The sequence below is a fragment of the Amborella trichopoda genome, chromosome 2 (assembly GCF_054954075.1).
Source record: "Amborella trichopoda isolate Santa Cruz 75 chromosome 2, AtrichopodaSantaCruz75HAP2 v2.0, whole genome shotgun sequence".
NCBI classification, from domain to species: Eukaryota; Viridiplantae; Streptophyta; class Magnoliopsida; order Amborellales; family Amborellaceae; genus Amborella; species Amborella trichopoda.
The window spans coordinates 61193941-61338119 of NC_142337.1; the positions used below are offsets into that span (position 1 = coordinate 61193941).

Here is a 144179-nt window from a genome sequence, read left to right on the forward strand (position 1 = left end):
TTGATAGAGAAAAATGGAAGAACATGATTCATGTAGCCGACCCCAAATAGTTGGGATAAACTTGGATGATGATGATGATAATGTTTTAAAACTTCATGCATAATAACAGAAACATGATGGATGCACTCATTGAGACTGTTTGGTGAACAAGACGCCAAAGGGATCTCATAGAACAAAAAGTGCAAGAGTTGGAAACCCTCCTTACTTGCCTCAATTCCAATTTTCCCAGGCAGGACAGAGATAGGCTAGCGTGGGATCCAGCAAATCAGCTAAGTTTACGGTAGCCTCAATGTACAATTACCTATTCACTAGCCCATCCTCTTTGAGTTTGGCTAGGAAGCTTGGTTCACTGCAGCCCCTCCCAAAAATCAAGCTTTTAGCTGGGTTTCGTTGCACAACTCATTGTTGACCAGTTACAGCATAGAGGGATAAAGCCGACCAAATGATGAATCAAGTGCGGAGAGATGAAACAACAGACCACCTATTTCTACATTGTTAAATGGAAACCCAACTGTGGAACTCTTTCCAACAACTTTTCCTCTTTGAGTGGGTACCCCCTGAGCCCATCCAGCAACTATTTAACATGTATTTTCAAGTTCCCTACTTGCTGTATGCCGCCTACTTTGGAAAGCCTCAACATTGGCCCTGGTTTGGACCATTTGGTAGGAGAGAAATAGAAGAGTATTAGAAGGAACAGAATCACACCCTTTAGCTGTAAATGATAGACTCATACCCACTGTTATTGAATGGGTGTCTACTTGATAGGAGTTCACTTCATTCTCCACCTTGGATTTCTAGTTGAACTGGCACTCCATCTTGAGATCCACCCTATTGAGACCCCGAGATCCACACACTTACACCTGAGCCAGGCACCGTCAAGTTCAAGTTTGATGGTTGATCCTGCAGGAATCCGGAGAGTGCAGGCATTGGTGGAGTCTTTAGGGATAGTGCTCACTCAGTACTCTGTACTGTTTTATTTCTTGGGCACCATTGGTAATGCCACACCTGCGATGGATGAATGTAGGGACTTCTGGAAGGGCTAAAAATGGTCCAACAATCATAGGATTCCTATTCGTTTGTGGAGGGAGACTCAATGAATTTTATCAATTGGGCTAAAATATTGTCCCCCTACCCCTGGTCCTTGGAACATGTTTTTTGAAGAGATTAATCAACTATGTGTCTCAGTGCAAATTTCTTTCTCCCACAAGTGGAGAGAGACCGATGCTCTAGCAAACTCCCTGAACAAAGAGTGTGCTAACCGCATAACGATGACTACCCTCACCACATACCATAACAGGATGAAACCATAATTCTCAATACCAGCCTCTTCCATGCCCAACCCCCCACACCCCAGGTTACAGTCTCCTGTTATTTTTGTAAGTTTTCTTTTGAGAGGAGTTTTGAGAGGAATTTCTTTGTAATGTGTTATGAGTGGCATCCTCTACTTGTGAATGCATAAAGTTTGAAGTTTGAGTTATATCATACAATACATATGCGAATTCTGAAGTTTTAAGGAGCAATGCAGCGAATGTGATTTGATTGGCTTTGGTCCCAAATGAGAACAGAATGGTCAACCTCATCCTCGAGCAGAAGGCAGTAGCATGCGCTGAGATTCCAAAATCAAGACCTAGAGTTATGGAGCAAGTAGCTATAGGTTACTTTGAAGCTCAAGTTTGCTGGTTCCATTGAGAACACAAGAGCATCGGGAATGGGTGATTTATTTAGGGACAAGCAAAGAAAAATAACTATGAGGTTTGCCGCGCCCACAAGTACATGTGAGTCTACTACGACAAAAGCCATGGACTTGCACACCAATTATCTCCTTTGGTGTGCTTAGAGAAGCTAATGAAGCAAACACCCATGACGTCAATTTTCTTCTATACCACTCATTATGGTCATTCTTAAATAAACTTGACCTCTTGGGCCTCGAATTCGGCCCTGGCCCAAGCCAAGAAACTCGGCCGAGTCGAGTACAGAGCCCAAAAAGCCCTAAAAAATAAAAAAATGTTAATAAATAAAAGAAAAATTGTAAAAGTGAAAAAAAAAACCAAAAACAAATAAAAACCCCAAACAAGCTCAATTTTTTTTATAATATAGGGCTATGACAAGAAAAACCTCACAAATCATTGTAAAAAATCCAAATTACATACATAATTTGAATGGAAAGTTATTGAATCCATATTTTTATATAATTTTTTTATTTTTTTATTTTCTTAATTAGCCCGAGTTTTACCCGGGTGCTCGCCTCGGCAAGGGGCCAACTCTTAGTGCACTCAACTGAGTCCCGGAACACTACTTGATGGAACTCCACTTGATGCACATACCTCTAAGTTGAAGTTAATTAACAGAAAATGAAAAATAAACACAACAATAACATATTATCATCAACATGAACATAAGCTGCGTCACTAAGCAACAACTATTCTATTCCGATAACACACTGAGAAGATGAATAATGCTAATATTTTTCTACTGATTTGCAGTTACATGTTACACTTAACCTGAAATGGAAGATCATACCAGACAATACAAGGATAGATACTTTTTTTACTCTTATAATTAAAAATAATTACAGATTCGGTAATGTTGCCTGTGCAGTCCTTTGTGTCAAACAAAATCACCTTAGATATATTAATTCAAAATAAGAAAAGAAATATTTCAAAAATCATTGCAAACGATTCTAACTTCACAGAGGAAGCAAAGAATGTGGGTTAGTTCCCTAAAAAGGAGTGAAATTAATGATACAATATAGACCGAAATGGTCCATATATTGGTCAACTGCATCATAAAACAGTAGTAGCCATCAGTAAAACCATCTCCAACAATATAAAATCGGCTTACATCCTCATACTCCAGGATTTTCCCAAATATTTTATTTCTCTCAATGTTTTAATTTTCCACTGGGGCAATTCATCCAAAAAAAAAAAAAAATTAACCACTGGAAATGATCATAAGCAAGAAAACTAAAATACTAGAAGTAAACAGAACATACAATAAAACCCATCAAAGAAAACTAAAAATAATGAAAGAGAAATGGAGGGTTCTCACACAGAAACCAGTATGAATCATGAATAACTCCATTGAAGCTCCACACAAGGCAGACACCACCGCGATCTTAGCATACCAGTCCCCGAACTTCATCGAGCTTGAAGTGAGTTTTAAGATGTTGTTTTTTATCCTACTTGCGAGGTTCAAGGGAGGTTGAAAGGGAGAAAAAAAAAAAAAAAAAAGGGAGGTGCACGGATGAGGGAGGGAGGGAGGGAGAGAGAGAGAGAGTGAGAATGAGAGCTTTTCTAGGGCTTGGATGGCATAGCTATTAGAAAAAATAAAAATGAAATATATTGTAACTTGGATAATGAATAAAGTGCACAGGCGAGTTAAGAGTCCTTTTCTTTAGACTTGGAGTGGAGTTTATTTGGGATTATAATTGCTGAGAGGGGGTACATGTCCTTTTCTCATAACATAAAGTATCACGTATAATCGTAGTCGTCCATTTTTCTTCCCTTCTAATCTAAACGGTACGACAGTGTTTGTGTAGTATTTGAGCACATACATCATATGGGCGCTATATCATCTGAAATTACGTTACAATAAACAACTTTTGTGGGGAGGTTTGGTGAGTGCTAAAATACCACCAAAGGAGAGAAATGAATGAGATGATCTAAAACAGGTGTATACGCTAGTAAAAAACAGAAGGCCCTAGCCAGTCTTTGTTTAAACCATGATTTTTTAAAAAAAAAATTAGATTTTTTTATATCCATTAAAAACTCCAAGTTTTTCAAAAGATCTTAAAAAAATCACGTTTTTTGAATGAAACTGATATAAATCCGTATTTTATTTTATCTTTTTTCAAAAAATATTTTTTAAAAAAACCTTGTTCTATATAACTTCATTTTTTCATTAACGTAATATTATTGAATTTTGGTTTAGAGAAAAGTACATTAACAATAAGAGTAAATTAATAATCTTGATTTATCAAAAACTTCCATAAAAAATTTCACCAATTAGTTCCCTTAAAAAAAGTACACAAAAAGATACAAGCAATATATTTTCTAAAATATAAGATATCTCAAAATAATTGATAGAGTTAGAAGAAGAGTAACCCCATGAAAAAATATGTATTTCTTGTTAAACCCAAAGTATCTCTATAAAGGGTAAAAATGAGATTTAAAGATCCTAAAGATTTAGGCAGCTAGGAATTCAACGGGAGAATCAAATTTTCTTAAGCATTTTGTTGTTTTTTTTTTTTTTTTATGCATAAAAAAGTTTGATTGATTTTATATTTTTTATTTAATAGGAGTATACAACACGTAAGACTTTGCCAACGTAAAATTTTGCCAAAAATTCTCGTGAATCTAAAATATAATATTTCACAGGTGTATACATTATAACACACTATTTTACATATTTGAGTCTCTGTGTTTTGTTTTAGTTCATTGCAATCCTATAATAAACGTCTTTTTTGTCTTGTTCTTTGAACAATAATCCTAAACCTTGGTTTATATTTCTTTTGTTGTTTTTTCATTTTATGCTCAAGTAAAATTACTATAACTTTTACCCTAGCTTTTGGCGATCTGTTTTTTTTACCCAATTTTTTCCTCCGGCTTTTTGATATAGGACCCGCCTGATTACTAATATTTTGATATACCGATATATTATTATTCCCTGACTTGTTAACTGTGAGCCCTACTGCTAGTTCCTCTAGAGTGTGGGATGAGATTTAACATCTGATAAGCTACCATCTTAAAAAAAATACCGGATCCATTGTCAGATATAAATTGTGCTGACAAATGGTTAGGTGATTATCCCCTAAATGAGGTGTTCTCGGAGGTGATTATCCCCTAAATGAGACGTTCTCGGAGGCGTATGCCTTAGCCTCTGACCCCAACTTCACTGTGCACGAAGTTGCTTTGGAGATGGAGCCAAGTCCGCATTTAAAACGTGACTTTTTAAAAAATATAGAGTTTTTTTAAAAAACGTTTAAAACCACGATTTTTTGAAGAGATCGGCAAAAAAACACATTTTTTTACGTAAACATTTAAAGCGTGTCTTATTGATCTTATGAAAATCGGTCCAAAAAAACTTTACCTTTTTTACATGTATTTTTTTTTTCTTTTAAAAGATGAAAACTTTTTTCCGGTTTTATGTAATTGTTATTTCCATGCTTTCTAAAAAGTATATTATTTTCAAAAAATAAATTTCCCTAAAAAATAAATTTTTATCCCCAAATATATTGTTAGGGTTTATTATCTTAGGGTTTATGCTCAAATCCATTGAATAAAATTAAAATAAAATACCATAAAAACCATTGAATAAAAAATCTCCAAAACTTGCTTGACAAAATTCCACTGAAAAATCCATCCAAATTAGGGCTCAAAGACCCAAATTATCACAATTTATTCAACATTTTAAATCCCTAAAACAGAAACTTAAAAAAAAAAAACTAGATTAGAGTTCAATCCCCAAACCTAATTCATGACTGAAAATCTTGGATTAGTGTTTATATCTACCGTCTTCTTTATCTTCTCTGAGATTTTATATCCACCTTATTTCTCTGTTGCCTTTGAATGTCTCTCTCTCAATTTACATTTCTTAATTAAAGATTTTGTGTTTACTTCTCTCTCATTTTATGAAAGATTGTGTTTGCTTCTCTCTCAGTTTGCGTAATGCTCGTCTTCTAGTTGTGTTTCTTTTTGGTCTACTGTGTTTGTTGCTCGTCTGACCAAAAAAAGTGTACATATGTGTGTGATATTTGTTAAAGCATTTAACGAGAAAATTCATATGGTACATTTATCAACAACTTATTATTTTATTTTTTAATTTCTACGTAATTTTATTTTAAACATTTACGCTTTTCACTCCGATTTTTTGAGCCTAATACGATATATTTGCGATATTTTTATATAAAGTATTTTTGCCTATCTGTATTTTTGACCCGATTTTTTCAACCGACTTTTTAAGATAAAAAAAATACATTTCCGATTTCATGGTGAGCCGCCTTGCTAACTATGGGATGGAGTACTGTCTGGTCCATTGTCTTGCATAAAAAAATCAACACGAAGAAGATTATAAAACGTGAAAGCACAGATCGGAATCATGAAATTAGCAGCTCATCCCCAAAACCCCCTTGGTTGGCCAAACCATCAGCCATCTGAACTTACAAAAATACGTATTTGTGCAGGAGAAACTTGGCCTCGGAGATCCCTACCAGTTGTGGCTGATCTCAAGAGCTAAGAGAGGCAAAGAACGGCGTAAAAATGCACAATTGTCGAAATAATCACGAGATCACGCAATTGTGTCAGAACAATTCCTGGTTGTAATTAATCGAAGCCACAACTAAACACAACGCACATACCTATCGAAAAAGACGCACCAGAACAAAATTTAATTTAGATGCAAAACAAAAAATATTTTCTTTACATTTACAGAGCCAAGGAGTAGTAAGCCTCTGTCAAAGCATGTGAAAATCCAAGTGATTTCTGCTTAAGCATAACTCAGGCGCTTTACATAATGGGAACGAAAAGGAAAAGAATACTCACATTACTTCACCTATCAGCACATTCCCCAAAGCATTATTCGAGAGATGTAACATTTTAGTGTACCCCACAACACTCATTTTCGGCTTTGAACCAAATTGGAGGAACGCAGTCTCTTAACATGGTCCTCAAAGAGATGATGCCTGTTAACAAAGTTCTAACAATTAATAACAGAAAGTGCATCGATAACAAACAAGAAGGAATTTCAAGATCAAGTACCACCAACTTTCCAACCTCTCTCTCTCTCTCTCTCTCTCTCTCTCTCTCTCTCTCTTAACACACACACACAAAAGAATTAGTCATTACTCACCGTTCATACTCCAACTTTTGGATAACTATTCCATTCAGGATGAGCTCAGAGGTGTAAGCCCTTGCACCTGCAAACAAAAGCCAAAGCCACCGCGATTCCGAAATCAAAATTCTTCCCCACTGTTAATTGATATTAAAACTCAAAGGCCCATGTATCCTTGCCTGGGAGATACAATTTCATGTACCTTTCTCAAGGAGGGGTGCAGAGAATATGTAATCTTCTTCACATGAAATCACCAGAATGTCCTTCAAAATTTTATCATCTTTAATTGCAGATTTCCCAAGTCTCTCGACTACCTGAAAAATTGAACAAGTTAACGATATAGAGGTAAAAACACAACGAGAAAAAGGAAAATGATAGTTGCAAATTTATAAATTAAAGACACAATCGAAGATTTTTTATTTATGCACAAGTTATTTCACAACTCACAAGCACGAAGAATATTCTTACCTGACCATTAAGTGCCTTAATCAGATACGCAACCAGGTCTCGATTGGGCTTCACACTTGGAGTAACCATTACTCTCTTACCCTAAAAAGGGACTAAAGAATAAGGAATTGGAAAAAAAAAGGCATGCCCAATAGCAGGTTAAAAAACAAACTAATATAATCACCAACAGATATATAACTAGACAAACAAGAGAAACCAGTTTTAGTTGGATAGTATTAAATGGAGAAGTACATTTATTATTGGTTTAGGAATGGGCTCAAAGGCTAGGTGGTTAAGGAGGTGGGGTGCCACAACACGACGTCTTGAGTTCCATTCGTTCCATGGGGTAGGGTAGCACTTCCCCACTGAACTACTAAAAAAACCAAAAACAAGTACAATCCTTGTCCAGTAGACTATGGGAAACCAACAGAGTGCATTGGGGTCAACACAATCTCTCTCTCTCTCTCTCTCTCTCCTCTCCCCATCACTGTCCATTTCATTGGAAGGCAATGAGCCTAAGGAAAATAGTTTTCGATAGTTCATCAGACCCTTTCACTATTCAATAAAAAGATAAACCTGTAGCAGAGGACTCTGGCTTGCACGGTTCAATGAAGCAGGCATGCTAAAGCCAATCTCCTTTTCTTTCTTGGTATCCCTCAATATATACTTCTTTTCATCAAGGAAACAGCTTGCTTGGCCACAGTTCTCCAGCCACAAGTGGGTCACTACTGGTTTGCCAAGAGCCATTGTTTCTAACATGTTCCTGGTGCGAACAAACTTATCAGTCACAAAATGAGTAGCATCCGAAGGAGAGGAAGTAGTACTGCATGCTCCAAGACGAGCCAATATCTGTCATCCATAAGACATGCAGCATGTAGTAAGAGCTTTGTGTACTGAAAAGATTTGAAATGGTTGGGTACAATTTAAAAATTTTCTCCTTATTAAATCATCATCATCATTATTCTATGTATATATATATACATATTTATTTTTATTTATTTATTTATTTATTTATTTATTTATTTATTAAGGGTTAACGGAGGGAATGGAGCCTAAGATGCTATGTTGAGGCTTGTGCCCCCCTAACCAGCAATGCCCCGACCCCATTCCCGTCATCATTATTTATTAATAAGACAATTAATTGATTAATCCATATCATCATCAAACAACAGTTACTATAATTAGGTTAATTATTTTACAAGCACTGGGTACTCTTATCATACGTTGTTCGAGGATAGTTAAGGCTACTCCCATCATCAAGGGTATTTTAGTTATTCTGTGTTCTTTGTTGTATATACAAGTTGTGCACAGCTTGAATCACTGATGAGATCATTTTCTTTTAGCTCTTTGGTATTGTAGAGAGGCCTATCTTCTTCTCCAATAAGAAGGCTTCTCGTTTACCTCATTGGCAGTAGGCTATGGATGAATGATTTTCGCACTAAAGGGGGCTAATACTTGGGAGTTGGTCCCTCTTTCACATGGCAAGTCTGTCATTAGCAGCAAGTGGGCCGACAAAATTCAAACACTGATGCTTCTCTTGAGCATTATACAGCTAGGCTGATTGCTCGTGGCTTTATGCAAGAGTATGAGATTGACTATGAGGCATTTGCTCATGTGGCTAAAATGACTGCCATCAGCATTCTCATTAATGTTGCCGCCGCTTGTCAGTGGTTAATGTTTCAAATGGACATGAAGAATACCTTTCTTCACAGTGATCTCAAGAATGAGGTGTATATGCATCCTCATCTGCCTCAACATGTCTGTCATCTCCGCAGGGCGGAATATAGTCCCAGACAGGCTCCGAGAGCTTGGTTTGAGATGCTTTGAGAAGTCAGTTCCACCATTCTTGCTTCCAGGTTCACTCGGGATCAACATGACACCGATGTTCATCTCCAGTATGAGCTGAGGTCGAATTGTTTTACTTTGTATGTTGACGATTTGGATCACATTCACGATACTTGGATACAGCTTGGAAACAGTTTGCCATAGAGGATCGGCCATTCTCGTTAGTTTCTTAGTCTTGAGATATCTCTTTTGCTCATGACTACCATCTCCGCTAAGGATGATTATGCCTCTAATATCACTCGGCATGCTTTCCTCACTAATACAGAGATAATTGACACAACTCTTCAGATAAATGTCAAATCTTTGTTCTATAGCTGGTAAGCCCTTTGCTGTATTATCAGCTTGTTTGGCAGTCTTGTGTATCTGGCAATCACCCACACTGACATTTCATATGCAGTGCATAGCATGAGCGAGTTTGTTGCCTCTCCTTGTATCATTCACTAAGCCACTCTTCACCAGATCATCCAGTATATTCGTGCCACTCTATCACATTCTTTGGTCTTCATATCGTCAACTTCAGCTTCATGCTTACACTGATGCTGACTGGGCCAGTGATGCGAACAATCGTTGTTCTACTACTGGCTTATGCATCTTTTTAGGCGATTCTCTCATATCTTGAGATGCAACAAGCAGAACACACTCTAGTGCCGAGGGTGAGTACTGTGCCATGGCTAATCACTACTCCCACTCCATTACATTGTGGAAACAAGAGTGCCTTTCAGATTGCCAGTAATTCAGCCTATCATGATCGTGCTAAGCATATTGAGCTCGACTACTATATTCGACATCACTTTGACTTGTGCTCTCATCTTTCCTCGTATTTCATCACAGATACAGCTTGCAGAATTACTCACCAAGTCGCACACCATCCCGTGGTTCATATTTCTCTCGAGTAAACTCTTCATCTTCACCCATCCAGAGTTTGAAGATGGTTGTTAAGAGTTAAGGGTAATCATATCGTTATATTGATTGGGCCATTGAGGGCAGTTTAGGCTATTCCTCTCATTAGGGTCTTCTAGTCATTATTTAATCTTGATAGTATGCATGAGTTGTCATTAATGAGATCATTTACTTTCAGCTCTGTAATAGTAGAGAGATCTATCTTCTTCTCCAAGTTAACAAATTAATCATCAGTAGTAATATGCAATATATTGCCAATAATATATCAATTATAACAAATATTACTATTATTATTACTTCTTCTTTTTAATCTTTTGACGCTTGTATTAAAAGTAAAGTTTACAAGTTACAAAAAATGGCAACCCACAGACTGGGTGCAGTATACAAAACCCCCCACTATTAGTTATAATAAATTAATATCAATATAAGTAAATTACTATTACCAGTATCTCTATCATGTCAGTCTAGAATCCAAACCAGTTTCCCACTCACAAAAGTCAGAATTACCCATCTCACACTGGTCTCTCTCTCTCTGTCTCTCTCTGTCTCTGTCTCTGTCTCTCTCTCTCTCTCTCTCTCTCTCTCTCTCTCTCTCTCCCCCCTATGAATCATACAGGTTGAATACTAGTTTACTCAAGGTAAAAAACAAAAAAAATTTTATAGAAAAGCTTCAAGAAACCTAACCTTCTTCTGCTGCTTAACTATATCATCATCCAGATGATGGCTAAACAAGACACGAACACTAGACATGTATCTCTTCCTTCTCCCAGCACTCTTCAATGTAGGAGATACTTCTGGTTCAGCAGCATCCAGTCTGATGAGTTCTCTTCTTAAAGTTGATTTCCCTGGGTCTCTCGTGAATGATCTATGAGCACCATCCCCCATACAAATAGGTGATACTGCATCTGTGCCCTTCAAAGGTGTACTACAAACTGACCCAGCTAGTTCTGTTTTCTTTTCAGTGGTTGCTGAAAGAATATTGTGAAGTTGGTCTTTGTTTGCCAGTGCAGCTGAATGGTTAGCCGCATTTTTATAAAAACTATGCTCAGGTGTCTGTTGCCTTGTCATGCTTGTAGGGTTTGGGGATAATAAGCGTGAACTAGGGTTCCTAGATGACCTTATTCGAACGCTGGACTTAATGGGTACATCTGATACACCATCTATGCCATCAATTTCAGAAGGTAAGCATGATATACCATCCATGCTATCTCTTTCAGCCGGAGACAAATGTGTTGTTGCTTCTCTGGCTTTTGTGGGCACATCTTTGGAGACTGTTATCAATGGGGCTGAGCTTTTAGAAGCGGATCTCGTTTTCCTTGTTCCAGGATTTAAAAATATTTCCTCAATGGAGTCCTTATTGGGAACACATGTTTGGGAATGAGTTGTTTTAGCAGCATTTGTCGACCTCTTTCTTCGAGCTGAAGATGATTGGTTAACTGCTTCTAAGTTCTTCACACAACCTGCTACACTAAGTAAAGAATTTAGGTTTCTTTCTGATGAATTCCTCTTCCCTGCTCTAGTTTTGGGGTAAGAACTCAAAGTTTCCTTCAATAAATTGGTGCCTGCTGGTTTCTCATTTGATAGCGTATCAAAACTCCGCTTTTCTTTCTTCTCTAGCTGAGGCTTTCTTCGTTCCCTGATTCCAAGTTCACTTAATTTAGCAGTCCTCTCTTCTTGCTCGAACTTTTGCTGATTTGCTTCTCTTTCTCCAGTTAACTTTGGCTCCACAGCCTTAGCTATTGGCTTCTTTCTGCACCTGCTAAATCCAATGTGATCAGCTTCCCTGGATTTGTCATCAAGTGTCTTCATTTGCTTAGATTTTCTCAAATTATAATCTGAATCAATAGAAGAACAGCCTCTCTTCCTTACAGAGACACGTCGTGAATCACTCCCTATCTTGCCTTTAGCTTTTGATCCAGCCTTCGATTTAGAGCGTGAATTACTCTTTCTCAAACCTTTGGTAGGATTTGTGAGAGCCTTTTGATTTGTAGGGGTCACAGGAGGTACACAACCCAATGCTTCAATAGCTTCAGCAGCCATTTGGGTATCAAAACCAACATCATAAGTACCTTGTGAAAACCTCACAGGTGATGCTGGTTCTTGCCCTAAAGGTACTTGACTTGGATGCTCTTCTAAGTCTTTGAACAAATTCCTGCTGATTTTTGCACAACGCATATAATGGCCACTTGAAGAACCAGATAGCACAACCCTCGAATCAGAATGAGCAAAATTAAGGACTCCCTGATGTACATAAGAGAACCTTTCCTCTTCCTTCTCTCTAAGCCTTTCACCCAAGCCTTTGGGTCCTTTAGAGAGAGCGCGTTTATTCTTATGTGGTTCTGTCAAAGCCTTGTCCACAGTTTTCCCATTCTGAAAGAAGGCCTCCTTTCTTTTGCTAGAGAAAATACCTCCTCTCCCATCTTCTCGATTATCATCCCAGTCAAAGATCGCAATTTTCTCAGTTGGATTTCTCAAATCAGCCAATTTGGCTAGAGTTTGTGCCCCTTTTACACTTGAATTTAAAGCTGCTTTCATGTCTCCAGTTTTTCCTGGCTCAACTGGTTGTGACAACCCCACTCCATTGACTGATACTAACTTATCCACAACCCCAAGTGCCTCAGCCTGAGACAATTCACCAGGCTCCTGTGAGTTCAAGTAGCTTAACCCTGCAGTACAATGACCAGGCAAAAGAGAAGAATTTGTTTCTTCATCCCCAAGGCTGTTAAATTTTCTAATAGAGTTTCCATTTTCTGCAAGTTCATCCTCAACAAAAAGCTTTCTCACCCTAGGATTTCCAGCCTTGCCTCTAGTTTGATCCCCTAAGGCATTCAAGCCTTCCTGATTCAGGCTTCCAGTTCCATATGCCGGTCTCTTTAAGCCCATACTTTGAGCAGCTGAAAGTCCAGATGCCCTTAAAGATGCAGCACGAACGGAAGCAAAGCTTCTTTGTGAAGATCCTGAATCAATAAGAAACACTTAGGGTACCGAGGTTTTTGACATTGGGGAAGCTTATGGAATTCGTCAATACATGCCTATGAGAAAGAAAGCAACTTATAATCCAATACAAAGCGTTGGGGTTATCAACTTCCAATAAACTCATGGACAACGGAGAAGAGAGAGTGGGACCCATGCCCTGATCCTTTAGGACCCACTCTCTTTCTCCAACACTGCCCATCATTTCATCAGATGAGAGAATAAGAATGGCTATATTTTTCCATGGTCCATCAGGTTGTAGTATAAATCGAGGATCAAAAAGGCGAAGGCGGCCGCCCAAATACTTAGGCGCCCTAAGGTGTCCCGGGGGGGGAGGGAGGGAGGGAGGGAAGTACTTTTTTGCATTTGACTGGGGCATTTTTTCCACCCTTGGCACTTGGCTGGGGTATTTTTTCCACCCTTGGCCAAGTTGTATCCAGGAGCCACCTAGGCCGGTGCCTAGAAGCACATCCACCTAAGGCGCCAACCTAGGGCATGCCTAGGCGCATTTTTAAAGCTGGCCGCCCAGGCAGTGAGGCTGCCAAATTTTTCAACCTTGTTATAATTACCCTAGTATATGCCTTATAAGAACAAATAGACCATATAAACAACTATTGAACCTATTCTTAGCAAACATGTAACAAGAAGAGGTCAGAGACACTCACCAGATTTCGGCATAGAAGCAGGTTGGCGACAAGGGGATCCATAAGAAATAGAGTTCCCTATCAAGAGAAAGTTAAGATTCAGAAATAGCTAAAAATTTTTGAAGCATGTAAAGAAGAGGCAGATAATTACTTAAATGGCAAAAACATGTACATGGAATGCTATATGAAAGTAAGACCTTTGAACCATGTGTCCACCGAATTATAAATAGGATCAACATGTTCAAAGGATGGTGCAACATATCACTCACAGAGACCCTTGAGAGCCCACTGAAAGGACCAAAAGAAAATAAGAAAATGCAAACCTAAGATCTGCTAAAACAGTTCCAAACAAAAACAAATTGAGAAAACTACATCTTATGAATTTGTTGCTTTGACTGCACATTCTCCGAACATTTATATATAGCCGCAGAGAATGAATTAGCTCTCCAAAAGGCAGATTCACAATGAATAAGCCTTTCTTGCACGTTAAGTGTTATTACCTATATCTGTATCTCTCCAAGAAATCTAAACAAATATCTTCATTTTCTTCTACTTTTGAAAAATCCAATCAGGTTGGCAACATGTCATCTTCAGAAGGCAGATTCAAAAAAGTCTCTTCAAGCTTTATCACCTATATTCATATGTCTGAAAGGATGTGTTAAGGAAATGTCATCAGCTTCTTTTGTTTATTGGAAATCAAGTCAGGCAGGAAATAGGCCACTCTCAAGGTGATAAAGGCAAAATATCTAGTTGTAACCACTGAGGGGAAAACAAATCACAAATTCATATTCAGTAAAAATTGAAGATAGTACAATCTATACTATGATGTGCAAATTTCCAAATCTATTTTTTGTTCATTAAAAGTTGTCTATAAATGTAAGCTTTGAGGTACAAAATGAAGCCTGTACTACAAACAAGACTTAGTCGAAAAATCGGATCTAATAGAAAAACCTTGTCTGTATAACCTATAAGAGTGACTGGAACCACATCTGAGACTACACATCAGAGCCACCAAAACTAGACAGCAAGATAGAAGAATTCTGCATGCCTTCCTTAGATAATGAGCCCTCCAGTTCATTAAATTCCCTCTAGTGTGTTGGAACTCTCTAGTTCTTCTCGTGTGACTATAACCCCCCATCGAATAAGCTACCTAAGCACCAAGCATAATTATCCTTTTTGTTGACCAACCAATTAAAATGGCCAAGTCCCCTTCGACAACCCTGCCCCACCCTGGCCTTTCATTTCTAAGCCAAATTATGAGGTGCTGGCTCCACCTCAATCGAACAGCATCAATACAAAAGGTCAATAGTAAGTAAGACTTTCCCTTGATCATTTCACTCCCCGGATGACTGCGTCCCCAAGGTTGCCTTTGGAGCTTCCATCAAAATTCAACTTAACAAGCCCCAATGGCGGTGACAACCACCTTTTAGGCCACCCTTCTCAAGGAGGTCTCAGGGTCACAATCTCCAGCCACTTTATTTGAAGGGCACCCATAGAGTAGTCCCACAAATCACTTCACATTTTGGCCCATCGAGCTACCAACTCCTTTAACTCGTTCCTTTCTTCTCTCTTTGCCATGTTTATGATGTTTTTTTTTTTTGTTTTGATAATGATGATGTTTAAAGCATCGATTATTACGTTCAGTCCAAGTCAGCCATAGAACAGCAAAAATCACTAGCCTCCATGGGAGAGTACCAACATTAGGCAGTGGACAATTTTACCATTGTTGCATCAGGGTATTCAATGAAAGTCGGAGCGGCCCAATATCAACCAAACAGATTCAGTACAAAACTACAAATAGTCCACGTTACCTTGCTACATATAGAAAGGTGCCAGATAGATTAGGAGATCTCCTGGAGTAGAACCCCTCACCAAAATTCTAGTTATTTCTAGGCACCTGACCCCTGAAGCAAACAATCCTAGTGAACCATAGGACACACTGAATTCCAGTCCACACCTATATCATAGTCCAACCTCAGACTACCCCTAGATATTCGAAATATTCAAAATATCCCATTTTAGGAGACTGCAACCAAAAATAGGCAACTCCTAAGTTAGAAAGGAAGAAAATCGTGGACAAAGAAGCATATGATTTCAATCAGACTACCACCATCAGAATCTGTGCAATCTTCGGCATTGTTCAGAAGTGACCAGGACTTAGTGATGTGAGGTGCGCCCCGACCAGCGACGCATCTCCGCTCCAACACGAATGGTCCAGATTTAATCCAGACCGAAACCTTCCTGATCTGGAATATTTTTGATATAAATAGACATTTTCCACCACCTTTCAACATCTTACAGAATGAAACCCTACCCATAGCCACTCAATCATGTCATCTCCAAACACTAGAAATTCTAAGTGATCAATAATCCTAAAGACTATGCAAATACAACAAACGTTAGAGAAGAAAAACCTTTTTCCTAGCCAATCCAAAGACTTAGAAGCAAATTCCTAGGCATGACTTCCCCGGTTTAGTAAATCTTAAAGGTGAAAGGAACAAAGACTCCCATCTTTGTCTGATTCGGGCCCCAACTCCAGGTGTCGGGCTTGAGGGCCCAGCTTCTAGGCATTTTCTTTCCCTTCCCCATTATTTTTTATTATTTTTTATATTTTTTGCTTTCTCTATTTATAAAATCTTTAAAAATCATTGTTCCCGTTCTCTACTGATTTCAAAAGGTTTCTCTCAATTTTACACAAATCTAAGCCAGCCCTGCCAATGATTTGTGAAAAATAGGTCTTTAGGGGGTTATTTCTTCAAGCAAGCATCCTGACACCTTGTGTAACCCACATTACAAAAGTCAGTGGCAGCATATGTACTAGTACTCCACATCTTGTTCCTTAGAATGGACCAATTAGTTCAAATCCAATCGTATCCTAGTTACCTGAAGTAACTATAAATCTCTTGTTGATAATAAAGAATTCAAATAACAGAAATGACAGAACAGAATAGCTCAAAAGGAAATAATCGTATTAGAAAATTGGCAAGATATTAGATAGTAATGGGAAAAGAGAAGAGCCCCACGAGTCACTTAGATGTGCCACCAAATTCAGTGAAAACAAAAACCATGTAAACAAGCAGACACAAATTGAGGAAACCAGAACACTATTGAGAACCGTGGAGGTTTAGCACAGACAAAAGGCTAATGCAATAGTAGGATCTTTTGCCAAAGCACATTCGTGCTTTCAGCCAGAGACAATTTGAGAGTTTGTTACTCCATGCCATCATAATAATATCCATGCAATGTACCTCCACAAACCTTTCTTGTTCAATGTGAGTAACTGAAAAAAGCATTCATTATTGAGAAATACGAGACAAACTGCAGAAGAAGATGCCTCGTATAGAACTCACCTGATGCAACTTCATCATCAGTTGAAGCATCTGAATCTACCACATTATTTCTTCGATCCCAATCATTTTCAAGGGTTGCATTGACAACCGAGAGGTTTCCTCCTTCCTTGCACTTCCTTTTATAACCATCATTCTTAAGGGGAATGGATCCCTCCTCACCAAGTACTCCTTCATTATCAATCAATACTAAAGTTCTTTGTGTTTCTTCGTGATCACTGCCTACACATATCCCTTCTTCACTCTCCCCCACCAACAGGGTTGTCACGTTTGTACAATTCGGATCCTCAACGAGTTGGGTATCTTCTATGTGGTCAGGATCTTCACATGCAATCTCATTTTCAAGGGAAACTCTATCATCAAGCACCAAAGTATTCTCAGCAGGGCATGTGTCGCTGTCATGAGTCTCAATGAAAACCCCCCCTAGTTTCAGAAGTAATGAGAAGGAATTAACGAGCAAGATTAGAAAATTCTACCAATAATGAAATTCTTAATGGAATCATATAGGATAACTGTTGGTATCAAACCCATTCAAAACTTTATCAGCCCAGATTCTCAGTGGAGCACAAAGAAACAATTTTCACAAGTGTGAATAACAAAACTGCCAAAATCAAATTCCCAAAAGAAATTCCAAGAAAAGCACTTGAGAACAGATTCCCTTGAAGCAGGACCCCAATGAGCATAGAAATATCAAATATACAAATGCTAGAATTCACCCTATTTTATACTACCATGAATTTTATGATAAAAAGCTGCTTCTAGAGTCTCTAGACCCACACTCATGATTCCATAAAGTAGGTAGTGAAACCCCCTCATCTAAATTCCCCAAAAACAGGTTGAATCAGCGGTACATGTGAAGCATGTTGCACTAGCTATTAAACGTTACAGATGATAAATGTCAATATCAGTCACTAACTTTACGAAATATACCGCCAAAACCAATCTTAAGTGTTTCAAAACATATGAGTAGGGTTCTGCCAAGTCATAATATGTATTGTAACAACAAGAAGAAGAACAATAGTAATAAAATAATGTGATGATTTCTTCATACTTCATCATAAATAATAACACAAACACAAATTGCACTTACCATCCAAGGGTGAGTCAATTGAGATGGTCTGTGTTTCTGAATCAATGCTCAATCTCCCCTTCTCTCTTTCTCCTCCCATTTCCAGTCAAATTAACTGGAAAAAATAACAAGAAAAGACAAATAATTCATTTGGTCACAAATCAATAATCTTTAAAGTATCCATCTCAATCCAAACACATCAAAAACGAGAAAAAAGAGGAAACTATACAGCAACCACAAAGATGAACAATAACCCATCTGGAAAAAATCCAAAATACATGATACTTTCAATACAACAAGTTTACTTTATCAAAAAATAAAAAATCCAAAATACATGATTGTCTATCATACACAAAGCAAAAGAATATGATACAGGCCCCAACAATAGATTATCTCTTCCCTATATCATATTATACAAACCATCCATGTCTATGCATATCATTCACGCCCCAAAAATAATAAAGACCTCAATTCAGCACATGAATACCAGGGATTTATAAACATTACACAACACAATGTACCCATCAGAAAACCCATAAAAAATCAGAATTCATCCCATACACAAGTGATCTTGATACTCAAATTACATGATTACTTCCTATATCATACCATCAAATAATACGAAAGCAGATTATATGTTTTATTCACTAAAAACAGTAAAAGATCAAAAGATAGTAGCGCTTTATACAAGCTATCTCAATGAAATTGACCAACCCAATAAACATGACCGAGAAAAAAAAAAAGGTTTTGCAGGGCCTGGTACACGAACATGGTAGATGAGTGCTTCTACAAATGGACATCCATGGAAAATAAACGACTTTCTTTGTTTTGATTTTGGTGTTCACAACAGTTGCTTCTGAAAATTTAGGGTTTGGGGTTCGTGGCGTTCCGTTTGGGAGAAGTTTTGGAGGGAAAGTTTTGGTAGAGAGAGAAAGAAAGGGGGTTAAAACAACGATTTACAGAGACATGATCTCTATTTCGGTAAGAACCACGAGAGTAACCTTGGTAAAAGGAAATGACCAAAATGGCCTTGATGTTTCGGGTATTTACACATCCATGGTCCCTGTCTTCTATATGTGCCCATGGAATCAAGGAACTACACTCTAGATATAGGAAAGGAAAAAGTTTATATAAAGTCATAACTTCAAAATTAAAGATGTAACTCAAAAATCTATGAGAAAAAAGTTTTTTTAATATTGAAAAACCCTCTAATTGATTATCAATATTGAAATATATTAATATAAAAAAAAAAAAATTTAAGTCTAAAAAATAATGCATCTTGCAACACATTATTTTGACTGTTCATTTTCAAGATTTTCATAAATACATAGATTTACTTGATTTTAACCATTTTTTAAGTTTAAAATTTTATAACTAGATATCAAAATAGATTTTGAGATAATCTTAATATATTTTTTTACTCCAAAATTACATGTTATAATCAAATTTGGAAGTGTACCTTAATTAGATTGTTTAAGGTTGCAACCTTATAGAAACCACGCCCTTTAGGAAAAGAGCTCGGGCTTAATTGATTAGCGTTTTGACAATTTGCAATGCTACTTTTTCGACTCAATTTTTACTATAGGTAGGGGACCTCTCCCGACTGACTCACCAAAAAAAAAAAACTATACTCTAGGATGCCTTGAGTAGTCAACCACGGACAATTAGTAGCATTATGACTCAAGTTCAATTACTTCCATCGAAATGTTGGAAAAAAAGACATCCATACTACGTGGATTGATCACTCAAGTGGGATTGTCGGTTCGACTCAATCACCCGATTTAAAATCAAACGGTCAATGATAATTGTGGCTTCTTTATATAAAAAGTAAATGATCTCATTGTATATATATTTTTTTATTTTTTTATTATGTAAGATGAGCATTTTCTAAATATGCCATATTTTAACATCAAAATTACCTCATTAGATCCATTTGGAATGAGTATATACTATTTTTTAAACTATTCAATTTTTTTATTGCAAAATTACCATATAATAGCGGGGGACAAGACTTTCCGATTCTTGGTTAGTATTTGTTTGAAATGTTCTTTCAACCTGTTCCGAGACAAGGGATTATTGAACTTTCTATAGTGTGCTCCTGAGAGAGTACATTGTACGCTTAGCCCATCAAATTGACTATTTAAAATTTAAAATCCTAACTACTTTAATTTGGAAATCATTTGTTGATTCTGACCTAGATACGACATTTTTGATAAAAATATATTTTATTAGGGAAGGTAGTGTTTGCAGTGTGCGCCTGAAAGAGCACCTTTGATTAGAAGGTTTAATCAAATGCACACGGGGGGACTATTTAAAAAAAACGAACAAATAATGAAATAACTGTTATATAAATTAATTGCCCAATGCGGCCGTTTGGTCTGGTGGTATGATTCTCGCTTAGGGTGCGAGAGGGTCCCGAGTTCAATTCTCGGAACGCCCCTCTCCCCCCTTTTGTGGAGCAGATTTTACTTTATGAGAATGTATTTTATCATTTCCATAAACAAATAATAATAATAGATGATGTTATGATTATTTTCCCCTCTTGTATTCATTTCCATAAACAAATAATAATAATAGATGATGTTATGATTATTTTCCCCTCTTGTATTTGTTAAACTAAGTGTTCATAGATTTACATGATCCCATTTTTGAGTTTCAAAATTTATTGTTGGTGTTGGAAATTGATTTAGATCCATCATGGACATTTCCATTACCGAAAGTGCTTTCTATGAGATGAGGCTTTATTTTGTACGCTTAAAGCCCAGGCCTTATAGAAACTTCATCTATTCTAAAATAATTTGTTAATGGTATTTAAAGAATTCATTATTTTGCATCACATTTATTAGTTTTACCATTTACCTCCAAACTGCTAATTGTACAAAATAGTTTAGAATAATTAGTTACATACCATTCATTTTAAGGAATCAAGGGGGTCTAGTATTACTAATTTTAAATTACCGGAGTTCCTTACATAGATGGAAAGATAGATCAAGGTCCAAAACAATTAGTTGCGAAAGGCCCATTCACTAGCCCTACAATGTGCCATCTGAAGTTACTAGTTTCAAATAGAGAGCATTTAGGAGAAAAATAAAAACCACAAAAAAGATAAATGAGCATAAAATAAAAATATGAAGACATTTGTAAAGTACCGCCAATTAAAAGAGATATTCGGTTGAATTTCATGTTGTAATAAAAGATCCAGACTTTATAGAATATATTTTCCACCGAACATATATTTTAGAGCATGTGTACTATGTTTTCGTAGGGAGCATATTGTCTACTTACTCCATGGGCATATCGTGTACTTTCTCCACAGGCAGAAGATTGATCAGAGAAAAGTTTATTGATTTAAAATTTGGGGAACTATCTAAGAACCATTAGATGATTATTTTTAAAAGAAAAAACCCTTAGATCTCACCCATCAAAAATTAGATGGCCTTTGCTCAATTTCAAGACAATTTTCTTGAAGCCTATGGAGAGTGCGACAAGGGATGTTAAATTTTTTCTTTTTCTTTTTTTTTTTTTAAATCGGGATTAGCCTATGGGTTGAAGAGGTTTAGGGTCCTAAAGTTACTCATAGATTGGGTATTAATCGAGGGAGTAAACATATACTATACTCTAGAAAGAAATCATTCACCTATATTATAAAATAAAGTATCCAAACCATTGTTCAACAAATCAACCAATTCTGACCGGCCGGTTAGATTGGAACCAGGACCCTTCGATGTTTTAGGGAGCTAGTGGGAGGGTAGACCCCCCTTTCTGGACCAAAACCTACTTAGTAATTTCAGCATATGTGCTATTTTATAAGCCAAACGATATTCCACTCTTTCAAGAGTATATTGTCCATTTGCTTTGTTTATGTGAAAATATTTCTTAGGAAATATTTTTAAGTGAAAAATTTTTGCAAGTGATTAGGTGTAGAAATATTATCACATCAATTGATTATGATGTATCTTTTTATAACAATTGGTAGAGAAAATATTCAACTACCTAACCATATGAGGGAATTTTTTCACACGAACCAAACGTGTATCCTCTAACACATAAATTAAACTCTACTTAAGATTAGTTTCAGGATCCAAATTTTGGAGATATAACCTCTTTAACACATATTAACCTCAACAAACAAAAAAAATCTTAATTGCATCCTCTAAGCACTTGAAACGAATAATGTCTCAAGATTATATACGGTAAGATCTAAGTGTTATAAAACTCAAATTTCAATTATTATATTTTTGAAAATAATCATTCTAAAGTAGTTATCCAAAAATTTCACATTGAAAAAATCATCTCATCAAAGAAGTAATCTGACAGAGGGAGTCGAAACAAATTATGCCTCCAAGGACACATAGAATATGTACTTTTTCCAAATACATCGTGAAAAAGGGAGAGGTTATTTTTTTTTAGTGATTTAAATATTTTATGATAGACCTCACATCTCATTGACTAAGTAATGCTTGAGAATATTTTATGTTTATGTTTTCTAGCCCCACATAATAAATAGTATATGAACTTTATCCAAATACACGCGTGAAAAAGTGAGAGGTTATTTTATTTTTAGTGATTTAAATATTTTATAATAGACCTAAGTAATGTTTGAGAATATTTTATGGCGTGTGGGTTTCCATAAGGCTGCACCCATAAACAATCCAACTAAGGTGCACCTTCAAATTTTATTATAATATATAATTTTAATGTCAAATTTTTTTAGAATTATCTCAAAATTTATTTTTATATCTAATTATAAATTTTTAAATTTTAAAAATAGTTAAAATTAAGCAGATCTATAAACATATGAAAATACTGAAAATGGATGGTGTAGATGATATGTTGTAAGATGCACTATTTATGAGACTCAAAATATTTTTATTTAGTCATACATCTCGATGATCAATCATGGAGTTTTTTAATATTAAAATAACATTTTTTTTAAGTGTTAAGGTTGCAACCTTATATAAACCTTTTCCTATTTTATGTTTATGTTTTCTAGCCCTATACGAAACGAAACGCAGAAGTCCCAAAAAACGCCTTGTTATACGCAAAAAGAAGTCCAAAAAATGCCTTTTCCTTGCCAAAAAGTATAGCTTGCATTTGGAGAGGGGGCATTCCGAGAATCGAACTCGGGACCTCTCGCACCCAAAGCGAGAATCATACCACTAGACCAAATGCCCATTTGATGCCTAACTGTGCAAGCTAGATTATACTCTTTCATTGAAATGTCTGACAACACACAATATTGCCTGACCTGTAGAAACGATAGTCAAGAACATGCAATTTTAAATTTCTCAAGACCCCCAATATCTATATGATCGACTCCATGGGAATTCCCAATGTTGGCATGGCTAAGGTTATACTTTTAACTAGGCACAAACTTGAGGTTTGCATGGTGAGGAGACAAGGTACCACAATATGATGTCTTTCAACTTACACTTAAAAAAGTATCTCGGCCAGAATTGTAACCGTGCACAAGTAAAATAGTTGAGATTTCACAAAGCCATATCTAATTGCCAAAAATTAATGTATTTCTTTTATTTTTTTATTATGTTTATCTCAAATATAATTGACCAATATTTATCTAACATATAATTGACCAATACAGCACTAAATATACTTCACCAATATTTTTTATCCAAAATATTTGTTATTATTTTATTTATTATTATTACAAAAATGAAACTTGAGCCCAAAATTTCAAATAAATATGAATTTACATTTAAAATTAGATGCTTGTGCGCCTTTCAATCGTCCACAAGACACAATATCAACCCTTTAAAAAAAGTTGTGCTTTGATCAACAAAATACTTGGATTCAAAGACAAGAAAAGAAGCTTGGAAAAACTAAAGGAAAAAGTTTATATAAGGTTGCAACCTTAAAATGTAGAAGTACAGATGCACCCCAAAAATCCATCGAAAAATATTGTTTTAAGGTTGAAAAACCCTCTAATTGATTATCTCAACATCAAGATGTGTGAATATGAATATATATAATCTTACATCACATAATCTAGACCGACAATTTTCAATATTTTCACATGTTCATAGATCTACTTGATTTTAACCATTTTTAGAGTTTAAAATTTTATAAATAGATACGAAAATAGATTTTTAGATAATCCTTATAATTTTTTAAATCAAAATTAATAAAATTTGGAGGTGCGCTTTAATTGGATTGTTTAAGGTTGCATCCTTATAGAAAGAACCTACACCCCATAAAAGCTCATTTCATACTAGCAACCTAGGAGAGAAATAGCATCATTGAAGCTTATAGCAAGCTAACACATGCAAAGAGAGAGGGAAAATCACATAAACATGTATAGCCTTTGGTTGGGACAAATGGCATATTATTCTTTAATGTTGGAGAAGTAATTGGTGAAGCAGTGACTTAGCCGCATCCTCTCCATTTTCATATTTTGGATAATTGATGTCCTAAACATCTAAAATTATCTTCTCGACCCTCAAAATAAAAGACCCAAAGAAAATTAATTTGGAACCCTAAGATACGCCTAAATGTCATTTCAGCTTGCAATACAGATCGCATTTTATTTTGAATGTCATGCAATCTAGTTTGTGGTTTCCAAAAGAATCTACCTTAAGTCAGATTTGCACTATTTTTTAAGAGCTCTAACCCATTTTCCTGAAAATAGATTCAAAGGGTTTAGAATGATTTTTAGATCCTCATTCCAAACAGTAAATTTTCAGGGCCTGTGGCGTTGCATGAGGGCGCAACCTCCCACGAAGCTACCCTTTTTCTTTTTTTTTTTGGGAAGGGGGGAGAAATCATATAAAATTTCATCCTTACACTGTCGCAATAAAGAGCACCATAAAAATTATCAAATTGATCATCTTGAACTTGGGATTTCGGGATATGAAAAAAAAAAAAAAAGATTTCAAATCATTAAAAAGTAACACATTATATGAACCATCCAGTTTAAAAAAATTTAATAAGTTTATAGATTTGCTCAACCTACACTATTTTTTGAGCTTCGAATTTAAAAATTGGAGGTAGAAATAGATTTTCAAATCATTGCAAAGGCTTTCTAGCACCAAAACTTCATCTCTTGGCATAGTTTAGAGTTGTGCATTGTTCAAGGTTGATCCATTGTCATTTGTTTCCTAGTTCTTGTAATTTAGCACAATTTTGTGCGTACTCTGATATTTTGAGAAATTGAGCCTTGTTTTTATCTATTAAGAACCAACAAACAAATTCTGATATCAAATTTATTTTATATTTTAGGAATGTATTTTTCACATGATCTTTCATCGTGGGTTTTGAGACTTGAGCTACAATGAGTCTCAGTCATGAACATATAAAATGCACTTTTCAGATCTGAAAGGTAATTTTTCAATTGTTCATCCTTGATTGCAATGGAAAGGAAAAGAAAACTCGCATGAAAATAATATGGAGAGAGAGAGCGAGAGAGAGAGAGAGAGAGAGAGTTTTTCTTAGGTTCACAAGTGTACAAAAGACTCGGGTTTACAGCCTAATTTTAAGGGAAACAGCATTACAAATAAATACCTCAAAAACACCGAACCTCCAATTATCAACTCTGGGTGATTCACTCCCTGTTTCACTTGTACAAATATTGATTGTTAATAGTATGAGATCAGATTTTGCTGCAAATTCAACAATCAACAAACACATCTTAGGTTCACTTTCTCCTAAGATAAATATTATTATACATATATTTTAAATGGTTTATTCAACGAAGAGGCTCAATATCATTCAAAACACTCACCAGTAACTCTTTATTAGAACTCCAATTTCAGAAGCAGATGACTGGATTGCATCTCTGACACTGAAAAACCCTTAAGGCCCCACCAGCATTCAAACACTACAATAGAAAAAAAATAAATAAGTATATTAAAATCTTATGTTCTCAAACACATCTTCGGTTCAATTTCTCCTAAAATAAGCATATTATTATACATATATTTTAAATGGCTATTCAACTAAGAGGCTCAATATCATTCAAAACACTCACTAGTAACTCTTTATTAGACCTCCAATTTCATAAGCAGATGACTGGATTGCATCTCTGACACTGAAAAGCCCAAGGCCTCACCAGCATTCAAACACCACAATAGAAAAAAATAAAATAGTATATTAAAATCTTATGTTCTCACCGTATATTCTATTTACAGTCTTACACTTCTATCCTGGAGATAAATGAAGGATGACTAAAGCAATTAATTTATCAACAATGCAGTATAAAATGGGTTCTACCATGAGTTCTAGACAGAATATCGGGACAAATGGAGAAGTCCAGACTGTATAATAATGAACAGAATGCATTCAGTGCACGAATTCTTTCGCATTTAAATAGCTATTCAAAAAGCAAGTCATATCAAATTGACGCATCCGAAGTATGAGTTGATTCCTTATACGAAAACCAGGGCTTGATTTGCTTCTTAACAAATTAATAATAATAATTAAAAATTCTGCTAGATCACGATGCTCTCAAAGGAATAGCAAGGAAGACAAAAAAGGATCAAACAATATCAGAATTTGAGAATAATTACTACTTGCTGCCTCCACACCATCACCTCACATTCAAGAGGATAAAAAGGGGTATAACATTGCTAAAATAGCCCAAAATAATTTAATCTAGGATGAAAACAATAAAGTGATGATATTCTTATTCATATCTTGAATAAATTGACAAGAAATCTAATATCAGTATATAATTAGATTCATGCTTTTCCACTGATTTTGACAAACTCGGCTTCAAAAACTCTGAAAGAATGAGTCATCCCCCATTCTTTCATTCCTTAGTGCAATGACTGATCATTTGGCACCTCGATGGTGTACATATACAATTTTAGATTTAATTCTATTGGATGGGAGAATGTATCGCTGATAACAATTCCATGGTTATAAATAAATACATCTTATAATAAAGAATGACAGAATGCAAATACGATTGTTAACACCTCAAGTCAAATTCGACTCGATATGTATAAGGGACTTCTTTAAAGTGGATGTTCCAGCACGAATCTCAGCAATCACTTGTTCTGATTCTACATATTGATCATCATGAGTTTGTCAACTAGACACCGTCTTTATGATGTCATGGCCTTGGTAAAAGAAATTACTATCTGCTGATATGTAAAAAGATCAAACTATTTTTACAAATTTCTCTCTGAAACACTCATGAAACACTGGATCTGAAGCAATCTTGCTTCCACAAACATTGTCACATAAGAGAGATACAGAAGGAGATAGTTGCACACCCATGTAACTGCATGTTGATGAGAGGCCCATTATGCATCATTGGCGCTAAACTTAGCCAGAGGATTTTGTTTCTTACTCCTTCAAGAGACGAGTGAAGAACCAGGACGTACACAATAATCAGTCAAGTGCCAAGTGTCAACACATCGAGGCTAATTAGAATATGATTGTAAAGGGGTCTCAAAAGGTATGAGAAGACCACATATAGGGTGGAACAAAGGTCGCAAAAAATGCGATGAACTGCTTGGACATGTGCCTTTTGTCGAACTGTTATAAGCTACTCGACCATACTGAAAACACAAGTGATATCAGGTCCAGGGCTAGGCCAGCCCGCAGGCATCCTGGCAGAGCACAGGCCAGTCCTAACCTAGTACAAACAAACATATATATATATATATATATATATATATATATATATATATATATATATATATATATATATGGGGTGCGGTTTCTATAAGGTTGCAACCTTAAACAATCCAATTCACCTTAAAATTTTATCATAACATGTAATTTTGTTGTAAAAAACTCTTAGTATTATCTTAAAATCTAATGTCATGCCTAATTAGAAAATTTTAAATTCCAAAAATGTTAAAAAAAATAGATATATAAATATATGAATGTCTTGAAAATAGACGGTCTAGATAATGTGTTGCAAGATGCACTATTTCCGAAATTCAAAAACTTTTTTTTTCATATTTATAGATCTCAATGTCGAGATGATTGATTAGAGGGAATTTTCAACATTAAAACAACATTTCCGATAGATTTTTGAGGTGCATATGTGATTCTACATTTTAAGGTTGCAACCTTATATAAAGTGGTACTGAACATCAATGTGCTTGGTCCAATCATGGAAAGCTAGATTCATTGCCAAAAATAGGGCACTTTGATTGTCACAATGAAGAGGCATACCTTCTTGCACAATTCGGAACTCACCAAGTAACTTGCTTAGCCAAATTGCTTCTTTAGATGCACGAGTAAGTGACATACACTCAGCCTCCGAAGTAGACAAAGCCACCACAAATTGCAACCTCGATAACCAACTAATTGCACCACCTCCCAAAGAAAAAGATACCTTCTTTTGTCATAGTCACCAACAAAATCTTCATCAACATAACCGGCAACTTTCAAATCCGTCCCATTATAACAAACACTAGCATTACAATTTCCCTTAAAATTATCAAAGATCTACTTCACAGCAGTCCAATGATCATGGCTAAGATTTGCTATGTATCTACTCATAAAGCCCATTGCTTGTGCTATGTCAGGTCTGGTGCAAACCATAGCAAACATGAGGCTCTCTATTGCTGATGAATATGGTACTTGAAACATTTGTATCTTCTCTATTTTAATGTAAGGACATAGTTTTGAAAACTTTATATGCATAGGAAATGGGGTACTAACTGGTTTAGCCTTGTGCACATTGAAGTACCGCAAAACCTTGTCCACATAACTCCTATGAGTTAACCGGATTTTTCAATTCTTCATGTCCCTAAGTACACTCATCCCAAGAATTCGACTAACGACTCCCGAATTTCAAATTCCCTAGCCAGTAGGCCAACTAAGCTTTACGTGTTGCACTATTCTCTTGGTTCTATAACAATTATGTCTTCAACATATAATAACAAGATAGTAAAGCTTCCATCACCATAACAATGAAAATACACCGCTGATCCTTGTTGATGTGATGGTAGCATATCTTTAATCTCCCATGACGTCTGAGGATCGAGTTGGTAAGAAGAGGGAGAGAGGAAAGAGAGAGAAGAAAGAAATATTCTAAAATACCTCGCTTTTTAATTTCCTTCAAATAAGGCTAGCTTTGTGCTTTCCTTCCTTAAAAAAAACAATGAAAATAAGCACAATGGTGAGCTTCACATCTATAAAAATTCAAGCTCCACATGAAAGAATCAAATTGTTTGTACCAACACCTCGATGCCTGTTTCAACCCATACAATGATTTCTTGAACCTACAAACCAAATTCTCTTTATCTTTCTAAATAGAACCCTTAGGTTGGGTCATAAAAATTCTCTTTTAAATTACCATGCACAAAAACAATTTTCACATTTAATTGTTCCAACTTTAAATCAAGAACAATAGCCAAAACCCATAACCCATAACCCATAACCAAAACAACTGTAATAGTGGTCATGTGCACATCAACCGAGAAAATTTCGTCAAAATCAATACTCGACTTCTGAACATAACCTTTCACAACCAATCGAGCTCTATACTTTTCAACAACATCATCAGGACCTTTCTTCTTCTTAAAGACCCACTTGAAACCAATTTCCATTCGCCCCTCCAGTAATTCAACAAGGTCCCATATTTAATTTTTTCACAGGGCTTCCGTCTCCTCTACCATGGATGCTCTCCATTAATTGGCTTCATCGACCTCATATGCCTCACAAATCATAATAAGAAACTGGATCACCCTCCTCGGAAGGTAAGCATATGACAAGACATAGACGTTAACCCATACAAGATCCTTTTTAGGTCTTTTGGATATTATTAATTCAGCATCACCTAAATATTCTTCAAGCTCTTGGACAATCTCAGGCTCTTGATCCTGACCACCATCTAGCTAGTTCTCTATGTGCATTTCACCTCAATAGTTTTTGCATCTTGCTCAAATTTCTTTTTCTGCATAGAATTTTCATTGAAAATCTCCATTAACAATAATCTTGCAGTCAGTAAGATCCCACAATATGTACCCCTTTGTTCCATCTACATAGCTAAGAAAAATAAACTTTTGGATTTTACGTCCAACTGAGTTCTCTTCTCCTTTGGAATCAAAGTCACACCTAAAGTTACAAAGGAAAGAATAATTAACAAGTTTACATGTCCAAACCTCTTCTGGTGTTTTGTAGTCTATCGAAACACTAGGGACCCATTAATTAGGAAAACTTGTACAAACTGCTTATTGCCAAGAACACTGCTCTAACCTAATAGCACTCAAGATACACCTGACACACTCCATAATGGTATGATTCGTCCTCAGAGCAATAAAACTTTGTTGAGGCGCCCCAGGAAAGATCAATTGCCTAGCAATACCATGCTCATGACAAAAATCATCAAATTCACCAGAATAAAATTTTCTCCTATTATTAGTTCTTAGACACTGTAGGGTTTTGTGGCCTTTAAAGGCCTAGAGGGCTTGTAAAAATGAAAATTTATAGTGGAATATGCACTTCAGTGGGAGTGTGCGTATTGACTGACCAAGAGCTAGGTGGTTTATGACATAGGTTATGCGCAAAACCCTTACCCTTGGGCATGTAGAACTATCGAGGTTTTATAGTAGGTTATCCCTTGTTGAAGCTGGAGAGATATCTAGAGATGATATTTGTAGGCCAAGAGAACTCTGTGGTCTCCTGTGTGCAATTGCAGGCCTGTGAAAGTAATAACCAAAGCCTAAACAAATTCCGCACGACATGTACACATAATCGCTGCATTACTAAAAAGCAGCCTTATAGAGGGACACGTGCACATGCGCATAGATAGTCTCTTTACAATATGGTGACAAGCGATGGACTTGCTCTTAAAGAGAGGGTTGTAATTCACATTCTAAGATCACGGTTCCACTATTTATTGTCCAACTTTGACAAGCCGATCATGAGCTTTTGTATTGAGACTATAGGTCATGGGTCTTTGTTGCGTTAGATAAAAAAACAGTAGTAAATCGTGGTTCTTAAGTCAAGTGGAGTGCCCTTATTGCCGCTAATTTTGACACAATGCTACCAATCCACTACTAAAATATTTTATTTTGGTATTAAAAATATTTTTATGATTTTTTACAAAAAATTTATTGATGTGACATTTCTTTTTTTGTAAGGTAATTTTAGGGAAATCTTTTAAATATTAAAAGATTGTTTTTATTAGGAGTTTGGTTTGACCAAAAATCTAATTATTTTGACTTCTTACAAATTTTGGAAAGATATAAGGAAGTTTTGGATTTTGGTTATAAATCTAATTTCAATAGAAGTTAGACTTAGGTCAGATTATAAGGGGATAAGGTTCGTAATAATCCCTCAAAAACATGATGGCTGATTTATGAAATGGATGGCTCAAATTTGTTCTCTCAACCCACAGATTTCCTAAGTACCTATTGGTCAAGTTGTGTCATTGGATAGGCAATACCTAAGAAAGGAATTCTAATTTAAATAGGGGGAGGAATTCTTTCTATTTAAACACCATTGAGCCCCTTTCTCTCATCACACATATTTCTCTCCTCCATGCACCAAATCTCTCTCTATTTCATTAAAAAATTATTTTTCTCTCTCCCCCCTTTCAAAAAGGGTCATGCCACCCAAAATTTGATAAGACAACGTCTGAAACCCTAATTAGGGTTTTTCTATTTGAAGAAGAAAAAGGGGTACGCCCAGCCGTACGAGGATTCTATGCCCTTCAAGCCCAGCCCTAATTTGTTCCTAAGGGTTCCTACAAACCGTAGTTAGGTTTCCATGCTCTCTAAAACTTTATAGTAAGAGATATTGCCTATGTAAGCTTTCCATCTCTGAAATTCCAGTAAGATAAAAAGGGACAAAAGTGTGCCACCAATCGGGGAATCAAGTGTGGGGTGTATCAAGATCTGTGAGGGTAACTCTAGGCATCTTTTAGTAAGTGTTCCCAATTGATTTAATTATTTTACACTCATTTTATATTTTTCTGTGAATTTCCAGGAATATATTTTGTACTTAAAACCATAGCGGAAGATTGGTTATTGCTCCTGGATGGCATCTATTTGTTTTGGCAGTGAAAGTGAAGATCTTCGGTTGTGTTTAGGGTTTTTTTATTTGATTTACAACAATGTATAGTAGTCTATGTAAGCGGAATTCAGGTATGTTAACAAAAGAGAGAATCCAAGTACAATAATAAAAGAAAAACAAATTTTTTTGAATTTAATATCTTGAGTTCCACATGCCACTCCTTTCGGACACTTCTTGCCTTCCTAATTTTTTACCAAGGCCTTAAACTTTTTGAAACAATTGAAGGCATCTAATTTCTTTTTCAGCATATAAACCCACATTTTTCTCGAAAAGTCATCAATAAAGCGACAAAATACACAACACCCCCCTAGAGACAATAGGTGAATCCCAAAATGCAATTTATTCTGACTTTCCAAACAAGCTTACATGCAAAAATCTAAATTCAAATATTTAAATCATGAGAGAAGTACCTTGAGTCTACACTCGTTCATGTGGCCCAAACACGCATGCCAAGCCATATTAAGGAGTCAACCTGTGCAATATTAGCCTCTATGATTCAAAACTGTTCCTCCAACAAATTTGTATAAATTGCCTGCTAACTCTGCTTTTACAACCACTAGTGCTCCTTTTGAAATTTTCAGACTTATAAACTTGAAGCCTTGCTCATCAAATTTTCCCAAGGATAAAAGACTCATTCTAAAACCTGGAACATGTCTAACACTTGAGATTATGCATGTCACTCTATTGAACATCTCGATTCTCACATCTCCAACTCTCATTATTCTATATGAGCCATTATTTCCCATGTAAATAATACCTCCATCATAGAGTCATATTTATAAAACCAATCCCTATGTGGGGTCATGTGAAAGGATGCACCTGAAAAAAGTAGCCAATAATGCAAAATTTCTTTCCTATCCACAAACAAAACTCCTTTATCTTCAAATAACTAAATTTTTTCCACTAGATTTCCTTGAGACTCAATTGAATTAAGCTTCTCATTAGAACTAGATTTTAGGGCCTTCCTGGTTTCTCTTTTGTACCTCACAATTTTTTATCACATGGCCTAAATTTTCAGATCCGTAATACCTCGCTTTCTTTCACTGTCTTGACTTGGCTTGCCTGAACCCTTCTTGTAGTTACCATGTGCTACAAACACATTTTTAGAGGAATCCTGACCCGATTTTCACCTAGATTCCTTTGTAAGAGTGTTGAAACAACGAAATCAAATTCAAGAGACTTTGCACTACTGAGATTCACGATCAGCCCATCCTATAGCTACCTTATCTTCGTCATCGATTTTGCCATCAAATTGGTAATCAAGGCATTGAACTCATATAAATACACTTGCAAAGAAGTATCATCACTCATCTTGAAATTATAAAGTAGTCGACGAAAAAAAATTATTAGGAAGAGACTTGGCCCCATAAGCATTTTTCAGCCTGTCCTATAAATCTTTTGTTGTATTTTTTAGGAGACAATGAATAGAACACAACTAACGCAAAAAGAATTTTTGCTTTGGCCAACTTATCCTTCTCATCAAATTCCCCACCTTCCATCTTTGCAGGATTCTTTCTTTGCCATTTATATCCACTATACAATCATCTTTCACCAACACTGCATGCATCTTCAACTTCTAAGTTGATAAATTCAAAACCATCAAATTTTGAGATTTTATATTTGGTTGAAGTTCCCTTTAACGATTTGCGACCTCGTGCCCAACAAGGATCTTAAATCTTAAAGCTTTGATTTCAATATTGGAGGATGAAAACCTAGGGTTGGAAAAGTAAAAAAGAAAAGAAAAATAATGCAAAAAAATAAAAAAAGCAAAACAACAAGATTTACGTGGTTCAACAATTGCCTACATCACATGGCAGCAAATTTCTCTTCCAATAATCAGAAAAAAAACACCATACAAGCATGAAGAATACAAGCGGATTACAAGCTCTCTCACAGGCCCTAAACTAGGGTTTTTTTCTCTCTAGAACACGCACCAAAAGACTTAAGAACACTTACCCATTCTCTCTCTATTTTCCTTTTAATATTTTCTCTCTACAAAAATACGTTTTCTAAAGAGGGAAACTTATTGACACCTACAAGAAGCCCTCTCCCTATCATTCCCTTTTTAGATCAATAAAGATTCTATCTCCCATATATTTAGGTGAACTTTCCCCAAAATAATGGGATTTTAAACTAATCTCAAGAATTGGAATCCTTATCCCATTAGGAAATATTTTTATTTCTTCTATAATTTGGTTTCCCAAAAACATGAAATCTAACCTCTTACAGAATATGAATCCCAATAAACATGGGAACTTAGCTTTCACCGTTCAACAAAATGAAGTCTGAGTAAAACTTATCTGAGAAAAATTACCTACTGGGAGAGTGAGCTACTCTAATACCAAGTATAGAAGCTGCTTGACATCCTTCTTATGAAACGGAGTCCAAAGTTGTGCCTTGAGGAAGGATATGGCCTCACCACCATCACTAGTAATCAACAATGTCATAATACATAACCTAGAATGATGGCAAGACCTTGTCATGAGTGTCAAACAAATATGGAATAATCACCCCACTTTGTTTAAAGTCAGCACCGATACCTGCATTTCTAAGGTTTTCAAACCACACTCGAGGAGCTTGTTTAAGACTACAGGGTCTATAAATCAAGGATTTCCCAGAAGTCTTATACACAGGTATTAACTACCACATAGAGAGTTCATCTATCTACTAAAGATTTCACCATGAATAAAAGGATTCTTCACATCCATCTACTAAAGATTTCATCTTTTAACTATAGCAAGAGCAACTGAAGTTCGAATGCAGTCATCTCTGCAACAAGTTTGAAGGTCTCTTCATAGTCAGTGACAAACTCTTAGGGGTACCCTTTTGCAACTCACTAGCAGGAGCACATACACTGCATGTGGTTTATGACATTGTAAAATGAGTAATATGATATTGATTGGCATTATATAAATTCTAAAATAACAAATGTGTATATTACAAATTCATTCTCGTAGATGGTTAGAAAGCATTCTAGTAGATGGTTTGGTAACCTATATATTCAGGTTACAATAGACTGCACCTAGTGATTACGCTGCCTCTTACAGTTCAGAAATTTCTTTTTGATGAGAAGAAAGCAAGCAATTCAATAACAGATTTTTTTTGAAAAGAGTACACTACACTTTAATAATGTAATAGTGTACATTGTGCGGAAAGTAAGGAAAAAAAAAAGAAAAGTTAGTAATGAAAATAATTGAATTTGATAAAATAACATAGTTTGAAGTCTCATTTAAGATCAGAAAAACAAATATTGAAATATTAGAATTAAATTCAAGAGATGCAACTTTTGAATTTGTTAAAGATGTACAACTTAATAAATTATGAATATCTAAGCTTGAAACTTGCAAGGTTTTTCAGCTCTGATATAATTTTTCAAATATACCAAAAAGAGCGCACTTTCAATATCTTGGGTCGATAATCCAAGAAAATAGAGAGATTGGGGAAGATGTCACAAATATAATTAGAGCTCGGTGGGCGAAGTGGAGATGTGCCACCAGAATTTTATGTGATTATGGCATACAAATGAAGCTGAAGGGCAAAAGTTCTATAGGACAACTGTGAGACCAGGTTTGCTCTTCGGGGTGGAATGCTGGGTGGTAAAAAGACAATATGAGTGTAGCGGAGATGAGGATGTTGAGATGGATGAGTGGTAAGACAAAAAGGGATAGAATGCGAAATGAATACATTTAGGAAAATTTAAATGTGGTACCAATAGGCGATAAGATGAGAGAGAGTAGACTTAGGCGGGCTGGCCATGTATAGCGCAATCCAGTACAACACCTGTTAAGAGTGCGAGTTAGTTCAAGTGGAAGGCTCAACAAGGGTAGGCCCAAAAGGACATGGTTGGAAGTAGTGAGAAAATATATGGAGACTTATGGCCTCATTGTGGGTATGGCCCTTAATAGAGCATAATGACGGACCACGACTCGTATAGCCGACCCAATTATTTAGAAAAAGGCTTTGATGACAATGATGATGATTGAAAGTCATTCTGGTTTCGAGCCAATTTTTTGATGGTGATATAGTTGTTTCTTTTGATTTCAATGAAAGTTCGTTCGTTAATGTAATTATTTACTAATACAACTCTCTCTCTCTCTCTCTCTCTCACACACACACACACACACACACACACACACAGATCAATGCTACATTGTTTCTATGGGCTATCTCCGGTATGATACAAACCATATGGTCATCATATGACTCCACACTTATGAGATTAGCAATTGTCTATGATGGTGATAGAAGAGAGAATATGGATGTAAAATTCACTTAATTAAATATATGGTGGTATTCACTCCCCTTCATCATCGTCCAACCCATTGATTGCACAATAATGCCGTACCTAATATGGTTGTGACTTGTGACTATGATCGTTTGACTCATACAAGATAATTGCCCTATATATTTATAATATTTATAAAGTATCAAGTTCCATCCTTTGAACCTCTCTCAAGGTTCCCAACATTGCACAATTCCTGCAAGCCATTTTCATTTTTTTTTCTTTAAGAGTAACAAATTTTATTGATTCAAAGTATCAATTACAATGATAACAACCTGCAAGCCATTTTCAGTAGCCCACATAGTCATCGTAATTCCAAGACCATGAAGTCAACATCAATTAAAACTCTTGAGTGTAATTTTTAGGACCCACAAAACCTAAGAAAAGAAAGGGGAAAAAAATCATATACGATCTTTAGGTGCCAGAAAAAGTTAAGTTGAGAAGTATTTGTCAAACATAGCTAATAAAGAAAGATAGACAATTAACTTCTAAGATTTGAATGTTTAGATTAAAATTTTCAAATCTTTTACAATTAGAAACCTTATTTTCTAATTTCTTTACATGGAGAAGTAACTATCCCAATTCCCCATTCTATCACCATAAATGTCTTATAGAGTAAATAGAACATATCAAAAGCTTTTACAAGGAAATTTTGGAAAATCTTTTCACTTATAGATAATTAGTTTCAATCAATGTTTCAAAACCCAACAATCTGGATCGGAAATTGCCAATCAGGACTGGGAATCAACTAGGATCGAACCGGTTCTAAAAAAAATATCAATACTAGCCCAGTCATTCCCCTAAAACTCTATTATCATATTTCTTCTCTTTTTTTAAGGTTGTATAATGTTCTCTTAGGTCCCCCCATAAAGTCCTATTTTATTTTAATTTTTTATTTTTAATATTTTCCGCGTTGCCGTTTGGACTAATGCGACACAGGTCTATGGGGTGAACGATCCATTGGACTGATCCGGGTTTTGAAATTTTGTTTTCAATAATATAATTAAAATAATTAAAAAAATAACTTATTCATAAAATAATGTAATAAAAGTAAAATAATTTTTCATAACTAAAGATGGTTTTAAATAATAAAATCTGAATATTATATGTTAAAATAAAAATTGGAAAATCTTTTGACTCAAAGTAATAGTTTTTGGGAATGCTTTTTTTTTTTTTTTGAAGAAAGAAGTTTGCTCGACTACAAATGGTTTTGAAAATGCACAAATTCAAATTATATGACTGAATTAAATATGGGGATTTACGGCCTCACTGAGGATATGGCCTTTAATAGAGCAGAATGGAGAACCAGGATTCATGTAGCCGGCCCCAATTAATTGAGAAAAGGCTAAAATGATGATGATGATGAATTAAATAATATGAAATTTACTACTATTTTATCGCGGTGAAATTAGATACTTTATTAATACAAGATTATAATATTTTAGTGGCTCACCTTTTAAGTAAAAATTCGATTCTCAAAACTAATAGCAATAATAGCCCCTTTTAAATTCAATAAGTAAAACTTATAATCCTTATATAATTTTGATTATTTCCAATTAGTGTATGAGAAATTAAATTAAAACAACAGTAACACCCAATTTTTAAACAAAAACAATAATAGTGAGCTTTCTTAGATTCTAATTTTTAGTATTATAATTTTTGGAATCCAAAAAAATTATTAAAAATAAAAAATTAGTATTTTATAATTATATTTGTAAGGTGATTCTGATTGGTAATTAAGATTTAAAGACAAGGTTTCCATGAGTCCTAAGACTCACATGTAGATATGCCGCCACTCTTTTTAATCTATTTTTTAGTTGGACCTAATTTTTTAGATATATCTAGTCTCTAACATAGAGAGGATTAATATGTAAAAAAAAAGAGAGCTAAAATATTTTTTTTTTTTGGAGAAAATTTTTGAACCATTAGATTTTATTCTTTTAGGAAGGACCACAACCTTACATCCGTCTTAAATATGGATGTGTGATACCTTCGGGGACGCAAATGTTGAAATGGATCCCCATACTCACAGACTACTTTTCGTTTAGTGACTCACTTTTTTAGTTTTTGCTTCTTTATTTTCATAATACAGGTGCCAATATTGACACAAGTACTAATTTGATCATGTAAAATAATTGAAAATGTGCATGAGGCAACTTTCAATCCAACTTAAATTTAGTGTTTACTAATTAAATTTTTAATAATGTGATTTCTTTAATTAATAAAATAAATTTGCAAATGTAAAATTTTCTTTTTTAAATTCTTAGTTTGGTCGTACATTGAGCAAATTACCAGTCCCAATCAGGGCTCTTTTACCCATTGGGGGAAAGAGAGATGTAAAATATGGTTAGATATTCTAAAATATACTATAGTTATATAGAATTTATTCAACGTCAAATTCTCATGTCAGGCGCTATGACATCTTACCTAAATGTGATATTATCACTAGCAATAATAATATATTTTATTATAACCTACGAGAATAATATATCACAGGACAACTAATCATTAGATGGCAATTAATACACCGAAAGAGTGGCCTAACCATTAAATACACCGAAGGCCAAATCATCGAAGCTATTCTAAGATGACACTTAGTTTCCCAAGCAAACTCTCCTTTTATATCTGACTATAGATATTGCATTATACTGATCTACTAAGCCATCTATCTTAATTTTTATAGAGTACACCAACTTGCAACCTGCAGCTCACTAAACCAAAGCAAAAGGGACAATGTCGCAGGTTCTGTTTTGGTTGGAAGCGTCAATTGCTTCATTCATTGCTTGCTGCGAACAAGATTGGGAAGAGGCCTCAGAATAGGAGGAATGTATTTCTCTTTTTTTTTTTTCCCCTGAATGAATGGCTATAACAGAAGATGCAGAATAGTAGGGGCAAGGACCAAGGTAAGTAGGTTGGTCACCCTTATTGGCATAAGTGAGACAAGTGCGAATCTTGTAACGATTCAGTTGTTTGAGATGAATATATACTTGGAACAGGTGATGCCAAAATAGTAGTGCATGGAAGACAAGTATTTTCCTGAGACCAAGCATTTCCATGAGAATTTTGATTAGAAGGTGAAGAAGGATATCAATGGGAACTAGGATTTCTATATGTTTAAAATGACTAGATAGGACTGCACATCTCTTTTTGTCTTAAGACAGTAAAAGAATGTTTTTTAAAAAGGTTAAAATTTTGAGAAATAAAAATTTTTCAACTAGATGGATCATAACAAAGTAAACCCATTTGAAATACATCACGAGGAGTTACAATCTACTTTAGATCAGTCTGTACCTAGGAGGAGAACAAGCACAAGCATCCAAATACCCTAAGTCTAGAATAATCAGATTTGACAGTTAATCTTTCAATAGGAGAAGTTGCTTCATTTCATGATAATGGCATTTCATTAGAAAGATAAATATGAAGTCAAAAGTGCTTCTACACAAAGTTTTAGGAACATTCATTGAAGACAAAAGAGTTGATAAAAGTTTCAACTATGTGGTGATGTTTTTGTTCTGCTAAACCATTTTGTTGAGAAGTACGAGGAAAAAGAATCTATGATAAACAACTCCCTTGGGTTTTTAGATACGCTTGAAAACTACAAGACATACATTCCTCGCTTGAATCTGAGCAAAGAATATTTATTTTTGCAAGTGGTTACTATTTCAGAAAATTTGATTAAAATATGAATAAAACCTAGATATCAAAAAAACAAACAAACTACCGATAACCAGATCCAAAAGATAACATCAAACATCGCAAAAACTACATTCAATGAAGATTAAAAGGGAACACTTTGATATTTTGTCAAACAAACATCCTATATAAGCAAAGGTATGGACGATCTAGCATTCTTAAATTGTGTTCAAAGGCCCATTAAAAATTTCGAGTGACGCAATCGATCTTAATATTTTTTAATACAAAGAGAGAAGTTCTAAAAGAGAATTGCATCCATCATATTTTAGGTTCATCCCATAAAGAACTAACTTTCAAATAATAATCTAAAACAGAAAGATCTCCCAGAATAAGCATATAAATATCGTGTCTGAATTGATAGAAACAGGCTGAATCATCTTGACAGTAAGGATTCTTTAGGTAGACTTCCAAAATAGTAGAAAATGAAGTAATAGAAGATTGAACACGAGATTCAAGCGAACCACATAAGAGAGCAATGGTTATGCAGTAGGAGCTTTCCACTTACCATGTTTTGTTTCAAAAACCTCGTCGTGAGTAATAGGGTACTTATTGATCGGTCAGTATATCAGTGGACCATAAAATTGAGCACAGGCTCAAGCCAAGCTCTTTTGTGAGGTTCAAGAATTATATTAATTGGGCAACCTCGCCTAGTTCATCAATGCTAGGCAGTACTCACTTGACCTAATATAATCAAATAAACAATTTCAAGAAATGACAAACAACAAAAGACAAAACATCATTTAATTGGAAAAACTAACGATGTAGTTGATGGTCAAAGTACCTTAACTTTGAGAGAGAAGCACACATGCCCTCTTCAGCACTCAACAAGCATGTGCTTTGTGATCCAATTGTCCAGGGAAGACCCACCGTGGTTCCACATCCTCACTTATGCAAGCTTCGACCATCTCTGAGGCACAGAACAAAACTAAGGTTAGTTCTTAAATACACAATTAAATCCAAGTGCACTAGCCACACAGAATAGATGGGGGAGTGCTTTAAGGCTTGGCCACTAGGCTTAGTTGTTAGGGCAAAAGGGCCACAACACTAACATCAAAGGTTTAAGTTACCAGCTTACCCACCCAAAACAAAAAATAAAAAAGAAACACAGGGAACTAGCAAAGGATTCAATATACCTCATTTACTAAGAGAGTTTTCATTAACAGCAACAGTTAGGACATGTGTGATGCGGCTTCCAATACTGTAGCACTTCCAGTGTTTCTTAAACTAGAAATGCTACGCTGTTTTGGAAGCCATGCGAAGTGTAAATTCACATTGTTATTTGGAAGCCACAGCTTCCATGTTACCCCATCAAAGTAGAAGAGGCGGCTTTAGCAGCCACCTCTTCCACCAATCAAACACACCCTAAGAGAATAAAATCATTCATAACAGAGGGTACCCTTACCAGTTGATAATTCTCTCCAACATGAGTGTAAGGAAAGTAGTTACCTAGAGACTTCTTTTAGAGTTCATTTTCCGTAGTCAATAGAAATTATAGAATGAAAAAACCAATGGTTAACAATTAAAAAAAAAAGTACGACCATCCTCTACCAAAACTCCAACTTCATGCCCAAAAACATAAAAAGAAAAAAAAAATAGCGACACCAGCCCTTCCTTACCTTGCTCAACTACTACACATCAACTTCCCACATCCATCAGCAGTCGAAGTTTCTTTGTCCAGTCTTGATCACTAACTCTCTCTTTCCTAGTTCTTTTCAGGCTAGGTGTTGATCAATAACTCACCATATAAAGCCAGTCCATCTGAACAAATGATTTGTATCCCACAAGGAAACAACCAACGATTTTGACAATGTGAGATCTAATGCAGCAAACAGAGCTCTAAATATTTTTCATCTTTTTCCCCTTTTGCATGGGTAGTCTTCAATGTCAATTCTCCACACATTGTGGGAATAAAATAATTGGTCTTGAGCCTAACTGCATGATATCGGATCGTTATTTCAAGCTTTTCACTCGGTCTCATTATTTGGGAAAGCAGAAGAAAAGTAGAGAAATCAGGAGCAGGGTTCTTGGTTTGGTGCTTAGGGTGGTTAAACTGCAACTCAACATCAAGGGTTCCAAACACAAATGATGCACAAACTCAACATCCAGATTATCATGTCACCAATATATCAAAGAACAAAGAACTTAAGTATTGAACCGTTACTCAGCTCCCAACACTCGTGGTCCAAATATTGATAACACAAACTTAGGGAAAGAAAACCCCGAATAAAACATGCCATGATTACAAATTTTTCAACAATAATCACCAAGCAATACTCTCAATTCCAAAACAAACCTATCCACCTCTATAATAAAAGATATTAAGACCCTCATCTATTTCCAGAAAGCCCCAAAGTCAAGCTTAATCAAAGATGCAGAAATCATGAGATGACACAAAGCAACTTAAACAGCGCAATGACAAGAATGTCTCAAAAAACTTTCAGATTACAAGCATTTATATTTTGGCCTATTTTGTTTCAAAGAAGCAATTGGGTTTCTGAGTAGAAAATAGACATCCCAGGTAATAAACTACTTCGCTCATAGCTCATTAGAAAAGTTAATACAAATAATGCCATAATGGGGATTGGGACCCTGCCTTTATCAAACCTCTTTATCAATAGCGAGTATTTTGGACTCTCTCTCTCTCTCTCATACACACAAACAGAAACACACAAAATAAGTGCACTAAACAGGAACAAGGGTCATTGCATATTGTGCCAAAATATATCCTACAAAAACACTGAAGAGATTATTGAGAACACAAATTATGCATAAAAAACAAGATGTCAAAAAAAAGGGCCAAGAGGCTCATTGCAATTCTTGAAGTCAGAGAGCCATGCAATTTTGCAACAAGGACATAAGCAAAATGTTAAACTACCTTGCCCACAACAATGTTTTAAAAAGCAGAATGTTCAGAAAAATAAAAGAGATGAATTATAAAAGGTTGGACCTTCAATATAAGGTCAAAGGCATAAATTCATAAAATCAACCCACAATCAATGGCCCAATCCACTTGCAAACAACTTTTTTTTTTTTTTTTTTTTTTTTTTGGGGAGGCAAGGGAGGGGGTGGGTTTTGTTTGGGTTGCTGGAATAGCCAGCAAACAACCAAGACTGCTCCTCCAAAATACAAGCATTGAAACCAGGTTGGTTAGAAAAAAAATGCACAGGGCTCCAAAAGGACAACGGATGGACCATGAACAAAATCAGAACTTTTCATAATTCATAACAATGAGAAGAGCAAAAGGGGGGTTAACTGAAAACAAGTCATTTCTAATGTATAAGGATTTGCGGATCAAAAAAGGGAAAATACAAGAAAGTTATCAATCTGATGGGTTGAAGTTTGTTTTACAGGAAAAACTGCATGAAACTTGCAGACAGGAATGAGCTTCTAACTTTCCTTCGCCCCATTAGACCCTCCAGTCAATTTGGTACGGCAAGAGCGGTGCTTCACATCCCCACGTCTTTTGGTGGATCGTTCACAAAAATCCTCCGGCTTTAATGCGGCAGGATCAAGCTCCCAAGAGCCTTTTGCCGTGCCATGTTTTTCAAAACTAAGCCTAAAAGCCGGGATTTGGTGAGAGAATCTCAACAATGCCTCTCGTGGCAATGGCAAAACTGCCTCCACTGCACCATTCTTCCGAGGCTTATACACAGTACGGAACCCTGACACCTTATCCAAGAACATGACCTTGGCACCCAACTCAGCAGAGAAATCATTTAGCAGCTCAACTGCCTCACACTCATAATGCTTATACTCTAATTGTGTCCAACCAATGCTCCAATTCTTATATAACGCCCAAATCTCTCCTTTTTGGGGGTATATTTGATATGACGACCTATCGCCAGTTGGCTTGAATATTACCTGATGTGAGAATGGAGACATCCCACTTAGAGTGTCAGTTTTACCCATCCTAAATTTTCCACAAACGATAGGCAATTTGTGATTCAACCATCGTGCCTCCTTGTCGTTAGATGGGAAAGGCTCAAGCCAAGTCACCTTCACTCTGAGTTCGTCAGCATGCTTTACTTTATTTATTCGGGCATAGAACCGAGGCAGGCCATCCCTTTCATCATATAAGGCCCAAATCTGTTCGGGCTTGAGAAACTCTGGTGTTTTACGGCTATCAAAGTCATGGAACTCTGGATCTGGATATTCCATGACATCGGCATCGGGGGGCACAGATGTGGACGGTCTACGAAAAAGAGAGACACCATCATCCTTGGATTCATCTTTCACTGTGCATTTACTAGGAATCGTCTCCATGGGCTTCTTGTTTGAGGTCCCATTTATCCCATTCCAAACTTGTTCCTTGCTTTCCACGTCTGGGGTATCTTGAATTATAACACTTGGAGAAGGGCCAAATCTAGCACTTCTCCTTGGGGTCAAGGGGCTCTCAGGTCCTCCCACCATTTTTTCTTTTCCTGAGGCATTTCTTGGAGAGGAACCTGTATGGTTACTACCCACCTTCTTTACTGGAGTTTCAGGCAAGACCAGATCCTTTACATCCGAAGGTAGAGAAGCAGGGTCAAGCTCCATAGATCCCTGTGGTATACCATCCCTCTCATCCCCTCTCATACGATACGCTGGCACCTGATGTGAGAATCTAAACATCTGATCCCTTGTTATTTGAAAAGTGACTTCCTTACCCTTCTTAGCCAACCTATGGAACAAGGTTCGGAAGCCATTAACTTGAACCAGATAAACCACTGTTGCACCTGTACTCTCCACAAAATCACTTGTCACCTCCACTACCTCATATTTGTGTTTCTTATGCTTATCTGGATCTGATTTCCAATTAATGTCCCAGTCCTTGAACAGGGCCCAAACATCTCCTTTCAAAGGGTATATCCTCAATGACCGAGAGACTTTCCTGAATGAGACCAGGTGAGAAAACATGAGGCGGTCTTCAGAGAAATCATATGCCCCAGACTTAAAGCCCCCACAAGCAACAGGCAATTCCTCCTCCGCCCACTCAATCTCCTCATTGCGAGTAGGTGAAGGCTCGAACCACAAAATACGCAGCTTGAACGGCAAAGAGAAAACTTTGATTATCCGAGCATAATAACGAGGCATTCCATCATGGTTATCATAAATAGCCCAGACCTGCTCAGGTTTGAAGTGCTCCTCCTTCCTTTCTTCATCAAAGTCATGGAATTCCGGTTCCTGGTATTCAAGGGTCTCAGGGGCCACTTGCCCATCACTCTCATTATCCACCCCATCAGAAGGCTCACTACAATTGCTCCTATCTTTTGAATTTTCCTCCACTTCATCACTAGCCTCCATTTCTTCCTTTCCATTCTGTTCAATTTCTTCTTTAACTACACTACCATTCTTCTTTGCATCTCTCTTAGCTTCCGAAGGGGTAGAGGTCCTTGCAGGTTCCTCGGTTTCCTTCTTCTTTGAAGAAAACTTCGCATTGCTCTGGCCATCCATATCTCCACTAGATTTAGCATCTACCCTTGCCTTTTTGGAATGTGAGTGTTTCATAAAATCATCATCACTCTCATCTTCATTGTAACTTACATGCTGCCTATTCCTAGAAGACCTTCTCGGATTCTGCCCATTCACCCCCACAAAACCATCGGCTGGCAAACCCTCCGCAACCTCTTCAGAGTCGGTACTGTCAGCGTCACTTTCACTAGATTCAACAACCAACCTTGACCTTCTTCTGCTCTTAGCAGTTGCAGCATTGGGTTTTTCATGTTGAGCTTGCTTATTCACTTCTTCTTGCTTAGGCCCTACTTCTGGTTCTTTCCCTGATGCACTCCCCGCTTCTGCTTGTTTCATCGACCCAGATGTTGTTCCCTGAAAAAAACTAGAGGTACCAAATGGGGCGATATTTTCGGGGGGAGCACCTGCTTGACCCGCCATCCCTTTAGCAGAGAACACCCCAGATGGAACAAAGGGCTGGGGTCTCTCATTAGAAGGAACCGAGGCCTGGTTCCAAGCATGCCCTAGGTTAGCTGCCGGTGCGCCACCTTGCATGCCTATGTTATAAGCAATAAAAGTCTTAAAGCAACTTTGGCAACGGATGGGCCTATTCATGATATTCGAGTAATATTGGTACCTCACCCTACAATGGGGGCACAGAGTCCAGAAGGTACCTGTAACGTTAGCTGGAGCATTAGGCTGGGGCGGCCTGGTTAAACCTGAGAACTGTGGTCCAGTGTGATTCGGTACAAAATTGTTCTGTACACCACTTTGTTTCCTTGCATTAGATGCCCTAGCAGGAGCCTGAGGCTGCCTGCGAGGGGCAGGTTTAGGGTTTGACATATAAGCTCTTATCTTCATATCGTGTAGGGATCGCTTCCCCCTGTCAGAGAGCACCCTCATGGCCTCACCTATCAGCTTAAAAGCTGATTCAGCTCCCGAAAACTTGTTCTTATCAGGGTGAAGAAGAAGAGCGAGCTTTCGATACTGTTTCTTAATGAGGTTATCATCAGCTGTGTGCTCAACTTGGAGAATACCATACCAGTCAATCTCAGAACCCCCTACCTTTACTTCAGCAGAGCAATGGACTTCACAGACGCTTAGCATCTGAGGGAGATTCTCAAGGTCAGAGCAGAGCTGCTGTGCCTTGAGAATTATCTTCTTGGCACCCACAAAATCCTTTTTCTCCATCTTTTTCTCAGCAATTCCCTTGGCCCTAAGGGCCTCTTCCTTATTGCACTCCATCCTCTCTCTTCCAATTCAACCACTAACCATTAGAACCTCCCTCATACAGCACACCAGACATATGAAGACACCTCTTTCTTGATAACTAAAATGAAAATAGATAACCTTTCTTTTCTCCTGAAGTGGACCTGCTACAATATTTAAATGGCTCTGGCAAAACCGGGCAAAAAAAGTATAAACCCACTATGCTCCACTACCCATCTAACTAGTTCCATATCATAGGACCTCCTCGACTATCTTTAACTTATTTTTGTTCAACTGATGCCGTCTGACAACGTCTTCACTGCTTACAAAACACCCAAAACCTTATGTCAATTTGTGGGTGAAAAGAAGTCCTCAAAAAGATAATTGATGATAACCCCTGCCATACAGCAAACAAATGTGACCAAATCGTTAACAGATCTACAAGATACATCGCATGCACTATTATTCAACCCATAAAGTTTCAAAGAGAAGAAAGGCCAATATTTGTGAAAATATACGATCTTCTAGACAAAAGTCAAAAAGAAAAGCATAGAATTCGCACATAAGCAGATAACCACCCCAATTAGCTAAAAGGATCAAATGAAGTTTAAAAGAAACTAATCAATCTACAGCCCGTATTCCTGAAAACCACCTTCTGAATCCATTATTAGTTTACAAACTTTATAGTGCATCTGATTCTTTTGATGACTTATGTGCAATCCATTTTTAGTGAACTTCAATGGAGTGCACGAGATAATTCCATCAAATAATATAGATAAATTATAGTGTAGTAAAGCAAGAAATAGACTAGCTCCACGACAACCAAGCTCATGATAAATCAGCATTTCCCTTGAATGAAAAATTTCAATTAGGAATTTTAACAGAAAATTCAGAAAGAATATACTTCAAAAACTGAACAACCCGAACCTCCTGAAAGGGAATAAAACGTTAAATACATTCAAAATTGTCCTTGCCATTAAAAATTGACATAAATGTCTTCAATACAACCAATTTTTCCCACATTAAGAATCTCCTGGTTGAATAAGCTCCTGCACTCTTCTGAGGATCAAATAAAAACCAAAATTTTGATTAAACATGCAACTTCCAGTTAACTAAGACCCGGCTACATGTTGAAATTCCAGTATCATAAATAACTCCTAAAGTACAACAATGAAAACCATATCAAGGCCAAGCAAGGAACGACCAAGGGCAATGTTCAAAATTAAACCTCACGCAGTAGAAGATAGTCACGACAGCGCAAGCAAATAATAACAATAATGATGATGATCATCATCATCACCATCATCATTATTACTGTTATTATTACTAGAACTGCTACTACTATTAACTATATTACTATAAACAATAAAATATAAAAGCTGAATACTAGTGTAGAATATGCACAATTGTTTGAAACAGATTTCTGATACTTGAAATACTCAAAACCTTTTCTTGTCATTCAGGAAGGAAGAAAATTGAAAGTCCTAAAGTAAACCATATATCCACCAATTTAACCACGCCAGCTTAGGAAATCATAACCCTAAAGCATCCAATAAATGAATCAAGATTCTGTAACCATCTAACAAAATTAATTTTTAAAAAACTTTGGAGCGGAGTTAAGTTCACCTGAGAAAAGGGTCTAAGTTCACTTGAAAATTATAATATAGATACAGAAGGTCTATGTAAATGTAACAAAAAAAAAGACGCTAATTGCTCATGGTAGTAAACATAATGGAATGCCTGTTTTATTCTTAAAAAAAAACAAAAACAATAATAATCAACTCCCCCCCACCCCCCCCCCCCCGCCCAACTAAACCCTAAATTTTAAAAATTGCAACAGTAAAAGTTGAAAAGGCCATTATTAAAACCGCCAACTTCAAAAATGCAGCGGATCAAAACTACTTCCAGATGTCAAAGAGGAATTAGTACTTAAGCAAGTAGTTGATTTCATGAGAGTTTCTCATCAACCATAATCCACTTTGCAAAACAATGAAAATGAAAACACCCCCAAAATAACAATAAACCCTAGTTTCATTTACCAGGAATAAGGAAATAAAAGAAAGACGTAAAGACAATGAGAGAGAAGGAAAAGGGGAGAGAGAGAGCGAGGAGTAGATAGAGAGAGAGCACAACAAAACAAAATCTTACGAAATACGAGAAGAGTAAATCAAACAGGGCATTACCACGGAAATTACACCAATGCATTTCCCTGCAGCTTAAAAACCACACCCACAGAAAAAAAATAACAAACTAAAAAATCAGAACCCAGCCAAATCAAAATACTAAGACCTCAACATTCCAAAAACCAACACAAACTAAAAAAAAAAAAAACACTCGTCACTTTTCAAATTATCAGAACTCCCCCAAAAACCTTAATCCTAGAGTACTCATCAAACCACGAAAGAACACTCGGAAAGCATAAAACACAACAATTGTCCTAGAGAGAGAAACAGGAAATGGGTTTGATTTGGCACTTACTTGTGTGCTTGCAGAGCAACTAGAGGTAGAGGTAGATATAGAGAGAGAAAAGGCACTCCATTGTGTGCATGTTCTAGAGAGAGAAAGTGAGCGGGAGTGTGTCGTCTGAGAAGGGCTTCATGCGAAACCCTCGTCTGGAATGAAGAAACCACTCAGCGGGAACCAAAAGAGAGAAAAGGCGCCCCCCCAAAAAAAGTGAATCACCCCTAATTATTTCAATTCTCGTTAGTTAAACCTTTGGGTTCGATATTTATGCCGATCATTGACTGAAATGCCCTTGATTATTTATTAAAATAGCTCGGTATACCCTCTGAGTTACATTAAAATGACGAAAATGTTTGAATCTAGGGAGCTAGCAATAGGCATGGTCGCGTGTTTTCTTTGAGTCTTTTAGGCCGTCATCGCAACCCGACCGGTCTAGCCCTACTTGGTTCAGGTCACACCCTTCTACCCGGATGGGCTGACACAAGAGGGATTTAGGCTGGGATTGGGCTTGGGCAGAGCAAGCCCAAGCCCACTGGCTGTCAGAGGTGTGTCCATTGAAATTTTGGGAACCATTGACAAACACAGTGTTCGACTGCACAAATGGTCTCGAAATCCTGCCATGGGCCAATGGCTGGTCCCCATTTGGTTGACTCGCCCGGTTTTGTAAACAGTTAATTGGACTGGCCATCAGCTAGTATGAGATTTGGATGAGTCAAAATTTTTCTCAATTAGTCACATTAGGTGAACTAGATTTTAGAAAAATAAGAAAAATGGTCTTTCATTTTTTAACTCCCTATAAAATATTGTAGAGTGCATTTAGAAATGAGTGTGACCTATTAAAATTATTGTAGTTGCCTCTTTAATTATCCAATGTTCTTCAAATGAGTAAGGATATTTTTGTTATTAAAAATGATATTGTTGATATTTCAAGGATAATTATGAAGTAAAATTATAAATATTTAATTAATATAAATACTTTTGTCTTTTAGTGAAATTTCAAATATACCCTTTTTAAAATGACAAATGTGTACAAACATTGGCGGATGCCGTCACCGAAGAGGCCAGGGCTCGAGGCCGCCTAGCCAGGCGCCTCGATGCCGGGTAGCCCCAAGGGAAGAGGGTTGGGTAGGGGCCATACGTTGTTTTGTTGTGGGTGTTTTGTGAATGTGTGTATTTGCATACGCAGATACGTGTGCTCATAGGTCCCGCAAGAAACTCTTAATGTAATCCTTTTTTTTTTTTTTTTCCTTTTGGATCTGTATTTGTGAGAAAGATATATCTTAAACACTTTTAAGACAATGAGTGGGATGAACCTCGCATCGAACACTTGGAGGTCATTTTCTTCTTTTTGTGCTTCTTACATGTAAAGAGAGAGCATATGGGTCCATATGTATCTCTGTGTGTGCATGTGTGTGTGGGAGAGAGAGGGGGGAGGCCACGCGTCGAACACTTGGAGTCCATCTTCGTCCTCTTCTTCTCATATATAAAGGGAGCACATGGACCCGAGAGAGAGAGAGAGAGAGAGAGAGAAAGAAGGGCAATATTAGGATTTATATTTGTTTGGGTCGAATTATTTTTTTTCTCTTTTTTTTAAGGATGGCACTAGGTGGCCAAACCTAGGTGCCCACCTCAGTCAATGCCCACCAAGACCGCACTGCCTAGGCAGTTTGTCGGCCAGGGCGCCTAGACGGTTTGTTGGCCAGGGCGCCTAGGCAGTTTGTCAGCCATGCCGCCTAGGCAGCAAGGTGGCCGAATTTTCGCTCATTGCTAATAATAATAAAAAGTAATACTTACTTATTTTATAGTGATATAATAAATAAAGGGTGCAGTTTTTATAAGGTTGCAACCTTAAACAATCTAGTTAAGGCGCACCTTAAAATTTTACTATAACATGTAATTTTGTTATAAAAAATACTTAGTATTATCTTAAAATCTATTTTCATACCTAATTAGAAAATTTTAAATTTAAAAAATGGTTAAAATCAAGTAGATCTATATATATATATGAAAATCTTGAAAATTGACGGTCTAGAGAATGTGCTGCAAGATGTACTATTTTCGGGATTCAAGAACCTTTTTTTTCATATTAATGCATCTCAATATCGAGATGATCAATTAGAATGTTTTTTCAACACTAAAACAACATTTCCGATAGATTTTTGAGATCCATATATGATTCTACATTTTAATGTTGCAACCTTATATAAACTTTCCCATAAATAAATGACAACCAAGTAAGTTTGGCCGTTTATGCTCCTTTTTACATGTAACATATAAGATTTGGTCGAAATGTTAACATCAAAAAGACCCCGACAAAAAGGAACATAAAATATATGCCCAACATTTCGATCAAAAATAGCTAATTTGACTTGTTAAAATTGATCAAACACTAATTTTTACCACTTTAAAAATCATTTTACTTTATTTTAGTTATAAAACCAATATAGCAACGCATTAATCAACCATTGTACTGACCAATGCGGTCCTGTCCGGTCCGGTGCACTCTCGGTAATCATAGCCACGTGGCTTTGCCCATGTAGTCGGTAGTAATTATGGTTTTGCCCTTACTTTTAGTGAAGGGTGAATTGTGTCCACCTGTGCTTATCGCTCTCTCTTATGTCCGAAGTTTTAATTTGGAGTTTAATGTTTTACTAAACAAATTGGCATTTTGGGATGAAATATCACTATAAATAGTAGCATTAATAGTGATCACAATGATGGTAAATGCTTTGACTTGTTTTTGGTTATGGTGCGTTTGGAACAAGGAATTTTAGTTGGATTTTCAAATTTGGGAATAGGCTGCTAACTTGGAAAATAAAAGGTAATTGGATTTTCAAAATTCTTTCTACCAAACAGTGAACATACAATGTAGCTAGACAATGTGCCTTTCAATTATGGACCCGAGCCACATACTCACATGTAGAAATGCGAGCCCTTTAATATTTTTTTTTTTAAATAAAATTTGATCTTAAATTTTAGAGAATATATAATCTTAAACATAGAGATTATTACTCTGTAAACATAAATACGTTTTAAAAACTATAAATGATATTTTTCGAATAAAATATTTGAACAGTTGATTTTACTTTTTATTTGGAGGACTATTACTTAGGGGACTTTGTTTTGGCAGAAGGTGTAAATCTCGGGCCCGCATAGTAATATGTGCGGGCTTGGCTGCACCAAACAATTTTCCTTCAATTCTTTTTTTAGGGAGGTTTATATGAGGTGCACTCCTTATACTATAGAAATAAAGTGTACCTCAAAACTATATAAAAAATGCACTTTTGGTGCCGCTAAGCCTTGCGATGATATGAAAATCTATTGTTTCCCCCAAATAGTGATGATCAAGCAAATCTATAAGCAATTGCAAATCTTAAAAATTGACCGTCCTGATAATGTGTTATAAGAATAACTATTTATAGAACTAGAAATCCCCCTTTTCTTCTTTCTTTTGTTTATTTCTATGAATCTTGAGGGTTTTCCAACATAGCAACAACCTTCTCTAATGAGTTTTTTAAGTGCACCTTACTCATACAATATATCGTTAATGCCTTATATAAACTTTTTCCTTTGGTAAGAGATGTAGCTTTGGTGTCGGAAATATTAGAATGGCTTGTGTAACAATCCTAAACTTTCAAAAAAAAAAAAAAAAGGGAAAATAAACTTTTAATAAGTGATGGTCTATATGAGCATGATGGTCCTTAGGGACCATCACTATTTTCAAAAGCTTTTGACTTAAGCTTTTATTATCTTATAACGTGGCTTGTAGTTTATCCTACGTGTTGGCCCTTGACAATCCACTATGACGTGTAAGTAAATTAAATGTGCAACCTTCCTATGGTATAACCATGAAATGCGTCTTTTTAACTGAAACTTTTATCACTGAGCTTTTGTGCATACTGATTCCATAAGATCTACTGTAAACGGGCGGCCTTTTAGTGCCCCAACCAACATACACAAAAAGCATCAATTTCGTGAGTGATTATAAGTAAGTGACATCGTCTTCCTGAAAAATAGTATGTTTTTAATAAATAGTGATATTTCCGTCCAGGATCTTTATTTTATAAGTTTTGTGTGTAAGTGACATCGTCTTCCTGAAAAATAGTCTGTTTTTAATAAATAGTGATATTTCCGTCCAGGATCTTTATTTTATAAGTTTTGTAAGTGACATCGTCTTCCTGAAAAATAGTATGTTTTTAATAAATAGTGATATTTCAGTCTAGGATCTTTATTTTATAAGTTTTGTGTGTATTGTCTAGAAAAATAATCCATTCTTTTTAAAAATAAAATGAAATAATTATTTTTGCTTATTATCATGAATTTTAGGCGCGATAAATTTTATGCGCACGTGACCTCATTATCTTGAAATATAATTTTTTTAATAAAAATTGTGATATTTTATCTATGTTATAAATTTTGAATGCTATAAATTAGAAAAATAAATTTATTTATTTTTCTTGTCTATTGTTAGAAATAAATGTGATATTTCTGCTTTTAGTAAAATTGTGATATTTCTTTCTACTGTTTTGAATATTTAGACATTGTAAAATTCATGTGCAAATGACTGCCTTATTATTTAAAAATTGACATTTTTTAAATTGATTATAGTATTGTCGTGAAATGTTTATTTGTGGATTGATATCCCATAAATTGTGATAATTCTGTATTCTTGAATTTCTATAAGATTTTTTCTATACATATTAAATTGGCAATTACGCTAGAATGCCTTTACAAACTGCTACCTTTCTAAATTTGAGCCCAAAATATTTGATTGGTTATTTTTTAAATGTTATAGAGAGTGACTGTTAATAATGGTTTAAGTGAAATTCATATTAATGATTTCAGTGATATGTTGAGTACATGATATTGCTGCTTTCGAATGTTTAAAGAGATTTAGAAATAATTTAAGTATGCAAGTGGACTCATCCGGTTCGCCGGTGAGGTATAAGTGAACCTATCTGGGACGCCGGTAGGGATTAAGTGGACTCATCCGGTACGCCGATGAGGTATAAGTGGACCTCCAGGGATCAAGTGGACCTATCTGGGACGCCGATAGGGATTAAGTGGACCCATCGGGACGCTGATGGGGTATATAGGTGACCTACTTGGGACGCCAGTAGGGTATTTTGTGAAATCCTTTGAATTATGCACTGTCGTTAAAAGTGTTATAAGCATTTCAATTACTCGGATTATACTTAATTATGCATTTATTGAAAGTGAAACTGTTGATGCATTTCTGTTAATAGATCTCATTTTGGAAAATATTGATATCTTTCAATCATGATTATTTTAGGATTATGATGATCACTTACTGAGTAGCCAAACTCATCAAACTATGGTAAACATTTTTTCGGGATAACTGCGGATTCATTTTGAGTGCTAGTCAAGATCAACCTTGGAAGATACCGTTGTTGTGCTAGCTTTCTTTATTTACTTTGTAAGACCTCGCCACTGTAAATTTGTCCTATCAATAGATGCATATATGTTTTGTCTGTCACATCTTAGGAATAATAGTATTGTAAATTCTTGGGGTGTGACAGCTTGATTGTCTATTTTTTTCTCCAGTTATAAAATTTAAAATTTCAAAATGGTACACATTGAGCGGATCTATAAGCAACTTAAAATGTTGAAAATATATGGTCAACAACTTATTATAAGATGATAATTTTTTTGGACTTATAATTCTTTTTTTCCTTCATACTCTTACATTTTGAGGTCCAGATGATCAATTGGAAAGTTTTTCCAATATTAGAGAACTCTCTTCTATCATGTGGCTCTGCCCAAGTTGACTCAGCCAAATGATGAATGAATCCTCAATTGTCGAGGCTTGGGAACTTGGGACCGTTTTTATTTTGGAAAAAATTTATATGAGGTTGCAACCTTAAAATGTTGATCTAGATGCAAATTTTCATGGTCTGGAAGTGGGCTTCGATCTAGTTATAGAGATTGATTGTTTCCCACTACAGATTGAAAGTGATTCCTCATTACTAGTGCAGGTTATACGTGGCAACTGCAAATCCCCATGGGTGCTCCATACCATAGCCCCTAATTGCAATTTCAGACCTGCAAACCATTCATGATCTATTTGTCATATCTACTGCGAGGCTAATATGGTGGTCGATATAAGTGCAAGAAAGGCTATAGTTTTTGCGCAACTACTGTAGGGTTGTGAAATAGTATGTTGTAATTTTCTTTTATCTTCTATTAATAAAAAATGGGTAGGGGCCTTCTTCCCCACCAACTTACCCAAATTTTTTAAAAAAAACCTTAAAATGTAAAATTAAGGTGCAACTCAAAAACTTAATTGGAAAATGTTGTTTTGATGTTGGAAAATCATATAATTGATTATCTTGACATCAATATATATGAATATGGGAAAAAAAAAAAGATTTAAAGTCCCAAAAATAATGTATCTTGACCATCTATTTTCAAGATTTTCATATATTCATAGATTTACTTGATTTGAATCATTCATGGATTTTAAAAATTCATTATTAGAAAATGAAGTTGGATTATAAAGCTATCTTCATAATTTTTTACACCAAAATTACATCATTTGATAAAATTTGGAGGTGCACTTTACTTGGATTGGATTGTTTAAAAGTCGCAACCTAATAAAAACTACACTCTTTCCTTTTTCCTTGATAGTAGTCACAAATTCCTAACCCCAAAAACTGAGGGATCATGGCAAAGCTCCTACTTTATCTAGGATTGAGCACTTAAAACTCATTTTTTTCATCGGATATCTGGGTTCAAGAGCACCAAATACTTTTTCAAATATGAATGAGAGAGGAGTATGCTATAACCTACTAGAGCAAAGGCTGCATAGTGCCTTGTCATCTACAAGGTAGTCACAATTAATCTTGCCCATTGGATGTGAAGTTTGATGATTGTATTTATTATATTGACTAAGCTCAAACTTCAAAAGCAATTTTTTTGAATTTTGGGATATACCCAAGCTATCATATTTCACATCGAATGATTGTAAGTAATTGTAAACTCCTTGTATCAAAATAAATTGTCCCATGGTATACAATCCCCAATAATAACTACTTTTGAAAATTGAAGACTCAGAATTGGTCTGAAGGCAATTGGAAGACTCAAGGTAAGTTCCAAGGCGAATTATAGACCCTGTATGGTTCTCAAAGTTTTGTTTCTAGCCTCACCTGGGGGCTGAGATGACCTGACTTTGGTGAGTCCAGAGTTGAGCCCCGAGTTTTTGTTTCACTAATCAAAACAAGTAGGACAAACTTAACTAACATGAAAGATGGACAAATCTAAGCCAGAATATATTATTATGTTGTGAGTATACTGTCCATTTACTCATCCGGGTAAACCCTACTTGGAATCCATTATAGAACCTTAAAATTTGGGGATAGAACCTCTTCAACTCATAGATTAACCTTAATAAAAAAAGAAATCCAAATTGCTCCATGTACGAACTAGAAAAAAATAAAGTGTCAAAATTGGGTAGAGACCGTGCAATTTTTAAAAAGTGAGATCTAAGTGCTAGAAAACTCACATTTCAAATTGTGCCTTTTCGATAATAATTCCCTAATGATTCTTAGGTGGTTCTCTTTCGACCTAGGGAGTAAATATGAACTATGCTCCAGCTGGAGTATAGTACACGTGCCCTCAGTAATCAGTTTCGAAATTCAAGCTAGATTTGAATGTCGCCAAAGTAAAAAATGCAGCAAATAGATAAAACCCTAAAAAGACTCTTTTTTTTAGTGCTAATAGTAAAATAATAAGTTATTCTTAACCAACTGCAATATTGAAACTTTTGGTAAAATAAAACTTCTTGAAATATATGTAGAATACATTGATATACAATTACATTTACAAAGATCTGATATGTTAGAAATTTCCTGCGAACATGGCGTCGAGTAAAATGACATTAGAGATGGAGAGGAGAGATATAAAGAATAAACAAGAGAGTGAAGGATCAAATCAGCGATTGAAAAATCGGAATCTGTCCTGAATCATCAGGGGCCGAATTCCGATCCGTCTGCTTCGACTCAAGCAATTCATGAGTGGAATTGAGCTACATTTTAAAAATAAATTGGAAAAGAAAGGAGAATTTGGGCGATTATGGAGTTCCTCGAATTAGAATGGCCCGCCACCTATTCCTGATCAGACTCGGGACTCGGTAATTTTTAAACAACTAGATCAAAGACAAGAAAGATTACGGTATCAAACTTTAGTAGGAACGATTATAATCTCAGTTGAAACTCACATACCTTCCAAGAATCCTTTATATATCAACCACTTTCCAACTACCAAGAGATGAAGACTAAACAAAAGGAATACTTGTATCAGTAAGTCTGCCAGTAAAAAAGGAAACTAAAGAAACTTCACAAAACTTATTGGAAATATTTTAATTATCTAGATCACTTACTCATGGAAACTGGTCATCCACTGCTTCCAGCTCGTCCGAGATCCTTACCGCAAGATAATATTTACTCTGTACTGATTAGAATCAATGTGTTTATAAGTTTTTTCCGTAAAATTTTCCTCTAGATGCAAGGAAATAGAAGATCAAAATATTGTCTCACTTATTCAAATACACAAAAACAATAAAATCTATAGTGCACTAGAGCTGCCTTTCTTTGGAGGAAGAAAATACTGCATATTGAATGAGGGATTCGAATTGTATACGCTCCGAGTGTAATTGAGAGTTTAGTGCATCACTATTGAATGCGAGTCACTGTTGAAGAATCACTATAAGTCATGAAGTTTGATTGAAAACAGTCACAAAAGTTCATTATCTAACTTTTGGATTCAAAAAATGAACCTCTGTAACTGTTGAAATTGTTCCTTCTTTAGTCTAAAGACTCTAAATACTATTTTATTCCTATCGTTCAATGTGGGACTGACCCCACATTTGCTCTCTATACAACATGTCAAGAACAACTTTTGCAATGGTTCAACGGATTTTTAAAATAATCAATACTGTTTTTTTATACAAGAGTGCTTGCGTATATTGATAATAATCCGGATCGGTTCAAATTAGTGATCCAGAAAATATTAAAAATAAATAAAAATTAAAATAAGGGGTTTATTGGGTGGAGATCTAGAGATGACCTAAAAATATATTAGATAAACTATATATATTAAGGGAATTATGCCAGGAGCCATACCATCCTATAATTGGTTCGGTCCCCGCCAATTCCTATATGAATCGGCAATCCGGATCCAAAATCGCTGGGTTATATAGTTTGAGCTTAATGTAGATTTTTTCTTTCTTTTTGTGGGTAAAAGCTTGATATAGAGTTCGTGTTCTCTTTCATCATCTTTTACTGATCCAAAATTTACATTTATTTTCGCTCGTGAGCTCATGGTGTGCGACTTTGTTCTTTATTCGCATAGTTTTTTTTTTTTCCCTTATCTTTTAAATGATTCCTGGTGATTTATCCTAAGGAAATTTATCAAAAGAGCCATAAGAATGTTATGTTAATTTGCAATTATTCAATACTTTATGAATTTGCAATATTCCAATATATCACTATTTAATCAAATTTCCTTTACCATGTATGAAAAATCTACAATGAGGTTCTTATTCCAATGCAAGCACCCCGGAATTACCCGTGATTAATTTAGGATGTCACACATATTATAACTCATTAGGTGGCGAAGACCCACTATTAGGCGGTGTAGGTTAATTAAAGTGGAAGTAGTGCAAAAAATACATGAGGACTTATGGCCTACAGAAGATATGATCCTTAATAGAGCAGAACGGCGGACCAGGATTCATGTAGTCGATCCCAATTAATTGAAAAAAAACTATGATGATGATGATGAGCTGTCCGAGATTAATGTGAATCAATAATGAAGGGGGCTGCATTTCAACATAGAAATTTACCAAAATAACTATAAAAATTTAACTATTTACCATTTAACATTTACCTATTTGAGACTATTCCAGTTCCGTATCATGTATGCTTTTTATAGGTCTTTCAAAATTAAATCCAAGTTATGGGCAAAGTGTTAAATTAGGATTAATAATAAATTCCAATTCATCACCCTTGATTTTTTTTTTTCCACCATTACCCTCGATTATTTCCCCTGATCCAACCATTAACTGTAATTGTAAGTTACCCATTAATTTTCGAGTTTATTGCCCCCTCTCCCCTCTCTCTCTCTCTCCTGAATATTGTCAAATTCTGTGACCTGGATGGTTGTGTAAGATCAGTTTAATAGCGAAATAAGGTGACATGAGCATTGAGTTGGCAAGTTTTTAGTGTGCTGGGTTTCACGAACACATTAACTTCTGCTCATTTGGTTCCTTCATGTTAGCACAAACAACAATGTGTTCCAGAATCACACTGTTTTCATACACTGTATTGGCCAGTGTTAAAAACACAAGGACTCAGGTCGGGATTCCACAGGTTCCCGAGCCCGAGTCAGATCTGAGTTTGTCAAAGACCCATCTGAATCCAAATGAGAAAAACAACAAAATATTGGAAACGGTCCAGATTCAGCGGTTTCTATGTGCTTGGCTCTAGACTGGTAGTCTACAAGCCAAAGTAACTCTCGAGTTGGGCTATTGAGTTATGCAACACTGGTATTGACATAACTGCCGAGGCCAAGGCCCATTTGGTTGGGATAGCAAATGCTAGAAAAATCATCCAAAGGGCATTTTATTTTTCTTCGTTCTGAAATACTAATAGCAGGAACAAAGATCATGTTCACAAGTCCTTAACCAAAGCAAAATAAGATCCATGCATGCAGCTCCTGTTGAAGCCATTTGGTTGTCAGCATCACTTAAAGAATATTAGCATTGTCATTGGATCAAGCGGTATGTTTCCTTAAAGGGTGAAATATATGAAAATTGTTTGTCATTTAATTCGAGGTTGTTTTGCTACTGCTGAAATAATGGATTATCCATGCATGTTTTTAATTATTCGACATTGTAAACAAATGCATGGCTTCAGTTCTGTGGTTTCTAGTTGACAATATATATTATTTGTGTGTTGTTTGTTCATACCAATAGAGAGACAAATGGAGATACAGATTCTTTGGCCAAGGACAGAGTATCAAAGCATTCATAAACATTTGGTAGAATTTTGACTTACTTTTTCTATGCGGCATAAACAGGATTAATATTGTATATGATGAGATTCGACCGTACATGTAAATCATTTTTGATCAGCGGTACCAACAAAGAAAGATTGTATCTGTTATGTGAGGTGTGCTTGTGCATGTATAGTTAACTCGAATGCATTTAAAGTCAATACTACTGTGAATGCATTTTAGACATCTTCTCAAATTATAATTGTATTTTAAGGAATCATTCGCAACGCCTTGTAGAGAAAAAATATTCTTAAAGCCACTGGTTTCGATGGATATGCCCATTCTTTGGCTTTTTCCAGGCATCAAAATGGGATGTTAGCAGGATATAGGAAATGATCCAACAAGATAGAGTATAAAGATCCGATTTGTTTGGATCAGAGCTGCTATAGCAATGATAAAGTTGAGAAACCCTCCAAGTGAGGCCTCTTAATTTGATTATCATAGGTGATTTAAGAATGGAGATTTACGGTCTCACTGAAGATATGACTTTTAATAGAGCACAATGGAGAACCAGGTGTAATGTAGCCAACCCCAATTAAAATGCTAAAGTGATGATGCTGATGATGAGGTGGTTTAAGAAAATTTGTGATTACTAAGAGTGTAATTCACCACTGGAAGCCAAATGATTACCTTTAGTATTTAGAGTAATCAACATTTCGCTAGGTTTCTTAAATGTGCCAAGTATATTAGATCGTAGGGCTGCATTGTCATAAAGCAAAACCATGTAATTTATCATGAAGATTCTCAATTCAAGTAACATGATAAAGAGTGATTTCTTTAGGAGCAATACTTGGACCTAGCATTTTAGAATGGATTGCATCAGAAATAGGCAAAAGACAACTTTCACTGCTATGAGATCCTTAGTGTTTTGGGCAAGTTGCATATGTTAGCCATGCACGCATATCAGTGGTATAGGACTCAAACACAATCTCAAGGAATCAGAAGTTTTTGTTGCTGTCATTATGAGATGGATATCTCGTGCTTAGATGCCAAATTCCAACAATGACAGCTCCATGACAAAAAGTAATCAAATGCGAAGTGTTGCAGAATGCATGAATAGACAAGTCCCTTTTCATGACCATGTTAACGTGTTTTCCAGTCATAATCAATGGACACAATCACCTATCTTAATAATTAGAGTGACAATTTTGCTCGCAAGTCGGCCAACAAAACTGGGTTCAAGCAAATATCAAATAAAATACTCGATAATCGAATATGATAATATTTTAATGATTACCATCTGCACTGGAGAAAAAGAGACACCTTTTAATTTCATGACCAATGCTAGTGCTGGTGTATTTCATACTGTTTTCAAATACATGAATTTAGCAAGTGGCAACATGACAAGGGAACTAGAAGAACTATCGTATTAGGAGACAAACTGAACAAGATGGGAAATGTAATAAGCAGGGTTCCTGTGGATATACTCTGATTGTCCATGGGGTTAGTGCATATACTCTCCAGTTTGGACAGTGTTGAAACACACATAACTTCGGTGACAATTTTTGGCCTGGCTTAATGGGCTATACACTTAATGCCACATTTTTGTGGCGGTAGCATTTGATTTGCTTGGAATATAAATTGGTTGGATCTCATGGATCAGGATGATGGCCACCCATTGACAAATATGGATTAGCTCACCTGGTGGATGACCGGGTTGATAAGTCATTAGTCGTGAGAGTGGTGATGCAAGTCTATGCTTCCATCTTAGGAAATATGTAAAATTACAGTTGATACCCAATCTTCGTAGAACTTTGAATGAACAGCTATCATCGTGTCAAGAAGGCAAGACTTTGATTCCTGTTGAATAATGCAGCATCAATTGGGGAGGAACCACAAGAGACTGCTTGTCCTTGGTAAGGACACCATATCGATCATCTAGACCACCAGGACCATGAATATCAGGGAAACAAAAAAGGAGTTTGAGCCCTAAGAATAGCCTTTTGTAATTTTTTTATTCCATGTTCATTTTAATTCTTCATAGATTATAAGATTTCCACTGTTTTTTGGACCTCCAAAATCATGGATCTAAGGTGGAAATGAGTTTATAGTGATTTGGGACGTGGTTCAGGTCCCAAATCCTTGAAAACCAAGTGGACGCATCAGTTGATTAACTCAACAAATTCTTCTCTGACTTTAAAAGCATGTAAGCAAATACAAACACAAACATACATGACCGAACTCATGCACGTGCACAAACATGCGTGCGTGATAAATATGTCCAATTTAAATCAACGAATTTCAATTTCTACAAATCCAAAAGTTATATGCTCTCATGAGCTTATCGTCCATTCCCTTCCTCGAGTAAAACCTTATCTTGGGACCCAAAATTTTGGGATGTAATCTCCTTAACCTAGTGACCAATTTAAAAAAAAAAAAAAATCCATTCGCCCTACATGTGTGCTTGTTCTTCTTCTTTGTTTTTGGTGCTATTCATCTGGTGATTCTAAAGTGGATCACAAACTTTCAGGTCGAAAAATATATTTCTGAGTACCTCTTTAATCCAAGAAAGTAACTGCACATTATGCTCCTGGGGGAGAGGGTTATAAATGCTCCTGTGAAACATGAGAGGCCCAGATCCTTGCATTCCTCATTTGAATCACTAGCAAGTCCACAGTCCTGTAAATCTCCTCAATTTGAGGATGTGAAAAATCCCCTGCCATAAATACTTCAACTTGGGCCTTCACCTCAATCCAACTACACCCAGGCACCTTCCTCAACCCCCTCTCTCTCATTACATGCCTCAACTTCTCTCCCCCCTCCCAATTCCCACTCTCACAATACATATTGGCTAGTAATACATACCCCATGTCATATCCTGGTTCTATGCTTATCAACTCCTTTGCGACTCTCTCACCTAGTCCAATATCCACATGCTTTGCACAAGCTCCTAGCAAGGCTTCACATGTGTTATATGCTTCTCTCTCCATCCTTGGTTGAGCAAAGGCTTTTGCCTCCTCTATACTCCCATGTCTCCCTAGCATGTCTATCATGCAAGCTGCGTGCTCTTGCTGAGGTTCAATGCCAAAATTGGCACTCATCAGCTCATAGTACTTCTTTCCTTGCTCGACCAATCCTGTGTGGCTGCATGCAGTCAATAAGCCGATGAATGTCACTTTGTCCGGCTTCCACCCTCCCCTTAACATCTCCCCAAACACCATAAAGGCCTCTTGAGCCAACCCATGATGTCCAAAACCAAATATCATGGCATTCCAAGAGACCTCATCCTTGCAAAAAATGGCTTCAAACACCTTGTGAGACCCTTTTATGTCACCACATTTTGCATACATGTTCAGCAGTGCATTGCCCGTGTAGGTGTAGGAGTGAAAGCCTAAATGGATTACGCACCCATGTATGAGCTTACCTTTCCTAAGGAGCGCCAAATTGGAGCATGCATGGAGTGCGGCTCCGAGGGTGAAATGGTCCAGTTGGATGCCGCTATCATGCATGCGAACAAAGAGGCTCAACGCTTGACCACTATGCTCATTCCTAGCACACCCTGCGATCATTATGGTCCATGATATGGTGTTTCGAGTGGGAGCACACTCAAACAAGGCAAGAGCTTCTTGTACAGATGCGTGCCTCATATGAGCAGTTATGATTGCATTCCATGAGACCTGGGTCCGGACATTGATCAGCGAGAAGAGGTTCATAGCCTCATCTAGCGAACCCAATTTTGCATAAAAGCTCAAGATCGAGTTGCGTACTTCAACTTCCAAGTCTAAACCACTCTTAATTGCATGAGCATGGATGGCATGACCGGTAAGTGTATCTACACAGCCACTCACCAGGCTCACAATAGTGACAAAATCGGGTGAGCCACCAACCATTTCCATCTCTTTGAACAACCTTAAGCATGTGTTAAATTCTCCTACTCGAGCATAGCCCGAAATCATGACATTCCAAGCAAATGTTCCTCTATTTGGCATGTCAACAAAAATTTTATGCGCAATTTGAAGCAACGAAGATTTCACATATGAACAAAGCACAGAGCACCATGAAAGCTCATTGCGGACCCCCATGCCATTAAATACATCGAAAGAGCTTGAAGGCTCATGGCATTTTCCATACATGTATATGAGAGAATTGCACACTGGCAAGCTCGACTGGAACCCGAAAGAGACTACTAGACCATGAAGCTTTTTACCGTAGTTCAAGCTACCCAAGTCGGCACATGCGCTTATAATAGCGGTGAAAGAGAAGCCGTCTCCTTTCGGGCCCCAGGCTCTCATGTGTGTGAACAAGGATATGGCTTCATGGGCATGGCCTAGTTGCGCATAGCCCGTCAGCATAGCATTCCATGAGACCACATCTCTTTGAGGCATTTGATCAAACACTCTTCTGGCCTCACTGACATTTCCCTCTCTCACTAACGTGGATATCATAGTGGTAAGAGATAACATATCGGCACGGGAAATGGTACCAAACATGTGGCATGCGTTCCGAATATTTAAGGGCATTTTGGTCATTTTGATAGAAGGGTATTTTGGTCATTTCTCCCTGCTCATCCCCGCCCAACAAATTTGAATTTGTCCGAACCTCGACCCGGTCTGCCAACTATTTTGACACAAAAATTGAAAGCACCCAATAACTCAAAATTGATTGAGTCCGACCCCGAGTTCAGAGTCAAATTTCAGCTATAAATTGTTGCTCCTCTCTCTATATATTTATCTGTCTACCTATTTTCTGTATTTATCTATCTATCTATCTATCTATTTGATTGTAGAAAATGGAACATGGACAAAAGAAATAAATAAAAAGATAAAACAATGGCAAGATATGCGTGACTTGGCCAAGTTGCAATGGATACATGTCAGATGGGTGGAATGCAGTGCGTATCACTTCATGATGTGCAATCCGGCCTAATGGTTGAGATCTCTTTGCTACCGCATCATAAACTCAAATCTGACCATTCTTTCAAAGGGTACTACACTTTCCGACTTTGTACTGTTTGATGACTCTTTAATGACAAGATCTGCATTATTTTTTCAGATGAAGGAGCAAGTAGTAGACACAAGTAAGTGACATAGACCATTGACATGCCCTAGAATAGTAATAATAGACAATTGACATAGAAGAAATATTTTTCCTTTGAGTACCTTTTCAAAAAAATAAAATATTTTTTCTTTAGAGGAATTTATACTTAAAAACTATCATCGAGGGGAACCCATGCATTGAGTTAATGTAGTGAAAACCCAAGGATGAAATCTCACCGAAAGTTGTCGTTTTGATGCTAAAAAGCATCAAATCGATCATCTTGACCTTGACCATTATCGATTAAAAAATGAACCTTAAAACTTAAAATAGTGTATTTTGATATTTACTACATTTAAAGCTTCAAAATTGGAAAAAGCTAAGGTGGTGGTGGTAACTCCCCCACATCCCTTGACACCACTCGGCTAACACCTTTAAAAAACTAACTCCTAAACTATTTGAAAAAATGGGGTGAGGCTTGTCTTTCCTATTGAATTACCCAAAAAACCAATAATTCAAATTTCATAATTACTGGTACAAATTGATTTTCAGGCCATGGTAAGAGTTTTTGGCTCCCAAATTGCATTTTCCAGCCGAATTTCAAGGTGCCAAAATTACTTTTTCAATGCTAAGGGCACCCTTTATACATTAAAAAATGAGAATTTTTCAAACTGTGGTGGCGATAAGAGGCGACAAAGCATTTCTAGTTTTTCTCAAAATGTAAGTTATAATATTATTATTTATTTATTTACTTTAAACTTTGGTGGGGTAGAGGTTTGTTGGAATAGAGCTTAGATGTGAAGTAGTGACCATTACACCCCAACCGACAGCGCAGATCCCATCACCGTTCATTTTGTTTTACCAAGATCATTACCGTCCATTATATACCTAGTCTATTTGATGTGATGGATGAAGCATAAGGAACTGAATAACTTAATGCAGTGATGGCATGGACCTCATCAATGACTTTGACAATTATAAAAATATAGGTAGAGGATTTTTTATCATGAAAAAATTTAGATCATCTTTAGTCACCTCAAAGATCGATTCTATATCAAAAAGAAAAAAAGAAGAAGGAAAGAATAGAAAATATCTGGAGCTCAAAACAATCACCAAATCAATGAATTCTCCAAATTGATCCTGGAAGTGGTTTGTATGTCCAAGGTGTAGGGGCTTTTTTTTTTTTTTTTTGCCAAGGTTAACCAATGATTACCTTTTAGTGCCGAAAAAAAGAAAAAAAAAAAAATATATGCAGGAAGACCACTTATCTTGGGTAAATCACAATTATTGTTGATCATTAGATTTGGAACCAGACAGTTAGTAATGTCGATTCAAAAAAATAATTTGAATAACTTTTGATAATTAATAATGATTGTAACTTCATTATACCAATAATCGATAATATTATAATATAGAATCCCCCACCCGAAAAAACCACAACTACATTCGTCTTGAGAGCTGGTTGGACCATGTACCTTTTCCCATTTTTCATTCTCCAAAGTTCCTAAGAACCTATAAAGAAGACACCACTTCATAAGTGACCTATAAATAGGTTTCTTTAAGGTTAACTTTTCTTACTTCTTAGTGGACTTCTTTAGTATGAGTCTATAAATAGCTTTCTCTAAGGTCAACTTTTCTTACTTTCTAGTGGACATCTTTGATGAATATGAGTAATTTGGCCATTTTGTCACTAACCTCGATATCATCAACTAAAGCTTGTCGTTTTGTTGCCATTGTACTCAATTACGTGTTCATTACACTTTCTATTACAATGAGAACAGTATGGTCCATATGATCAAGGTAAAATATAGCCGTCTCCATCAATAGATGGGATGTGTTTAGAAGTGTGGGTTCAGTTTTTTTTTGTGTAGGTCGGTGGGGGATTGGGTCCTCAATCATATTGTGGCTATTCACCACCGCGGCCATTTTTTGTGGCTATCCACCACCGCGGCCATTTATTGCCCTAAGCCCATTCTTGTCTAGGTTCTACTAATGTAGTCATTGTATGTCTTTTTCTCTTTATCCCTATCCAACATTGGACGGCAATGATTGTCATGATTTATTAATGTAATGTTAACAAGATCATATGGATCATACCTTGCTTCTCCATTGCACTTTAGGTGTGCAGAGGAACATGGGTTAGGCCTAGGGTCAAGGTTGGCTAGGTCCAGGCCCAGCCCATGGCTAGCCCAAACATACACGTCACATTGGCCAAAATGTTTATTTCTTAAAAAAAAATCATTTTTTTAATATTTTTTTTTTGTATTCTCCCATGGACATGTTTGCTAGTGTCAATTCCATTAAATGAGGTTGAACAAATATCTACAGCGTCGGGTTTATTTTTTGCATTATTAGCTTAGCTTACCTTAAGTGTAAGGGTGGCAACGGGTCGGGGTGTCCCTGCCGGACCCTAAAAAACTAGGCCCTGAGCTGGGTAACCACGACTCAAAGGTAGCGCCAGTCTTACAGGGACTAGGGCCAGACTAGGGCTAAGGCTGACCCGGCCCAGGCCGTTACCACCCCCACGGCTTTGTGGCACATATTTGGACGGGTAATTGCTTGGAGACCACGAAGTGTGGAATGCTGCTTTGTGGAACTTTTTCTTTTTAGTAGTAGTGGGACCCCATCCAAGTTCATTTGTTTGTAACCTAATTTATGAGAATGTCAATGATTGTCATTATCCAGGAGAAGTATATGGTAATTATGATTTTTTATATTTGGTATAAGGTCATAACATGGATATAAAATTGGGTGGCATGTTTTATTAACTAGAAACATTTTCGCGTGTTTGGTAACTATGAATATAGGAGAAAATGACATGTTTACTCAGTTATCTTATTTTTCTTTTTTTTAGGAAATGAAGAAAATAAAAAATAAATAAAAAAATGACATGTTTTTTCAGTTATCATATTTTCCCCCTTTTAAGAAAGGAAAACAACGTGGAAACTTGGAGCCCTGCATTTCCATTCTTTTTCGAAGTTTTAGGGAAAACTTCAACGCACTCTAATGGATGTGCTGTGATTGCTCAGGAAAATGGGAAAAAGGAAGATCCTCATTGTTCTTTAATATTTTTAACCATAGGATCTCTCTTTCATCTGGATCTCTATTTGCCTAACCTCATGTTACCAAATATAACGTTAATTTTTTTTTCTTTTAATTTTATCAAATTTTATTTTTAACAACTAAAGGTGATTGTAATATTATTATATTAAAAGTAAATTTTTTCTACAATATATATTTTATGTACGAAAACTCTAATATATATACATATATAAATAAATAAAAAGTATGCGTCATTATCTACCCCTAGAGAAAAATGAGGGAGGTGTTTTGGTTAATGGGAACAAAACATGAGGGTAATTTAGGCATAACAAAGGGATCAATTGACCTTTGATTAATTTTCCAGAAAAATCCAGGGAGAATATTAGTCTCATTGAAAATATAAATAAACATTCAAAATTAATGAAGTGAAAAGAAACCTTGTAATTGATTAGGGAACAAATTATTGTAAAATTAAATTATTTGTTTTTTCTCACTATATAACTGGTCACTTACAAAGCCAAAGGGGGAAAAGTAAGCTCCTCCCAAGACTTCCTCTAATTTTCCATAAATTATAAAAATCATCTTATTTAGAGAAGGATGTTTGGTCTTGCACTCAGGTGAGATTTTCTTGCTTAATATTTCTGAAAATTTTAATTTTAAATTTGTTTTGTTATCTTTCTCCTTTTTTGGAGTAACCTGAGCTCTAATCCCATAGTTTTTATTTGTTCAGTGAGTTATTTACCTCCAAAATCATTAAATGAAGTTGCAGAAGCATCAATTTCTTATTCTCCAGCTGTTGATCTTTTTTTTTTTGTTGTTTTTTTACTTTTCTGATCTTCAAGTAGTATTTTCTCTGGGAGTCTGGTTTTGAGTATTGATGCTTCCTTTTTTCGATAAATTAGTAACCTCTCTCTCTCTAAAAGAGCAACTTTGTTTCTCTCTCCAGTCTTCTCTTATCTTTCTCTCTCTAGATCGCTCTCTCTCTCTCTCTCAGACTCACTAGGTTTTTCAGTTTTTCTCTCAGCGCGTTCTAGAGAGAGAGACTTGACATTGCACGTCTGAAGTCAAGGCTCTCTCTCATCTTCACTGCTCAAGAAATTCTACCGAGCGTGTTTCTCTCTCTAGAAAACAAGGGTAGCACTCTAGAAATCATTTATGACAAAATACGATCCTGAAATTAGATATTTGTTGTTGAATTTTGCATCATTTGGGAAAATAAAGTTTGCATTTATTTTGGTTAAATATAAATAATGCTATTATTTATTATGCAAGATCACTCGGAAGGAAGAATTTGATTGTTGGAGATTTGAGTGGGAAACAATCGAGGTTGCTCTCCACACAACAGAGAAGGTACATTGCATTCTCTTTTACAATTTTAGATATGGGTACGGTTTGTACAGAGCCTAAGGCTCGGAACAATCAAATTAGAGCGTACCTTCAAATAGTATCGGGAAATATGGTTTTAATATTCGAAATCTTTGTGATAGCTTTAAAATATATTTGTATATTTATTTATGAAGTTTAAAGCTTAAAAAATAGTATAGATCGACAGATCTATGAGAACTTTAAAATATTAAAAATTGATTGTCAAAAAATGTGTTACAAAATACACTATTTTCAAAACTAAAAATCCATTTTTTTCTCATGTCCATGCATCTTGATGTTGAGATGGCCGATTTGACGATATTTGGGCATCAAAACAACCTCTTTTATTGAAATTTTTGGGGTAGGCTCAAATTTGATTGTTTAGAGCCTCGGCTCTATATAAACTTGTCCCTTTAGATATATATCTTCTTGTATAAAAAAGTAAATGGTCTCCTTGAATACAGTTCCAATAAAGGGTGAGATCTGTATAAATTGCCCACACTTCTAAATTTTGCTAGCAGATGTAGTTTCAGTGTCGAAAATCTTAATATAGCCAGAAAATTCATGTTCAACCTAATTACAAAGTTCAAAATTCTAAAAAATGGTACAATCAAGTAAATCTATAAACACTTGAAAATCTTAAAAATAGATAATCTAGATAATTCGTTATAAGATGCACTATTTTTAGGATTTGAAATTATTACTTTTCTTTATATCCATAAATCTGGAGGTCAAAATGATCAATTTGAATATTTTTTCCAATTTCGAAACACATTGTTCTACTGGATTGTTTAAGCACACCTTATTTCTATAGGATAAAGTTGCAACCATATATAATTTTTTTCCATTTACTCATGATATATTTTGAAAAGCTTACATAGGAACATTTGTTGGATGGTAAAAACAAGTAAATAAGTCAGTGGGGATTTGGGTCCTATCCTTTGGTGAGAATAGGGATTTACACCCGCCGGTTAAAAACCTATCTACTGAAATTTTTGTGAGCTAAAAATTTCCCTCTAATAATCTTAGATGCATCCCAAGATCAATCCATAAAAAGAGGAGCTTAAATTCCACATCTAACCCATGAAAACAGACTATCCAATTTAGAGGGAACTTAGTGCAAGTTTTTGAGCTCCAAGTGTACATTTTTTAAAGTTGAACTTGGAGAAAAAATAAAATAAAAAGAGTCCTCGGTACACTGACATTTAGACAAGGCGTTTCAACCGGTTTTGACCAAATGTACAATTTTGTTCCACGGGGCCACCCAATCCTTTTCAACAAAAAGGGGGCTGCCAGCCCGAGCACTCTTATATGTACGGCCCTTCTCTTATTCAAACTTATAAATTCTCCTCTACTGTCTAAATTTAAGTGTAAGGCCCTTCTCTTATTCAAACGTATAAATTCTGCTTATAAATAAATGTAAGAAAAGTTTTACACTAGCTGTCAGCCTAACACAACCTTCGTCATTTTTCTACTAGCATTGGATTTCAACCATAAAATACTTTTTCTATCCCATCTTCATTGTATAATAAATATTAATTAAAGCTTGAGTACTTCAAATAACTATTGGATACTATATTGTTACACAGGCTCGAGGGGAAAGTGACAATCATAACCGGGGCCGCCAGCGGGATCGGTAAGGCTATCGCAGAGGAGTTCATCCGCAATGGGGCAAAAGTGATAATCACCGACGTCCAGGATGCCCTTGGCGAGCAAACCGCTGCACAACTCGGCCCCAACGCTTCATACTCACATTGTGACGTTACGCAAGAATCTGAAGTCTCAGCTGTTGTCGACCTTGCAGTGTCCGGTCACGGCCGCCTTGATGTCATGCACAACAATGCTGGGGTCCCCGGTCCCCTCATCCCTAGTGTCACCAATCTCGATCTCACCGACTTCGACAAAGTCATGCAAGTGAACCTCAGAGGAGCCCTAGCTGGCATGAAACATGCAGCTCGAGTGATGATACCTAATAAAAGCGGGTGTATACTTTGCACAGCCAGCATTACAGGAATATTGACTGGACTTGCTCCCCACCCTTACTCAGTCTCTAAGTTTGCCATCATAGGGCTTATGAAGTCCATGGCTAGTGAGCTTGGGAGGCATGGGATCAGAGTGAATTGCATATCTCCATTTGCCATACCGACTCCACTAGCACTGGATGGGATGGCACATATGTTTCCGGATATGGGGGTGGAGAAGAGGTCAGAGATTTTACGGGGGACAGGGGAGCTCCAGGGGGCGAATTGTGAGGTAGAGGACATTGCAAAGGCCGCGGTTTATTTGGCGTCGGATGATGCAAAGTATGTTAGTGGCCACAATTTGGTGGTGGATGGAGGTTTCACCATCTCTAAGCAGCTGGGGCTTTTTCGACCTAGTTAGCAAACTAGTCTATTCCTTAGCTTCATATCTGATGTGAATGGTTAGCAGCTTTACATCTCAAGTTTGATTATTACCACGAACTACCAGAAAAAGAGAGAAAAATAACAAAACAAACGGAGCTCACATGGTGCATCTACTGCCTTGACCACCTCTAGCTAGAGCCCATTCTCTCAGCAACAGCCATTGTAGCCATTGCGGTTGGGCACGAGATCAGTGGTGTACGTTTTTCTTTTTTCTTTTTGAACATGTACTCTTTGGCTTTCCTATAAAAGAACACAAGGAAAATTATGAGTTCAGTGAAATTGAGCCGAGTTTCTGGGCTCAATCAACTTGAAATGGCTGTTAACAAAAATGAAAGGAAAACACAAAGATGGTAAATGCACCCACAAGGTCTGTAGTCATCGATTGACGGCTGAGATGAACTGTCCTCCGCTTGAGGACAAGAAGTTCAGCTTGACAGACTTGGGCGGAGAAGCAGTACATAGCCAAACAAACAGTGGTGATGCATTTACTTTACAAATATGGTAAATGTAACCACACTTTCCCTAATTAAATTGCTAAAAACCACTGTTGTCTATAACCTTCAGCCATGAATCATGACACTTGGTCTCTAGTTCTACAACTTGCATCGGTTCAAAGTTCATACCATGAAAGTTTTTCACCCATGCAAATTGTGCAAACTTTAGCCAGAAAGTTAAAACATAAACATAATCAGGGCAGGGTAATGAATACTCAGACACTGACGTCAATCATTCGGGCAGGGTAATGAACACTCCAATACTGCAGTCGATCATTAAAGTAAAAAAGGAAATACTTTGCCATTATGAACAGAAACGGGATTTGAGCTTATTCCAGACTCACGTTGTTACTACAATACTCATGAAAATTAATGTGCAGCGATGCCAACGTTTCTTGTTATTACAGAACAGATGCCGATGCATATGACTTTGCCGACTGGAATCAATCAATACATCCATTCAGTAATAAAGCAAAGGAAATAAAAAAAAAAATCAACGAGATTTTCTTCAATGCCACTTTGGGCATGCGAATCGATCCCTTTTTAAATGTTTCTCATCACGGCCTCTCGCATCACCTTCTCGGGGGCTGCAAGAATGGGAAGGTGATATTCTGAAGTTCAATATCCAAAACGTATAGGAACAAATGGAACGCTACATGTAATAACATTTAAAAGAATAAAAAAGAGAAGGATGAGATTTTTATAAGGTGTCGTCCTTGTACTGTAGAAGTAAGGCACAAGTCTAATTTTGTGGGGAGATGTAGTTTTGGTATCAAAAACCTTATGATGGCTTGGAAATCTATTTTTATCCATAGTTATGAAATTTAAAATACCAAAAAAGTGTACAAATCGAACAAATCTTGAACACTTGAAAATATCAAATATAGACGGTCCTGAAAATTCGTTACAAGATTCCCTATTTTTAGGGTTCGAAATTCTTTGTCTTCATATCCACATATATTGAGGTCGAGATGATCAAATTGGAGGGCTTTCAACCATCGTAATTCTATCTTCTAGAGGATTGTTGATGTGCTATCTTAATTAAATAGTATAAGGTTGACACCCTATATAAACCTCTCTCAAAAGAGAAAGGTTAGATGTAAAAAAAAACCTCAACTATCTATATTAACAAAATAATTATAATAATATTTATAAGGAAAAGTATACAAAGATATCATTTACTTTCAGTGCAGGGAGGTGACAATCACTCTTGTCCGTCAGATTTTAATTTGGGTGATTGTAATTGTGTCATTGACTAGACTAAAAGTTAAAAAAAAACTTCGTCGAACTTCACGACACACACTAAGCCAAAACCATTCAAATTTGATATTTAATGGGTAGGAGTGATTGTGACCTCCTTGTAATAATGGTAAGTGGTTTCACAATATACAATCCCTAATTATAATGATTCAAACTTGTTAAAATTAAAGGCCTTTCCCTTACCTCGTAAACCAGTGAAGAGCTCAAATTGTCCCATTGCCTGCCTAATGAACATCTCTAACCCACTCACAACAGTGGCTCCAACTTCCTCAGCTTCTGTCAAGAGCCTAGTGACTTTCGGAGTGTAAACCGCATCGAAAACCACGCTATAAGATTTCAGTGCTTGCTGAATTCACACCCATATGCACCAGTCTCCATCATTGTCGTGATCATTTAATAAACCCCAATAAATTATTAGAAAAACATATGCTGCTATAATAGTTAATGAGATTGAGATCAAATCAAGAATCTCATTTTCGATCAAATCACACAAGCTCCATCTCTCTCTCTCCCACACTCACACACACACACACACATGGGTGCGTGTGCCTTTGCAAGCACACACATAATTCAGAGCTATCATCGACAAACTGAATGAAAATTCTGAAAATGAGAAATACATGATAGGTTTGGATCTTGTTTTTTAGCTTGTAATTAGTTGTGTTTAATTTGGGCTTAGCGGACCAGGAGGTACAGATAGGACACAAACCTTTGATATCGGTGTCTCGTCAATGTTTGGATGCATCCCTATGGATGTTGAATTTGCAAGTATCATCCCTTCGTCAGGATGAAAGCTCTCCAAATCACCAAGAGATATAGCTTCTCCTCCAACTAAACTTGCAAGAGCTTTTGCCCGATCTTTTGCAGAGGAAAAATGTTAATCGCTTCTCATAACAGCCAAGAAAAACATCTCAAAATTCTTAAATACATACATAAGCAAACATCCATATAGAAACACACACAAACACACACATGCACACACAATACACACAAACATCACCATCTGTGCATCCACATACACACGCACACACCTTTAACTGTACATATAACCTTATATACATGAATATGTGTGGGTATGTGTGAGAATGTGAGTTAGAGAGAGGGGCAGGAGGTGGGGGTAGAGGAGAATGACATACCATAACTACGGTTGGCAATGACTATTCTTGCTCCCTTTCCCTTGGCACCAAAAGCAAGTGCCTTACCAGCACCACCCGCTCCAATGACCACAAATAGTTTACCAGCAAGAGGTGACCCTATTTTATCTGTTGCACCATAGGAACCTGCAAATATATAGAGTTCTCTGTTTTAGCAAGTATTTATGAGATGGAAGACACATGGAAAGTGTATTACAATCCAGTGGACTACGCAAAGTCATATTCCATTAAATTACGATGATGGACGGTTTCAAGAGAGCGTGGAAACAACCAAAACAGGACATGACCTCAATGGTTGGTCCCACTCTCCCTCCACACTGTCCATTAATGCCTTTGAGATTGGTGCCCCATGGACTATGGCTTACCATAGCTCATCGGATTGTTGATTTCTTTTCTTCAGAAGCACCCCTTTTTATTTATTTTATATAGCAGACAGTATCCCATTGGTCTAATTCCAGACATTCTGATCCATCACTACTCCACAGATATGAAGAGGCAAGACTGAGGTTTCAGTCCTCAGACTTATGTGACCATCGAGGAGATAGGCAATAGAGCATGAAACTTACCTCTCATCCCATCCTCAATGGCAGATATAGCCCCTTGATAGTCTGTGTTGTATCCAACCAACTTTCCATCACTCTTTCTTCGGACGATTGTATTTACCGCACCAATAGACTGCATAATATAAGCAAAAATGACCATGATTTAGAAAAGGAGACTCAACCCACCTAGACCAGCACTCCTTTATGGCAGAAGGAGTTCATATATTTTCTCATGCCTCAAAAGTCTTGTCTGAATTTGGAAGTTATTTTACCTTGGCAACTGGATCAACTTCATCACAACATTCAACAGCAGCCTCCTTATGAGGTATTGTACAGCTGCAATAGAAATTAAAATACACTTTTCACTCACTTTGAATTCTTTGTTTGAAAAAATAATTACTCCAGAGGAGCACCCAAAATTATCAGAGAGTAGTTTGCCATAGAATCGAATGAATCGTAGAACTTCTATAGATTGCATGCAGATTTTCACTATAGGACATAGTAGATGCAAATGGATATGACCCAAATGAGGAACTGTTTTTTTAACCTGTTAACTTTGTATTAAAAATGAGGAACTTGACAGGAGCAGTAGAATATAGCAATCTGTGGCCAACAAGGAACACTAATAGCTAAAGTACAAAACAACCACACCAAGGAAAAAATTCACGAAAACAGCAAAACACAAGGATAATCTATTAAATTGTAGAGGACCAGTACCAGAAGATTCAATAAATCAGAGGAAAAAAGAAAATGGTTCGGCACACGTCAGTCAGAACCAAGGGAGGCACAGCACAATTGAAACAGAAGTAAGTGTTTGGGTGAAGACATTACCATAGAGTACCTAAAACTACATTAATTCTTTAAAGAGAAAAGTATCACTAGGTCAGATAGTCAGATTGAAACCTGACAGACTGAAAGCAGGTCAGCCAAAAAAAAAACTTTTCTATTGTGAGGGTGGAGTAGATTTAGGGTGGACCCTTTGATATGGTGTCTCCAACCACATTAAGAGCCTTGAAATGCATAAAATATACATACAACCTTGCAACTATGCAAGCCCAAAACGAGAAAAGCTGCTGGACCGAGTTTACTCTCAATATTGGGAAACTACTTCATCCCAGGATTGCTCTAAAGGGCATGTGGGACTTGGGTTCCAACGAGAAAGCTAACACCTATGATGCTAGACTTGCTAGTGACCTTGTCCATGGACACATATAATAAGTATCAGAAATGTCTAGATCCCAAGGTACATACAGGATAGGAGAAACACAAAAATTTCCTTGGATCCCATTCTGTGCATATGTAATCGTCGTAAGAAGCAATCTATGAAAGGTTCTGGATAAATTACAATTTAGGACCAAGAGTTTGTCTCCAATGTCTTCCCGAGGTGGTTGGTTCAGCACGAAGCCATTCACCTCATTACCCATTTCAACCATCTTACAGGGGATATAGTCATCGAATCAAGCCATTCATTATAGCACATTCAGTGAGTTCACAATCTCCATATGCAATTAAGCTCAAATTCAAGAATACTGTATTTTAAGTCCCCATACTTGCTTTGGATAGTACAGTAGGACCTCAATTCACGTTTACCTTTTATTTATTTTGACTTTTTGTAGGTCAGCAGAACTTCTAAACCTCAAATCAGGTACTTTAGATAGACAGCTCATACATTATCCATCCTTCTCGAAATGAGATAATATGAGAATCTTTCTAGAACCGGGCCACACACACATAGAGGTGGTGAGGCAGAATCTCCACAACTGCATTGTGTGTGACAATTACATTTCCTCCATTGTAACATTGATTATGCATCAAGTCTCAAACGCTAGTTTTCAGCGATGAAAAGAATTCCCAAAAGACATTTACAAGATCCACTTGAATATTCAACCACTAACACCGTGACTGAGAAGTATAGGTATCACAACTCTAAGAAGTATCAAGGGAGACAAACGATTGGATCACTAATTGTATAGTCAGGAAAGAAAAACAGAGGATAGTTCTCATTTGTTCTAGTAATTCATTTCATTAATTCTTCTGATAACCACATGAAACATACAAAACTTCAAATATTATAAAGGACAAAACCAATTTGCCTATCTTTCCGGGCATATTTAAGTTTTACAAGGAAAGGAACATACCTAAAACCAGAAAAATCTGGTGATGAGTAGACATGGAGGAATTCCCTAAGGTTATCCACCAAGAAAGGCACATAGACAGCATTCAAACCAACAGACGTAAATGCTTCATTGTGTAAAATCGGTCCTTTGCTGTGGCCGACAGGATTACCAATGATTCCATAAACTTTTGTATCTCTGCCAATCTGTCTAATATTGTATACATTCAACAATTCTTTCATTGTTAGTTGCCCGGGAGCTGACTCTTTTCCAGCTTCAAGAGTACCAAAAGTAAGATATCCGCCGAACTTGGGGCAAAGGATCCGAGAGATCCACCCTCTCTCTCTCATGACCAAACCTATAATAGGGACCTGAAAATACAATGTCAGTTTCCATTTCAAAAAAAAAAAGAACGATTAAATTAAATTTATTTGTACATTTTTCATTACAGTCAATTTGTTAAAGCAAATTTTCTTGATGAAACATAATCTAAATGGGATTTCAGAAATTCCAAGTTCCATAGATTATCCACTGAAAAAAATTCAAAAATTTCTAGCTCTATAGATTATCCACGGAAGAAGTCTTCCCTACATTGGAATGGATTTTATTAATTTATCATATACAAACATCCTCAAAAGCTAACAATTCACAGATAATAAGCAATGTAAAGTTTGACATCCAGCAAAGTTCAATATAGAAGAATATATCATCATCATCATCATCATTATCAGAGCCTTTTTCCCAACTATTTGGGCTATACGAATCATGGTCTCAAGGATCATACCCTCAATGAAGCCATACGTCCCCATATCTTTAATCACTAATTCCAACCATATCCTTTTGGGCCTATCCCTTGTCCTTTTTTAGCCTTCCACTTGAACCAACTCACACCTCCTAACAAATGTTGTACTGGGTCTCCATTACACATGACCAGCTCATCTAAATTTACTTTCTCAATGTAGAAGAATCTATCTTTTAAAAATAAAAGCATTTCCTATCTTTTTTTAACAAGCTTGAAGCCTAATAACTGTCATGAAGCACTTGTACCAATAGATTATAATGCACAAACCTACTAAAAAGATCACATTTATTATTATCGTCTGTTTTTTTTTTTTTTTTGAGAAGGTTAACAAATCACAATTATTAATTTTATAACACGAAAGCATGCTTTTATGGCTCAAGTTCCAATAGACAGAGAGTAACTAATCGTATTAAACCCAGACTTGTAAAAGTTGAAAGAAAGGCTAATGTGATCTTGCCGGAGAATTTTTTTTTTTTTTTCTTGTTTTCACCCCTTGTCTTTTTGTTTCTTTTTTTTTTGGCAAATGTCACTTACAAATACTTTTATTACAATAACTCTTGCTTCAAAGAAAATAAACAAACAATCCAAGATCTTAAAAACCTTGATGCCACTAAACCAATTGTTTTTTAATCAAAGTAAATATCAACAACTCTTATATTTGGGAATATAAAAACAATATAATTAAATATGGCAAGAAACAAAAAGAGCGTGCTAGAGATTACCTCAATCGGGCTTATTACACTTCACACGGATTCACCACCATCCGATAGCATGGGATCAATGATAAACCTTCAATCTCAACCGGGAAAGCAAGTTTAGGCCAAGCCACACCAATGGAACATGAACCCCATTGATCACAAACTCAAATCCTAGGTGAATTCCTTTAGCAACCTAGTTCGAGAGAGATGAATTTTCTTTTTGCTACACCCTAAAACCCTTAGCCATAAATTTATAGTTGAGAGATGGGAGAGATAAGAACTCCATAGCCTAAATCCTTAGCCCCTTTTCACAATGTGGGAGAGAGAGAGATCTCAAAGATGAGAGAGTGGGGCGTGCCCCCTTTGGGTTTTCATGATAAAGAGAAACTTTCTTAAGAGAGAGATGGAAAGATAAGGTGTAGAGATTTTAGGTAAAGAAAATCTCTTTTTATAGGCTTTAAACAAGATTAGGGTTTTTTAGGGTTTTCTTTGGCTTGCCTCTCATGTAAGATTGAATATGAACCATTGATCATAAGTGATTTGTGGGGTGAGAGATTTGAGCCCTCCATCCCATAGATGGGCCATCAACATCATGAAAGGTGTTAGAACCTCTATCCCCCTCTTTCCTTTGACCAGTATCCCATCAATATAAATCAAATAAAATAATATAAATCATAATGTTGTGCTTTATCCAAAAATATGCACAAGCCTTATCATGCTTTCTAAAAGATTCATTCAAATATTTCTCAAGATAAATCACCTTTCCAAATCTCATAATAACTTGGCCCCTAAGCCAAAGTTCTTACTCTTATCAACTCAACCCTTCAAAATAAGCAAACCTCCTAAAAGTGGGGCTTGCCACCCACGGGGATAGGAAGCCCCTAAAATTGGGGCGTGCCACCCATGTGGTGGCTTTGTTTGCCCCTACCAATTTAGGCCATGGAGGGCTCATGTGCACAATGGGCCCCCAATGCTTCTTAAATTTTTTCTAAAAATTAATAAAAGATTTTAGAATTAATTTGAATATTTAAAACATTAAAAATCAATATCTTACTTTTTATAAATCCAAAATTTATAAATAAAATATCCAAAGATCTAGAAAATTTCAAATAATAATTCTAAAATCATATTATCATAAAATAAACACAATTAAATTCATTAAATGGGATAAGGATCCATATAGTTTGGGAATAAACATTTGGGGCACTCCACCTTCAACCGTGGACTATGGTCCACACTTGCTTTATCAATCGACCCAGTATTTTCCATGACCGACAGTCTATGCAAGGGCTCATTAGTGGGTCACCAAAGTCTGGCTGATGAGCCTAGGGATTGAAATCTTAGTTTGTAGATTTCAGGTTCTCCCCTAGAGATGTGCTAAAGTCACCTAGACCACAGCTCCTATGGTGCATAGGGGTATCTTCGCACATGCATAAGCTTCACCCTAAAAGATGGTTTACTTTTCTGAAACGGCTATTATTATACATGTTGTGTGATGGACATGGATGAGGCCGTGGCCCCCATCTCTGAAGGCCACCATCACACACAAGGGTCACACAGTCCCTCAGCTCACTCATCCGGACATACTCCGACCTCATCAAGGGGTGAATTATTAGAACTCTTATCGGATAGTTTTCTATGCATAGGTAACATAGGTTTTTCCCAACCAACTGGCCTAGCACGACAAGCACAGTCTAGTATCAGTAAACATCGTTTGTTTAGTACGGTCCACAATGGACCACACTCCCACTGAGTTCATGTTCCACTATATCATTTCATTTTACAAGCACTCATAAGGCCTTTAATGGCCACACTCACCCAACAAAAGTGTGCCAACATTCATTAATCAAATCGAAATCTACTGCAAACATGGTGTCCACAAAACATTATTTCCAAAGAAGGGAGTTACACATATATGATGCACTTCCAATCAATGTTTTAAGAGGCAGACTCATATTGGGACTCGCCATAGTGCAGATCCCAACTGAATTGGTAAGACTTTGCTAATTCTTAAGAGAGTCGGTAGAGGCTTTCCAAGACTTTTCTGACTCGGCCCTGGCTGATCTGAGGTGAGTTGACTTGGGAAAGTCTTGAGTTGACTGGTCATTTTTCTAGAACCTTAATTCCAAGTTCCAATAAGTGAAACAAAAAAAAAACAGACCATACTTCCTATTAAGGGTTACATATTTACCTGACAATGCACTAGTATATGGAACATGCGTGCCACATCTATTATGTTTGTGGCAGTTGTTGCAATCTTGACAATGTCAGCTCCAGTAGCTTGTATCCTTGCAACGAGGTTGCCAAGTTCTTCTAGGGATGGAGTAATTTGGTAGTTGTGGGAAGAAACTATAACCTTTGAGCTCTCAGGCTTCTTTTCTGACATGGAACTCATGAAGTCATGTGCAACCTTCAAAGATGAAAGAAAATAAAGTTTTAAAGGTTTGAAATGTCCCATCCTGAAAAAAAATTTTCTACTAATATATTTCATGCAGCATAGTACCGTCAATTGGGAAAAACAAAAGAAGACAGTTTTCTCATTCATGAGATGAATCTATCTCCCCATCCATCCATTAATATGCATTTCCAAAATTTGGCAAACATTTAGTGCAACAAGGGACGACAAAACCAAAAACTAGCCACAATATGACAACGATAACTAGCCACATATCATGAAGTTTCTACCCATGTACTCAAAAGGGTAAACCACTCAGATGAAGCAAATAGAATATTTCACTGCATGAGACCTGAAGCTCCACATCAATATAATCTGCACCCATCTCCATGGCTAGGCGAAGTACATCCAATCGGGTATGATCATCACCTTCATACTCCCCACCCTCCCATTTTGGCCTGATCGAGTACATATCAAAGTTACTAGCTGTAATAGAATAAGAACTTGATATACTAGAATGAGTAATGGAATTTTAAAAATTTTCTTTCTATGCCAAATCAAAACCACTTGAAGTGGTTAATCTACTAGAGGGGAACATCCTTGTTCAACTAAATAACCATTGTCTCGCTAAAGGAGATCTAACAAGTTCTGCATTAATATTTGATAAGAAGGGCTGTGTTTCTCTTTATAAAAAGCATCTTCCATTAGAGCAATAAAATTTTCTAGCACCTTCCCATATATTGGAACAACCAGGTGATGCAAGTGAACAAAGGATTCAGGTTTAATATTTTTCAATGGTTTTTCATATCTCTCACAATTGGTGAACAGGATCTATTTTGTTATCTATCTTGTAACTGTCACTAGAGGTACAATGTTTTCATACTATCCATGAATCATGTTATTATTTTAGAAGATGGACAATAAGTAATACAAATCAAATCAAGTTCAGTTTTTTAAAGTGTGAAGAATAAATTTAAATCAAGTAATACATATTTCACAACTTATGTTAATACTTACATTTATGTTTCCAACAAATGCCGTGAAAAGCCCTTCTTTTTTTCTTTTTTCCTAGTAAGGTTTTTTTTTTTGGTTTGGGGGGAATCCTTGACAAGGTGACTCCCAAACAAAGAGATACATGGAAAGGGCAGAGCAAAGGGGACAAATAAAATGGAAAAGGATGCCTAAAAGAGAAAAAGAGGAAACAAAAGCACCGCAAAGGTGAAAAATGCGATGGATTTTTTTTTTTCTCCTCGAAAGATAGAAGACTCCATCGTCATCATCGTCAAAGCCCTTTCGCAACTAATTGGTCTAAGAAAGGTGAGGACCTTAAACTTTCCCTTAACCCATACCAAGAGTAAAAAAGGTGGGTTGTGTTAGGTAGGCAGCCAATGTAAAACTTTGCCAGAACTTTCGATGAAAGATAGAAGGCTCATTGGTAGTAAATAACAACTTGAACTGCAAAAGATAAATGGACGAGGAAAGGCCTCACAATCAATCCCAGAGATACTCATAAGCCTAATCTAGAGATAATCATAATCCCAATCTTAATGAACAGCAAGTGGGCATCCCTATATAGCTCAAAATCACCCAAAACATGCATATACTCTAACAATGCAAAATTATATTATCTCCTAGGAACCCCATCACTTTGTTACACTGCATTAACATCTACATTTTAGCATCATCGCAATATGGCATTCATATACCATCAACCAACTCGCTTTTGGCCTTGTACTTTCAGAGATGTTTCATGGGTGACTCATCTCGATAATGGGGAACCAAGAACTATACTCATCTGTTAGTTTCATGGAATTGCTCATCTTATACAAGATAGAACCACCCACCACACCTTATTCTAGCATAGAAAGAAAGTAATGCAATGTATTCCCCTCAGAATTTCCTCAGTTCAAGATTCTACGAGAATTGCAAGAAACATATATGCAGAAGATAACCCATCAAGAACCCATGATAATGCTTTCAAAAATTGAAGAGTTAAGCAAAACTACAGCTCCCATGTATCTTAACTATGGTTGAAAAACATATTTATAGGGATAGCTTATGCTTAAGAGCTAGCTTCATTCTACCTTGCCTCATAAAATTTATGACATATAAAACCCATATAAGAAAACCAACAAATTTCTGAAACAAAAGAGGAAATCAGTATGAATACCTGTATGTGACAAGTGCAGGCAACGGCCTATCACTTAAAAGGCGTTGCAGATCTTCAGAAGGTCGAAAGGCCTCGAGATGGTCCAATCTGATCTCAACAAGGTCAGCACCACTAGCCTTAGCACGATTCATTTGAACCAGCATGTCCTCAACATTGTGAGAAATCAAAGGAACACAGAGAAGAGTTGTGTTTTCCCCCATTTTTCTCTGCAACTTTATTTAGTCTCAGTACCCAATCGAATCCACCATTAAACAGAGAAGAGATGGGATTGAAACCCAGAATAAATATATAAATAAAAACCCCAAAAACAAGAAGACTGAATCTGGCTAAAAGATTAAAAATGGCGGCCTGAAGGTTAGGTACAAAGAACGTTACGATAGAGAAAGCGAAACGCACTAAAGCATGAAAGAGAGAGTGAGAGTATAGAGAAGAGAGAGGAGAGAGGAGAGAGATGTAAGAAACTGTATTTTTTTTATATTTGTACCTTAGGCTCATTAAAGATTATTTAATAATAATGCAAAGAACTCTATGTTTATTGATTGAGCATAATGACTATACAAGCTCCTTATAAATATGCGGCCAGTAATAATTAAAAATAAATATCAACAGTTATAGATAACTATTCATTAATATTATTATAATCAAAAGACACTTAAGAGATATATATCCATACATACACATATCTCATTATGTATTCATAATAATATATATCAATATAGATATATATACTCTAATACTCCCCCTCAAACTCAATATGCTTTTGCACAAAGAAGCTGAGTTTGAACAATAAGTTGGATCTTTAAATCTTCACGTGCATGGTGTAACCAATAGAAGCAGTCGAAGCAATAGTTTCTTGCTTGAAGAAGAAGTACAGAGGAAGCACTGGTCTCTTTCTTGAAGAAGAAGCACAAAGGAAGCCGCGGTCTCTTGCTTGAAGAAGAAGCGCAAAGGAAGCATTGGTTTCTTGGAAGAGCCAAGAGAACTAAGTGTGGATCCGGGACATATTCAGCAACTCGCAGTCTAGAACACAAGCCAAAATAAAGACAAAGGCTCTTTTACAAAGAGTATTGCAGAGATTCGAAGCACGACTCGACAGATAGTCGAATAAAGACTTCGCAGATAATGCAGATCGGCCGTTTTAGAGGCCAGTGGTTGAACATAAAAGAATCTGCAGCATGTGGAGGGAGAGAACCATCTATGAAACCCAATTTGTTTTACCATCTATGAAACCCAATTTGTTTTTGGCATTCAAAGCCATACGCATAGCATGCAACTAGCTATAATAGTTGTCGCCAAGAAGAACTTTGGAGACAAGAACAGTCCCTGGACTATCGGAATGATGAATGTAATATGAGAAAGATGAATAAGCATCCGCCGAGATTCCAGAAAGAACATTGGAAAACCCTATCTCAGAAAAACCCAATGAAAGAGTGGGCTCTGTCATGGCGGTTGAAGAGGAAGGACATCAGAGAAATTCAATTTTTGTTTTTTTTGAGAAAGAAGACGATGCAGATCAAGTTACGATAATTATGGATCTCAATAAGAAGAAACTAAGGACAAAAATAAATGATAAACTTACTAAAGATGCTTCAAAAGCTTTAGATTATTGGATTGACATTCAAGACGTCGAACACGATCTGAATACCTAGACAGATGATTGGTTTATTGCAATGAAAGCACTTTATGAGGGCAGTGGTCAACACAATAAGGTATATGATTTTATGAGGTTGATGAGGAGAAGTAACCAAAAAGATGTGTTGAAGATGAGAGAGATAGTAATCAAAGAGATGGCTTCAAGAGAAAGTAACCAAAACGATGATTTCAAGAGAAAACAATAGATGGTATGGAAAAATCAATAAAGAATCAAGAAATGGAATGATAAAAAAAAAATATATGATGCAAGGGATGTAAACAAAATATAATATTAGAAGAAGGAACTTTTTGCCCAAAAAATACCTTATTGGAAAGAGAACAAGTACTTGAGTAATCAGATTTTTTTGGGAGATTGTAGATTCTGAAAAATTGTTTCCGGTGGAGTCACAAAAAAATCGATCGAGATTGAATACCTATAAGCCCCCACGATATAGGCACTACTCTGATACCATGTTAAAAACTGTATTTTTGTATATTTGGGCCTGAGGCCCCCATAGAAGATTATTTCACAATACTGTAAAGAATTGAATATAAATAATATACAAGACCTATATAAATATACGGCCAGTAGCAATTAAAGATAAATACCAACGGTTATGGATAACTACTAACTAATCTTATCATAATCAAGAGACACCTAAGAAATATATATCCATACATACACATATCGTATTATGTATTCATAATGATGTATATCAACATAGGTATACATACTCTAATATATGTTTAGAGTTATAATTTGTGGGAATATAGAAGGGTGTTATAATTTGTGGGAATATAGAAGGGAGAGAGAATATTTACGTCGTTCAGGTCTAACCCTTACATCCACGGATCCAGAGAAAAGAGAACCGATAACATAATATTTACGTGGTTCAGGCCGAACCCTTACGTCCACGAATCCAAAACCCGACCGGCTATATTTTCGATCCAGAGAAGAGAGAACCGATAACATAATATTTACGTAGTTTAGGCCGAATCCTTACGTCCACGAATCCAAAACCCAACCGGCTATATTTTAATTATATTAGATGAATGTTTACATCAATAAGTTCCTCTTTATATAGAGAACAATCACAATCACGTGATTAGAAGAGATAATTATGGTATGATAACTTGACGACCAAGTAACTTAGTCTCTATCTTCTAGATACCTAACCTTATCAAGAGATATATACACACACATCCATAGTGATATATATCAATATGAACCCAAGATATCTATATCCCAACACGCCCCCTCAAACTCAAGATACTTTTACACAAAGCAGCTTGAGTTTTAATAATACTAAGTTACCAAAAAAAAAAAATTACATGTTACCATGATCTTCCAAAAAACAACCTTTTTTGGCCTCTCTACTTCTTTTTAGAGACTTTCTCTCTCTAAGGTCTTCCAATAAACATCATTTATTGGGCTCTTTACTTTCTTCTCTGAAGATCTCTCTCTTTAGATGCTTCGTTTCTTTCTAGAGGCTTTCTTTCTCTAAAAGAAAATGATTTTTCTTTCTCTCTCTTCAGAACATCCGAGATCGAGTAATGAAAAAATCGACGATTATCACACATGATGGAGCAACGAAAAACTTCATCATCAAACAAGATCAAGGAACGGAAAATTTGTTCATCAACCTGGATCGAGAAATTCGATCATCTTCATTTCCTCATCTGGAGATGAAACTCTTGCTCAACAACCAAGACTGTGAAATTCGATCATCTTCATCTCCTCATCTGGAAACAAAACTCTTGATCACCAACCATAACTTCTCTTTGCATAGTAATCGGACTGATCCAGAATATGGATTTTCTTGTCTACATAGTGGTTACATTAGAGATGTTGACTTCATCTCTACTCATCTCATCTCCATATCTCTTATACTCTCCCCCTCAAGTTGGGTGTGGATGTGAAGAAACACCCAACTTGCAAAATACAATTTTTTTCTTCTTTTGAGTACAACCATATCAAAAAAAAAAAAAAAAAAAAAAAATGCCAATGAAATTGGGCTTCTAGATAAAAGCCCACATATTAAAAAAAATACCATTTAAATCCAAATTTAAATGACGATCGTCTCTTTCACCAACAGATTTATGTGCTAACCCAAAAATCTATGCAAGACGATGTAGAAGCATGCGGTGGTAAGTATTCATTGGTACGAGCTCCAAGACAACCTCGAAGCATGTATTTCGTTGAAGGAATCCGACAAGGACATCTTCCATTGAAAGAATGAGATGCTTACAAGGTAAGTTATCTTTAATAAGAAAAGCCAATTCTTCCACCATAGTAAATTGATCCATGCCAACCCTGGAATCACCATCAGGTCTCTCCCCCTCTTTTTACCAACTCGATCCTTGGACATCATGGGAGAATAAAGGTCATGCTACCAACACATCAACGAGGATCGGTGGTTGCAAATGGTCTTGAAATTTCCCGATATCAGCTCTGATACCATATTAGAATTTTTGGGAATATAAAAGGGAAAGAAAATATTTACATGGTTCAAGTCGGACCCTTACATCCACGGATACAAAGAAGAGAGAACCGATAACACAATATTTACGTGGTTCTGGCCACAATATTTACGTGGTTCAGGCCACAATATTTACGTGGTTCAGGCCACAATATTTACGTGGTTCCGGCTACAATATTTACGTGGTTCAGGCCGACCCCTTACGTCCACGGATCCAAAGCCCAAGAGGCTATATTTTTATTATATTGGATGAATATTTACATCAATAAGTTCATCTTTATATAGAGAACAACCACACTATTAAAGGAGATAATTATGATATGATAACTTGATGACCAAGTAACTTAGTTTCTATCTTCTAAATACATAAATTTATCAAGAGATATAAACATGTACATTCTAAATACCTAACTTTATTAAGATATATATATATATATATATATATATATACATCCATGGTGATATATATCAATATGAACCCAAGATATATATATCCCAACAAGAGATAGTGGGCCTGGTATATGGTGGGGAAAATATTTTTTAGAAGTAATACTTGATCGTACGTCAGGGGACGCTCTTGTACATGATGTAACATCCATCATGGAGTTTGACGTTGGAAAATGATTGTTCCAAAAAGCTTTAAAATCCAGGGTGTTAAAATTACCTCAAAATTTTTTATTATTTTATTTTTAACAATTTTTTTTTCAAATTAATACTTATCATTCTTGGAAGAAAAAATTGTTTCATGCGGGGCTAGACCGCATGGCACATATGCGGTCCAAAAAAGTGTAAAGCATTCGACGCAAGTAGGTGTTCCATCTAAAAATAATGAAAATTAACAGTTCCAATGTTTTCTTACTATAATTATTATTTTTAGTTTGTCAAATTTATTTATTTATTCATTTTCATGATCTCCATGTTAGAGATTACATGTACTTAAAAATTAAGTCCAAAAATCCATTTTAGAAGTAGATTTATTAATAAGCCCACATTTTTACATATGCGGCTTGGCCACATAGAAACTGGGTCCTAGTTAAAATTATACATTCTTCACTCTTTTGAATCCAAAATCTATATTTTAAAATTGATTTTAGAGAGATAACTCATTTGAATCGGTGAGTCAGCCCATTCATAAAACGTTGTCCATTTTAAAATGGAGAATGGTTCGATAGCGCTACGTCTCAAACAAAATTAGTAAAACCTCAACTCGTAACTTATGGTTGTGAAAAAAAATTAGGATGCTCTAAAAAAAGTATATATTGTAAGAAATTCTCTTGAACGTCCATTTTTTTTTTAAAATAAGTATTCAAAGATCCACAAGATCTGTACCATTTTTTGAGTTTTAGATTTTATTGTCGGTGTTGGAAATTGATTGTAGAGCCATCGGGGAAATTTCTGTTGCAAAAAGTGCTTTTTAAATGAGGATTTGTAGTGAGGTTTTGTTTTGTTTTCATGAATCCTAGGCTTTATAAAAACCTCATCCTTTTAAAATTATCCGATGAAAATTGAGAGATAGTGGGGTAACCAAAATTACAAATATGAAAATTTACTTATTAAACAATTAAATAATCAACAAAAATTAAATATCCCTTGGGAGCATAGTCAACTTTTTTTTTTTTTTTTTTTTTTTTTTGCATCTTAACAAAAAAATTTACTTATTAAAAAAATAAAATTTGAGTTTTTTAACATTTAGATCTTACCCGTTAAAAGATCAACTCTATTTAATTTGGGCGCATTATTTCTTTAAGTGCACAGAGAGTGCAATCAGGAAATTTTTTTTACTGAGGTTAATCTATGGGCTAAAAAGGGTAAATTTTCAAAATTTGGGGTCTTAACTTTTATTTTATTATAAGTAGGGTTTTTACAAGGCGAGTGGATGGACAGTATAGTCCCGTTGTAGTATACTATCTTTCATCTTTTCCCAAAATCGCCACCTGCCCTAAAGCGCGACAATTGCAATTCCATTTGGCTTTTCTTTCGACCTTGTGCATACAAATAGTTGACCGTTGATCTCTGTGATGGAAGGCGGAATTGCACGGCTCCACCCCCAAGCACCGCCACCGCCACCTCTTGCGACCCTTTCGATCAGGGCAAGGTTTTTATTTGTTAGGAATACGGTTTTGGTGAGTCAAAGGTTTTTATTGCGGGGGAAAAGTTTTTATAGAGCCAAGGCTCCAAACAATCAAATTTGAGCCTACCTCAAAATTTTCATTAGAAGAGCTTGTTTTGATGCCCAAATATCGTCAAATTGATCATCTTGATGACATTAAATGCATGGACATGAGAAAAAAATAGATTTTTATTTTTGAAACTACTGTATTTTGTAATGTATTTTTGGACCGTTAATTTTCAAGATTTTCATAAATTTGTTGATGTACACTATTTTTAAAGCTTTAAACTTTATAAATAAAAAAATATATATATTTTCAGCCTATCACAAAGATTTCCAATATTGAAACCACATTTCTTGATACTATTGGAAGGTAGTCTCTAATTTGATTGTTTAGAGCCTAAGTTCTATACAAACTGCACCCTTTTATTATTAGGGACGCCATGAATGTAAAAAAATATTGCATCCAGTAAAAGTTAATAGGAAAATTGTTTTGTGTGGGCTAGACCACATTTCTACAAATGCAGTCCATAAAGTGTGAAAACTAACGGTTCAAATGTTTTCTTACTAAAATTGTTATTTTTTAGTTTTTTAAAATTTATTTACTTTTTCATATTTATGATCTCCATTTTAGAGGTTACACACCTTTAAAAGTTAAGTCTTAAAATTCACCTAAAAAATATATTTATAAAAAGCCCGCATTTCTATATATGCTGGCTTGGCCGCATAGAACCTGGGTCCAAGTTAAAATGGACAGTGTAGAAAGGAATTAAAAAAAATCACATATATATTTTTTGCAAATATTCCAAATTTAGATTATTGTCATGGTTGAGATTACTGAAATCTAAAATTTTAGATAGAATATATTTTATAGAGAGACCACACAAAAATAGTGTGAGTTGGCCGACTCACCAAACAATTTTCCTTTTAGTAGTCCGCTGACTCATTCATTTATATTGAGTACTTTCTTGAAGACTATCTTAATGATGCTTTTTGGATCCGAAAATTATAAGAGTTTGATATCTATATTAGTGTTGAAAAATGCGACTCGGGCCGAGTAGTCGGTCCATGCCTGATCCATTGCAAATCGAGTCCGAGTAGCTTGGCCATAGTAGTGTTGAATACCAGATCAACAAAAAAAAAAAAAAAGAAAGGTTACAAAATTTATAAAAATACAAATAAAAATTAAAGCAAAAGAAGAAAATGAAAAAGTAGTAAAAAAAATAGATTTTAAGAAATCAACTTGTCATTAGGTGTATATTTGAAATAATTAAAAAAAAACAGAAAAATATAAAAATAAATATTTATGACAAAACACTTTTCAATATTTGTCAAAATGATAAAAAATATACCAAAAAAAAAAACAAATAAATTATTTATTTTTTATGATTTTTTATGAGGTTTTTTAATATCCCGGCAAGGGCGTGAGCCCGAGTAACTCGGCTGAGTAGAAACTACTCAGCTGACTTTGAGAACACTGATCTATTATATTGATTTCACCAGGATTTAATGTCTCAAAATTATCCCTAAAACAAGTTTCCACTTCATAGCATTTTGGGGTCCATAGTCTCCAATAAGAGGCAGATGAAACGCCAAGCATTGGAAGAATTCTCGAGCCTTTGGACAAGCTAGAACGCGGCAGTGTGGATCCATGATACTTTAATTTATTTTATTTTTGGTAATTCAGTGGGAATGACGAGCCCTCACCCGTTTTTTTAAATCATTGTGGAGATTTTAGCTGAGCCATAAATAATGCTACCACCTCGACCCCAACCCCATTTTCATGGATACTTTAATTTCCTACAAACGTATCTGCAATACATCTAGATACCAGTTGATGAGCCTTAATATAAGAGTTGTGGTTTGTATACGGCCTAGGCCCTAAACAATCAAAGTAAGGTGCTTCTATAAATTATATCAAAAGAGCCTTGTTTGAATACTGAAATATTTATGGTAGCCTGAAAAATTATTTTAATCTCTAATTATAAAATTTAAAGCTTAAAAACCAATATAGATCGAGCAGATCTATGAACACTTGAAAATATTGAAAATTGATGGTCCAAAAAAAGCATTACAAAATGCACTATTTCTAAGGCATGAAATCCATTTTTCTCATGTCCGTACATCTTAAGGTTGAGATAATTGATTTGAGGATTTTTTAGCATGAAGAAGAACATGTTCTAGTGAATTTTTGATGTGTGCTTTAATTTATTTGTTTAGAGCGTCACCCTCATATAAACTTTTTCTAAGCGGTAGATAATTCAGGGTCGAGGAACCCTGGAATAACCTAGGTTCTCCCATATTTTTATTTTTTCCAAAAGAAAATCTATGTTATCTTTATTCTCCAAATCGGGTGATTTTGATTGGAATCAGAGATCCCAATCCGATTATCAGGGATTGAGTCATAATTGTAGAATTTAAATCACTGGCTAAGATACAATTTAGTCTTGCTTAACCTTGTATGCAATTTCAATAAAACAGTTAAATATGTAATCAAACATAAAACATCGTCTTGCATTTATTTTAAATAAAATGTAGCATAATAAAAAGAGGACGGTATTATATTTGAAAAACAAATATTAGATAGGAAATGGAGAAAGGTTAGGTTTGGCTGTTTCGGTCATTTCCCCTTTCTTTTCTTTTTTTTTGTTTGGTTAAATGGTGGGTGTCTATGTCGAACCATAGTTAGCAAGTCGGGAACTATCAATAAATCGGCTCATCGGAAACAAATCGTTTTTATTTTAAAAAATTGGATGAAAAAATCAGGTAAAAAATAAGGATCGACAAAAATACTTTATATAAAGATATCACTAATATATCCGATTAGGCTCAAAAAATCGGATAAGTTTATAATATTAGAAATTTTGAAATTCTAAAAAATAAAAATTATGTTAATACCTTCAATAATTCATCCATAAAATTTTTATTAGACTAATATAATTAAGCCAATTAATTTAAATGCCTCATTACTCTTATTCAATCATCCAATATTAAATATATAATTAACTAGTATATACCTAAAAAAATGTACCATATAAATCTACCCATTAAATACTTTAAGAAACATCAAACCTATTTATCATATACCAAAAACAAATTTACTATATAAATTTATTCATTAAATATTTTAATTATGGTATGGTGATAAATATACTTATATAAATTTATTATTGAACATCACACTTAATTTAAAAAAAACACGATTTTTGTTTTCTCATTACAATGATTTAACTGTAGTATGGTGACTATGATCACTCCATAACTATGGTTAAAATTTTATAAATTTCTTTAATTAAAAAGAGGCTCGTACAATTTGGGTTACGGTTTAGAGAGAGAAGAAGGAAGACGGAAGAGAGAAAATAGGATTGGGCTCCCATTAGGGTTTATAGAGAGAAGGTTTTAAAGAGACAAGAAAAGAGAAGCTTTACAAACCCTGCCATTAGGGTTTACAGATAGAAGAACGAAGAAGCTTCAGAAACCCTGCCATTAGGGTTTCTAGAGAGAAGAGGGAAGAAAAAGGAGGAAGCTTCTCAAACCCTGCCTTTAGGGTTTACAGAGAGAAGAACGAAGAAGCTTCACAAACCCTGCCATTAGGGTTTATAGAAGAGAGAAGAAGGAAGAAGCTTCACAAACCCTAATGGAAGACGCCTTAACTGATTTTTAGAGAGAGAAAAGGAAAATGAGATACTGATTTGGGATAGTTTGACGAGGGTTTTTCTCTTTGATTTGGGATGTTGTTTGAGAAAAAGCCCTAAATTTGTGAAGAGGCCCTAACTGATTTTTAGAGAGCGAAAAGGAAGAGGGTTTTTCATTTTCTTTGGGAAACAAGAAGCATAGCTGAAACATTATGTACATTTACTTGCTCCTGTAAGTTTACAGTTCAAAGTATTGATTACTTGGTCCTTAGTCACACTTTCTGCTTCTCATTCATCAGTAAAAGACTATCTTTTGAGCTCTAGTTTCTGTCATCAGTAAAAGACTATGTTTTGAGCTCTAATTTGTGCCATAAACAGTGTTTTCATAAGAATAATTATCACAAATAATCACAGAAATCTGCATGTAAAATGATTTTCTTTACACAATGATTTACTTTAAAAAATAATTTGCTATAAACAGTATATCATTTACACAATAATTTTCCATAATAACAACTGAAATATACATCTAGTTTTTTAAGTTTTTTTAAAAAAAGGAAAAAAAATTCATACCTTCAATCTGGAACTGGTTTTGAAGATTCAAAAAAATTTGTTGGTAAGTGTAAAAAAAGATACGATTTTTTGGCCTGATATAAATCGTATTATGAAAAATACCGATTTTTTTTTGAAAAAACGTTTTTGTTTTTGAAAACTCCGATTTTTTGAAGACGTTTATATAAAAACGTTTATATAACCGGCGATTTGCTAACTATGCGCCGAACACACCTAATCCTGGGGGTTGACGCGCGGCTGCGTTTAGCAACAATCAAAGGGAGGTCAACGAAACAACCATTTTTGGGTACTGACAGATACCGACCACAATGAGGTCGTCAATCAAGGCCCCCTTCCTACTAAACCACTAAAATAAGGGAAATGTTTATATAGAACTGAGGCTCTAAACAATCAAATTAGAGCCTTTCACTATAAAAGGTTGTTTTTGATGCCCAAGTGTCTTCCAATTGATCATCTAGACATCAATATGCATGGACACGAGAAATTTTTTTTTTTTAGAAATAGTGTATTTTGTAATACATTTTTGGACAGTCAATTTTCAAGATTTTAATAAATCAGCTCGATCTACCCAATTTTTGAAGCTTTAAACTTTACAAATAAAGATAAAAATATATTGTAAGGCTATAACAAAGATTTACAGTTCAAACCACATTTCTCGTCCCTATATGAAGGTAGGCTCTATTTTGATTGTTTAGAGCATACGTTCTTTACAAACTGCACCCATAAAATAAATCACAGCATGGAAAAAAAGAGTTTAAAAATAAAAAATATTTTTTAAAAATATGAAAAGTATATTTGAAATATCATTAACCAAAAAACATTCCGAAGTTAAAAATTAGTGAATTTTTTTTTTTTAAAAAAAAAAAATCAAATTGTGCATGGGGTATTTTTGAACAAAAAAAATTAAAAAAATACAAAATACAAAAATAAGTATTCATAGTCAAAATCCTATACAATATTTGCCAAAATGATAAAAAATTCAAAACTGCATTACAAGTAAAACCCTTATTTTTTGGATTTTTATATAATGTTTTTAAATTCTTTTTAAAATACCTTACCAAATTACCAAAACTGGCAAAAACCACTGGCGAGTTCCAAGTTGAACCGGCCGGCTGATATTACGAGCATTGACCGAAATAACCCTTATCCAATGTGTGAGATAGAGAGGGGGTCAACGAGCCGGGTCAGTCTTGTCCCCACCACGGCCGTTGTCCCCATAGGCTAGGTCTAGGCGGCCCGTCTCTTGTCCCCAAAGTTTGTGGCCCAGGTCCCACTATTTTAGGGATGCGCTAGACCGTCTGGCCCATTGCCAGCTCAAGAGAGAGAGCGAGAGAGATGGGGGAGGGAGGTAGAGAAGTTTTTTTTTTAATTTGAAAGGGGGTTATGCAAAGGGTCGTTTTTTTTGGCCGGGGGTTGTCATTGGTAATGAAAAGTAGATCTCTTTTCTTAACAGTGCACACTGAATATCACGTCAAAGAAGATCTCCTCTCTCACTAGTTCCCTCTCACTACAAATAGCTTTTATCTTTCTTTTTCTTTTTTTTTTAACGGTTGCCGATGGCTCTATATTAACGTCAAAACTGTGTTAACTGAAAAGCAGTATATTTGGGCCTATCAGGGTCTAGACTGGTATTGCAGGAAATTGATGAAATTCATACTAAAATTCATCTCAATTAATCAATTAAAATATTATTTAATTCTGCTGGAAAATAGCGAGGATCACAAAAATAGCAGAGGAAGCATTTTTGCAACATCATAATCTAAGTGCGATAGCTCGACCAAAATTCATAGGCCTACAAACAAAAAGAAGAAACTGAGGGGTTTTTGTGGTTGCAAACAAATATGAGAGCGTTTTAGGCCTTTTACTGCGTTTTGTATTGTTGCAAACACATTTGTGAATGATTTGGGCTTTTTGTTGTGAACTTACTGGTTAACTCTACTTTCTGAGCCATGGTTGATTGCAAAGTGAAACAAGAAACACAGCCATTATAACTGCATTACAAACTTTATATTTGGTGCATGTCATCCGCAATTTATGTAAACACGGCTTGGACTCGAGACTTGGCACAGTCCCGATCCAAGTCATCTATATAGACTTGGCCGAGTATGCCAAGGACTCATCGTGGCATGTACAAGTTATAATATTAAATGTAGGAACTGGATGAGTTTAATCCAGTTCTACTAGGATTTGGCACCTTGCTGAGTCCGAGTAACCTGGGTGAGTCCAAGCAGACTCGCCCAAGGTTTAGAACACTGGTCTTCTCCAATGTTTAGGTAGAAACGAATTCATGGCTTCAAAATCATTTGATTGGAGTCACAAGCCAATTCCCCCCCCCCCCCCCCCCCCCCCAAAAGAAGAAGGAAAAGGCAATATCAACTGCAGTAGAGTGGCCTTAATATTATTTTTCAAATTCTTTCTTGGATGATCTTGCGCATCACTTCCTCTGGTGCCTCTGCATGAATAGAGATCAAATGAGAAACAATCACGCATACATTCATTAGTAAGAAAGAAAATAAGGCAAAGGAAAATCAAATGAAACAAAATTCTAAAAACTCCCAGCTTCATTGTTACTTGGAGAACCAGTGAAAAGCTCTATCTGTCCAAAGGCTTGTCTAACCCACATTTCCACCCCACTCACAACAACAGCTCCAACTTCCTCCGCCTCATGCAAAAGCTGTGTAACTTTTGGGGTGTAAACCGCATCAAAGACCACAGCATATCTTCTCAGAGCTTCCTAGAGACACACATGGATAACATTTTTCCCTTGATTGTCAAATATCACAGTCACATTAACAAATCAAACATCAAGGGAAAGCGAAAACATAGTAAGGTACATCATATACCATTTATTTATGGAATACAATGCTTCAAGTTAAGGAGTATGTTCTCTTAAATATATCGCAGATATGAACCATAAGTCCAGATGAGTAACACTCATTTTCATATGATTCATCTGTACTGTCCATTTATGGGAATGGATGGTGGACTACCATTTAGCATGCACATTGATGTGTATTTCTATAATATACTTATCATAGAATATTGGGAACTTTGTCAAACTACTCATGAGAGACGCACTATTTAACATTTTATACACTTTTCACTATTCCAACCCATAATCATGTGTTTTTTGATGGGTATTTTGAAACTAAATCAAACTATTTGGGTAAAATGTCAAATAGTTCATATCTCATCGGTATTTTGATAAATTTCTGTAAAATATATCCCAGGGAAGAGCAAGTACTACTAAGAGATCCAATATCAAATAATGTTATAGAATAAATTTGCCCAACCAATTACCAGTTCCATAGCATTCCCATTTAATGCATCTGTGAAAAAGAAAAAGCAAACATGGTTTTGCCCCAAAAACCATCAACTAAAAGGAACAGGAAAGTCTTATTGAATAATCTGGCAAACTTTCATAAAGGATCATCTTTAGAGAATGCCTCCCTCTATCCATAATTAAAAAGAAATGTCGGAGAAGAATTTGCCAAGCAGAAAAAAGAAGAAAAAAAGGAAATCACAAACCTTCGATATCGGAGTTCCGTCTATGTCTGGATACATCCCTAAAGAAGTTGAATTTGCAAGAATGGTCTCTTCTTCAGGTTGGAAGCTCCCTAAATCACCCAAAGTTATAGCTTCTCCTCCAACTAAATTGGCAAGTTCTTTAGCTCGTTCTATCATCAAAGACAGAAGTATCAATATCATAAAAATAAGATGAAAAACCTGATGTCATATCGTCCTAAATCTATGTGTTACTCATAGCTCATGAATTTACCATAAGTACGGTTAGCGATAATAATCCTTGCTCCCTTTTCTTTGGCACCATAAGCAATTGCTTTTCCAGCACCACCAGCTCCAATAACAATGAATAATCTTCCAGAAAGGGGTGATTCAGCTGCACCCTTCAAGCTAAATGAGCCTATTAAAGATCAAATATTAATTCCCAAATTTAAGAGTTTATTGTATGCACATTGATTAATATGTTTAACCAGGGTAAATCCTATACTTAGTGGCTTAATCCTATACTTAGTGGCTTAGTGCGCTAGGTCACACTTTAGGTTGAGAATTCAGGAAATTATCCCATAATCCAATGGAGTTTTGCATAGAATATACTGTAGAACCATCCATCTGTACCTGATCATGGGCAGCTGAGTTTAATGGTAGTGGTGCCCATTGAGACATTCACTCAGGTAGAATTAAACCACTCATCGTTGAGATGGATGGTGAGTTCTTCAAAAGAGTGGCATAACCCATACTCCATCGAATATGACACTTTCCCTGAGAATTTAAAAAATTATAATCCAACAAATTCAGAACCAAGATCGTTATCTTTTTTCTTTCTTGGGTAGGAGAGCTGGTTTTGAATCCACGACTTCAAAGGTCACAACAACAAGTGCTTTATGTTTGAGCTATAAGCTCGAACCCATCTGGATATAATGTTTTATCAAGTCCAATATAACAAAAAGAAGAAATGTCAGACCTCTCATCTCATGCTCTATAGCAGAAATAGCGCCAAAATAATCTGTGTTGTAGCCGATCAATTTCCCATCACTTGGTCTTCGAACAATAGTGTTCACAGCTCCTATAGACTGAAAAGTAATTTATGTTAACAAGTATATGAGGCTCCAATATCTTAACAAACAAGCTAAGAACTTCTAATGTTTGTGTGTGTGTGCGTATGTGTTATATATGCATACAGCACATGAAAAAGACCACCTTAATGGAATTTAGAATTTGTTTGACCCCAAACTCCAGGGACGATCTTAGAAACACCAGCTGAACAATTTGACAAAAGAAGAAGGAATTTGAGCACATCTAACCCTAGATCTAGAAGTTGCACCAAAATAGATGGCTAACGAGAACCCAACTTTCTCTCTTCAGAAAACCATTGTTTTTTTTTCTTTCAGATTTTTCTCATAGGCATGTTTGCCGGGGTAAGAGGATGGGTCTGCAAAAAATGAGGTCAAACAATTACTCCTAAGATCAATTTTTTTTAGTTTCTTCCGAAAGTCTTGATTCTCATGGACAATGGTTTACTCATACTCCATGGGACTAAAGAATATTTGTTCCATTAAAGAAGTCAGAGATATTTATCAGTTCATTACCTTGGCAACTGGGTCAACCTCGTCACAAAGTCTAAGTGCATCTTCCTTGTGAGGGATGGTCACACTGGATCACAAAGTAAATAACATTTAGTTTGGTCAAACTAAAGGAGAGTAATATTTCACCAAGCCGCTGTTTTAGCATAATGCTACAGAGCCAATAACCTCCTAAAGCTAACATAATTAGATATGTTGTCATAAAGTAAAACAATAACCTGAAACCAGCAAAATCTGGGGAGGAATACACATCAAAGAACTCTCTTATGTTATCCACCAATAGATGCACAAATATTGCATTAAAACCAAGAGACTTAAAAGTTGCATTGTAAAGAACAGGGGATTTGCTGTGGCCCACAGGATTTCCAATTAGTCCGTAGATTTTTGTGTCTCTTCCTATCTGTCTGAAATAGTAGATGCCAAGCATATTTTGCAATGTAGGTTTCCCAGGTTCAGATTCATTTGCAGCTTCAAGTGTAGCATAAGTGAGATATCCACCAAACTTTGGGGAAAGAAATCGTGAGACTGCTCCCTTCTCACCCATAACCAGTCCTATAATGGGAACCTAAAACAGAAGTTTTACATGGTTATCAAAAGATATGTAGAAAATCAGTTAGAAAACAAAACTTCCAAGTGCTCGACCAAGCAAGAATTCACAACAAAGCATAACCTTAAGATGACAAAAAAATTTATGTTTGACTGGTGGGAAATAAATAAAACCCCGTATGTTCTGCCATGTATAATAAAAAAGAGATAAAGAAAAGCTTATGTTCTTGTTTCTGCTTGTTGCAAGCTCCTGATGATGAGTTAGCAACAAGACCAAAAACATTTACTCGATTACAAAGGATCTTAATACTTTTTCAATAGGCTCAAGTAAATTCTTGGTGAAGTTTCATAATCATCTGTAGCTGAGGGGGTTATGCATCGAGGTTGTGTTCAATGGTGAGTATACTCGATAAAATGGAATATGGGAAATGCAAGGTCCCTTTGGCCATCATCATTTATGGAAGAGTGGGACCCACCAGAACAGGACTTGATCCCATCTCTTTATCAGCTGCCCATCATTTCAATGGACAAATGATGACCAAATTAGAGTATTGTTTTCATAGTCCACTAGCTTATACTATATCTGCTTTCAATGCTCTTGAAAGAACTAAAGGTGTTCTAACTTACTTGACAATTAACAAGCACATGAAAAATTCGAGCCACATCTGCAATGTTTGTGGCAGTTGTTGCAATCTTAACAATGTCAGCTCCAGTGTCTTGTATCCTTGCGACCAGATCACCAAGGTCCTCAACCGAAGGGGTGTTTTGATAATCATGTGAAGAAACTATAACCTTAAATTTGCTAGGCTTCTTTCCAGTTATGGAACTCATGAAGTCATGGGCGACCTACAAAAGTTAAAAAATTCAAAGTCAAAAGAGCGTGGCCAGTAAAATTCTTGCTTGATTAATTACACAATCATTTATGTTCTCCATTTATAACAATTTTTCAAAGAGGTTATTCTGATTACCCATTTATTTGAATAATTTCAATCTCTTCTTTCCCTCTTATTGTTCTAGAATATAGTACAACACATTCAATTTGAATATTTAGAGATATAACCCATGTTTGCTCCAAAATAACAGCTTCGGACACTGCTCTTTGATTCCTTTCCTTATCCAACTGCAGATGATTATAATTAAAATGTAGATTCTCTGTTAGAAGGTCTGCAACATGTTAGAGAATTTTTTATTAGGACAAACTTTATAATTATTCGCAAGGAAGGAGATACACACATATATATACAGATTTGTGTGCGTGTGTGTGAGCACGTATGCATGTATTAATTGCTTAGCTATAAAGCTTAGCATATCATATTCTTCAAGTTAAACAAATGTTATAAGTCATACGTGAAGCAATTCCTAGGTTTACGAAGATTATTTATGGCATCGTACCTCTTCTGCACATATTCAATAGTTCTTTTGATGCATTATTCGACTTCAAGAAGTGCAATAATATGGCATGATTTCTCTAAAGTTTTTACTAGAAGGCCAATAATTAAAATAAAAGAAAAAAAAAGGAAAAAAAAAGAAAAACTTTTCACTAGAAGGCAATAGTGTCATTATCATCATCCAAGACTTATCCCAATTATTTGGAGTCAGTTATGATAAGATATGGCTAAATTTTACGCTAGCTGCCTACCTAATGCAACCGACCTCCTTTACCCAGGCTTGGGATGGGTTAAGGGGAAGTTCAAGGTCATCACCCTTATTAAAACAACTAGAAGGTAATAGTATAAGTTATAATTTCTACATGTCAGTTATTAAATTTTCTAAACCTCTGACCAATCCAATAAAAGAAAAAAGAAAATAGAGAAATTTCAAACCTCAGAGAAATACATGCGCTCAACCCCAATAGAAAACAGAACTATAGATAAACTAGTCAAAAGCAAGTACCCATCAAATATATTCAACATGATGATGCAGGACGATTATTTAAGCATTATGGCAACTAATCTTTGAATAGAAGAGAAATAAAGTCTGAGCAAATCATCCATTGACAAGCTGATAAAGCTTCCGGATAAAAAAGAAAAGAAAGAATGGTTATGGCTTTTATTTTTAACTAACAGTAATCAGCAGGGGCGAAAAATTCCAGAATTATATAAAGATCTAGGAAATGTGAAACCTGAAGCTCGACATCAATATAATCAGCTCCCAATTCCATTGCCATGAAAAGTGCATCAAGTCGATGACGCTCATCACCTTCATATTGACCACCTTGCCATCTGGGTCTGGATAGACAATAAAGTTTATTAAGAGATTTAAGAGTTGTACTTCCTAATCCACTTTGTTCGTTCCAAATTCAAGCATTTCAGTTTTCAGATTAAATAGCCCTCAAGATTCAAGCTTTTCTTTCACCAATTTAATCGACAAGAATTCTCCTTCTCAGGGGCATTGACCAATAAGAATATTATGCACTAACAATCGATAAGCAACACATGTTGCTCAAATAACATGAACTGTCTATCTGTAAAAGAAGCAAGCAACCATTGAAAAGCATTTTACCCACTGAATACTTCTTCAAATAAAGAGCCCTGAAATATTTCTGTGAAGTGTGTCTGAAATAGAGGAACAAACAACCATTGGAAAGCATTTTACCCGCTGAATACTTCTTCAAATAAAAAAATGTGCAATATTTCTGTGAAGTGTGTCTGAAACAGAGGATAATTGTGAGAAAAATTGGATATCATTGATAATGGAAATCGAGGAAAACAAATTTATTCATGCGCTCTCTCCTGATTGAATTCTCTTAAGCAACACCTAAATTTCTCCATGCATTTGTTATACTAATTTCACACTTGACAAAGACTAAATCAAAAGAGGGATTCTAGCATTTGCTAACTCTGTTTATCAAAAAAATCAATTTCGATGTCAAGAAAAAGCATTCATTCACAAATGCAGCGAGAAACGAAAAACCAACTTTCAGTTAACCAGCTCTAAAGAAATCCCAATAATTTGCATCCCAATTGTAGACCGAACCAAGCTTTTTCCTTTTAGTAAAGAAACCAACATTTGAGAAGGGAAAGCGACCCCAGTGGATTGTGATTTCTTTCATACTCCACTAAACTATAAGAGGAGATCAACGAAGATACCTGTAAGTGACAATGGCCGGCAATGTCCGCTGTTGTAGCAATACTTTGAGATCTTCATGAGGCTTAAAATTAGAGAGAGTGTCTAAGCGGATCTCGACAAGGTCTGCTCCATGAACTTTAGCTTGATTCATTTGAAGTAAAATCTCATCCACAGTTTGGGCCACCAATGGAGCACAGAGAAGAGTTGTATTCTGTCCCATTTTACACATACCCACCTCAATATCAGAATGGAACTAAATTTTCCACCAAATATCGGAACCAAATTGTAGACCCTTATCTCAAAATGGAACAATCTCTCTCTCTCTGTCTCTCTCTGAGATACATACACACAAACACTCACTAAAGATCAGAACCCAACTGAAATTTCCATTAAAGAAAGTAAATGTATAGTAAACAATCCCAAAGAAAAGAAACAAGGGAAAATAAAGATAAACTACATTAAAAACTCCAAACTGAACATGAAAATGAGAAACCCCAACAACACTTTCTCCATGCTACTCACCCCAGAAAGAACATCTAAATCTCTCTCCATGAAAATAGAAAAGACAAACAGAAATTCTGTCTCGGAATACTGAACCACAGGGAAATAGCAGGGATCTGAGCTCTACATTAACACAGTGATACTAAGATAAAAGTTAAGAAACAATGAAAAGCTAAAAAGAAGAACAGACGATAAAGTTGAATTAGAAAAAGTTCATTGAATTGAAGATACAACTAAAATCATGGGAAGGAAAAATCAGAAAGGGTTACCGCTGGTTCCATTTGGATATGGGTTTTTGCAAGTAGAAAGGGTGCAAATGTGTGAGCTTTCTTCCAGTCAGACTGCGAATTCTCGTGAGGAACTTTCTTGCAAGAGCTTCTTACTTAAACCCTCTCTCTCTCTCTAAGCCCTTCGATTTGAAAAGCTCTATCACGAAATCATGGAAGTATTCTACTGCAACAGGTACTTCATTGATAAGTGATGCTCTCTGTCTACTCTCCCTCTCTATAAAATGATACTGATAATCTCTCTCTCTAAAATGAAGTTACTTTCTACCTCTGAAATGATATTCACTGATAATCTCTCCCTGAAAGTCTAAAATGAAGATATAATTCACTGATTATATCTCTTATCTCTCTCTCACTCTATCTCTACAATGGAGTTAACTTTCCAGCTCGTACCTCAACAACGTCACTTGTTTCTGGCCTAAACCAGCGCGCCAACCGCCTGGCGCCACGTAACTCAACTGGTAAGAACATTACAACCCACTGCCTTCCTTTTCATCTGTAATTTTTTGTACTCAAATTTCGAATTTCGGATGGTGAACCGATATTTCGTTGAATTTCGACTTCATAATGGAATAATTAAAAGTTAGGAAAATTATGGATACCTAAAAAAATAAGAGAAATGATCCTAGAGTACCCTCTCCCACAATGTGTTTAAGAGGGGATCACCGTTAAATTTGATATGAATTTATAGAAAAGTCAATTTTCATATTGATAACCTTTTTAGATATCTGTGCCAATTTTAATGATGATCATTTGAATTTTATATACGAATTAAAAAAAATCCTATAAAATCGATATTCTAAAAACAATTATTGAAATTCTACCCTCGATATTTTTAATACCACACTTTTAATGGTTGAATGTCTTTTCTTGTTTTTACTTGTCAAAAAGTAAATATTTTAAAAAACTAAATTGCCTTTTCCCCCTCTTATCTTTTTTTCAACCCATCCTCCCTCTCCTTCTCTCTCTTCCACTGTCTTTGTGACTCTCTCTACTCCCTCGATCTCTCTTTTTATAAGCATGTGGCCAGTCTGGCATATTTTTGTGTCGAATCAATTTTTTTTTTGCAACCGGTTATTGGCTTCTAGAAATCTAGAAGCCTCAAAATCCGCTCTACAACAAAATGTACTAGACGGGTCATTGGATTTTGGATTTCTAAGAGCTTGTGACCGATCGCGCACAAAATTGTATCGGATTGAATTTTTTTTTACGGTCCGACACACTTATGTCTGAAGTTAAGTTCAGAGAGAGAGAGGGCAAGTAGAAAGAGAGAGGAAAAGAGTCTGAGAGCAAGAGAGATGGCAGGTAGAAAGAGAGAAAGGGAGAGAGTGAGACAGAGGATGGGTAGAGAGAGAAATCCAATAGAACGAGAAAGAGAAAGAGTAAGAGAGAGGAGAGGGGTAGAGCGAAAGAGAGGGACGAGAAAAGTAGTTTAGTTTTTGGAATATTTGTTTTTTTATCTAGAGGAAACAAGGAAAAACAATGACTCGGTTAAGAGTATGATACTAAGACTAGGAGTATGATATTAAAACGAGAAGTATTGGGGGTAAAATAAAAGTAGGCGAAGTATAGAAAGGGAGAGTACATATCCTCTATGTGGTAAAAAAAGTATAGAAACAGTTTCAATATTTAATTGTCTCACTTCACCTTATGAATATTGAAAGATATTCTACTCGAGGCAAGCTGCTTGCCAAGTTGACTTTTGCTTTTGTATGTTCAGCAGTAGGGTTCGAATTCGAGATATAATGTTGCTAACCTCAACTGCTAATCACTTGATTCCTAGAGTTAGGAGAAATGCTTTTGAGGCTTGTGCATAGATTCGCCATTCTATTTCCTCCCGAATCAATGATCGATAAGCGTTTAGAGGTTGGTTGGGATGATGAGTTTGAATCTCCATAAAATTGCCTTCTAAATGAGAATTTGTTGAATTTCCCACATTGGACATTGAAAACCCACGAAAGATGAAACCCAAACTATGGTTATTCTATGTCCGAAAAAAAAGGGCAAGCTTTTTATGCTTCCCATACAAGTTCCCTCCTCTCCCTTATCCAACCGTCTATTTTTAATGGAAGGCTAAGATTGTCTCAATCACAATGTCACGTCTCTACACTATTTTTTTTTTAATTTTTTTCTATAAACTATTTTGACACTAAATTTTGGACGTTTATTCGTCTACTAGACTCGCACTAGCGAAAAGCATAAAAAAACATTTTCAATAAAATAAAATTACCAAAATACCCTTGAAAGTTTAAGGGGTATTTTGATCATTATATTTTATCGAAAATTTATTTTTAATATTTTTTATAGGTGCACCCCGATGAAAAGATAGCAAGTACCAAATTTTATATTCATACAATTTGTATAAAAAAACTAAAAATAAAATATTTTGAAACATCGGATCTAAAATCAAACGGTGAGTGGCTCTCTTGATCAAAATTGGACGGTTGGATGGTAGGGGGGGATAGAACTTCTATTCTGTAGGGGAAGCATAGAAATCTTTCCCCTAAGAAAAATCTTCCAAATGTAACTTGTGTGTGATAAAAAGCCCATTTTACTTAGCTTTTTCAAATTTATGGTCCAGAAATCATATGAAGAGAGTAATTGGCTTGTGAATGAAAAGAGGACATCTGAATGTTTTTCTTAAATAAGGGCAGCAATTGCCACTCTCTTTAAATTGCAGAACTTTGGAAGGTAGAAAGGTGATGAGATGGTCAGCGAGTTTTCCAAGCTTTTGGATGGAGTAGGGTCTTCATCTTTTAGTGATTGTTCGTGTCTCGGGAATTTTGGATGATCTTGCTTTGAAGTAGGGTTTCTCACCCTACTTTTCTTCTTTGTAATTGTAATATTGGAGTTTATTTCCTCATATTAATGGATACTTAACTTGTTCAAAAAAAAGAAAGGTGATGAGATGGTCCAATCCAATCTCAAATAGATTTCCATCATTAGCCTTAGCTATGACTATACCCAATATTTTCCTTGTATAATTTTATATGCTAATTTTACAAGTAAATAGTATTTTCCTTTGCGATAGCATTGTCGTATTCTTTGATGATGAAGTGGATCTGAAGTCAATTACAATATTTGGCCTTTTCAATATCATTTACTCAAAATTTTGACGAATTAATCAAAGCTTTTTGGCCTTAACTATGTGATTTGGTGAATTGTCTTGGTTTAGTAGTGCCTTGGCCGTAAATTTGAGTTTTTCATACTGATGTAAATAATGAAATATCATCATCATCATCATCATCCAAGCCCTATCTCAATTATGTAGCGTCCGCTACATAAATCTTGTTTTGCAATTCCACTCTATCAAGCCTCATACCCTCAATCATGCTACTAATAAACCATGAAATATATAATTAAAAAAAATAAATAAAAATAAAAAGGTCATGTGTCAAACATCCAAAATTGGGAAGTGCCCCTCCTGATGTTTATTTTCTTCTAATATTCATAAATTAGACGAGTTATGTTCTTTTATTGTAAAACCACCATCTTTTATCATTCTTTCATAGAAGGGTATAGTTGGCATACGGATGCATCCGTAGCTGTAGAGGTAAAGTGCACCTTCAAATTTTATCATGGTATATAATTTTGATGTAAAATGTTCTTAGGATTATCTCAAAATATATTTTTATATCTAATTATAAAATTTTAAATTTAAAAAATGGTTAAAATCAAGTAGATCTATAAACATATGAAAATCTTGAAAATGGACGGTTTAGATAATATGTTGTAAATGATTTTTGCGACTTACAACCTTTTATTTTTCATGATCATACATCTCGATGTCGAGATGATCAATCAAAGGGTTTTTCAACATTAAAACTACCTTTTCCGATGGATTTTTTAGGTGCATCCATAGTTCTACATTATAAGATTACATCCTTATATAAACTTTTTCCTTCATAGAATAACCTACCACAATTTTCCCTTAATGATAACTGTATAGGCTAATTCACCAAGTTCCGAGCTTAAGTCATTTATGCGGTGAAACAACTAACACTATCATATGAACTTCCAATTACAATAGAAAGGCCTTCTAGTATGTTTCAGATTCTTTCTTGGACAATCTTGCGCATCACCTGCACTGGTGCTTCTGCAGGAACAGCAATTGAATCAGGATAGAACACAAACACACACACAACAAACAACAAAAATAAGAGAGGAAAATTACATGAAAAGAAAACACCTAGGCAGTCCAGTCCATTATTACTTGGAGAGTCAGTGAAGAGCTCAAACTGTCTAAAGGCTTGTCTAAGGAACATTTCCACTCCACTCACAACAACAGCTCCAACTTCCTCCGCCTCACGCAAAAGCCTTGTGTCTTTTGGGGTGTAAACAGCATCAAAAACCACAGCATATCTTCTTAGAGCTTCCTAAAGACAAACATTTTTCACTTAAATTGTCAAATATTGCAGTCACATTGACAAATCAAACATTAAGGTAAAACCAAAAAGAAAAAAATGATACTATATCGCATACTGTTGGTGTAAGGTAAATGGTGCACCAAGTCGTTATCCACCTTTCATTTAAGGAGATTGTTCCCTTAAATAGATGGTAGAGATGAACTCCATAATTCCAGATGTTGGAAATTTAATAGAATACGAGCCATCTCCATCATCCAGTAAAAGGAATGGATGATGAGCTACCATAGAGCATACACCACAAGCAAGTAATGCACTTCCTCAAATAAAGCATCTACGGAAGAGCTATTATTTGAATCTAATTCCAAAATCGTATTATGAAATAGATTAGCATGCCCATTGATTGCAAGCCCATTCATCCATTCAAAAGTTTTTTAAAAATTAATATATTCCACCGGCAATCTCCTTTTGAAAAACCAATTACCCCAAAGGACATGAAAATTTTATGGATAAATAGGCAAACATCTATAAAAGTCCGGAATGTCTACTTATACCACCAACTCAGAGAAATGTAAGAAAAAAAAAAACCAGAAACCTTTGATATGGGTGTTCCATCAATGTCTGGATACATTCCAACAGAAGTAGAATTTGCAAGAATCGACTCTTCTTCAGGTCGGAAGTTCTCTAAGTCACTTAAAGACATAGCTTGTCCTCCGACCAAACCAGCAAGTATTTTAGCTCGATCTGTCAAAAAGAAGAAACGGGTCAAGACAATCTACAATAGACGAGATGAGAAACACATCATGTCTCCCCAACTCCAGATATTTCTATCATATGGACTTACCATAACTACGGTTAGCAATAATGATCCTTGCTCCCTTTTCTTTGGCACCATAAGCAAATGCCTTTCCAGCACCACCAGCCCCAATGACTACAAATAATCTTCCAGCAAGGGGTGATTCAGCTTCACCCTTCAAGCTAAATAAACCTACAAACGATCAACATTTATCCACAAAAGTTAAAAACTTACTGTATAGACATTGATTATTTTACATTCAACCAGGGTAAAATCCATAGTTTAGTGGCGCTTCTATTCCAAGACTTGGTTTGGAAACCAGGGAAATTACACTATAACGAATGGAGTATGGTAAGCAGCAATCCAAAGGAGGATGCACTGCAGTTTCCTCACAAAGGACAGTGGATAATAATCATAGTTGTGTTCACTAGGTTATTTAGTACATTTATCTCCACCATCCATCATTGAAACTGAATCTTAGAGCATTTTTTTTAGTACCAAAATTGGGCTGCAACATACTTTCCCTAAGCATTAAGATTTATCATCTCAGAAACATAAATGACAAACTAATAAATCGGTATACTCATTTTGGGCAGGTGAAGCTAGATTGAAACCCACAACCTTAAGGTTGCAACAACCAAAACCTCTCATTCAAGCCATGGGCTTGAACCAAATCAGTATCATTTGTTGTTACTTTCAAATAACAGAAAGAAAGTGTTATTTGTACCTCTCATCTCGTGCTCAATAGCAGAAATCGCACCAAGACAGTCAGTGTTGTAACCAACTAATTTCCCGTCACTCGGTCTCCGAATTATAGTGTTTATAGCTCCTATGGACTGAAAGTGAGTTGCACAAATGAGCTTACCAGGATCCAATCTCTAACCGGACTAGAGAATGACATTTTTTTTTTTTGGATAATTAACAAGGACTGTGTTATATGGAGAATGAACTCCTATACTCAAATCACTATCCATAACTCCATGTTAAAGAAGAAATAATACTAGAGTCCATGAGCCCATTGATTTAATAACCATGTAAAGAAATGGACAATGATAGAGAGAGAGTCCCACACTTGGGATCATTTCCCACTCTACTCATCCTAATTTCTCTGCCACTATCCATTACTTCATTAGATGGTCATGACTCCTATCGACTACAGCCCATTCGACCATGACATATTTTATCATTAAAGAAATCTGGCATTAATTAAGTTGTTACCTTAGCTATCGGGTCAAGCTCATCACAGTGTCTGAGTGCCTCCTCCTTATGAGGGATCGTAACACTGCATCATAAATTAGATAACAGTTACTGGGGTTATCACTAAATCAAAGTGCTAGTTCATCCCGGCTGTCACTCTAGCTTAATGCTACAAAACCAATAACTTCCTCAAGCTCAGAGATAATTACAGGCAGGCTAGCTAACCAGAAAATATTTGTTTGAAAGAAATAAACAAAACATATTCATTTGAATGTTTTGGACCTTCTGAGTTTTAAATAGCTCTCATGCTTTTCAAGATGAAAACTTAAAAAGGTTTGTGGTGGCTCAAGTGATGTAGTTACAAGTATGGATATCTTTGTCAACGTGCGAGTCATTCCAACCAAAGAAACATGCATATTCTCAAGTGACAGAAAACAAAATTATTTCATTGCACCACAGTGAATTTCAAGGCACATCATCACAATTTAATGATATAAGCCATATTTACCAATACACGTTAAGATATGTCCAGGTAGTACGAGAAAAACCTGAAACCAGCAAAATCTGGTGAAGAATATACATCTAAGAACTCTCTCACATCATCCACCAATAGAAGCACAAATATTGCATTAAAACCAACAGACTTAAATGTCTCATTATGGAGGATAGGGGCTTTGCTATGACCCACTGGATTTCCAATAAGTCCATATATTTTTGTGTCTCTTCCCAACTGCCTGATATTGTAGATGCTAAGCATATCTTTCAATTTTGGCTGCCCAGGAGCAGATTTTATGACACCTTCAAGTGTAGCATAAGTGAGATATCCACCAAACCTTGGGCAAAGTAATCGTGAAATAGCTCCTTTCTCACCCATAAGCAGCCCTATAATGGGAACCTGAAATAAAAGTTCGCATTGTTAACACAAGATGAGCAGAATGGGGCACCAGGATTCGTGTAGCCAAGCCCAAATAGTTGGGAAAAGGCTATAATGATGACGATGAGTTAACACAAGATACTCAAGAAGTGAGAGTTACAACATAAACCCCCTCATTTCTGATCTACGCAAATGGATTCATGACTGAGCATGAAAATTAGAAATACAGAATCTTCCTAGTTACTTTAGAATGGTGCAACTATTTCTTTTTCATTGGGCGGAAACTAATGTACGACCCCTATTTTATAGCATGTTTAAACACAAAAAAACAGGTCACATTCATGTTTTTGGTTTAATTTTGATCTTATCAACGAGCTCGCAAGAAAACAAAAATAGAAAGGAATCTTACTGCACCAGCAATTTACTAGGTTAATTTTCAATGAAATCAAGTAACTTGTCGCCACAGTTTCATTTTCGTTTGCAGTAAAGAGAATTCTATGCATCCATGTCATCATCTTTAAGGGTAAAATAAACAGTGAGCCAATGGACTATAAAAAGGCATGAGCAATAGAATCATCACTAGCAATGAAATGATAGACATTGATGGAGGGAGAGTGTGATCCATCAGAATGAGGCATAACACTTGGTGGTTTCCATTCTCTCTCCACCACCAGTCATCATTTGACTATCATTTTTCCACAATTCACTAGATTATAGCATACTTTCCTTACGCTGAATTCTCTTGAAATGTATTCCTAAACCCTAAGTCGTAAACCCTAAACCCTAACAACCCCAAACCCTAAAAACCCTAAACCCTAAACCCTAAACCCTAAACCCTAAACCCTAAAAACCCTAAACCGGAAACCCTAAAACCCTAAAAGCTAAAGCCCCTAACCCCTAACCCCTAAACCCTAAAACTTACTTGACAATGAACAAGCACATGAAACATGCGAGCCACATCTGTAATGTTCTGGGCCATTGTTGATATCTTGACAATGTCAGCTCCAGTAGCTTGTATCCTTGCGACAAGGTCACCAAGCTCCTCAACTGAAGGGGTGATTTGGTAATTATGTGAAGAAACTATGACCTTAGACTTGCTAGGCTTCTTTCTGGTTATGGAACTCATGAAGTCATTGACAACCTACAAACATCAAGAAAATGCACGTTAGAAGATAATGGCCACCAAAATTGCTTACTAGAAATGTATCACCAAGGATATTTATGGATATGAGACCCACAGTGGTCTATTTTTTGATACCTTGTACATATTATGGAGTGACAATGGTAGCTAAGAAGCAACTTAAGTTCCATAGGATATGAAAAAAGAAAAGAGAAAGTGAAAGAAGCAAGAAATCATGAAATAGAAAGGCACAGCCAAAGCAATTAAAGATTGTCTTTAGCAAAAGCCACACATTAATAAGTACAATGTAATTCAGATACAAGCATTGGATTCAATACTCTGATATAAGAACTGTTGAAGTCATCACAAACAGTAACTGGTTAATTATAAGAATAAAAGAATAGAGCACAGTTCTTAAGCTAAAACAAACATTACAAGCCACATGAGAGGACATTCCTAGGAGTATATGCGTGTGTGTGTGCATAAAAGAGATCATGTAAGCCGACCCCAAAAATCGTATAGGTCTCTGGCAACCTAGATTCAAGGAATCAGAAATGAACGAATTGCATTGTGTTTTAGAATTTCTTATGAAAAAAGAAATCCATGTGCGCCTCATCTAGGTACTCCAAATAAAAGTAAAAACTGAATATGCATGAAACATGTGAGGCAAAATGTGCATCCAGATTGCCTCCTCTCCTTCAATCTGGAGCATCTGGAATATGCTACAGTACAAGCCCTTTGGCTTATAGAACGCACACATGCACAATGCACACATGCACGTACACGTGCATACACGCACACATTTGCATCTCTGCGACAGATAATATAACTTCCAATACATTGTTGAACTTCAAGAAATGTAATATTATGTCGTGTTATCCTCAAAGTTCTCTCTTAAAGAGCATAGTTTTATATTTATATAAATTATAAACATCCAAATTATCCAGAAAAAGAAATGTCCCAAACCTCTTGCAGAAAAACACTTTCCAACCTGTGCTCATCAAGGAAGAAATGACATTGTAGAAAACCCATTGAAAGATAATACACATCATGAATCTTGAACATGATGATATGGACAAAAGAATTTAAGTATAATGGCAACCAATCTTTGCCCAGGTCAGCATAAAATCCAAGCCACACTTCCAGACAGTAGCTGGAAAGGACTCCTAACAATAGAAGATGAATAAAATGAGGTGATGATTTTATATATCGCTAAAAAAATTGTGCACTTCTACAACTTCCAGCTACTAGAAGCATATCCAAATCTACAGAACATGTAACCTGCAGCTCGACATCAATATAATCAGCTCCTAATTCCATTGCCATAAAAAGTGTATCCAGTCGATAATGATCATCGCCTTCATATTGACCACCTTCCCATTTGGGCCTGGAAAAAAAATAAGACTTATTAATTCATATAACACAGGGACTTCCTATTCCAGTTTGACCCTTAGACATTCAAGCATTTCAGTTTGCATGATGAAATAGCTTTCAATATTCAAATCTTTCAGTACACCAATTTGATTCACAAAAATTCTTCATTTGATGGGTAGTGACTGATAATAATATAATGTGCCAAGCATAGATAATGGACATGTTTCCCAAGTCACAGGAATTGTTTATTGGTGATCAAAGGAAAGAACCATTGAAAAAAACAATTACGACCACTGAGTATTTGTTCAACAAAATTTATGAGCCAAATATTTTGTAAGAAGTATGTGAAACAGAACAAATTTAGGGAATAAACTCGCCCATGAATTTAAAAATCCCAGAACTTCCAGTAAAGGAATTTATTCATGCAGTTCCTCCCAGATCCAATTACCTAGGCCAACAATCAAGAGGGTCAACAACTCAACATAAAAATTCTATTAATTTCATATTTAACAGAGACTCAACCAGCACATTCGTTCTAACAACAGCCATTGCATTCATCCGACATCAAGAAAAGCATAGACTTTGCAAAAATCTGAAAGGCAAAGAAAAAGCAACTTGCAATCTTCGATCTCAACAGAAGTTTCGACATGCATTTGAATTATAAGCCTTTTTTTACCATTTTATGGAAGGGGAATAATACTTCCAAATCTTTTTTGGCCTACATTCTTTTCTGTATAAAGCACCCACGACGTTGAATGCTTGAGACTCACATTTCGTGAGGAATTTTGTATATCATATACATCAATAATAAATATTGTAAACAATTTATAAACAAGGAAAGGGAATCATAGTATAATCCAAGAAACCATAGAAAAGCATAGTCCATCTGGGTCATCACCATCCAATGAAGTGACAGAGAGAAGGAAGCACCATTGAGATTGAAAGAATGAGAAGCTATGAATCAGTATAATTTTCCTCTCAGGAAATGAATGAGAAGCTATGAATGCAATGCACATACCGATATGTAACAATGGCCGGTAATGGTCGGTTTCCAAGCAATAGCTTGAGATCTTCATGAGGCATAAAGTTAGAGAGAGTGTCTAATCTGATCTCCACAAGGTCTGCTCCACTAACATTAGCTTTATTCATTTGAAGCAACATCTCCTCTACAGTTGGGGCCACCAATGGAGCACATAGAAGAGTTGCATTCTGCTCCACATTCGACATACCCAATTCATAATCAGAAACCAACTGAATTTTCGAACCAACTAAACAGAAAAAGAGAGGAAAACAAAGAAATCGAAAAGAAAACTCAAATAGAAAACCACAAACTGAACATGAAACAAGCTCTCTCTATCTCGTGAACCCAACTGCACTTTCCATTAAACAAAGCACAGAAACCTCTCTAGAATGTAGGGAACCAAAAAGGGCAAGAAAAACCCAACAACTTATCTTTACATTAGCCGCCCAAGAAAAAAAAAATCTGGGACTCCATAAAAAATAAAAAATAAAAAGAAAAATCAACCATGATTCTGATTTTGGAATACCCAACCATTAAAAAATAGAAAAGTTCCTGAGGTCTAAATCATCTCACAATAAACAAAGAAACAGCTAAAAATAACTGAACTTCAGTAACTATAGTTGAGTATGAAGAAGTTCAATGAAGTGAAGAGACAACTACAATCGTGAAAAGAAGAGAGAGAGAGAGAGAGAGAGAGAGAGAGAGAGAGAGAGAGAGAGAGAGTTACAGCTGGCTCCATTTGAAAATGGGGGGTTGCCAGTCGGTGAGCTTTTCTCCTACCAGAGTACCACGACTTCTACAGAGAGAAATCCCTCCAACAGTTAATGTAAATGGTGAGTTTCTCACACTTTCTCTCTACTGTAAATGGGTGAGCTTCTCTGTATCTCTCACTAATGGGTACGACTCTCTCTCTAGGCTTTCCAATAGTTCAATGAAAATCTCCCTCAGGAATTCCTGAAACTCAATTGCACTATTTCTTCTTCACTTGTAATTCTCTCTCCTCTCTTTCTTTCTTTCTCTAAAATGCCAAAAGGAACTGGAGGAGAGGCTTTGTGCCTTGGTTTCTGAGCTCCACAAGAAGCTCTACGTCACCCTTTAAAGCCCACTGTAACGTACCCTGCTACCACGACGTCACCTCCGTAACTCCACCATTGCAAGGTTTGTTCGATATTTCGTTCATTTTTTTTGGGCAATTAAGTGGGAAAAACATCTCCCTCACCCGTTTCTTGAAAGGATGCAGGGTAGTGTTAGTAATAAGAGTAGAAACCACGTGATGAAGGTAAAGGATTGCACTTAGAAGCCAGTAACTATAAATGGTCTCCCTGCATTAGTTTTCTATATTAAAATAATTATTTTTAAACTGTCATTTGATAATTAATTTTTGAAGTGTCATGTGACTCAAGTATTTTTCAAAATTTGTATAAGTTGCCCTCTTTATCTTTGGAAGAAGTTTATCGAGAGACGAGACTCTAAACAATCAAATTAGAGTCTACCTCAAAAATTTCACTAGAAAATATCGTTTGATCAGTTTTTGTAAAATCGGACCAGAATGGTTAACTGGATATGGGGCTGGGAGTGGTTTGAACTGGAACCAGACTAATCAGGGTGGTTAAGCGGACTAACCAGCGAGGTAGATTTTTTTAAAACAAATTGGGACAAGAACCCCCCAAAAACATTAATTTTTGCTTTAGAAAAAAAAAAACTTAGATTAAGTGTATACTATCATATTGCATACATTTATCTTACAAAAAAAAAATTGAAACAAGTTTTATATAAATTAATATTTGAATACTATGGAGATATACAAGACAATTCATAATTTGAATTCTATTATAAATTCCAACTAACAATGGCTAGTAGTAATTAGAATGTCTATTAGTATGTGATTATAAATCTACTTGATTTGAACCATTTTTTAAGCTAAATTTTATAATTAGGCATGAAAATAGATTTTAAGCTTATTATAAAATTTGGTGGTGCACCTTGTTTTGATGGTTTAAGGTACATAATTGAGGGCTTAAACAATCAAAGTAAAATGCACCTTCAAATAGTATCAAAATTCAAATGGTGTTGTTTCGGTACTGAAAATCTTGATGACATTCTCAAAATCCATTTTCATCTCTAATTAAATAATTATAAATTTTAGAGCTTCATAATTAGTATAGATCGGGCATATCTATACGCACTAAAAAGTCTTGAAAATTGACCATCTAGAAAATGCATTACAAAATACAATATTTCTAAAATACATTACACGATCCACTATTTCTAAGACTGAAAACCTACTAATATAATATTAAAAATATCGAGCAAAAAAACATCAAAGCAAAAGACCGAGCAACATTATCATGCCCTTACTTATTTTTTGTTAAAAAAATATAACATTAAAAATAGAAGAAACGATTTTTTTGTCATAATCATCAAATATAATTTTGTCAAATAACATTTCACATATTTATCATAAAACATAATTTTATTAAGCAAATATATATATATATATATTAGAAATATTGATATCCCAAAAAACCCTAAAATTGAGCTCCAAATGTCTATTTTTGTTCTCAAATCCATTCTTTTATTAAATGCAATCAATAATTTCAGTCAAATATTATCTGAAAAATCCTAAAAAAATACTGAAAAATTAGGAATTTTTTTTAAAAAAAATCGGTTTGGAGTTTTTATTGTTTTCTTCCTACTCAAATAAAGCTTCAATCTCAAAATCGAACTCGAAATCTCTCGATTTCAATGAAATCAGGAGTCTAGAAATCTGGATATTTTTGTGATCATTAAAAGCCCCGTAGTTTTATTGAAAACAAATTAAAAACTAGGCCAAAATCCTTAGATTGATAGATTTTTTATGGAAATTTGAAGAACACCCAAATAACGGCCAAGAAATTGCAATTTTGAGCCGAAATCTATGGATTTTGTTGAAACCGGAAATGTATTAGTCTGACCATCTCTTCCGTCTGCAAAATCCCTCTCTTTGGATTAAAAAAAAATCAACAACGCCAAGAACTATATATTGGCATATTTTCAACAAACTAATGAAGAACAAATAAATAACGCCCAAAAAACCTTGAAATTTGGTAGTTTTTTTATCTCAAATCGACTATTTTATAGAGTAACATCAATAATTTCATTCAAATTATTCTCTTTAAAATCGTTAAAAGGTTGATAAAGTTTGAAAATTCAAATCAATCTTGAACCCAAAGAAAACCTGTGGGTTCTGTAAAAAATAACGGGCTCTGTATCAAATAACGAAACTGTTACGTAACACCGTTCGATATACTGTTTTAACGTTAAAACGATTTTATGAACCAACCAATTTTTCAAACACTGGTTTTGATGCACGAATATCCTCAAATTGATCATTTCAACATCAAAATGCACTGAAATGAGAAAAAAAAAAAATGATTTCAAGTTTTGGAAGTAGTGTATCTTGTAACGCATTTTTGGACTGTCAATTTTCAAGATTTTCTAGTTTTCTACTCGATCTACACTATTGTTTAAGCTTTAAATTTTATAATTAAAGATGAAAATATATTTAATGCTATCACAAAGATTTTCAGTAGTAAGACCACATTTCTCGACCATATTTGAAGGTGTGTTACAAACCGCACATTTTTTTTTTTACGTAATTAATTGGGAAACACAGACCCCTACCCGTTTTTCCAATATAATAGGGAGTTACATTTTGAAGGTATTAATTGGGGGTGTCAACGGTAGGAATAGATACCACGATGTGGTAACTGGTTGTGGGGATGCTACCACCACGACCTCAGCCCCATTCCTAAACCGCACCCTTATCTATACAAACAAGGCACACTCCTAAATTTTACTGGAAAATATAGACCCAGCATTGAAAATTTAGAATAGGTTGATAATCCATGTTTGAAATTTAAATTTATAAAACACTACAGATCAAGCAGATAAAAATATTGGAAATAGACAATCCATATAATATGTTGCGAGATGCATCATTTTTAGGACTTGAAACTACTTTTTTTTCTTTATATTTGTACATCTCGATATTGAGATGATCAATTGGAAGGTTTTCCAACTTCATAACACTATTTTTTACTATATGTTTGAGGCGCACCGTACTTTTATAATATAACATTGCAACCTTATATGAACTTGTTCCCTAAAATAATATTAAAAGTTAGTAGTTGTGAACCTTGAACAAGCTAGGTTAATTTGGTTGTTTGATTCCACTTAATAGCCTTCGCTAAATGATAATAATGCATGCGGTTGTCCAGCATAGCAACAAGCAAGTGCCAAGTAACAATAATACCCATGCTCGTTCAGACTTAATAATTTAGAATCCATTTTTTTAAGTGTAAATTATGTTCTATGTTTCTAACAACCAGAGTATGCATGCCATTCACCAAGAGTCACTTAAGTGGGGATAAATTATTAAAAGAAAAAAGTTTATATAGAGCCAAGGCTCTAAGCAATCAAATTAGAGCTCATCTCAAAAATTTTATTAGAAGATGTTGTTTTGATGCACAAATATGATCAAATTGATCATCTCGACATCAAAATGCATGGACATGAGAAAAATGTTAATTTCAAGTTTTGGAAATATTGCATCTTGTAACGTATTTTTGAACCCTCAATTTTCAAGATTTTTAAGTTTTCATAGATCTATTTGATCTGCACTATTTTTTAAACTTTAATGTTTTATAATTAAATATGAAAATATATTTTAAAGCTATCATAGAGATTTTCAATATTAAAACCACATTTCTCGACACTATTTAAAGTTGCGTTTTACTTTTGACTGTTTAGAGCCTCAGCTCTATACAAACCGCACCCTTATAAAAATACTTGTAGTTATAGATGTGCGAGGCTCCACTCCTAATAGGGATAATTTAGTTGTTTAAGTACAAAGAATCTTAAACAGCAACCATCTATTGTTAGAGGAGAATTTGACCCCCTTGATATTTTACCATATTTATATGCAATAATCAACATGGAGAGGAAAAAAGGAAGGGACATTATCTCCTTTGTATTTATCTCAAGTGATATTGCACCTTGGAGTTTTGAACTCCAAAATAATATGTATACTATGCTCAGCGGGAGTATATTATATCCTTACTCCCTCGATCAAAAGACGAACTTGGAAGGATTTTGTTTTTAAAAATCTCAAATTTTAGAATTCACCTAAGAGTGGATAACTATTTAAAAAATAATATTAAGTTTTGAGTAATTCAATTGGTTTAGATCTCACTCTCCACAAATTGGACCGTTTCCATTCAATTTTAGTGCATTATTATTTTTTCAAAAAGTTGAGTAGTTTTGTTTTCCCAAGGGGCAATTGCATTTTCACCGCAGGGTACCTTTTTTACTGAGGAAGTAAAAGAACAATATAGTCCTCCAAAACACCAATGTTTTCGCATTTTGAATCTTAGGTGCAAAGATTTGAACACCGTGAGGGTTTTGGTGGTAGCAACCCCTATATTTAGTTACCACTTATGGTTTTCAATCTTACTGACATCACCTGGTGACAACTTTGAAAAAATCTAGCTCCCTAATTTTTTAGAAAAAAAAAACATGTAGGCCCTATCTTCCTCACTGAATCACCCAAAAATAAATAAAATAAGAAGGGTTTGGACGCCAAAATTCAATTTTGCTGCAGGGTTTTAAAGCCCAACTCTACTAAGTACCGTGGACCCGCAGGTCCATAAACACGCACCCTATTTTTAAACGCTTTCACGAAAAAAGCTAAACATTTGGGGGGCCTCTAAAAATTGGGTGAGCACTTGCACAACGCCCAACTTTGTTAATTGAGAAATGTTTTGGTCAGAATCTATTAATTGTGTTATCGTTTATTGATTTCCCAATTTTTAAACTTTCTGAGATCTTCTAAGTTCGATATTACATTTATTTTCCATTCTTCCCACTTATTATTGAATGGAAAACAAAAACACAGCCATCAAGCCTTGAAACTGGCTCAAGATTATTGGAGAAAATAAACAAAGTGGAGAAAAATAATGGGTAGCACTAGACCCTTTTTCAACCAAACGTGTCTCCAATGTCTTAAAAACCGAATACGTGGGGTAGATCGTTCACGTACATATTCCTGTCGGATTGTTGGATCGGTGATTTGGATCAAGTATAGATCGATCAAATCAGTGATTCAAAAAATATTTACAATAAATAAAATAATAAAACTTAAAATAGATGTTTATAAGGTAGGGATTTAAATTGGCTCTAAAAAAACATCTGATAAACTTCAAAAAAAGAAAAGAAGTATATTGGAGGGGTTTAAGGTGGAATATATGGAATCATATCATCCTAGAACTAGCTTGATCCCGACCAATTCCTATCCGAATCAACAATCTGGATCGAAAGGTTTTAAAGAGTTAGCATTGACAAAATTTAGCTCTAAAGTTTAAAAGACAAGCTTTCTATACTTCTCCTACAACATAAAACTTATATACTTCCTCTTATGGAACCATCCATTCTGCATAGAGGGCTAAAATTGCCCCAATCACAATGTCACGTCTCTACACTATTTTATTTTTAATTTTTTTTTATAAAATAGAGGACTAAATTTGCCCCAATCATAATATCACGTCTCTACACTATTTTATATTTAATTTTTTTTTCTATAAACTATTTTGACACCAAAATTTTGGACATCCAATCCTCTATTAAACTAGCACTAGCAAAAATTATATAAAAAAAAATTCCAATAAAATAAAATGACCAAAATACCCCTGAAAGTTCCAAGGGGCATTTTGGTTATTATATTTTACCGAAAAATTATTTTTAATATTTTTATAGGTGCAGCCCAATGAGAAGATGGCACATACCAAATTTCATATACATACAATTTGTAGAAAAAAAACTAAAAATAAAATACTTAAAGATGTCAGTTCTAAAATCAAACGGTGAGTGACTATATTGATCAAGGCTGGATGGTAGTGGATGGTAGGGGAAGCATAGATCTTCTATGCAGCAGGGGAAGTATAGAAACCTTTCCCAAATTTAAATTAGATATTGGAGTTCAAACCATGCTTATGAGGTAGAACACTTTTCCATGGTGCATATTTAGTAATTCTCTTCTACAAATTATGTATGGTGGAGATTTAATCTTAAAAACCACGGTCTTGATCATGCAGACGAAATAGACCTTGCGTGCATTTGTTTTCGATGGGTTAGCTTATACTATGTGATGGCACATGATTGATTATTGGAGAGAGCATTATTTCTCAGTAAATGAATCCCAAACAATTAAGTAAAGCCCCACCATGAAATCATGTCTTTGGGTATGGAAATTCCTAAGATGGCTCTCAGATCTATTTACTCCACGGATTATGAAACTTGTGGCTAAAAAATTGGCATAGATCTTGTGTTTCCATGAAAAGTTGAAAATGGACACTTGTGGCTCAAAAATTGGCATAGATCTTGTCTATCCATAAATAGTATAAAATTGACGGTCTAGACAATATCTTACAAGATACACTAGTTTTAAAGCTTGAAAGCTTTTTTTTTTTTTTTTCTCACAAATACAATGATGAAGATTGAGATGATCGATTGGAAGGTTTTCTGTCACATGAACTATAATTTTCCATGAGTTTTGTAGTGAGGCTTTACTTTTTTCCATAAAGCATTGGCCTTATTTCAACATCTACCTATTATTAGTAGAGAAGTTATCAAAACCGTCGAGCTCTCCCAAAACATATACATATATATATATATATATATATATATATATATATATATATATATATATATATATATATATATAAGCAATGATTTAATACAACCGTTGCATAGTAATATGATGCAACAACCTTAAAAAACTATCTTATGGCCATTTGTTTGATCCAAATTTTGAAATATACACTCTTTTTATTCTAATGAACAATTAAAAAAAAAAAAATTTAAAAATACAACCTAAAAAATATTTATTTAGCCCAATTAACGTAGGTCATTCATTTTGGTGAGATGCTTAGATCTAAGCCTTAAAAGGATTTTTTCACTTCCAATTTTTTTGGATGGCTTTATTATCATTAGATGAACAATGTTAAAAAAAAAAAAATGATTTTGAGCTTATAAAAGCTCAGATCTTGAAATTCACAAAATGAATGGTCTAGATTCGTTTTTGTATGGAACTCATTTTGACCATATCTAGGGTTCAAATTGAACTTTATTTTTTTGGGGGTTTTATTATTGAGATGAAGAGAGTGTGTGCGAAATTTGGGGTCATACAAATACCACAAACATAGTTTTCTAGAAGTGTTGTATTATACTATGATACAACCGTTGCATTAGATCATTGCTATATATATATATATATATATATATATATATATATATATATATATATATATATATATATATATATATATATATATATATATATATATATATATATATAGGGACATTATACGATTCTCTTTTCTTGGAATTTATTGAATAATTTTGGGAATTTAATAAATTGAAAACATAAAAGGATCAGTAAACATGAATTCAAATTATCCATAATTTAAAAGACGAATGAAATAAAATGTTATACATGATAAATTGACAACAATGTCTAATGTATGAGAAAATTAAAATATGAAAATTTACCATTTTGAAATCTTAGGGCTTGAAAATTAAAATATGAAAATTACTAGATGCATTAATTTTAGGGCTTGAAATCTTCTTCTTCTCTTTTTTCAATCCACCCATCTTGAGGTCGAAATGATGAATTTAAAGGTTTTCAAGTGCCAAAACAACCATTTGTGATGGGTTTTGAGGTGCACCGTACATCGTATAAACTTTTATTTTTCCTACTTTCATATATCGATCAACACTAACCTGCACTTACCGAAGTTGACCCAAATAACCTCGTTTCCTAGTTTTGCACAAATTAATCTTAAGGTTTCATCCTTCCATGCACATCAATCAACTAACATCACAAGTATATACATTATGTGAAAAACAAGTTACCAATACAGAAAACCCCACATAAACTTCATCATCCTGAGAGAGAGGAAAGAAGAGGAAGTTCTACTTACTTTGTGAATGTATTCTTTCAGTTATGAGATGGATAGCTGCATTGGCAGCTGAGAAGGCACCATGGAAACTTTCCTTGAACGAGAGAGATTGCAAATCGTTTGCCATCTTCAAGAGTATCTCCCCAATGTCCGAGTGCTTTTCCATCAGAGATTCGTGGTAGGATTTAGAAGCCCGCTTACTGATTTCTTCATTAGCAGCCTCTGGGCAATACTCGTCATCCAGCCACTTGTGCAGAGTCAGTCTTAGCCACTCAGATTCCTGTACAAGTCCATGGAAAGATGAGAGGAAAAGAGAGAACTATAGTGTTCCATTTACTAGACAAATGCACAAAGAGGAACAATTTTTTCCTTTTTTCCTATTTTCAAAAGTATTATTTGTGTTATTATATACCCTTATGCTTCTTTATGTTTATTGAGATTTTCCTTTAAAAAAAGAAAAAAATTAAAATTTCTGAAAAATCAACTCACTTTAAGAACAAGATTATGTTAAGCATGGTGGAATGCATATAATGCAACTAGTTATCTTCAACTTCCCTATTGCAGAGAGAAGAGCGGTTATGGACATTCTTAGCAGACAATGGGATTTCTCTAACAAGCAAGGTATGCTCCCAGTGGCTTTTCCTTCTGATTGTAATTTCGGAATATCTCATCTCTTTTATGCAGATGATACAGTAATTTTTTGTAAAGCATCCTCTGGATCGGCTTCTGCAATAAATTGCATCCTTTCAATTTTTGAGAAATCTACAGGGCAAAAACTTAATGTAGCAAAAAGCAAGGTCTTCTTTTTTGGGGTATCACCAAGCTTAAAGCATATAATTCTAAAGGAACTGGGGTTTGGCAAAGGATCTCTTCCGTTTCGTTATTTGGGTTTGCGTCTTTTTCATGGTAGTTTGAAGCATCGACACTGTCATTCTCTAGTGGGTAAAATTATTGGCAAGATTGAAACATGGCAGGCAATCTCTTTATACTATGCAGGTCGTCTTCAGTTCTTGAAGTCTGTTCACTCTTCGGCTATTTTTTTGGATTCTTTCTTTTCTTTTACACAAGCACACATGCCACACAATAGAGAGGCTGCAGCGAAATTTTCTCTAGGCAAGTACTGTTGAAAAAAATGGGATTCATTTAATAAAGTGGAGCACAATATGTCAAACCACGGAAGTGGGCGGATTGGGTATTCGTAATATCTCAAAATTCCATATTGCATGCATGTTGAAACTGGTTTGAAGACTTCTTCCCTCATTTCATGTTTTTTCAAGCATAGATACTTCAAGGGCTCGTCTATATGGGACTCTAAAAATAGAAATTGTTAATACGCATGGAAGGGGATTCAAATGGGATTATCTTATATTGGACATCAGATGGCTTATTGGGAACGGCCAGACAGTGGATTTTTGGACGGATCCTTGGTTATCAGATAAAACTATTTAGGAGTCCTATGGTGCTTAGGTTCATAGAGACCTTAGGGTTTTTGGTAAACCTAAGGTAGCTTATTATTTGCAGGGCTCCCCTCAGACTTGGACACTTCCTTCTCCCACCTTTGGTCCTTTGCTTAGGATTTGGAAGGAGATTGAAGCAGTTGCAATTCCATTACAGCCACAATGAGATTTTTTGGTACGAATTCATTCTTCTAATGGATCATTCTCTATTAAGGACGCGTGGAATTTTATTCGGCACAGGGGTACCATTCAACCAATCTTCAAATCTTTGTGGTCTTCAAAGTGTCACCCCAGGGCCAAATGGTTTTCTTGCCTGGCTATTCATCATCGACTTCCTACTTTCTCTCTTTTACAACAAAGAGGGATCCTTGCAGATCCAGTGTGTCCCTATTGCCATTTTAATGATGAAAGTATTTACCACCTTCTTTTCCATTGTATCTTCTCACAGAGTATTAGGAGATTAGTTGCACGGAGATGTGGTAAAAGACTTATTCCAGACACATCAATTGCAACTATGCTTAGGACCTGGATTGCCCTTAGATTCAGATCATAAGGTCTACTGAACGTTTGGTTGTCCTTATTCTTCAGCACAATTTGGATTATTATGGGAGGAAAGGAATGATCGAGTTTCCAAGAGAAGGCGTCTAAACGAGAACACTTGCTCAGGAGAATTACCTCTCAAGTAAGAGAGATGGCGGATGCTAAAGCCTGGTCCTTCCACTTATCAGAGAGAGCAATTGTTGACAACCTCCAGATTACATGGCCTCACAAAAAAAATCAAACACCCCCTATCAGTTGCATGGTCTTTTTCTTGTCCAAATCATTTCAAGTTGAATGTTGATGGGGCTTCATTTCAAAAATCCTGAGCTTGCAGGTGGTGGAAGCATTATCAAAAGTGATGCTGGCTCTTTCATTGCAGCTTTTGGTAATCCTTTGATAATAGCATCAAATAACTATGCAGAGTTTCATGCCTTACAGGAAGGCATAGACCTGGCCATTTAGTTCAATTGTTTTCATTGAGAGTGATTCGTCATCATTGGTTAATGTAATCCGTGATCGATGCAAAGCTCCATTGACAATCAATATTGTTGCTGCTAGCTGTCGTTATAAACTTTCTGGTCGTGCTTGGATCATAGCCCATATTCATAGAATATGGTGGCCGATTTTCTTGCCAAGAAAGCCACAACTTTCTCAAATGCTACTGTTTGGCGATCTAGATTTTCTCTCTATTGAGTTACTTCATAATGTGGCACAATTACCCTATTCTACGGTTGTTAACTTATGAGCTGTCATTTCTTTTCATTATTAATAAAAATGGGTAGGGGACCTTCTCCCCCACTGACCTGCCCAAAAAAAAAACATTCCCTATTGTGCATTGTGTTCTTTGTTTCTTTGCTTCTATGTCATTCATGAACTACCATAGTATCAATCCAGAAATTAAAACAAATGCAAAAACACACCAACACCCCAACCAAGAAGTGGCAGAACCCCAAGTCAAGTGAGCTAAGGCATTAAGTCTGAAACAACATATAGACAGGCCTTTCAGCACAAGAAAGCAAAGAACGTGATAGACTCAGTCTTATCGGTTATAATTAACATAAGCCCATTATAACAGCCATTTGTTAACAAGTGATTTTAACATAAACCCGCTATAATAGGATAAAATTGAATGCAAAATATGCCAGATTAGAAGGGGGAATTGAATAATCCATTATAACAGCCATTTGTTAACAAGTGATTTTAACATAAACCCGCTATAATAGGATAAAATCGAATGTAAAAATATGCCAGATTAGAAGGGGGGAATTGAATATCTAGACCTCCAAAGCCATTGTTAAGAAACCGTGACAAAGAAAACCTTGTCAAATATCTGACCAAGGGCTATAGAAGCAAATTATCCATTTCAACAAGTATCAGAATGAATTGAAAAACATTTGCCTGTTAAATACCTAGCACAGAAAGAAATCTCCATGTGGGCAAGTGTTTACAGCAAGTGTCGAGCAATGTTATTACTGCATGTAATCCCCTTCACAACAAGTCAGACCAGCCCCAGCTCCGAAATTTGACAAAATTAGCCAATAAGGATAAAGAGAAGAAAGACTTGAACTTCCTCCGATAACCTCTGATAATGCATTTAGGACCACGAATTGTTCAAGTCGATGTTCCTCACACAGCTCTCTATTTTTCTCATGACCTCCGAATTAATATTCAACAATTGTTGCTTCGCGCTGACTCGTTGTTATACTATTTTTGCATTTTTATCGGTGAACTAGCATATAGAAATTACATCTAGGAAAAAGTGACCAATCAAGTTCCTTTTTAGTTTCTCATATTTGAGCAATTATAGCAGTCAAGCATGTCATTTTTTGGAATTTCTGAAATCAGGGGCATAAATTCAACCAGTAAATCGCAACCACCATGCTATCCTAAAAATAATGTTAGTGAAGATCATATTTTACCATCTTGTTTGATAAATATTCAGACCATTCGGCAATGTTGAAATAATTTGACACAGTTAAGGAGTCACCCTAGTCCCAAGCTGATCTAACTCAGCAACTCTTATCCATGTATTGCCATAGAATATTCCTTCGGGTTTTGAAGAACACATTTAATGCTATCACTAAAGAGCCTTAGTGGAGCCTTTTAAGCTGTACTCAAAGCATTTAAATATTCCAGGAACAAAACCAACATCAATTTTTACATGCCTACATTTTCTTATTTAAATTTCACATGAATTTGTAGTGTGTAGCCCAATCCGAGAGCTCTCATAGTAGTCTTGGGTCGTATTTCTCCTGTGATGAAAGATTTTATAACCAAGCTTAATTCTGCCTTGGTCTCTATCACACAAGCATGCATATGGATGGTTTACGGACACGTGGGGCAAGTGTTCGAGTCTGTGTGTGTGGCAGTCATGTTGGAAGGATTTCATAACGGCCCAAAGAAGTATCTCAGATTTCTTCCCAAGAAGTATCATATCATAGTTTCAAACTTTAAGTAAGCCAAAGAAACTGTGAAGAAGGCCATCTCGACCAACCCATAGGAGCATTTATCTATGTCTCTATAAATTTGGTCTAAACTTTTTAGGAGTAAATAGTTTTGGTCTAGAATGATACTGGCGATTTAAATCTTCCTCCTCGAAGGCTCTAAAATACAGTTGATGATTCAAATCTTCCTCCTCAAAGGCTCTAAAATACAGTCCTCTTTCAAATTAATAACTTGGCATGATCCCACAATCCAAAAAATATACTACAGCGCGGATCGATTCACAGTAAAGATCTCATTTCCAAGGAATGGTGGCTCTTTAAAAGGAGCAATGCTTTGAATACATGATAAGAAAGGACAGTAATTAACTATCACCATGCAATTGCAAGAAAAGGAAAACACCATACTCCTCTCATATACAGTACATGGAAGCAGAAGTGGTTTACCAGGTATTTACTCAAATGAAATCTGTATTCATCAGCCTCAAGATAAAGTTAAATTAACAAAAAAAAGAAGAAGTAAATGAACAACACATAAAAAAATTATTAAGTTGTGATATACTGATAGCTAAAAATGGGGAAATACTCAGCAAAATGATAAAAAGCCACTATTATTTCCTGCAAATTAATTACAGAAAATTATAAACAAACAAAAAGAATAAAATTTGTTAAGTTGTAATTAACAAATGGGGAAAGATTAAACAGATATTGGCAACGGGCAATCGCCTAAGAGAAATAACAGAAAAATACAATTCTGAAAATTATCAAGGAAAAATAACTTCAGAATTATTCAGCTGAAAATTTATCAAAATTAATTCAGAAAATATATAAAAATTGAGGGAAAAAATGGCACCTGGATAGCATTAGTGGGAAGCATCCAATCGTTTGGAACCCTCAAATCTTTAACATAGACGCGTTCTTCAGTTGAAGTCAGTGTCTTCATTTTAGATAGAGAGAGAGAGCGTGGCGTAAAACTCCCTAAATTTAGCAAACTTATCGGATAGGCGGCGCAGAGCGATTTAGAGGAAACAGGCGCCATGGGCGCCATGAAAGGAAGAAACACCGCCATTCGGCGGATTCTCCAGAATAGCCGCTAAAACTGAAGATTCTTAGCCTTTGAAGGCTGCCCACCTCTCCCAATCGAACGAACCGAACAAGCCAATGGGATTGCTAAAAGGAAGGGAAATGGTTGAAGTACCCCATAACTCGTCTTAAAGTGTAATTCGATTATTGGAAAACCTCTGCATTTCAAACTCTAAACAAATTGGTAGGATCTTAAATGATCACCGTTAAAATTGGTAGGATCTTAAAACGATCATCATTAAATTTGACACAGATATCTAGAAAAATCAAATTTAAGACAGATCTCTAAAAAAGTCAAATCTCATGCCATATGATAACTATATAGAGATATGTCTTAAATTTAATAGTGATTCTTTGAATTCTTACTCTTAGGATTATTACACATTTTAATAAAAAAAAAATTTAGAAAAATTATCGTTAATACACCCAAAATTTTAAAAAATTGGGAAAAACCCCCTAACTTTTCAAAACCTCGCCCATACCTTTTTTCCCAATTTCTTATTTTTTCCGACGAAAATACTCTTTACAGTAGTCTTTTTACCATAATAACCTAAAAATTATGGTACAAGTAGTACCGTAATATACAAATCAAATATTACGGTACCTATAGTACCGTAATACATTGTTGGAACAATGAACTACGGTCCTTAGTGTACCGTAATAAAATGAAAAACAATTACGATACTTATATTACCGTAATTTCTTAAAAATAAATAACGGTAGACATTGTACCATATAACCTTGACAAGATATTACGATACCGATAGTACCGTAATACTTTGTATCCCCTTTTCACCTTATAAACCCCCAAACCCTAACTGTAGAGGGGAGGCTATCCCTTTTACGATCTTCATTGTGCCGTATCAACGCTACTGATGTTCAATCCCAATCTCTCTGTCCCTCATATACCTTTTTCAGGTAAGATTTAATTTCATGTATTTTATTTCAGAGATTTTCGTTTAGTTTTGGAGTCCTTTGAGCAAAATAGAAAATCCGTGAAACATATTTGTTCTCTCTTATTTCACCATAAAATAGATTGGTTGTTGGCTTATTTTTGATAAATTGGAATCATTTACAAAAATTCATGTCCTGACTCGCAAATCGATCAAGTTTAATGACCATCGAAATTGTTTGATCTTGGGGTTATTTGAGCAAAAAATCTATTGTGCACATGAATGATGGTTTATGTTTGTCTATTTGTACAACAATTCAAGTATTGAACACTACACTTATTATTTGAAGTTCAAACACATGGTTTTGATTGTTTTATTTTGGAGTCGGAATTAGTTCATTCTAATGTAAGCGCTCCCATTTGATAGTGCACTTTTCTATAATAATATCAGATTTATATTGATTCTACTGCACCTTTAATAATATCAGATTTATATTGATTCTACTGCACCTGTGTGTGTGGGGTGGGAGGGTGTTTACAAACCTTTAAACCCTGGATCTGTTAATATGATGTCAAATTGGACTTTTCATGGCCGGTTTCTTTTGGATTTGTAAACCATGTTCCATGTAAATAGTTGTTTGGTTGGTACTGTTTCAAAAAAGAGTGTTATTTGGTTGATATGTTTCTGCATTTTGTTACGTATCACGTGCAACTGTTTCAGTTTGGATATTGCATTTCTAGGGAAGTGTGATTTTCATGGAGGTAGTAGGCCTCTGAAGCATGTTATTTAACCATAAATTTGTGTTTGAGTGCCTTTTATTTATGGGAATGTGTTTAGTATCTTGGTAGAATCTTTTTTCTTTTTGTCACATTTCTTATGTTAAATTTGGTATTGTAGTATTAAGTATTTGCGCTTTTCAGGTTTTGTAATAAGTTCTATGACATTTGGCGAGAGCATTAGATTTGCTGTCATAATTGGGGATTGGGGTATGGCTTGAGGGGATTGGGGTATGGCTTCACGAGATTAGGGTATGGCTTGTGATATCAATGTACACTAAGTTAGGCTTTTTTAAATAGAATTGGCATAAATGTACATCAATGCATGTTTTTGAAAGAAAGACATATGTAATTTTTTGCTGGGGACATACAATTTTTCTTTTTTTAAATTAATAATCACCCCTTATAATTTTGGCAACAAGATCACTCATAGATGGTCTTTTTACAAACAATAGAAATTTCAAAAATTAAATAACACATTAATAAAATAAATCTTAACTACTTGATGCTATTCATACAACCTAATACTGTGCTTAAGAATATAAAATAAAAGAACAAACAATTAAAAGAAAAGATGCTAAAGATTACCTCAACCGGGCTTTTTACACCCCACACCGAGTCACCACATCCAATAGCGCAGATCAGCAGTCTAGCTTCAAACTCGAATCAGGAAAGCTAATTTCGGCCAAACTAGGTTGAGAGAGGGGCTTGGCCTCTAGGGAAGAGAGAGAGAGAGAGGTGGGTTGAGATAGGGGGAGAGCACCCCTATTTATAGTGAAATTTAAGGTTTCCCATAGTTTGTCTCTTTCTTGAGATTGAATATGGACCGTTGATCAAGGTGACTTGTAGGGTGAGAGATCTGAGTCATCCATTCTATAGATGAGCCATCAACATTATGGAAGATGTATGAACCGTTATCCCCCTTTTCGTAAACCATTTTCCCATCAATATATTTAAATAAATTAACTCCATTACAGATATAGTTCATACCATAAATTGCATATTCCATCTCATATTTTCCATAAGAATATTTCAATAATATAAAGTCAAGACATTCCTTCACTAATCAAGATCAGATATGGTCAATATTTCCTAATCAATATTTGACCACATGCTACAAGATGTAGTTACTATTTTTAACAAACTTGAAAACAAAACAAGATAAGGTATCCAAGGGTGGGGCGAGCCACCCATGTATGGTATATGGGGCCCCACCTAATACCCACATGGTGGGCCCATGTATATTATGGGCCCCTATGTATTTTTTTTTAATAAATATTTAAAAAAATGAATTTTAAAACATTATAACTATGTAAATTAATAACTTCATTTTTATAAGTCCAAAAATAAAAAATAAAATATCAAATGACTTACAAAAATTCAAATAATAAATCTAAAATAATTTAATAATAAAATCAACACAATTAAATTAATATGATGGGAAGTGGATCCATATGATTCAGGAATTCAATCAACGATCACGGGATACTCCACCTTCAACTGTAGACTACAGACCACACTTGCTTTATCGAACCGACCCAGTGTTTCCCATGACCCACAGTCCAAGCAGTGGCTCATTAGCGGGTGGTCACCAAAGTATGGTTGATGAGCCAAGGAGTTGCAATCCCAGTCTGTGGATTACAGGTCCTCCCCTAGAGACAAGTCAATGTCACCACGACTTGATACGACCACAGCTCTATGGCGCATAGGGGTATCTGTCGTACATGCATATGCTTCACCCAAAGGTGGATATCAAGCTTTCCCGAACGATCTATCTATATGCATGCCGTGTGATAGAATATGGATGAGGTTTTAGCCCCCGTCTCTATGGGCTTACCATCACACACAAGGGTCACATAGTCCCTCAGCTCACACATCTAGGCATAAACTCCGACCTCATCAGGGGCTAACCCAAAAACCCTTCTTGGTTTATTTTTAATGCCCAGGTACCTTGGGTTTTCCAAACGACTGACCTAGATCGTCAAACACAGTCTTTTATCCACAGATATCATTTGCTTAGTATGGTCTTCGAGGGACCACACTCCCACTGAGTTTATATTCCACTATAGTAAATATTTTTCATTACACACTCATAAGGCCTTTAAAGGCCACATAAACCCAACAGTTTTTAAGTAAATTATCTTTATATGTCATGCATTCAACTTTTATGGTATGAGTTCTTTGATAGCATGAGTTACTATTTGGATTGGAGTGTAAGTTTCAGATATAGTGGTTTTAAATATAGGTACCAAATTCATCAGGGATTTAAAGAATACTTGGTAGGACATTTGAATATCATACTATTGTGTCATTTACTATTTTTAAAATGTTTATTAATGAATAATTTTTTGCTTTTTGATGTACAATGATTTTTTATGTATGATGGCTTTTTGAACAGTAATCATGGCAGAAGATGCACCCTTCCCTAGAGGTCCTGAGATTCCTTCATTACTCATTAGACAAAGAGAACTTATACCATAGAGGATATGGGAAGGAGATGTAAGTAGAAATATTTAAAAATATATTATTTGTCTATCATGTTAGTTAATCAATATTTTTTTTTTAAGTATCTGAAATGACAAATTCTATTTCAAGATCGAAAAAATACCCTCAGGATTGATGAAAAACCTAATGCAAATGTTGCATGGCTGTTAGCAAACAACGACCAAATTGATTTGGTCAGGAGATCAGGATTGTATCATCTAACAATAGTATTGATGAATCAGCATGACCGCAACATATTATCTACAATCATCGAGAGGTGGCGCTTTAAGACGAGCACGGGGCACTACGTTGACATCAGAGAGATGATGCCTAGACTTGAAGATACAAGAAAAATTCTTCAGTTAAAGGTGCCTGGTGTAGCTGTAACCGTAAGGAGAGTGGAGAACTACGAGAAACATATAGTCCGCATGATAGGACAACTGGCACCTAGTCGTAACCATTCCTTTATCCGACTGACATGGTTGAGAAACGCGTTTAATCAGATACCAGAGAACTATAACCGTACTACTCTTCTACGATACACCTGTGCCTACATCTTATATCTAGTCGGGTGCATAATAGTTGTGGATTCCACATATGGTACAATTCCTACAATCTACTTACAACTTTTTGAGGATATTGACGTAGCTGGTCAGTATGCATGGGGTGCAGTTGCATTAGTATTTTTGTTTCGAGCCTTATCAAAGGTTGTTCATGTTGACCATCAACACTTAAGTGGATCAGCCACTCTTTTGCTGGTAATTGTAGTATATTAGTATTTTCATACTTTTTTATAAAGTTCGATAAATATTTCCTATTCTAATTGTATTTTTTTTATTCATGTATTTCAGTGTTGGGTGTACGAGCATTTCAAATTGTTGCGCCCAATTCCAAAAGAAATAAAGGCAGGGCAACCTAAATCCCTCAAGTGGGCCCCTCCTAGTAAATGGTATAACACTCACAACTTCAATCTGGTGGGATGACAGGAGCTTGATAATAAGCGGATAAATGATGTTAGTATAGTATAGTTATAATTTGTTTTGTTTATTTGTAATTTATTTATTTTAGGTGATGTTAGTATAGATAAATTTGTGATGTTAGTATAGATAAATTTGTGATGTTAGTATAGATAAATTTGTGATGTTATAATTTGTGATGTTAGTATAGATAAATTTGTGATGTTATAATTTGTGATGTTAGTATAGATAAATTTGTGATGTTAGTATAGATAAATTTGTGATGTTATAATTTGTGATGTTAGTATAGATAAATTGGCGATATTATATGGATCCCATACGACGATTTATTATAATTTGTGATGTTTATAAAAAAATTTAAGGGGGGAAGAATGTAACGATCGGCCTGAAATTTTTGGAACTGACAATAATAATAATAATAATAACAATAATAAAATATTAAATATATATATCCAGAAATAATTTTGAGTAAAAGTTCCTGATAATAATATACGATAGAGACCATTCTATTAGCTTTTCTTAAAATACTTCAAAAGCCATAATATTACTAAATATTTAACCAACCCATCTCTATTTGAGTGGACCTTAGGTCCACTATCTTTTTCTTTTCTTAACTTTTCATAAGGATGACTTTTTCTTACGTGTCATAATACGCGCCCCTTTCGATTCTCCACTGACAACTCTTTTGATGAGGTGTTACAAAAAGTTCATCTCTCTTATATACGTATAGGTCATGAGGTACCAAGAAATCCAAAGGTTAGTTCCCCCAAAAAAAAAAAAAAGGCAAAGGCAGTAACCGTACAAAGTAAAGCATAAATAAGGGGTTATAGTTTCTCTTTTGAAAATTTAGAGCCTATGCTTGAAAGCCTTCTCTCAAAATAATATGGAATTTTCTTAATTATGCCTGACAAAGGGTTGGATATTCATCATTCAATTTAGTGTATATTTAGGGACTTTAGGACTTGAATCTAGACCATTTTGAAGATCCAGACCTAGATGTGGTTCAGATGAATCAAATCTGATGAGCAACAGTAAGTGACATCATCCTCTTGAAAAATAGTCTTGTTTTAAAATAGTAATATTTCAGTCCATCATCGTTATTTTATAAGTTTTATGTGTAAGTGACCTCATTGTCTCGAAAAATAATCTTTTTAATAAAATTATGATATTTTATCTATGTTGGAAATTTTAAATGTTGTAAATTCTTAGAAATAAATTTATTTTTCTTATCTATTGTTAGAGAATTTTAGATACTGTAAAATTATTAGAAATAAATGTGATATTTCTGCTTTTAGTAAAATTGTGAGATTTCTTTCGACTGTTTTTGAATATTTAGATATTGTAAAATTCATGTGCAAATGACTGCCTCATTATTTGAAAAATTGATATTTCTGCACTTGTAGTATTTCTTATGAAACGATTATTTGCGAATTGGCAATTCCATAAATTGTGATAATTCCGTATTTAATTTTGGATTTCCATAAGAGTTTTGCTATTGATATTAGATTGTCTATCATGTTACATTTCAAGAATGTCTTTCTGAACTACTACTTTTCTGAAATTATTTCCCAAAATGTTTTACTGGCTACTTACATATATTTTAATGAAAGTGATTGTTTAAATTGCTTCAAGTGAATTCATGTTAATAATTTCAATAATAGTTTGTATATATGATGTTGCTGTTTTCTGGTTTTTAAAGAGTTTCAGATATAATTTGAGTATAAGTGGACCTGTAGGGATCGTTAAGACCTATCCAGTTATGCCGGTAGAGACTATTTTGACTCATTCGGGACGCCGGTGATGTATGATCGGATCTGCAAGGATTGTTAGGACTTATCCGATTATGCCGGTAGGGACTATTTTGACTCGTCCGGGACGCCGGTGAGGTATGTTTGGACCTATAGTAATTGTTTAGACCCATCCGGTAGGGGCTATTTGGACTCATCAGATACGTCGGTGAAGTACGTTTGGACCTGCAGGGGTTATTTGGACCCATCAGGACGCTGAAGGAGTATATAGGTGACCTACTTGGGACGTCAGTAGGGTATTTTGTGAAATCATTTGAATTATGCATTTTTTGTTAAAATGTTTATATGCATTTCCTTCATTTGGATTATGTTTAACTGTGGATTTGTGAAAAGTGAAATTGTTATTCATAAATGTTTTTGTTCGCAATGCTCCTCTTCATGTTGTTTTTTTTAATCTACATTCTTTTAAAAATGTTTATATCTTCCAACCATGATTATTTTTACGACCATGATGATCACTTACTGAGTAGCCAAACTCACCAAACTATGATAAATATTTTTCAGGGTAATTGCAGTCTCATAGTTAAATAGACATCAGGACCAGCTTGTGAAGACGATATAGTCATGTCATAACTAAATTCTCCTTTGTAACTTTTGTTTAACTTCACTACTGTAAGTTTTTATTCTATCAACAGATGTATACCTAGACTTCATGTTAATACCAATTGTGAGCAAACTTTATACAAATTTTAATTAATAGAAGAATTTGTTTTGTTACAATATATATTAATAGGAATTTGAATTTTTTCTAGTATAAGAATAGTTTGTCGCACCTCGGGAATATTAGAAATTTTGGGGCGTGACAATTATGGTATCCGAGCAATAGGTTTAAGATTCCTAAAAAATTTGAAAAGAATGTACTTTAAGCCATATTTATTCTATATACAAACCGGTACGAGATCAAGATCCAGAATGGCTGAAGCTAATATGGAAGGAATTCATAAAGCCTTGGAAAATATGGTTGCTCTAATGCAACATCAGATGGAGAACAACAATCCACCCAGGCAGTCAGCTACGGGAAATTGTGGGTGTAATATCGAACAATTTAAGAAATTGAATCCACCTTCTTTTAAGGGTGCTGTAAATCCACTAGAAGCCGAGGGATGGATTATGCAATTGGAGAAAATATTCGAGGCAATGGAATGTCCTGATAATAAGAAGGTGGCCTTGGCAGTTTTTATGTTAGAATGTGAAGCACAACATTGGTGGCGAATGGCAAAAAGAGTATTGAGCCAAGAAAATAACCCTTGACTTAGGAGGTATTTCTAGAGACATTTAATGAAAAGTACTTCCTAAATTTTATTTGAAACAAAAAAAAAAATGGAATTTCTGGAATTAGTTCAAGGAAGCAAGACAGTGGCACAATACGAGCCCAAGTATATTGAATTGGCCAGATTTGCTCTACATATGGGCAACAACGAAGCAAGAAAGGTAAAAAAATTTGAAAGACTAGCCATCAGAAGCCGAATATTAGTCTTAAAATTAAGGACCTATGTCAAAATAGTGAGACAGATCCCAAATTGTTGAAAAAGACTGTGAAGATTACCAAACGAGGAATAGCCAGAAAAATTAATATAGGCCCACACCACCTAGTTGACAACACTCTTAAGGAGCGAACAAATGGCCAAGGCCGGCGCCATTTCAAAGCCCACTAGAGTCTTGTAAAAAATGTGGGAAGAGACATGAGATGAAACCCTGTTATTGGGAAATCAGAGTTTGTTTCCAATGTGGGAAGTTGGGGCACAAGATCAAAGATTGTCCTGCCTTGAAAATGCATCAACATTCGAGGCATGAAGAGGCAACCCAGAAACCTTAGATGAAGGGGAGAGTACTTGCAATTACCCAGCAAGATGCTCAGGCATCAAAATCAGTGATCCAAGGTACTCTTATTATCTTTCAAAAAGCAGCTCATGTTTTAATTGATCCTGGATCTACTTATTTATTTGTGTCACTACACTTTGCATGCCACTTAAAGGTAGAACCAGAACAATTGGAATACATTTTAGAGGTAGCTACATGTCACACCCCAAGAATTTACAATACTGTTATTCCTGAGATGTGACAGACAAAACATATATATATCTCTTGATAAAACAAATTTACAGTGGCGAGGTCTTACAAAGTAACAAAAGAAAGCTAGCACAACAACAACATCTTCCAAGGTTGATCTTGACTAGCACTCAAAATGAATCCGTAGTTATCCTGAAAAAATGTTTACCATAGTTTGATGAGTTTGGCTACTCAATAAGTGATCATCATAATCCTAAAAATAATCATCAATGAAAGATATAAACAAACTTTCAAAATGGAAGTCAAAAAAAAATAATGCGAGCACTAGCATTTATAGATAACAATCTCACCTTCAGAAATGCACAATTAAACACAATCCAAATGATTGAAATGCATATAATACTTTAACGGCAGTGCATAATTCAAAGGATTTCACAAAATACCCTACTAGCGTCCCAAGTAAGTCACCTATATACCCCATTAGCGTCCTGATGGGTCCACTTAATCCCTATCGGCGTCCCAGATAGGTCCACTTAATCCCTGCAGGTCCACTTATACCTCACGGGCGTACCGGATGAGTCCACCTAATCCCTACCGGCGTCCCAGATAGGTCCACTTACACCTCACCGGCGAACCGGATAAGTCCACTTGTATACTTAAAATATTTCTAAATCTCTTTAAACATTCGAAAGCAACAATATCATGTACTCAATATATCACTAAAATCATTAATATGAATTTCACTGAACCTATTAATAACAGTCACTTTCAATAACATTTTAAAAATAACCAATCAAATATTTGGGCTCAAATTTAGAAAGGTAGTAGTTCGTAAAAATATTCTAGCATAATTGCCAATCTAATATGTATAGAAAAACTCTTATAGAAATTCAAGAATACGGAATTATCACAATTTATGGGATGTTAATTTGCAAATAAACATTTCACAACAATGCTATAATCAAATGCAAAAATATCAATTTTTAGATAATAAGGCAGTCATTTGCACATGAAATTTACAATGTCTAAATATTTAAAAACAGTAGAAAGAAATCTCACAATTTTACTAAAAGCATAAATATCACATTTATTTCTAATAATTTGATAGTATCTAAAATTTTCTAACAATAGACAAGAAAAATAAATACATTTATTTTTCTAAGAATTTACAGCATTTAAAATTTCTAACATAGATAAAATATCACAATTTTTATTAAAAAGATTATTTTTCAAGATAATGAGGTCACGTGCGCATAAAATTTATCGCGCCTAAAATTCATTATAATAAGCAGAAATAATTATTTCATTTTATTTTTAAAAAGAATGAATTATTTTTTCGAGACAATGAGGTCACTTACACACAAAACTTATAAAATAAAGATCCTAGACGGAAATATCACTATTTATTAAAAACAGACTATTTTTCAGGAAGACGATATCACTTACACACAAATATTTGAGAGGGAGCTTTCGATAAAAAATTCGGTTCGAGAGAGGAGTTCACTGTGTTTCGACCAGAGAGAGAGATCTCAAAATTTTCTAGGGTGGGAGTGCTCACCTCCCCTATTTAAATTCTTATAACGTATTATTATATTATTTTATTAGGCTCTACCTCATACCTGAGGTGTCGCGTTCAAAGTCCGTTTTTAACATATGAAAACCACGCCCACTAAAGGACGTGGCAAGCAGCAAGCAAGAGTTTAAACCAAGTAAAAACTTTTGAAAATAGTGATGGTCCCTAAGGACCATCATGCTCAAACGGACCATCACCTATTTAAAAGTATCTTTTCTCCTTTTTTTTTCTCTTTTTTTTTTTTTTTTTGAAATGTTAGGATTGTTACATTCTTCCCCCCTTAAAGAAATTTAGTCCTCTAAATTTGTGTACCTGATTACTGAAAAAGATAGGGATATTTTTCTCTGATATCGTCTTCTCGTTCCCAAGTCGACTCTTCTCTTGAATGGCACTACCATAATACACGGACCAAAGAAATCTCCTTTTTACGCAACACTTGCACCCTTCTATCCAGTATCAAAACTGGCTGCTCAATGAAAGATAGGTCCTTTCTGATCGGTAAAGGTTCATATTTTAAGATATGGGATGGGTCGAGCTGATATTTTCGTAGTGAAGATACATGAAAGACATTATGAACGTTTGCCAATTCGGGTGGTAAGGCAAGTCTATAAGCGACACCTCCGATTCTTTCCAGGATTTCAAATGGTCCGATGTAACGTGGGCTCAACTTTCCTTTCTTGCCGAATCTCATAATGCCCTTTATTGGTGAGATGTTTAGGAAAACTCGATCACCTTCCTCAAATTCAAGATCTCTCATTCAGTTATCGGCATAACTCTTTTGCCGACACTGAGCTGTCCTGAGCCTTTCACGAATTAATGCTATTTTATCTGTGGTTATCTGGATAATTTCTGACCCCAAAAGCTTTCTTTCACCAACCTCGTCCCAACATATGGGTGACCTGCATTTCCTTCCATACAGGGCTTCATATGGTGCCATCTGAATACTGGCTTGGAAGCTATTATTATAAGCAAACTCAATCAGGGGTAAATGGTCATCCCAGCTTCCTGTAAAGTCAATAACACAGGCCCTCAGCATATCTTCCAAGGTTTGGATGGTCCTCTCCGATTGTCCATCAGTTTGGGGGTGAAAGGCAGTACTAAAGGTGAGTCTCGTCCCCATGGCTGACTGTAGTCTAGCCCAAAATTTAAAAGTAAACCGAGTATCCCTGTCCGATACAATACTGACAGAAACTCCATGCAACCGCACTATTTCCTTTATATACAACTGAGCCAGTCGATCCAAAATGTACGTCGTACGAATCGGTAGAAAGTGAGCAGCTTTGGTCAACCGGTCCACAATGGCCCAAATGCTATCATGTCCTGAATTTGTTCTAGGCAAGCCAGAGACAAAATCCATAGAGATGTGCTCCCACTTCCATTCTGGCACGGGTAAAGGCTGCAACAACCCAGCGGGCCTTTGATGTTCAGCTTTTACTTGTTGTCATGTTAGGCATTTAGACACAAATAGTGCTACCTCTTTTTTCATATTATTCCACCAAAAGGTTTTCTTCAGGTCCTGATACATTTTAATACTTCCGGGATGTATCGTATAACGAGAATGATGTGCTTCTTCTAAGATAGCTTTCTTCACACTCTCATCATTCGGGACACAAACCCGACCTTTGAATCTTAGCAAATCCTCACTACATATAGAGAATTCATCTCTCTTTCCTTGCTTTACCTCTTCTATAATTGTTATAAGCTGAGGGTCTTTCTTTTGTGCCAATCGAATCTGTTGGATTAATTGGGGTTCCGCCTTAATGTTGGCAATCATACTTACCACACCATTAATGGACGGAGTTGGATGCCAATCCACTATTTCCTCTAACAATCTCATTTCTTGGATCATTAGATGAGCTAAGACTCCCGTAGATTTTCTACTTAGAGCGTCGGCCACAACGTTAGCTTTTCCTGAATGATAATGGATTGTACAATCATAATCTTTTAAGAAATCCATCCATCTTATCTGCCGCATATTTAAATCCTTCTGAGAGAAGAGGTATTTCAAACTCTTATGATCCGTGTATATTTCGAATTGCTCACCATATAGATAATGCCTCCATATTTTCAAAGCAAATACTATTGCAGCTAGCTCCAAATCATGAATTGGATATTTTTTCTCATATTCTTTCAACTGTCTGGATGCATATGCCATTACTTTTTCATATTGTATTAATACACAGCCCAAGCCTTTATGTGAAGCATCACTATAAATCACAAATCCCCCACTCCCCTCAAGAATAGTTAAACTAGGTGCTGAAGTTAATCGAACTTTTAGTTCTTGAAAACTCTCCTCACATTCACCTGTCCACTCAAATTTGATATTCTTCTGTGTCAATCGAGTTAATGGGGTTGCGATTCGAGAAAATCCTTCTACAAATTTTCTGTAATGTCCTGCTAATCCCAAAAAGCTTCGAATTTCAGTCACATTACTTGGTTGTTTCCAATTAACAACAGCTTCAACCTTTGAAGGATCAACTGATAGACCTTCCTTTGATATAACATGTCCTAAAAATGTCACTTGTTCAAGCTAAAATTCACATTTATTAAGTTTGGCATACCATTTCTTTTCTCTTATTATTTGCAATACCATTCTTACATGCTGCTCATGTTCCTTCTGATTCTTGGAATAAATTAAAATATCATCGATGAATACCACAATAAATTTATCCAAGAAGGGCCTAAAGATCTGATTCATCAAATCCATAAATGCAGCCGATGCATTGGTTAATCCAAAAGGCATGACTAAAAATTCATAATGGCCATACCTTGTTCTGAAAGGTGTCTTGGGAACATCTTCACTTTTAATCTTAAGCTGATGGTATCCAGATCTAAGATCAATTTTTTAAAACACTTGTAATCCTTGTAATTGATCAAATAAATCATTAATTCTAGGTAATGGATACTTATTTTTCACTGTCACTTGGTTCAACTGTCTATAATCAATACACAATCTCATAGTCTCATCTTTCTTTTTGACAAACAGTACTGGAGCACCCCAAGGTGACACACTGGGCCTGATAAAACCTTTATCTAATAATTCTTCCAATCGTTGTTTCAGTTCCTTAAGTTTTGCAGGAGCCATTCTGTAAGGTGCCTTAGAAATTGGTGCTACCCCTGGCAATAATTCAATGGAGAATTCAATTTCCCTGTTAGGCGGTAATCTTGGCAATTCTTCTGGAAAAACGTCAGGAAATTCTCGGATAACCGGAGTGATATCCAAATTTATTTCTTCCTTCCTATCATCTTTGATATAGGCAATAAAGCCTTGACACCCTTTTCGAAGGAAGCGATTAGCTCGAATACAAGAGACTAAATATGATGGGGAGTCTTCTTTGACACCATTGAAGTAAAATACTGGTTGATTCGGAATACTAAAGGCAACAATTTTCTTATAACAATCAATACTTGCATGGTATGCAGAAAGCCAATCCATGCCTAAGATTACATCAAAATCTTGAATTTTCAAGAGTATTAAATCAACCAACAGTTCATTTTCTTCTATCTTTATTACACATGATTTGTACGCTATATTGGTGTTAATTGAATCTCCCATCGGTGTGGCTACCTCTAGAATGTATTCTAATTGTTCTGGTTCTACCTTTAAGTGGCATGCAAAGTGTTGTGACACAAATGAATTAGCAGATCTAGGATCAATCAAAACATGAGCTACTTTTTGGAAGATAGTAAGAGTACCTTGGATCACTGATTTTGAGGCCTGAGCGTCTTGCTCGGTAATCACAAATACTCTTCCCTTCATCTGAGGCTTTGGAGCTATCTCTCCCTGCTTTGGAAGCTGTTGCGTCTGTAAGCTAGGACATTGTCTAATCTGGTGTCCCAATTTTCCACGTTTAAAACAGGCTCCGGTATTTGAATAACAAGGGCTTGATCCATAGTTTTTCCCACATTTTCTACATGGTTCTATTGGGCTTTGAAATGGCGAGGGCCTTGGCTTCTTGTTTGGGCTTTCAAACTGTTGTCGATTAGATGATGTAGGTCTGACATGACCTTTCTGATTTTTCGTCTTTTGGTAATCTTCAAAATCTTTTTCGACAATTTGAGCTCGATATACTATTTCAGCATAAGTTCTTAATTTCAAGACTGATATTCTGCTTCTAATAGCTGGCCTGAGACCCCTTTCAAATTTCTTCACCTTTCTTACCTCATTGTTAATCATATGTGGTGCAAACCTGGCCAATTCAGTAAACTTGGCCTCATACTATGCTACTGTCTTATTTCCTTGGATTAATTCTAGAAATTCCATTTCTTTTTGGTCTCGAATAAAATCTGGGAAATACTTTTCATTAAATGCCTCTAGAAATACTTCTTGTTGACCAATACTCCTTTTGCCATTCGCCACCAGTGTTGTGCCTCACCTTCTAACATAAAGACTGCCAATGCCACTTTCCTATCATCAGGACATTCCATTACCTCGAATATTTTCTCCAATTGCATAATCCATCCCTCGGCTTCCAGTGGGTTTACAACACCCTTAAAAGAAGGTGGGTTCAATTTCTTAAATTGTTCGATATTACTCCCACCATTTCCTGTAACTGACTGCCTGGGTGGATTGTTGTTTTCTATCTGATGTTGCATTAGAGTAACCATATTTTCCAAGGCTTTGTGAATTCCTTCCATATTAGCCTCAGCTATTCTAGATCTTGACTTTATCCCGGTCTGTACACACAATAAATGTGATTTTAAGTACATTCTTTTTAAATTTCCATTCCTAAGAATCTTAAACCTATTGCTCTGATACCATAATTGTCACACCCTAAGCATAATTGTCACACCCTAAGCATTTACAATACTGTTATTCCTGAGATGTGACAGACAAAACATAT

General features: G+C 35.6%; 10 protein-coding genes, 1 long non-coding RNA gene and 1 other non-coding gene across 34 annotated transcripts in view; 2 read left to right on the forward strand and 10 right to left on the reverse strand.

Annotated features, from left to right (window-relative positions):
• LOC105421513 (DNA mismatch repair protein) overlaps positions 1-3311 on the reverse strand; it is a 6475-nt gene extending 3164 nt beyond the window's left edge. Inside the window, exon 1 of the mRNA XM_020674055.2 lies at positions 3051-3311. Within this exon, the coding sequence (XP_020529714.1) occupies positions 3051-3141 (91 nt within the window). The 5' untranslated portion in view covers positions 3142-3311. The remainder of the gene's footprint in view (positions 1-3050) is intronic.
• Positions 3312-6022: 2711 nt separating this feature from the next.
• LOC18445180 (BRCT domain-containing DNA repair protein) lies at positions 6023-19165 on the reverse strand. 8 transcript variants are annotated; one of them, XR_002282836.2, is made up of 11 exons: positions 18823-19165; positions 18075-18168; positions 16988-17407; positions 13659-13715; positions 10705-12977; positions 7852-8124; positions 7297-7377; positions 7031-7142; positions 6847-6913; positions 6540-6679; positions 6023-6355 (listed from the first exon to the last, which is right to left on the reverse strand). XR_002282836.2 is itself a non-coding variant. In XM_020674133.2 (10 exons), the coding sequence occupies exons 2-10, from the start codon at positions 18151-18153 to the stop codon at positions 6613-6615; spliced, it is 3429 nt and encodes a 1142-aa protein (XP_020529792.2). In that variant the 5' UTR covers positions 18154-18168; positions 18823-19165; the 3' UTR covers positions 6376-6612. The 8 variants fall into 8 exon arrangements, 6 of the variants coding, with proteins under 6 accessions (XP_020529792.2, XP_088715260.1, XP_020529794.1 ...); XR_016049915.1 differs by lacking the exon at positions 6023-6355 and having other exon boundaries at positions 6376-6679; positions 7852-8038; positions 18823-19155; XM_020674133.2 differs by lacking the exon at positions 6023-6355 and having other exon boundaries at positions 6376-6679.
• Positions 19166-23155: 3990 nt separating this feature from the next.
• On the reverse strand, positions 23156-23227 carry TRNAP-UGG (transfer RNA proline (anticodon UGG)). Its single transcript has one exon. It is a non-coding gene; the product is annotated as a tRNA-Pro (tRNA).
• A 351-nt stretch (positions 23228-23578) lies between these two features.
• LOC110008197 (uncharacterized) lies at positions 23579-27626 on the reverse strand. Its single transcript, XR_016049916.1, has 3 exons — positions 26038-27626; positions 25792-25887; positions 23579-25669 (listed from the first exon to the last, which is right to left on the reverse strand). It is a non-coding gene; the product is annotated as an uncharacterized LOC110008197 (long non-coding RNA).
• Positions 27627-43214: 15588 nt separating this feature from the next.
• On the reverse strand, positions 43215-49279 carry LOC18445183 (uncharacterized). The gene is made up of 2 exons (XM_006855324.4): positions 49144-49279; positions 43215-47062 (listed from the first exon to the last, which is right to left on the reverse strand). The coding sequence occupies exon 2, from the start codon at positions 46699-46701 to the stop codon at positions 43414-43416; it is 3288 nt and encodes a 1095-aa protein (XP_006855386.2). The 5' UTR covers positions 46702-47062; positions 49144-49279; the 3' UTR covers positions 43215-43413.
• Positions 49280-62315: 13036 nt separating this feature from the next.
• Positions 62316-64950, reverse strand: LOC18445185 (Tetratricopeptide repeat (TPR)-like superfamily protein). Its single transcript, XM_006855326.4, has one exon. It carries the CDS (start codon positions 64668-64670, stop codon positions 62745-62747), a length of 1926 nt encoding a protein of 641 aa, XP_006855388.3. The 5' UTR covers positions 64671-64950; the 3' UTR covers positions 62316-62744.
• A 3780-nt stretch (positions 64951-68730) lies between these two features.
• On the forward strand, positions 68731-72260 carry LOC18445186 (NAD(P)-binding Rossmann-fold superfamily protein). Its single transcript, XM_006855327.4, has 3 exons — positions 68731-68834; positions 69490-69567; positions 71172-72260. The coding sequence occupies exons 1-3, from the start codon at positions 68815-68817 to the stop codon at positions 71962-71964; spliced, it is 891 nt and encodes a 296-aa protein (XP_006855389.1). The 5' UTR covers positions 68731-68814; the 3' UTR covers positions 71965-72260.
• LOC18445187 (bifunctional 3-dehydroquinate dehydratase/shikimate dehydrogenase, chloroplastic) lies at positions 71085-83934 on the reverse strand. 8 transcript variants are annotated; one of them, XM_088859137.1, is made up of 10 exons: positions 83617-83934; positions 81799-81904; positions 81243-81461; positions 77576-77922; positions 75710-75773; positions 75462-75570; positions 74878-75021; positions 74451-74599; positions 73925-74087; positions 71085-72227 (listed from the first exon to the last, which is right to left on the reverse strand). In XM_088859137.1, the coding sequence occupies exons 1-10, from the start codon at positions 83814-83816 to the stop codon at positions 72175-72177; spliced, it is 1554 nt and encodes a 517-aa protein (XP_088715263.1). In that variant the 5' UTR covers positions 83817-83934; the 3' UTR covers positions 71085-72174. The 8 variants fall into 8 exon arrangements, with proteins under 8 accessions (XP_088715263.1, XP_088715265.1, XP_088715264.1 ...); XM_011629088.3 differs by lacking the exon at positions 71085-72227 and adding an exon at positions 72758-73068; XM_088859139.1 differs by lacking the exon at positions 81799-81904.
• A 12077-nt stretch (positions 83935-96011) lies between these two features.
• LOC18445188 (bifunctional 3-dehydroquinate dehydratase/shikimate dehydrogenase, chloroplastic) lies at positions 96012-104032 on the reverse strand. 4 transcript variants are annotated; one of them, XR_016049917.1, is made up of 13 exons: positions 103534-103678; positions 103286-103354; positions 102784-102974; positions 101817-101922; positions 100322-100540; positions 99367-99713; positions 99155-99218; positions 98530-98638; positions 98184-98327; positions 97825-97968; positions 97575-97723; positions 96618-96780; positions 96012-96498 (listed from the first exon to the last, which is right to left on the reverse strand). XR_016049917.1 is itself a non-coding variant. In XM_088859144.1 (12 exons), exons 1-12 carry the CDS (start codon positions 103543-103545, stop codon positions 96452-96454), a joined length of 1620 nt encoding a protein of 539 aa, XP_088715270.1. In that variant the 5' UTR covers positions 103546-103678; the 3' UTR covers positions 96012-96451. The 4 variants fall into 4 exon arrangements, 2 of the variants coding, with proteins under 2 accessions (XP_088715270.1, XP_011627392.1); XR_016049918.1 differs by lacking the exon at positions 103286-103354 and having other exon boundaries at positions 103534-104032; XM_088859144.1 differs by lacking the exon at positions 98184-98327.
• Positions 104033-107436: 3404 nt separating this feature from the next.
• Positions 107437-115363, reverse strand: LOC18445189 (bifunctional 3-dehydroquinate dehydratase/shikimate dehydrogenase, chloroplastic-like). 6 transcript variants are annotated; one of them, XM_011629092.3, is made up of 11 exons: positions 115025-115363; positions 114295-114485; positions 113184-113289; positions 111705-111923; positions 110457-110803; positions 109930-109993; positions 109439-109547; positions 108760-108903; positions 108511-108659; positions 107765-107927; positions 107437-107647 (listed from the first exon to the last, which is right to left on the reverse strand). In XM_011629092.3, exons 1-11 carry the CDS (start codon positions 115034-115036, stop codon positions 107601-107603), a joined length of 1551 nt encoding a protein of 516 aa, XP_011627394.1. In that variant the 5' UTR covers positions 115037-115363; the 3' UTR covers positions 107437-107600. The 6 variants fall into 6 exon arrangements, 4 of the variants coding, with proteins under 4 accessions (XP_011627394.1, XP_011627395.1, XP_088715271.1 ...); XM_011629093.3 differs by having other exon boundaries at positions 107726-107927; XR_016049919.1 differs by lacking the exon at positions 109439-109547.
• Positions 115364-123129: 7766 nt separating this feature from the next.
• LOC105421515 (plant/protein) lies at positions 123130-128873 on the reverse strand. Its single transcript, XM_011629095.3, has 2 exons — positions 128585-128873; positions 123130-123573 (listed from the first exon to the last, which is right to left on the reverse strand). The coding sequence occupies exons 1-2, from the start codon at positions 128798-128800 to the stop codon at positions 123307-123309; spliced, it is 483 nt and encodes a 160-aa protein (XP_011627397.1). The 5' UTR covers positions 128801-128873; the 3' UTR covers positions 123130-123306.
• A 4327-nt stretch (positions 128874-133200) lies between these two features.
• LOC110008205 (protein MAIN-LIKE 2) lies at positions 133201-133950 on the forward strand. Its single transcript, XM_020674209.1, has 2 exons — positions 133201-133725; positions 133819-133950. Exons 1-2 carry the CDS (start codon positions 133201-133203, stop codon positions 133948-133950), a joined length of 657 nt encoding a protein of 218 aa, XP_020529868.1.
• The last annotated feature ends 10229 nt before the right edge of the window (positions 133951-144179 follow it).

Coding starts and splice junctions, on each gene's coding strand:
- LOC18445185 (XM_006855326.4), bottom strand. CDS start 64,670: ATGACCAAAATGCCCTTAAATATTCGGAACGCATGCCACATGTTTGGT.
- LOC105421515 (XM_011629095.3), bottom strand. CDS start 128,800: ATGGCGGTGTTTCTTCCTTTCATGGCGCCCATGGCGCCTGTTTCCTCT. Junction 123,574..128,584: donor TTCCCACTAATGCTATCCAG/GTGCCATTTTTT, acceptor GGACTTGTACAG/GAATCTGAGTGGCTAAGACT.
- LOC18445188 (XM_088859144.1), bottom strand. Junction 100,541..101,816: donor ATATTGATGTCGAGCTTCAG/GTTTCACATTTC, acceptor TAACTTTTGTAG/GTCGCCCATGACTTCATGAG. Junction 99,219..99,366: donor CCAGATTTTGCTGGTTTCAG/GTTATTGTTTTA, acceptor TTTGTGATCCAG/TGTGACCATCCCTCACAAGG.
- LOC18445183 (XM_006855324.4), bottom strand. CDS start 46,701: ATGGAGTGCAATAAGGAAGAGGCCCTTAGGGCCAAGGGAATTGCTGAG.
- LOC18445187 (XM_088859137.1), bottom strand. CDS start 83,816: ATGGGGGAAAACACAACTCTTCTCTGTGTTCCTTTGATTTCTCACAAT. Junction 81,905..83,616: donor CCTGCACTTGTCACATACAG/GTATTCATACTG, acceptor GTACTCGATCAG/GCCAAAATGGGAGGGTGGGG. Junction 74,600..74,877: donor CATTGCCAACCGTAGTTATG/GTATGTCATTCT, acceptor CCTCTGCAAAAG/ATCGGGCAAAAGCTCTTGCA.
- LOC110008205 (XM_020674209.1), top strand. CDS start 133,201: ATGAATCAGCATGACCGCAACATATTATCTACAATCATCGAGAGGTGG. Junction 133,726..133,818: donor GATCAGCCACTCTTTTGCTG/GTAATTGTAGTA, acceptor CATGTATTTCAG/TGTTGGGTGTACGAGCATTT.
- LOC18445189 (XM_088859145.1), bottom strand. CDS start 114,503: ATGTCGAATGTGGAGCAGAATGCAACTCTTCTATGTGCTCCATTGGTG. Junction 107,928..108,510: donor ATGGAACACCCATATCAAAG/GTTTCTGGTTTT, acceptor GTTTGTCTTTAG/GAAGCTCTAAGAAGATATGC. Junction 107,648..107,764: donor GCTCTTCACTGACTCTCCAA/GTAATAATGGAC, acceptor CTGTTCCTGCAG/AAGCACCAGTGCAGGTGATG.
- LOC18445186 (XM_006855327.4), top strand. CDS start 68,815: ATGTTTGGTCTTGCACTCAG. Junction 68,835..69,489: donor ATGTTTGGTCTTGCACTCAG/GTGAGATTTTCT, acceptor TTATTATGCAAG/ATCACTCGGAAGGAAGAATT. Junction 69,568..71,171: donor CTCTCCACACAACAGAGAAG/GTACATTGCATT, acceptor ATTGTTACACAG/GCTCGAGGGGAAAGTGACAA.
- LOC18445180 (XM_020674133.2), bottom strand. CDS start 18,153: ATGGGAGGAGAAAGAGAGAAGGGGAGATTGAGCATTGATTCAGAAACA. Junction 8,125..10,704: donor TAGTTAAGCAGCAGAAGAAG/GTTAGGTTTCTT, acceptor TATGGATGACAG/ATATTGGCTCGTCTTGGAGC. Junction 6,914..7,030: donor TGCACCCCTCCTTGAGAAAG/GTACATGAAATT, acceptor TTTTGTTTGCAG/GTGCAAGGGCTTACACCTCT.